This window comes from Diadema antillarum, unplaced genomic scaffold (assembly GCF_040938485.1).
Source record: "Diadema antillarum isolate AM-2024a unplaced genomic scaffold, OU_Dant_1.0 seq00000740_RagTag, whole genome shotgun sequence".
NCBI classification, from domain to species: Eukaryota; Metazoa; Echinodermata; class Echinoidea; order Diadematoida; family Diadematidae; genus Diadema; species Diadema antillarum.
Genome location: NW_027271638.1, coordinates 2,014,684 through 2,132,843, shown reverse-complemented (window position 1 = coordinate 2,132,843; position 118,160 = coordinate 2,014,684). Strand labels below are relative to the sequence as shown.

Genomic DNA, 118,160 nt, shown 5'->3' with positions numbered 1-118,160 from the left:
AGTACATTGTGAAGTCACAATGTAATATTAATGTTGTCGTTATGAACTTCTTGATTGCGCCCTCTGTAGAGCTACATTGGTATAGTTTTGTGTTCCTAGATTCTTCTTTATCTCCGACCCGTTTATGTCGCTGTACTTTTACACTAAACCAGGTCTTGTCGTCTTGTTGTACTTGATATTTTGGAAAAAAAAAAGGATTTGCAATTCCAATTTGAAAATCAATCCCAAACAAAACTCGAACAGTCACAACTTTTGCAAGTCTGCCTACACAATGTCAAACAAATTGTAGCAGCAAAGAGTCGGAATAAATGTACCAAGATCCATTTAGGCACGACAAAGTATTACTTGAACTGCCCTCCTTGAGGAATCCATTGCAATATTCAAATAGAATAATGAACCAAGAAAATTGGCCATAATAGATATCATAATCTTGCCGTCCCTTTAATTTTCGACAATTTCCTAATTACAAAATGGTCCGTTCTGCACAATTAAGCCCTTTACCGATTCTTCGCTTATAGTTTTCTATTCCCTGCATAATACACTCAGCAAAAAAAAGAAAGTAAACACTTTTTCAAGTTTATATTACTCATAGAATTTTGGTGAAATGTTAACGTATTATATACCATATGAAAGGTAATTTAATTGGCTATCAACTTAATAAGTCAATAAAAAGGGAAACTTTACACATGGGTGAACACCTTTGTTTTTCTCTTCCAAGGCACAAAAGTGAAAATTGCAAAAATGATCAAGTTGTCATTCATGCGTAAATGCTCTTCCATGTAACAATAAGAACAAAAGACAAATTTGACACAATAATGAACATGGATTCAGTTGCAAAAATATACCTATGATCTTTATGAATTCTTTAAAGCCCAAAAGATCAATAAAGGCTAAAAATAATGGAGGAAAATGAAGAATGTTCTGTCAAATCCAAATTCACATGAAATGAGAGAATAAGCAACATTAACAAAAATGGTAGAATTGTGAATTGAATATTCAAATTAGGAAAATTGTAAATTATATTTGGTTCTTGAATTTGTCTTATGAATTCTTAAATTACGAAATTGAATGAATGAAATAAAGATATTTTGTTCATTTAATCATCTTCGTGCCCTTGCTCCCTATGTCGCTTGAAGTTTTAGTTCAGTAAAAATTCTTATTTTCCGCCCTGAAGTTTCCCACTTTTCTTTTGTTTGAGGTCATAAAGAGATTAAGAGAATATAGACTTATTTTTGCCATTTCTTTGTGTCTCTCATTGTGTTAAACTGGTCTTTTGTTATCATTGTTGTCTTAAAGGGCATTTGCAAATGAAAGACAATATGTCAATTTTTGCAACTTTTACTTTTGTGCTTTGGAGGATAAAAACAAATGTGTTCACTCATGCGTAAAGTTTCCTTTTATATTGACCTACTAGATTGATAGCCAATTAAATTACCTTTAATATGGTATAAAATATATTGATTTTCATGAAAATATTCTATGAAAATTTTGAACTCGAAAAAGTGTTTACTTTCTTTTTTTGCTGAGTGTATATAGGCCTATAACTATTGCAGGGATGTGACTTTTATTTACTCGTCCGTGAATACTTTGAAAATACTGAAAAGTGATTTTTTGTGACAGAGGTCTATTGCGAGGAAAGTCTTTTTTTTTAATAAATGGATTCTCTTCTTGCTACAAATGGCTAACCTAACACCCTTTTTTTCGTTCATTTTTTTTTTTAATCTGTTCTTCACTCCATGCAAGTACCACTTTCCACATTCGATATCTATGTCAAATTTTCACGGTTACAAAAGTAGGAGGGCGCCACCTCTAGCTGCAGGCGCTATCTACACCCATGGACCTCCCTCCCTCACCCCTCCCTCTCCCTCCTCCTTTTTCTCTTTTCAGCCCATTGTAATTTTCCATAATGTCTCCAAAAGTTTCGACACCCAATAACAGCGTACATTAATACATGCACGGAGTTCATTGTCTCAATTTCCGCTTGCCATTTTATATTAATTACGTATCTAAATAAGTGCAGGTACAATAATTCATGTTCAGCTATTGAGTCTGATTTGTTATCGAAACAAGCTGTTAACCCTTTCTGTGCCAACATGATTATATACAGATATATATATACATATATATATATATATATATACATATAATGAAGCTTGATCTGATTACCATGAACAAAAATCACGTATAACAGACTTGACGCCAATATAAACTAAGGCTTTGGCGTCATTCGTCATAAATGACGCCATCGCCGATGAAAATTCATATTGCTTCTCACCGATAGATGGCGTGAAAACTTTTGAAGCTGTGTTTAGATAATCATAACTTGTTTTAAAAATTACTTGTCAATACAAAGGCACGGCATTCCTTCGATGTAATATTATTATAGTGCTCAAGGTTTGTATGGTCTCAACTCATCCAAACTATCCACTCAGTATTGTAGAGTGTATTAAGTCTTATCAGTACTGTATTTGATTTTTTTTTTTTCAAAGGAGAAGAGAGAGAGGGGAAAAGAAGGAAGATGGATGGTATATAGATGATAACGGTAAAGCAGATCAAGAATAACGTACAGTGAAAGAACTTATTGGAAGAACCAAGAGTACAGGAAGGGAAGAGTGGAATAAAGGATATGGGAATGAACACAGGGAAAAGACGGACAGGCAGGTGGATTTTTTTTTTTCACCTGCCCTGACTGTAAGGGCCTGAACATGAACCATAGTCCCGACTCCCAACTATAAATGGCTGATGTGAGGATTCAGCTTGTAACGTTTTGAGAGAGATATAGAAACTACTCTTTGAAATGTTAAAGAGCATACAATAATAAAGGGAACTGAAGTTTTTTTCTTAGATTAAAATCGGTTTTGGAAACTAGAGATCCAAATAAGAGTCGTATGACCTGTCGCATATTGTTATTTTTTTTATCTCGGCCAATTCAAGATCATCAATCGAATGAACTCTGAATTCCTCTAAGAATTACATGTCCTTTCATATTTAATAAGAGATTCCTCACTATCTGGCAAACACACACACACACACACACACACACACAAAGTTGGAAACCTGCAGCCCCATCTAAACCAAGACTGTATATATCACTCCTACTTTACTCCATCAGTTGCCTGTTATTTCCGTCGACGCGGCTGTTTGTGATTTTTGTTCTCAAACATTAAAAAAAAAGAAAATTACAACAGAAGGCCTATACTGATTTAGGTGAGGATTCAGCTTGTAACTTTTTTTTTTTGCAAAATATTTATAAACCACTCTATGAAATGGCAAATGTAAGGGGGAATCAAAAGTTTGTACGATGAAAATCGGTTTTGAAATAACTAAGATATCCCAAAACAAGGTAAAACGAAGGGATCGTCATAAAAGCCGTGGCCTGTCGATTTTATCAGGATTGCTTTTTGGATATCTCAGCCATTTCACGACCAATTTTCATCAAATAAACCTTGAATCCTTCTTGGAATTACATGCTCCTTCATATTTCATAAGAGGTTTCTCATTATCTCACCAAAAATGTTATAAACCTGAAGATCGATAAGTCTCGATCAAAACTATTACGTTCCCTAATTAAACTACAGAATGAAATGCTTGAAACTTATACGAAGATAGGCAAGGTAGACAGAAAAATCCGTCTGTCCGGAGGAAGTGTTTTTTTTTTTATCATGTTGACATTTACTGCACTCCTTCTATTCCGTGAAGCCAGTCTCCGGCGGAGCGAACATAATTTTTTTCCCGACGACAAGATACAGACCGATCTTTCGGTCAAGTCCGTATGATACATGTATCATCATCTTTCTACCGATTATGCAACCATTCATGACATGGGCCCACGTGCTTTTCCAGTGCTGAGCTGAAATGTTCTGTTCGGGATATTCCATTACGAGTTTGGACGTCAATGAAAATTTTTCCACCATGTGGCGGCACACGAAGATTGTCTCTCGATTGCACCAGAACAGTCCTACAAATATATGTAGTTGTAAGATATTGAGAGAAAAAAATCACACTGTATAACCCAAAAGCGCAGAAAAAACAAAGACTGGGCCGCTGGTCATTTTTGATCGAGCCACGCGCGCATCCTATCTGTGGATAGGATACCACCTGTCCACGTATTTGGTGAGAACCGGAGGGGTGTGCACATCCTGTGTAGCTCGCACTGGACACAATTGGATGGACACGGTTGTAAACGGCGGGATCTCCACGAGTAGTTTCTCAATCGGCACGCGCCACTCCACCAAGAATACTAGCGGCTGCTGTTGGCAATTACCACTCGAACTGCAAGATCAGAGTCAAGTTCCTTCTCTACAAATTACCTACAGTGCTTTGTAAACAGGCCGCCAGAAGCTTAAGATAAAGACAAGGGACAAGGTAAGTTCGACAACGCATGCTAAATGAATGATTGAATCGTCGACGTAGCTGAGCTCTGACTGAGGCGCTCCGCTGATACCGTACGGCGTACGGCCAACTGACCTGTGGAAGCCCGAACTCCTGGCGTTCGGTCTGGTACAGTATCGGTAGAGCTGGTCGCTGTTTATAGGTCGTTGGTGGATTGATGCTTACAATATTGTACTACAATGTATTACTTAGTTGGTACACTGTACTAGTCATTGCTAGTGGAAAGCTACTCTCCAGTGACTTGATTCGAGCGAGATGAGGAATATATTTCCCTGGAGGAAAACTGGTTTAGACGGGGACATAACCACCACAAACGTCCGTGGCTGTGATTCACACCCTTTTTCCCCAAGGCCTCGAAGGGCCAAGAACCGTTTTGCCTTCCCTCTTCCCCTGTCTTCAGTTGTTACCCAACCATTCCATAGCCTATGCTATAGGTAAAATTAGATCTTCTAGTTTCAAAACAGAGATCGCAAAATTAGCACCTTAACTTGGTGACTATAACTGCACACAACACACCTCCAGTTTAACCACCTTTTATGGAGCCTTTTGGAGGACATCTACCAATCAAAGAATAAAAAAAAAAAAGAGGCAGCAACCAGTGAAAGGCAGAAGTTGGATAGCGTTGAACAAATGTTAGGGCACTATTGTATGACATCAATCTTTTATGGCAGGATAGATCTCCATAGACCTGCCTGATCCTGAATGGAGGGGAGGGGTGGGGCAGGTACAGGAATATAAGTCATAAACTATGATCAATATCAGGCGTATTGTATCTGCCATACATGTACTACAAGAATACAACAAAACTTTCTTGATAGACCCTGGCTTTAGATGGAGAACAAGCAAATTCAAAAAGGTCGACATGGTGGCAGATCAATTTTGAGCCAATCTTGGAACTGTGATGTTGATAGCTTTAACTCATATGAAAAAAGGGAAGGCTTGTAAAACTGCAACTTGCCCATATTACAAACTGTGACCTAGGTCTTGATGATAGTGACTTGATTGGAGTGAGTGTTCGAATATGTGTGTGAGAATACTGTGAATGAGATGCAGATGGAGGCATTTGCCATTTTTAAGCTTTACGATAGGCCTATATTATGAAGCCTGATCTAATTGAATAACCCAGTTGAATTTACTCTCTTTTTCTTTTTTTTTCATAGAAACTGAGATTATCTGGGTGATTTATTAGTTTGTAGATAATATGCTGTAGGCGTGTAGATTGTTCTTAGATCTTGACAAGTTTCAGCTTCAGGTCACCAGTCATTTTTAAACCAGGGAGGTGTTGGAGGAGAAGTAACAAGAATCTTTCTTTGACTTTGTATACCCACGCTCTGTGCTGCAAGCCTGTGGAAAAATGTTCTGATGTTTTCTTTAATGCTTTCCAAACACAAATTGGAAAGCCAAGGGGGATGATTTATACATGGTCAGTTATGATTTTTAAAAGCTCTTTTTATGCCTCCGCCATGAAGTGGTGCCGGAGGCATTATGTTTTCGTGTTGTTTTTTTTTCAGTTGAAATGATTAATGCAAGCAACAGCTATGTGATGGGTGTATACAAACACCTTTACTAGAAGATGATTATACTGTAAAAGTGGATATTTTCGTGTGACTAATTTTTCGTGCTTGGCCCCGTAAGAAGAGTTTCGCATGTTTTTAATTCCGCGGAATCAAGACATCACGCACAGGAACATATGGCAAGCAAAAATATTCGCGTGCTTTTATTTTCGCGCTAGTTTTTGGTTGCGCGGAATGCGCGAAAATTACAACACCGCGAGAATTTCCACTTTTACAGTAATTGATGGGTGTAAACACCTATACTACTACTAGAAGATGATTATAGTGTGGACTAATTGACTGCATTACAGATATGATTATTCTTATGAGATAACCGTACAAGTCATAGTGACTGGTTGGTAAAAATCCCTGTTGTACTGAGGTAGCCATCATAGGCTCAGAATGTAACAAAACAATTTTACACCACTGATGTTGATGTATCATCTGCTCTCCCAGGTATGGCGAGATTACGCTCCAAAATTGAGAAGACGATCACGCTCATTCTGAGCATCCTCGAGAACGCTTTCAACGCCGGCATCTTCTATGGCTGGCCCTCTCTGGTATTCATCTTAAAGCAGCAGGGCTTCTTCCTGGAGGGATGCAATGAGAATGGTCACCACCCTGACGTGGTCAGCGTCAATGGTTCCTTGACCTCGTATAATTCATCTGCCGTTCCGCAGTACACCGAGCTAGTCACCGTAACGCAATATGCTCCTCAAGACGACGGCAGAGAGGGCGCCGCACCATGTCCGTACCAGGATTCGAGGTTCCAGCTCGTCTTCACTGTTGCCGCCTTCTGCATGCAGGGGTCGGTCTTCCCCAGTGGACTGCTGTTTGACAAACTCGGAACACGATTTGTTAGGATACTTTTCAGGTGAGAAGAATGGATGTAATTTCTTTTCTTCATAGAACCTTTTTACACTTACATGCCCTTACCAAAAGGGTTATTTTTTATGGAAGGAACATGAATAGAATCTTCATTTCACTGTTTTCATTTTAATTAAAGGGAAATTAAAAAGCCTATTTGAGAATTTTGATATTTAAGGTCACACTGAAGTAATTGAATTCCAATTACTGTAAACGCCAATATTTTCGAGCGATTAATTTTTCGCGCTGAGCGGCTCGACAACATATTCGCGGGTTCTTAAATTCGCGCTCCGCAGCGGGTTAATACACAGTCGCTGTTTTCATCCAGCGATGCCAGCGTATGAAAAGCGAGAGCGAGTACAAGCGCTCAACTACGTAGTACACTGTACATGTATTTTACTCGATACATGTACTGTAGTACTAGTACTGTAGTCGCGGGGATGTAGCACACAAATCGGCCGTGGGCTCGGTGCGTGCGGTGCGTGCGATGATACTGCTATATGCGTAAACATGTCTGTACTACGTAGCAGTATCATCGACGAAGCGCACACAATTCAGGCCGTTCAAAATGTGCGTAGAAATTGCGAAGATATATTCGCGCGTTTTTGAATTCGCGCTAGCTGAACGTAGCGCGAAATCCGCGAAAATTAATGTACCGCGAAAATTTCCACGTTTACAGTATCTCTGACATCAAGAGGGAGCAATATTATTAGATCAGCTGGGCCCCGTTTATTAAAAGATAAAATCAATTATAAATTTCCTTACCACACAGGCTGCCGGAGACTTGCCATAGAAATCAACTTTATCATCAATTTTAAATCTTCATAAAACAGGGCTCAGTTCACTAGGTGAGAATGCAGATATTAGGACTCGGTGATATGATTACATTGTCTTACGAACACAAGAAATATAAGTCATGCTTGTAAATAGGGAATTGATTGATTAGATGTGAAATGACGGGCTTTGCTGTAAATCTGTTTTTAATTTTGAGTTATCATACATAAAACTGAATAGCCTCTGAGTTTGAAGGCTTACCTGAATCTGCCGCCTGTAGATGTATTTTGGATCTCTTCTGTCTAAAGATTGGATGTTCGAATTCATCTGTTTTCCCTAGGGTTAATTTTATGATTTATGTTGAATGTACTTAATGGAACTGTACCAAAGACAAACAAACAAACAAACTTGTAGCAATTTAGAGACTTTCGCTAATTCTGCAAGCAAAGTAAACAGTGGTGTACAGGAAAACAGAACAGGGCTCAGTTGAAAGAGAAACTACCGGCAATGAATGATGATGAATATGATGAAAAGAAAATGCACAAACCACAGAAATGTGGTTTCCGTGTCGTGACTGGTTATGTTAGTGGCCGTGTGCATGATTAAGATGGCACATGAGTGTAACCTTATCCCTTCGTATTTTGCTTGAATTGACGCCATGTCAAGGAGTGTTTCAAAGAATCTCCCGAACCGTTCTATCACTCTGCGCTGAACTTGTCACGTACATATTGATCGTTCGCCACAACCGTTTGTGCTGCCCGTAGCCATGAATTAAACCAAGGCTCTCAGATATACTGTACAAGAGATGATTACAGTGCAATGTTTTACATTTTTGTAACGACAGAATGAGAGAGGGTAGAACAGGAAAGAAGATAAGGAAGAGATAACAAATATGAAAAAAAAAATAAATTCATCTTTAATAGGATTATCTGCTGGTATCACAACAAAGCAGGAAATGAGATGGGGGGGCGGCAAAAGAGAGGATAGAGAATGAGAAAGACATCGTGGAAGAGAGAAAGTGGAATATATTAGGTGGAGTAATAAAGAGAATGAATGTTGGGGTGTATAGCAAGGATGGAAACAAGATATCAATGGCAGGAAGTGATGACAGGAAAGAGATTTGGTAAGAGAAAAAAGAAAAGAAAAGGAAAGAGATAACAGAATGGTATAGTCACTATGAAAAAGATTCTGTACAATATTTATCTGCATATTTGCAATGAAGGTGACAAGAAACAGACACACAAGAAGGGGGTACTCTTACCCCAATTTTATGTGATTTCTACTGTGTATATCATGTGCATTATGAAATATGCAAATATGTAAACATAACATTATTGTAGTTAATCAGTAATGGTTGATTTGTGTATCACCCATATTCAACTTGCTTGAAAGTGTCGTGATTGAGCATATCTCTGTCCATTACTTAATATCCCGATGGTGGTATTTTAGGTTGGGCTGTGTGCTACAATGAACTTTCCTTGATAGCGAGTTTCAATATGTGACCTTGCACCTCAAAACGAACATAAAGTCGCACACACTGATTTTGCGTGAGGACTGAAAATAAGTGAAATGGGTCAACCTAGCCGAACTTGACTTTTTCATATTTTCTGGAAAAGCGGGTTTTCTTTTACATTATGCTAAAATTTGGTATCATAAAACGGACAGGAAAGTGTGTTTTTTAGCAGTTTATCTTGAACATTTTTGGTAGAATAGTGTGATTAGGTATGTCTTTACAATCCCTTTTTCATTTCTGAAAAACTTTGTCCACACTCTTCACTTTCAACTGTAATAACTTTTGAACGGATAGTGCTACTGCTTTGAAAGTTGGCATTGATTATGGACAGAATGTGTTAATGAGGCATGCTTAATTTCAATTTAATCTGATAATCCCTTCATTGTTGTTGCTCTGGTGGTTTACTTCGTGTTTTTTGTCCCATTCATCGCACAGCCAGCACGGTTTGGTAAAGATTAAGCGCTTAAATAGATACTGTACTTCAGAGCCTCTTTTCTCAGTTCACACTTTTCCTGAGTTTGTGCTTTCTTTCCAATATTTAGATTGGTTAGGAGAGTCCATTTGATTTGAGTTAAATACATCATTTTTAAGCATAAAGTCTGCTCTTTCAGAATATGGTCTTAACTACAAATCAATGTCTGGCGACTTTTTGTTTGTTTTGAGGTGCAGGGTCACATATAAAGTTTCCTAATTCTCCAACGTAAACTCATTACCCCTTCAGCATCCTCCTTTTGGCTGGCTACCTGTTCCTTGCCTTCAGCACCCCGGCCCGGGCCACTTTCCTCTTCCCAGCGGGCATCTTGATTGGAATAGGAGGGATCTTGATGATGGTCTGCAGCATGCAGGTAAGTCAGTGTCCATATTCTACCTGTCATATCTATGCAGAGCTGCCCATATATTCTCCCTTCATTTGCAGGAGGCCTCTTGAAAAATTCAATCGGCCAATGCACACGGACAAAATTAGTCTGGTGTTGATTGTGATCCAAATGCCAAGATTTTTATTGGGGGGGGGGGGGGGGTTGATGGTGGTTATTCCTAAAAGATTATTGTACATAAATCTGAACATTTTTGCGATGTGAACATTCCACAGATTTCACACATAGAACTAGCGTGGAAATAAAAGTGTGCCAATGTGTAATGCTGACCAGCTACCTTTTACTTAAAGGGGATGGCTAGTAACTGATCAGTGGGAATCAGTGGGAATGCTGGGGGATGATTGTTCCAATCCTTGTGGGATTCATTTAAAAGTACATTCTATATATCTATTGTTGTGTGAAAATTATTTGCTTCAGAATGATCTCATATTCAAGTAATGTACAGTTTAATGTTTCCAGGTTAGCATGCCTGCGATCGTTAACAGGCTGTTAACGATCGCCCCGTCACTGTCCAGGCCCCCCCCCCTCGACGTTTCGCGCTATAATTCTGTAACGCGAGAAGGCCTCGTCACGAGGCTTCCTAACTTTCTTTGTTCAAGTCTCGCGCAACTTTTGAGACCAAATTTGCAATGTTTGCGCATACTTTTTCGAAGCCACACCCATTTTTGTAACGGCATGTCGCCCCAAAACGGGCACAATTTTTTGATTTTGTGTACATTTCCTATGGAAAGCAGTGCTCTGTCATGAAAGTCATAAAAACCTGATTATATTTACAATTAATCACTTTCATTGATTAATTTCATGCTAATTATGGTAGAAAAGGGGTCAGTGACAGTTTCCAATAAAAAACAATTTCAATTCAATTCAATTCAGTTCAGTTTATTTCCACAAATCCGATAAAAGAAGCAATTACATTGTACATGACAGCATACAAAGGACATCATAAAGGCAAAATAAAAAAAAGACATACCAAACATAGGCGTTATATCAAGAGAAGTGGAGGAATCAACATAGGCTTAAACCAGCCTTTCAAGGTCAATCCCCAAGAAATACCAGACAAAACACACATCATAAAAACTGAAACAAAAGACATTACAAAGTACAAAACTGACAAGAGACAAAACAACAAGGCAAGTTAGCATAATATGTTAATCCTTATACATAATAATTTGATTAAAAATCATCCAAAAGCAAAGAAATTATTGACTTAATAAATGTATTTTATATCTTTTCTTAAATAAATTCAAACAATTGATACACTTTAAATCATTTGGCAAGGCATTCCATAAAGAAGGACCAGCATAACATATTGTTCGTCTGGAGTGATTATATCTATAATTTGGGATATACAAATTATAAAATTGCCGAGTATTATATGTATTTCCAACCTGAGTAAAAGTAAAATAATTACCGAGAAATTTGGGAAGATATTATTAGGATAAGAGTACATAAAAATACAAACAGCAAATTTATTAATATCATACACTGTTAATAACCTAAACTTTTTAAAGATGGGCTGTGTATGAGTTAAGGGTTGAGCTTTTGTAATAGTTCTGATTGCACGTTTTTGAAGAACATAAATACGTTTAAGTAGATAATTAGCACAATTTTCCCAAATAATGTTACAATACAAAATATGAGGTAAAATCATAGTATAATACAAATTTAAAAGAACATTTGAAGGTACTATTCCACTTATTCTGTTGATTGCACCAACAGCTCTAGATATCTTACAGCAAACTTCATCTACGTGATTCTTCCAAGTCAAATGATCATCTAGTATTACTCCTAAGAATCTAGCTGAATGTACGATGGGAATAGTAGTGCCTGCAATACATATATTTACATGTTCCGTATCAATTTCTCTATTTTTGGTTCTAAAAATCATACATACAGTCTTATCAACATTCAATTTCAGCTTATTAGCTAAAACCATTAGTTTACTTTATTCAATTCAGTGTTTAATATTGCACATGTGTCCCTGAAATCTTTCCCAGAAATAAATAAATTGCTATCATCAGCATATAAAATGGCTTCTAAAATGTTACTAGCATATTGCAAGTTATTAATGTACAATATAAAAAGCAAAGGGCCTAAAACAGATCCCTGAGGTACACCAACATTGATAGACTGTATAGGAGAGGAATGTCCATTAACACAAACATACTGCATACGATTCTGAAGATAGCTCTTGAACCAGTCTAAGGTTATCCCTCTGATGCCATAGTACTGTAATTTGTCTAAAAGAATGTTGTGACTGATACAATCAAAAGCCTTTGAGAGGTCTAAAAACATACCTATTACATATTCCTTTCTCTCAAATGCATGAGCAACTTTGTCACAAAAGTCAAGTAATGCCATATATGTTGAATACCCTGGTCTGAATCCAAATTGTTTTGCATATAATATATTTTTATAACATAGGTATGACATCAGTCGCTTGTGAACAAGCTTTTCAAATAACTTAGAAAATACAGATAAGATAGAAATAGGCCTATAGTTTGATGGGATAGCAGTGTCACCTCTTTTATAGACAGGAACAACTTTGGCAATCTTTAGCGAACGTGGGAAGACACCTTGTTCGAATGAAAGATTAAAAATACTACACAGGAGTGGCAAGATAATGGATAGATTTCTTTATAACTTCAGAATCAACGTATGGTAGCTACCGATTTGAACTTGTTCAGATAACCACACAGTTGTAAGCATGTGGGGCTGTACAGAGTGCAAGTTCAGAATGTACAGCAATAAACACAGTAACATGGTCAAAGTTTTTCGATCTCCAGGTATTCAACTTACAAAATCAGTCTGTCATGTTCATTCTTGGTAGATGTTCAGGTTATTCCAAAAACCGTCTAAAAGTGAGATTTGAGACCACCGTTCCAGCATGCAGCATTGCAGCGTGCAGAACAACAAAGAAAAAACAAACATTGAAAAACAGAAATACATAAGAAATTCTGAAAACAATAAAATACATAGGAATTGAAATGAGGTTTGGAAGTTTTTGTGATGTACAATTGTTGAATATGCTAAAACAGATTTACAGACCAAAAAGTATACTCTCAATGCTTTTAATTAGGCTAAAATATGATCTTGAGCTTAATTTACATAATTACTGTAAATCGAGGAATTTTCGCGTGCATTGTAATTTCGCGAATTTCGCGAGCGCCAAGATTCGCGAAATTAAAATGCATGCGAAAGTTCTTGTCTACACTATATGCATTGAATGCCAGTGGCAGTTCGCGAAAATTTCATGCCGCAAAAAAGGCCGTCGGCTCCAATTCGCGAAAAATTCATGCAGCGAATATATCATGTTTTACAGTATTTATTAAAATTAGAAATTAATTGTTTCAAAAAATCTTATGATACGATCTTGTAGACTATCAAGACTATGACATGGGTGTCACGATGCCAAATTTTGTAGCGATCGTACCACCGATGGCCGAGATCTGGGGGGGGGGGGGAGGGCGGAATCCGCCCCCCTCCGGTTTTAGCATGGCCAAAAAAGCCCGGCCTGATTAGGGTTAAGGCAACTATGGTCATCTGACTCAATTTTAAATGTCCTCGCTGGTTGTACTGAAAGTTCATGCCAAATGGAGGGTCCATCACTTTGTAATAAATTGCCATTATGGGAAACTCACAATACATAATAATAATGATAAAAAATGAAACTAAAAATCACATCTCTTTAAGTTTGCATAAGAGATATGAATAGTTTGTTTCGTTTGATATTGTTTTTTTTTTGTTCATTGTTCCCTGTTTTTATCATTTTCCATTTTCACTTCTTAGTGCTCTTATAATGATAATAATAATAATGATAATAATAATAATAATGATAATGGTAATAATAATAATAATGATGATGATAATAATAATAATAATAATAATAATAATAATAATAATAATAATAATAAGTCATTGAGAAGAAAAACAAAATTGAGAGAGAAAAAGACATTAGCTGCACATTGTCTGCTGGTTGTATGGATTTGAAACTTTGTACAAATGAGGAATGACATGCTGTAAGCATCTGCGTGCATACCCTGATGTTTTTATGCCTCCGCCACGAAGTGGTGCCGGAGGCATTATTATGACATAATATTGATCGTACCAATAGGCAGCACATTGTGCATCCATGTGCGGATTGTGTGCCAAAGATTTGTCAGTATTTCCACCAGGATGTAGCATTATGATAAACAGGAACTTACCAGTGTTATTGCACCATGAGTTTCAACATGGTACACACTAGTATGGAAAAAGGCACCTTTCTGTCTTTTTTTTCCCCCTCACTATCATTTTGTAGGTGTGTGTGTGGGGGGGGGGGGGGTGGGGGGTGGAGGGGGGGGCAAAGGACTTGCTTGTTTGATACAGCCATTGAATCATGACTACTCGCCAACTTCTCACCACCAGAAGACTACTGGGGGGCATTTCATGAAGCGTTTTGGTCGGATATTTTTCTGACAAACTGTTACAAGCTACTGAAATCCTTGCATCTGATTGGCGGAGAGCAAATTTGTCCGACAACTTTGTCTGACAAAATGCTTCATGAAATGCCCCCCTGGTGTAACAAAAGAGGAATGCAATGTGCATGCATTGAAGGGAATCATCAATTCAAGCATACAAAAAAAGGGAGTGGTCTAATGCATGTCAGATACTGAGTTAATGTGACTGAGGCTTTGCATCTTGCCAGTGTTTATGTAATTTAAAATGATTTGAAGTCATACTTGAGCTTTTCTTACCTTTTAAAACATTAAAAGAGAGAAAAAAAGAGACAAGATTTCATGTTAATGTGGTTGGCTGCAGAGCGAAGTGCCTACCAAGTACGTATAGAGATTTAACAAATCTTACAGTCGTTGGATTCACTTCAAAGGCTGCAGTGGCTTTCAAGATAGGAAAGTTCACCTGTCTGACTGCATGATCGCTCTAATTACCATGATGCCATGCAAGGGACCCCACCCACCACCATCCCTGCCCACTTTGCTAGGCAGTTTCCATTAGTGATATTCCGGTGCCGCTGGACAGCAGGAAGTGAAGCCTATTTCCATGTATACCCTCCCCCCCCCCCCCCCATTCCTTCCTGCTTCATCAATCAGGGTACACTGCAATATAAGCAATCATCTAGTCCATCAACCAATTTGAGATTCATCATCCGATGGTATCTCCTCATCTCTTGCATCTTCGCCAACATCTCTCCACTCATCTCCATCTACCTTACACCCAGCTAGCCTCATTTACAGACCCTCAGCCCCTCTCTCTCTGTAAAGGGCTGCACTGTAGTTTATCAACTTGACTGTAGTTTATCAACTTGAGTGAAGGTTTCAAACAACTGTAAGGGGGTTTTGAACAGAGATAAATGCAAAGCTGTTTTGATTTAAGGGGTTAGGAATGTGTTTCTGAAATGCCAAAAAGAGAGTGATCCAAACGTGTTTAAGCCAGAAACACATTTCTGTAGAGAGTTGATGAACACAAAGTCGTTTTGAAATTATGCGTTCATAGCTCAGACCTGCCTCTGCCAACCACTGCCAACTACACAGATCTCTGCTCCTCGGGTCAAACTGTGCTATGGAGCTGTGCAGTAACAAGGCCTCCCAATCAGATTTAATAAATGCAACATTACGAGAAACGTGATCCAATAAGGCGTTTGCGAGCACGCTTTACATGTATGTATTTTGATCTGCAAAGGTTAATAGCCCTGAAGTTGGTACAAAAGTTTGTTGGTAGTATATATTTCAGATACCTGGTAGCTAAACATGACTGGAACTTTACCCCCTGAGCAATTGATGACTGTGAGCACAGTCCAAAGAATCTAGCATTCCCCTATAATACTCACATCAGAATACAGGACCGGAAATTGTTTATGATACTCGGAGAATGATGTGTTTGTTTAGATCTGATACCTTGTCATAACTGTTTGTTTTTTGCAGTATGATTATTGCACGTCCGGATGTTCATTGTCAATAACTGATGTGGGAATGATTGACAATGATTTGCTTACTTTGTAGATTAAGGACATGCTTCATAAATACCAAGGATGGGCCAAACCTGGTAACAAACTCACATGGTCCACCACCATGCACATTTCAATACATGGCACCAGTTTTGCAGGTGTTGTTTGTTGTTTTATCAGGCCAAATTCAGTGTAGCTTCCTGTCTGACCAGAGCAACCTTTGCATACAAGTTTGACTACGGATGTATGAAAACTCATCTCTTCAAAAGAGAGTGGAAATTGATGATTTGAAAATTTATTACAATAAATTTACATTGCATAATTGTTTTCATAACGTTTCATAACGTTGTTCCTCATACAAAGCATGCCAGTCTTGCCTCACATAGCAACAGGTAATGCCATGCAAACACTAGATTCCATTTTGACTTTCTGAGTAATGTAATGAAATAAACTCACTGGTAATGACTGGTGGGTTATGTACTTTTGTATACCTAGCTTGTTACCTGCTCTAGGGAGGGGAAAAAAAATCCCATGACTTTGATTGCAAAGTAGCGTTAAACTATTTTGTATTAACCTCGTATTGCGTTGTCTCTCTGCACATGGTCTGTCAACATTTGTTTAAATGTGGCTACCGACAAATGATCACTCTTTGTCAAAATATCTGCATTGCCATCGCTTGGTCATGTATCATAACATCTTTACCTTCCTTCGTGATTTACTGTAAAACATGATATATTCGCGGCATGAAATTTTCGCGAATTGGAGCCGACAGCCTTTTCGTGGCACGAAATTTTCGCGAATTGGTACTGGTATTCAATGCATGTAGTGTAGACAAAAGCTTTCGCGAGCATTTTAATTTCGCGAATTTTGGCACTCGTGAAATTCGCGAAATTAAAATGCACGCGAACATTCCTCATTTTACAGTATTACATTTTAAATACCGGTACTAATACTATAAAACATGATATATTCGCGGCATGAATTTTTCGCGAATTGGAGCCGACGGCCTTTTTTGCGGCATGAAATTTTCGCGAACTGCCACTGGCATTCAATGCATATAGTGTAGAAAAGAACTTTCGCTTGCATTTTAATTTCGCGAATCTTGGCGCTCACGAAATTCGCGAAATTAAAATGCACGCGAAAATTCCTCGCTTTACAGTATGTTGTGGATGTGACTTGATTTTGGGATAGATGCCCATACCATATGTGACCCTGCACCTCAAAACAAACAAAAAGTTGCCAGACATGAATTTTTAGTTAAGACCATATTCTGAAAGAGCAGACTCTAAGCTTTAAAATGATGTATAACTCAAATCAAATGGACTCTCCTAACCTATCTAAATATTGGAAAGAAAGCACAAACTCAGGAAAAGTGTGAACTGAGAAAAGAGGCTCTGAAGTACAGTGTCTATTCAAACGCTTAATCTTTGCCAAACCGTGCTGGCTGTGCGATGAATGGGACAAAAACAGGAAGTAAACCACCAGAGTGACAACAATAAAGGGATTATCAGATTAAACTGAAATTAAGCATGCCTCATTAACACATTCTGTCCATAATCAATGCCAACTTTCAAAGCAGTAGCACAATCCTTTCAAAAGTTATCAAAGTTGAAAGTGAAGAGTGTGGACACAGTTTTTCAGAAATGAAAAAGGGATTCTAAAGACACACCTAATCACACTATTCTACCAAAAATGTTCGGGATAAACTGCCAAAAAAAAAACATTTTTTCCTGCCCGTTTTATGATACCAAATTTTAGCTTATTGTAAAAGAAGACCCGCTCTTTCAGAAAATATGAAAACGTCAAGTTGGCTGGGTTGACCCATTTCACTTATTTTCAGTCCTCACGCAAAATCAGTGTGTGCGACTTTATGTTCGTTTTGAGGTGCACGGTCACATATATCACACATTGGTGACTGAAGTTCCAGTTTGAAGATGCAGTGTGCATGAATGGAACAACCAATAATGATATGTTTTGTATAACTGTGTGATAGGAGATCAGCCATGGATTTGGTAGTTTTATCTGTTTGTTTTTGTGTGTGTGTTTGCGTTTTCAGTTCAAGAACAGCTGACGTCGAGTGATACAAGTGAGGGATTTTGTTATGGATTGTAGTGTGATGGTTGTACTGTAATTGACTCAAATCAGGCCATACACCTACGATGTGTAAGATGTGACTCTGATGGGATTTGTGAAGCACCCCTCGGGATTGAAAATTAATCAATACATCCTTCACACTTCAGTCTCCTGAAGTGTCTGTTAGCTCAAGGTACAAATGAGATTTTAGCTATGAATGCGCTTGTCTTACATTAGAAATTAGGCCACCAAATATCCAGTTATAAGATGAATGTCTGATTCTACATATGTTATCTTTTTGGAGAAGCTCAAATCAGCAATTTAGGAGATGATTTGTGAAAATTCTACAACCTGAAAAAACAATTGTATCAATGCACAACAAAGGGCTAAAATGAAAGAGATACTGTAAAATGAGGAATGTTTGTGTGCATTTTAAATTTCGTGAATTTCGCGAGAGCCAAGTTGTGTGAAATTAAAATGCACACTAAAGATCTTGTCTACACTATGTGCATTGAATGTTAGGGCAACTTGCAAAAATTTCATGCTGCAAATAAGGCCGTCGGCTCTCATTCTCGGAAATTTTCATGCCAAGAAGATATTGTGTTTTACAGTATTTTACTCTTCCTAACGAGACACTAACAATGAATAGTAAAAGAAATGATATGTATCACAGCACCAAACCACAGGAATTGGTTAGTGGGACTTGATGAGTTTCAGTGTCCCGTCACTTTAAACATCCAGAGAACTTGTTGAGAATGAACTCAAGCTGGAATGACAAGCTCCTGCAATTGCAATTTGCATCCTACAGTGTGCATATAGCGGCTTACCGTATAGTGGTTCAACATAATCAGATTTGCGTTTGTTTGAGCTGATGTCTTTACACAGGGTCAGGGGAGCTTGTTTAGGAGTGTGATGCAAATATCTCCGTGCCAACAGGAGAGATAAACATCTTGAAGTATTGTCCAGCTCTATCAGTAACCTGCAATAAAGGTCTGTGCTCTACTTATATGCCACTCACATTTGCAATGAATTGGCTACCTTGTGATGTGGAATTACAAACAAGTAGTGTGGGGTGGGATTAGCTGGTTTAAATGATTATGGTGTTTAACAATGAGGAGATACATGAGTTATCACATTACTGTTATCATTTAGTGTGAAGGAACTTGGGAACATTGCCCTTTTGATACAGATTTCAGTGAGCATCCCACATTTATATCCTGGTAGAAATAATTTGTGCCAACCGATGTCCAGTGATAATACTGATGCTGTGATAGAAGTAACTTAAGTGATTTGTAGATCAGAATTTAGCAATATTGCAATTCAGTACTGAAAATAGTCTTGCTGCCAGCACTTCGTTTGAGAATATAGTATACAATTGTTTCTTATTGGTGGAACAAGACATGTAGATTATATCTCCTTGATGTACAAGCAGAATTTAATGAGATTTCATGTGGTACATTATCTTGTTCAGGGTGGTCCAAAACTTGAAAGTTGAGCATGTTGCAAGCTCGGAATCTGAGAATATTGCAGAAATTGTATGTGTGCTGAGCGCACATCACGAGCACATAGTATGCAATATTTCATAGCTTATGCAGAGAAAACGTGTGAAAATTTAAAATTCACTGACATTTTGTTTTTGTGTCTACTTTTGATTGAAACTTTCATTAAACTCAGATGTCTATTTTTCCTCTTCTCCATTTTAAAGTGAACGTGAAATGGTATTGAAGAGCACTTTAAAGACACGATTATCTGAAATGTAAGATATTGATCCCTGACATACAATCACCACGTGGACATAAACTGTGCAATACACTGTAGGTGCCCTCAAAGTGCGAACAAGTATTTTAAACACAGCAGACAGTGACGAAATATGATAGACAGCGGCAAACAATTGCAATAAAGTCAAACTTTGTTCTCTGGGCCTTTACTGTTTGCGCGTCTTATCAAGGCCATTGTTGATGGATGGAGTGTGAAAAGAGAAAATCATGGGAAAAAAAGTGACCTTTGGCTTGTGGAAAACAATGGATGCTTTCTCTTGTGAATACTTATCTCCTCGAAGCACAATTTTGCAGCTAAAGGCGTAGTAATTACCAGTGTACCACTGAATGAGGCTATCAACATTATCTAATTGAGCTTCACTCAAAGAATATTGGTGTAGATTTTAACCCGTTGAGGACAAGTCCCGCGTATACTAGGGCAAGTGTCTATGGGAAATGCATGTTGTAGCAAAATCAGCCAATCCTTAATGGGTTAAAGGGGGATATATCTGCTGCATATCAATGCATGTAGCTCAAAATAACATAACATTACATTGTGTCACAAAATTAGCTTTTTGTAACTTGAAAAAAGCAAAATGATTTGAATGTCTCTACAGCAATTAATCCATGGCCAAGGTATTTATTTATTAGTGATATTTAGTAGGAGAAATGTGTTGGTGTAAAAATAGTGAAATGTGGCCTATTTATGTATTGATTTATCATTCAGTAATACAAACTAAGGGAAGCACTAATGGTAGTTTAAAGGGTGTGTACAGTTCTGGTCGAGGGAAGATTTAGCTTTTAACGTTTTGTGAGATATTCAGAAATCACTCTATGAGATGTCAAAGAGCATGCGGTTCTAAGGGGTATCAAAAGTTTAAATTCGATGAAAATCGGTTTTGAAATGGCTGAGATATCCAAAAACAATAAGAAACAAAGAGATACTAATAAAGTTGGGGCATGTGGCCTTTTATTATTAACACTTTAATGGATATCTCAGGCATTTTAAAACCAATTTTCATTAAATAAATGTTGAATCCTTCTTAAAATTACATGCTCTTTCATATGTCAGAAGAGGCTTTTCATTATCTCACTTAGGAATGTTCAAAACATGAATCCCTACCTCAACCAGTACTGTACAGTCCCTTTAACTCAGGATATAGGCACCATTCGTAGTTTAACTTGGAGCAGCCCCATTTGTGGCTTGTACGCTGTTAATTGCATCTTGGAAGTGGCTTTGTTATGATTTATTGCTGATTTAGTGAATGAAGTAGGATAGGATATACCCTGATTGTTTGTTTTTTTTTCAAACAAATTGTCAATATTCATAAATTAAATGCTTAAAACATATATTGGTGCTTTGTTGACCCATTCCTCCCACAATTCTCTGAGAGCCTTCAATGCCACCAAATTAGATTCTTTTTGCCCATCGACAGAGAATGGACAGATTGGTAATCAGCCTGTAAGAAAGCAGTCGAGCGTTGCATGTACAGTATCCCCTTTCCACTGTCAACTGCATGTTCCATCGAACAATGCAAAATATCGATCGGACATGAGGTATCAATAGAGCACGCGCTGATGGGCTCACAAATTCTTTTGTCATGAACACTTAAAGAACACCTGAATGGGGTCAGCGAAAGTCAAAAATCTAGTGAGCTAAGTCTTGATACTAGTATATCTTCTTACAAGTTTTATAACAAAACAAGCACACTAGCTAGTACGTTGGAAAAAAGTAAATTAGACAAAATTACATGCAGTTTTGATACAGAGAAAGAACAGATATTGATAGAAGATACTGCAATCTTTCAAGCAAAGTCACTTTTCTGGTCTGCATTAACATAAATAAATATGAATTTACTCCATGAATGCAGATACTCCTGTCTACCTTATGGAACATGATACCAGGTTCCTGTATATGAGTTGATGCCACAGGAACCTGGTATAACCTGGTATAACCAGCTTCCAATTAGGAATGTATTAAGGTGGTTTTTAAGTTTTTGTTTTTATGTTCATTTCATCATCTCTTGTTTTTAAACCATGCCTGAAGACTTTGCTGTTTCTACAGTGTATTTCACTCTCAATTCAATTTTACATGGTGGGGTCATGATGGTGGCGGGCCTGCTTACTCAGCCAGCATTAATAGTGTGATTACGAAGTTGAATTGTTTCCTCGAGTGACTGTGTATTCTTCCTGGAAGAAGGTTGAGACCTCACTTCCCAAAAGCGTCCATGCAATTAATAAACCGGTGAAAACCTGCACGACCCAGACAGGAAGGTTTGGCAGCAAAACCAAAGCATCGATTTGTGGTTTTTCTTCAGCGTATTATGCAAGGACCATCCGGGTGTAACACATTTTAAAAGAATAGCCCCTGTACTAAGCGTTGAAAAAAAAAAACTAAAAAATTATCAGTGAATTTCTCAGCAGCATAAAATTGCCTTGGAATGTAATGCATTTTGAAAGAATAGCCACTGTTCAAAGCGTGAAAAAAGAAGCAACTGTGGACGAACTTCTCAGTAGCATAAAATTGTCCTGTGACAACTGTTAAGGCTATAACTCAAGACGCCACTGGATTTTTTTGAAAGGAGAGTTAACAGGGTATTAAAGAGGCTGACCTTATATTAGCATGCTGTCATCGGGAATTTTCAAACATGGTTGTTTTATCTTTATGTACTCCCAGTAGTATGCATTAAGAATACAGAAAGAATTGTTTTTATCAATAGATTTGTTTAGCCCGTTCCTGCCGCAATTCTCCGAGAGCCTCCAGAGCCCCCAAAGGAGATTCTTTTTGCTGGTAGACAGAGAACAGACAGGTTGATAATCCACCTGTGCAGAAGCAGTCAAGCAGTACATGTATCCCCTTACCACGGTCAACTACAGGTGCCATCAAACGATGCAAAATATCAATCACGCACGAGGCATGAATAGAGCGTGTGCTGATGGGCTCACAAACTCTTGTTATACACAAAAGAGGCACCTGGGGTCAGCGAAAGTGAACATGTACTGAGCTCAGCCTTGATGGCTATGTACATCATTATTCGAGTTTTATAGCAAAATGGTAGTGGAAAAAAGGCAAATAATGCTGCGATACACATACTAACATACAGAAAGGAAAGTGACAGTGATAGAAGAAACTCTAATCTTTCTTTAAAAAGACGTTTTTCTGGGCAGCATAGCACAAATAAACATTAATTTAGGCCATGAATGCTGGCACTCTTGTCTTCATTTTGGGAGTTTCCTGCATTTTATCAGTTGACATATATTCAAGGCTAAAGTGACACAGAAATAGGAAATTCACTTGGGCAAGTTTAGTGAAAGCTGAGTTGAATTACATTTTTTATACTCTGATCAGAAATGATTTAGATTTTTTTTTTATTGGAGCAGAGCATTGAACTTTACAAAAACTGCAATGTAATTTTATGTCCCTTTGCAATGACTTCTATAACCATACATAGTGCATACAGTATTTTAGTGCCAAACGTTAATACATTCTTGGAGTACATTCTCAAAGTTGCTGGCTGGGCAATGAATCATATCATGGTATCATCTGTTGTGAGTTCATAAATAATATTCCAATATCCATTGAACTTTACCAAAACTGCAATGTAATTTTATGTCCCTGTGCAATGACTTCTATAACCACACACAGTATGTACAGTATTTCAGTGCCAAACGTTACACTTTTGGAGTACATTGTCAAAGTTGCTGGCTTGGTAATGAATCATACTGTGGTATCATCTGTTGTGAGTTCATAAGTATATTTATATTCCAATATCCCCCACGATGAAAAGGGTAGGTGCAGTTTGGCATCCTGTCAAATTGTGATTCCCTCCCCCCTAAATCATACAGTATTGCCTTTTTCCACATATTTCTGGTTGTTGAACCAGAAGGAACCCAAAAAGCAGGTGTACACAAAATTCAAGTATTATTATGTTACGTGTACATTGTACACCAGATGGTATACATTAGAAATATCATTAAACTTGTCTCACAAAGTATATTTACACTGCATTGATGAATGTTGCCACTGATACTTGACAGGTAATTGGTTTGAAAGGTATTCATGTGTTTGTAATTAATGGAAATTTGTTTTGTCTCTTTTGTCTTATCATAGGTTTCAAATCTCTTCGGACCCAACAAGGCCACCATAATGACCCTCATGAGTGGATGCTTTGATTCGTCAGCTGTGGTCATGCTCATCGTTAAGGTAAACTGAATGTTACGAATCTCTACAGGGGATTTTTTTTAATGTATTTATTTATTTATTTATTTATTTATTCCTTTTTATTTTCACAGGGTAGCCCTTTCAGTTAAAAACTGATTGACAAAGGGACCCTGCATAAAAACAATACAACCTACATACAAACATACATATAAAAGTGCAGTAAAGCCCCCCCCCCTCCCACAAAAAAAAAGAAAAAAAGATGAGAGTGCTGTATGTTGTCTCCGTGGTTTGAAATTGCCAAGTTTTCTTCTGAAAAGGGATTATGCTCAAGTCATGTCTTATTGAGCGTGTTTCTACTGAGAGCACCTCACATCCCTGGCATCGCCACGAATTTTGTCCAACGCAGCACCTCGTATTTTACGACCACTCGAGCTGTTTCTACTGAGCGATAAAATACGAGGTGATGCAAAGGTGACGTGCAAATGCGGCGATTCCGGAAGTCAGGTATTTTTAAGTCACAGATTTGGGTCCCGCGCGCACTGCCTGTTAATACGATCCGAACCCTGCCTGCTTTGCTACAACTGCGTCGGCTATTTTTTGATAAGCCATTTCTCTTCGTCTTTCCATCCAATATACCCCGAACTACTCTAAGTAACATACTGGTATCCTGCCATTGACTGATGAGAAATCTTTGGAGATCGAGGGTCCAGTTGAGATTTTCTCAAGGCTGCGACTTACTAATGTGGTACTCTCGCGATTCGAGACAATATAAAATGAAATAACGCGGTGTAAAATCAAGTAAGTGATGAGGGCTTAGTAATGCAATAAGTTAGGCTGTTAATCACGCGAACAATAGACGATGAATGCCACAATTCACATGTAACGTAACGTATAGGGCCTATAACACATACACAAGCGAGTTGGTACAAACAAAGCATGATGCGAACACGGTCGCTGTGTGTACACACGTATTTTGTACACATGTGTCGAAGGAGTGTGTGCGATGAACCGATTGAAAAGCGCGGGGAGAAATTCTAGACGTCCGATACACCACGAATTTCGGTACCCGGTGTGTTTCTACTGAGAATCGTCCTTCGCGTCACCACGCATCGACCACCTCAATAGATGGACGACGGAGCACCTCGCATCAGCCGGCATCGGCCACTACCCGATCTGTTTCTACTGAGGAAAAATTTGAGGTGTCACCACGGATCGGCCGGTATCGGCCGGCATCGGCCGGTATCACCACACATCGGCTGGCATCACCTCGAATTTTCGTCGCTCAGTAGAAACACACTCAATGTCCCCGCAGAACGAGTTCGAGCAGGGGACTATGAAACGGGCTCCGTACGTGTGTGTGTCTCTGTGTCTGTGTGTCCGTCCGTCCGTCCGTCCCTCCGTCCGTCCGTCCGTCTGTCTGTGTGTGTGTCTTTGTGTGATCAAAATGTTCAATTTGCTACTCCTCTGTCATTTATGAGCCAATTTTGATTCTGTTTGCTGTATATGATAGCACTACATGGGAGCTTTGAAACTTCTTCACAGAATTTCAGTTGTGACCTTTGACCTTGACCTTTGACCTATATTGTACATTTTGCTACAAAATACTACTCCTTCGCCATTTCTAACCAGATTTTGATTCCGTTTGCTTTATGTGATGGCACTAGGTGAGGGCTTCAAAACTTCTACACAGAATTTTGACCTTTGACTTCTTTGACCTTTGACCTTGATTTTTGACCTATATTGTATATTTTGCTACAAAATGCTACTCCTTTGCCATTTTTAACCCGATTTCGATTGTTTGCTTTATGTGATGGCACTAGGTGAGGGCTTCAAAACTTCTTCACAGAATTTTGACCTTTGACTTCTTTGAACTTTGACCTTGATTTTTTACCTATATTGTCCATTTTGCTACAAAATGCTACTCCTTCGCCATTTCTAACCCGATTTCGATTCCGTTTGCTTTATGTGATGGCACTAGGTCAGGGCTTCAAAGCTTCTACACAGAATTTTGACCTTTGACTTCTTTGACCTTTGACCTGAATTTTTGACCTATATCGTACATTTTGCTACAAAATGCTACTTACTTTGGGGACATATATTACGCACAACGTAATTTCTACTTTTCCTTGTTTTCCTTCACTGTGATTTTCGGTTTGCTTCAACTACTTGAAAGATTGTGTTACAAATCCCAATTGAGAAATATTACACCTGCAAAATATATTATGTTCATATCATGCCAAAAGGTAACAAACAAGAGTTGCAATAGATTTTTTAAAAAAAGATGTCAGATACAATTTAATTTCATAATGCTTAAAGTTTGTCAAGTACTAGTTTCAGCCAGCAGGGTTCAGGATGAACAAAAACAATGTTTTGTCAGTGAAATGATGAAAGAAAAAGCAGTCTATAACAACTCTTGACACTTAAGTCTACAATGACAGTGTCATGTGAAATAGACAACATTCTGCATTAGGTGTCAGGTTCATTTTTTCCCCTTTATTTTATGTTGGTTTTTTTTTTTTTGAGAGTGCATAAACATACCTGGTCCATAACATGCTTAAAGGGACTGTACAGTACTGTTTGAGATGAGGATTCAGGTTTATAACATTTTTGTGTGTGTGAGATAATGAGAAACCTCTTATGAAATATGAAAGAATATGTACGTGTAATTTCAAGGAGGATTCAGCTTGTAATGTTTTGCGAGATATTTAAAAACTACTCTATGAAAATGTTAAAGAGCATATAATTCTAAGGGGAATCAAAAGTTTATTTGATGAAAATTGGCCTTGAAATGGCTGAGATATCCAAAAAAAAAAGCGATCCTAATAAGATTGACAGACCATGACTTTGATTAGGATCTCTTTGTTTTTCCTTATTTTTAGATATCTCAGTCATTTCAAAACTGATTTTCATCAAATAAACTTTTGATTCCCCTTAGAATTGTATGCTCTTTAACATTTTCATAGAGTAGTTTTTAAATATCTTGCAAAACATTACAAGCTGAATCCTCACCTCAACCAGTACTGTACAGCCCCTTTAATACTTTGTGTGTCCCACTTTGTTGAACCATGCTTTATTGCTTTAAGGAGACTAAATGCAGATCAAGTGCAAACTTCCTCACCATGCTCAAGTTGAATGTACTTTTTCATTTCAATGCCCTTCATTGTATGTTTGTGTGTATATTTTGTTTGTTTTGTGTGTTTTTTCATACTTTTTTGACCTTGCACCTACAATGAACTGAATATATCAGTGAAATTGTAATTTCCTCGGTTTAAATTTGGCAGGTACACTATGGACAGAAACCACAAAAAGCAGTTAGAGACATTGTGTGTCTGAACAGGCCTACGGAACAGATTCACAAATTCTGTTGTATTCAATGCAGGTCCACAGAGTAACATCAGCACTAAAGATTTATGTCAGCCATATGGCATTAAAAATGTATAGGAGGTTTCTTGAGATTTGTGTGTTTGTGTGTGTTTTGGAGAGGGGGGGGGGGGGCTTGTTGATGGGATCATAATTCAAGGAACATTTTTATTAGTTTTGCAAAGATTGGATGGAGGGTGTCCCATATTGATAAACTGACTGGCTTTAGGTTCCTGCTATAAAGGCCATTTTCACGTGGAAATTTGTGAACATTTGGATTGATTGTGTTTGTCTTGCAGCAGTAACTTGAAGTCATGTGCTTCAGAGATTTTAGGCTCTGATAGGAGAGGGCAAAGAATGGAAACGTCATTGTTCAAGCTTCCTTCCTCAATTCTTTTTGAAACTTAAAGGGGTGATATTTGTTTTGGTTAAGATGGGAATTCAGGTTTCAACTTCTTGTGAAGTATTTATGAACCATTATTGTGAAATATTAGAAAGCATACAATTCTAAGAGGAGTTCTCTTGATGAAAATTGGTCTTGAAATGGCTGAGGTATCCAAAAACAAAGCAAAACAAAGTGGTCCTATAAATAAAAGGTGGGTCCAATCTTTTATTAGGACCTCATTGTTCGTGGGTTTCTCAGCCATTTCAAAATCAATTTTCATCAAATAAACTTTTAATTCCGCTTGAATTGTATGCTCTTTAATATTTGATATAAATGGTTGCTAACTATCTAATGAAAAGTTAAAACCTAAATCCCTATCTCAACCAAAACTGTACCATCCCTTTAAAGCTTTCAATAGGGAAAAATGACAACATCCAAGATTACAAAAGATACCCAAAACAATAACGGCTTCCTGTTTACCTGATAAGCAAGGAGTCCAGAGTTTGCTATGACATTCAACATGATTTGTGTGCTCTTAAAGGTTATGATGGAGCATTAATGTGTGTGTGTTTGTGTTCATTGTGAGTTAACGAGCTTAAGTGTGAAGGAGCTATAAAGTGCTACTGTACTATCAGCAGGCATTCTATATAAAGCACCCACAGTCAATATTTACAGTGTATGCCAATCTTTCTTGGTTTTGAACTGTAACGTTATGTGGGAAGTGATATTTGCTTTGCATTTTGTGTAGGAAGATTCTTGAAAACAAAACCAAACCAAAACAGCAATAACAAAACCTAACCTCCAAAACTTTTTGTTGACATTTTCTCTGCATGTCATAATGTAGGCCTCCACAAAAAGTGGAAAAATGTTTGTTTTTTTTTTGGTTGTCTTTTTTATTAATCTATTTGTGTACCAACATTAAAATAGACATCTGAATAATATTCAGACTTTAACATTTGAACAACTATAAATTGGTTATACTGGGTACAGAATTTCAGAATTTATAGCGTATTATGATGAGGAATAAAAATGTTTTCAAAATTTATAACAAATCACAATGAACAAGGATGATGACATGGCAGCTTCACCTTAAGAGTGCATTAGTGGAGGCTCAAGGAAGCAGATATAAAAAGAAAAAAAAAACATGTATAAATTCTACAGAGGTGAACTTGTTTTAAAGCAACCAGTATTGTAATGGAACTACATTGCTACATTTCTGAAATATGTTAGCCTCCTATGTCATCATCCTTGTTCAGGGTAATTTGTTTTGGGTTTTTCAGAGTATTGGTTTCTCTGTTAAGGACCGCAGTAAATTCCACGAATCTATACATGGGGCTGTTGATTTGTGTACCGCATGATGTAAAATTATGAATATCGTCTGGACTTTCCCTTTAACATATCAATCTATTTATTCATTTATGTTTTCATTTGTTCATTATTCATTATTATCTGCTTATCTCTCTGTCAATCTATTTATTCATGAGGGTATGATAGAGGGAATGGTAGAGGGAATGAGAGACAATGGTACTAGGAAATTAGATAGGGTAATGGTTAAGAAAATGGGTAGAGGGAGTTTAAAATGGAATGGCAGATGGAATATGTTAGAGGGAATATGTTAGATGGAATATGTTAGAGGGAATATGATGAGGGAATAGGATGTAGAATGATGGAGGGAATGGTAGAGGGAAGGATAGAGTGAATGAATGGTAAAGACAATGGCAGCGGGAATAGTAGATTGGAATGGTTAAGATAATGGGTAAAGGGAATTGTAGAGGGAATGACAGGTGAAATGGTAGATTGAATAGCAGGGGAAATGGCAAAGGCAATCTTATAGAGGGAATGTGGTAGATAGTATATATAGAGGGAATGGTAGAGCAGATGGTAGATTAGAAGGCAGTGGAACAGGGAAAGATACCTGTAAGGAGGAATGAAATGGGAGATGGGAGATGTAATGGTAAAGGGAAAAGTGGAGGGAATTGTAAAGACAATGGTAGAAGGAATGATAGAAAAGAATGGAATAGGGAAAGGTAAGGGAATGATTGAGGAAGTGAGAGATACAATGATAAATGGAAAGATAGAGGGAATTGTAAAGATAATGGTAGAGGGAATGGTAGAGGGAATGGTTAGGGGTATAGTATAGGACTGGGCGATGCAGATGTATAATAGAAGAGGGAATGATATTAAAGGGAATGGTGGAGGGAATAATATAGGATATGGGAGATAGAATGATAGAGGGAACGATAGGAAATGGGAGATAGAGTGGAAGAGGGAATGATATTAAAGGCCGTGTCACACCTTTCCGGGCAAGCCTTGCGTGCGACTTATGAAGAACAATTTTTACTACCCGGAGGTCCCCGACATGAGCCGCACATGACAGTGCCTAGCACGTATCTCACCCGTAGTCACCCGGAGGTGTGCACGCAAATCTTTTTACCCGCAACCATGTTTAGGCCCTGTCAGACCTTTCCGGGCAAGCTATGCAGGCTTGTTGCGTGTAGGGATTTTCCAGCATACCGAAAATTTCTGAGGGCGAACAAGGATTTGGGCAAGTCAGTGCATGTGTCTTACTTGCTGGACGCGTTCTACTTAAATTCTACTTGCGGGTATACTGTGTGACCTTCGTACCAGTCGCGTGGGGGCTGACAACTCAGTGAAGGAATTCCTTTGAAGGAATGGCTGAAGTCCCATGGAATGTCATTATCTTGGCTGCATACGGGACTACGAAGTACCTGCGTGGGAGTTCAATTCAACAATTCAATTCAACTTTATTTTCACCTCCATCAAAATGAACAAAGAAATTATGCACATTGCATATGCACGGGATATTTGTGATACAGAACAACATTTGAAAAGGTACATTAAAAAATTATGAAAATGAGAAGTAGATGCGATTACATCTTTGTGAAATACATAAAGCGTATAATACAAGTCAACTAAGGATGAGGATGGAAGTGGAGGGTCCCACTAAGAAGCAAAGCTTGTACGATATGGGACCCTCAGAAAATACACAAAACATCAATAAACGACAATAAACGAACCGATGTCAAGTGACATCAAGATGATTGGGAAGAGAAAAAGAGAGAAAAAAAGAGTTGCCTGCGAAGTGCTGCCGCTAAGGGCCTCCTACTGGCATTCTGCATGGACCTCTCCGGGCATCCCCGCGACTCACCCGGAAAAAGTTTTGGTCATGCTCAAAACTTGGCTGCGGTTAAATCGGACTTGTGTGAGCACCTCCGGGCAATTTCAGGCGAGATACGCGCTAGGTACTGTCAGGTGCGGACCAACTGCGGAGAGCTCCAGGTAGCAAATTTGTTTCCCCGCAAGTCAAGCCGCAAAACTTCCCCAGATACGGTATGACAAGGCCTTGAGCATGCTCAAAACTTATTCCGAGTGAATCGTTGGGGTTGGCTCGCAGAGGTACACGCAGAACACCAGTAGGAGACCCTTACCGGCAGGCAACTCCAACGCAGGTACTTCTCAGTACCCATAAGCCGCTCGTAACAGAAAACAGATCAGTTTCAAAGCTCTCCCGCAAGTCACACGGAATGCATGCAAGTAGAAGCTAAGTAGCACATGTCTAGTAGGTAAGAAACAAGTGCGAAAATTTCAAACATTCTTGTTCGCCCGCGGAAAATCTTCTACGTGCTGGAAACTACCTCCTTGCCACAAGCCCGCGTAGCTTGCCCGGAAAGGTGTGACACGGCCTTTAAGGGAATGATTTAGGATATGGGAGATAGAAGAGTAAGTAGAGGGAATGATATTAGAGGGAATGGTAGAGAGAATGATAGGAAATGTGAGATAGAATGGTAGAGGGAATGATAAAGGGAATGGTGGCAAGAATGGTAGAGACAATGGTAGAAGGAATAGTACTTATAAGGAAACTGTCTCCCAAATCAACAGATGTTATTATTGTTGTGAGTACAGGGAGTTTTATTTTGTTGTTGCTGTTGTGTAGCTTCATATTTCTGACTTCATGGGACCACCCAAAAATTGAATTTTCCCCAAGGGTGCCAGAGACAGCCGCGTTTCCCATGCTATTTTGATCGTAGGTGCCACTTGGCAGACAAATCAGAGTGGCAATGTCTCCCGTCTGCTCCACCTGTCTTTAAAATGGAAGATGGTGGCCTTTAAAAGTCTGCCTTTTCACAGGAATCCGTTCATGGTAGTGCCCTTTAATCTATTGCAGACGAAAGGCACACCATACTGAACCTGGCATCGCATTGTTTCTGTAGTGGTATATCAATATCTTTCTTGGCATAGAGTCAACGCATGTACCCATTGTTTCGTTCAAAGGGAATCATCAAGCTCATCATGCCGATTTCTAAATATCTGAGTACAGCATTTATTTGCTTTTCCTGCACTAATATTTACTCATTTTAAACATACTTGGAACAAACAAAGGAAAAAGAAAAAGCAAAGTAGAGTTGGTTATCATTCCTTTTTGTACTGCAGTTGCTGTGGTCAACTTTTATGGCTGATATAAAAGAATCAAAGCACTATATTGTTACAATCAGATTCACAGGTTTTTTGATACAGACTAACTTGAATGAAGTAAGCAGCAGGTTAGGTATGAGGATATTCAGGCTGTCAGATGAGCATCCACACCCCCAGAACCCCTCCTCCCCCCCCCCCCCCCCCCCCCTCCTAACTGATTGTCTTATTTTCCCCATCTTCGTCTTCTCGGATGCACAGTTGAGCTACGAGGCCGGTCTTCCGATGTCCACCGCCTTCTTTGTGATGGCCGGGGGAACGCTCTTCTTCAACATCAACACGTTCATCCTGCTCTCCAAGCGTGTCCCCTGGCCCCTCCCACCAGGCTATACCCAGGTGCAGTGCTGTGGAGGGCAGCAGAAAGAAAAGGTTGGTATACGCCCAGTTTGATTCTATATCTACAATATATGAGAAGCCGATATCCCTCTTTGTTTTGAAGTCTAATTTATTTTGTTTGAACTGCTATAATCTTGTCTTTTAGTTATTCTTGTTTCAAGAATTCCAGGATTTTCTTCTTTTTCACTTTGTGCATTATATTCCCCTTGCCCTTGTGTAACCCTAGATCTACCTCATACTTTTCTTTTCTTTCTTTCTTGTTTTAATTCTCCTCCTTCATTCGCTTTCTCATTTTGTTCTTGTTATCACTCCTGTTCCAGCTGTAGGGTCTTGCTTTTCCATTCTTTTCTTTCTTGTCATCTACCACCTTGTTGATCTTAAGGATTTTTCATCCCACCTCAAGACTCTGACATCTCATGAAATATCTTGACAAAGTATCAATGCAGCCAGAGTGAACTTTTATGCAATGTTAAAGGTACAGTTTACCATTAGGAGCAGTGATTTTATAAATGTTTGAGTTATCACATTTGATGCACATGTGCAGGTCAGTTGTATCACAAAACATCCTACCATATAAAACTTTTGCGATAAACCCTAAAATACAAGGAGATATCTGTATTTTTCTCACTAAGCCATAACTGTAGACGGTTTAGTTTCGAAAAACTTTTATTATAACTATTGTTCACATTTTGTATATTTAACAGTACTTAGCATTGATTATCCTGATTAAATTTTTTTTGTTGGTTGTTTCTATCCCTAAACCCATATTTATACCCCCGCCAAACGAAGTTTGAAGGGGGTATATAGGAATCAGCGGACGGTCGGGCGGTCGGTCCGTTGCAAATCTTGCGTCGCGAACTACTTCCTCAGTTTTCAACCGATTCCCATAAAACTTGGCACAGATGTGTGCCTTGGGTTGTAGATGTGCAAGACGTATTTTTTGACAGTACCCAAAAGTACGTTGCCATGGTAACGGCATATTATGGGCAAAAATGGGTACAAATCTTGCGTCGCGAACTCCTCCCACAGTTTTTGATCAATTTTTATGAAATTAGGTACAGATGTTCATCTGAATATGTTAATGTGCAAGACACATATTTCCGCAGTGGCAAAAAGTGCGTTGCCATGGTAATGGCATGTTATTGGTAAAATATAGGGCAAAATGCTTCATGGCAAAACTGCTTCATCAGTGTTCTTCCAATTCTCATGGAATTCATATTGAATGTTTGTCTTAGGATATAGGTCAGCATGACACATTTCTTGACAGTGACAAAAAGTATGTTGCCATGGTAACAGCTCACATATTATGAGCCAAAATGATGGAAAATTTTGTGTTGCAAACTACTTCCTCAGTTTTTGCCCAATTTCCATGAAACTTGGTACAGATGTGTGCCTTTGGTTGTAGATGTGCAAGACGCATTTTTCGACAGTACCCGAAAGTATGTTGCCTTGGTAACGGCATATTAATGGCAGAAGATCAAGGAAAGATCTTGCGGATTTAACTACTTCCTCAGTTTTTTGACCAAAGCTTATGAAATGTTGTTTTGACCAAAGCTTATGAAATGTTGTTTGGTGGGGGTATAACCATTACAGCGACATTTCTAGTTTAAAACTATTTTTAATGTAAGCATTAAAGCTGTTTTTTTATTCATCTGCAAATGGTTACCCTGTAACTGTTGTCATTTCAACACCATTTTCCCCCTACTTGATGTTTCTGCTCTGTCCACAAAGGATGAAGTTGCAAACCAGGAGGAGCTGGACATGAAGCTCGCCCACAGCGGCGAGAACGGGACACTGGCTGAGAACGGGATGATGGCGGAGAACGGGACGATGGCGGGGAACGGGACGCTGGCGGAGAACGGGACCCTGGAGAAGAACGGGACCCTGGCCGGGAACGGAACACTGGCAGAGAACGGGACACTAGCAGAGAAGGAGCACCTGAACGGAGGGGGCGCCCATCGCAAAGGGTCCCAGAGGAAGTCCTCTGAGGCACAACCAAATGGCGGTGAGTCCCATGGGGGAGTTGTTGGTGGGCCTTCTGTTGATATTTATTCCAATGTCACTGTGGACAACTGCAGAGACACCTGTCAACTTGACAAGTTTATGGTCTTGGTCACGCTCAAAATAGAAATACCACTCATAGTATCAACTTGGTCATCACCTTGTCCGTAGTGGTCACCTATTTACAAAAGCCACCTGTATTTGTTTTTTCCCTCGAGTGGCTGTGATACTCAGGGCCACTCTATGGTGTTACCCTTTTTTGCCCAGCATTCACTACACCCTAAACCGCTATTGTACAGAACTCAGCTTCATCCATTCTGATATAGTTACCATTTTGAGTTTGCATTTTTTCCTGATTGTTCTTTGTTTTGTCTGTCAGTGATATAATGTGAAAAGTTATGAAAAGTTATGAACATATTATTCTATAAATTTTCATGATAGTTCCAGTGTGATATAAAAAGGGCCAAATGATCAAGTGTTGTGGTGATCTACATCCAGGATTTTTGTTTTTGTTTTGTTTTCGTACATGCTAATCGTTCTGTGGCAGTAGTGACCCTTTTATGGCCTTGGACAAGGATTGCCCTCTTCGAGTGCTTCTAATTCATTGGTTTTGGCCTTATTTGGTGTCCTGACATTCACAAGACCCGGATGAATCAGTCTAGGAAAGGAAGGTTTTAAACTGCTTTTAGTTTGTAAAAAATTTCCGAAAAGGAATACGTGTTGAGGCTAATTGTCATTGCTTATGGCTAATAACACCCCAGAAATGCATTCATAAGTAGGAGTCTAGGGATCTTGGACACAACGGTGTAATCAGCACTGCATGACTTTGCATGTTGATCATACCTGGTATGATTTATTACACACACAGGGGAAGGAAATGAATAAAAGGAAACACCTTGCGTTTGTATAAAATGTGTCACATAACCAACCTAAATCATCGGTTGTCCTTGATGCAGCACAAACAAGACAATGAATTATAGTAACTGTGGGGAAAGTTTAGTCAGTGAATAATGTGTTGAGGATAGAAACAATCTTGTTGAGAAGTTTTTGTTTGTTGTACATCCAAAATGAGTTTGCATTTAACTGATAGATGTCTTGAAAGCATCTTAAAACAAAAAATGACAAAGAATCAAGGGGAAATAACCCAAAAAGTGGTGCACTTTTAATGCTGTGAGTAGTTTATGCAAAAATGCTCTCCAGATGAACAACTGTTGAAGGCTGCAAGTCAGCATTTTCATTATGAACAGCATTTGAACCAAAGTGGAAACAATGAGAAGCTCTGTTGAAAGTGAAATGTCCTTTTACTTCCTGTAGAAATCACAAGGTGCTCATATTGATTTTGGAAATGAAAAAAAAAAAAAATTGGCAAGGAATCAAGAGCATTTTAAAGGAATGTCTTTGCAGCACAGAGGCAGATGTATCGAGTATGGTCCTCTAGATTCCAAAATTGTTATAAATCACAAAACTGGAATAGGAACTTACATCATGCGACGTTTCGCCATATAACAATCAGCTTCTTCTGGTGTCCTTCCAGTTGAAGAATGATCCTTATATGTGTTAAGTCGGTAAAGTTCCCGTTCCAGTTTTGTGATTTATAACAATTTTGGAGTGACACTTCGACTGGATGAATGATAATCTACATCAGTTTGTCCTCTAGGATAGAGTATTCGAAAGAGAATGTAAAACTTGTGCCACATCTTTGAGGCTGATTTCCATGGTTACGAGAACAAAACTGTGCCATGATAGGACTTACATAGGCTGAGGAGGAGGCCGTGGTTTATCATTTACGTAAGTAGAGACGCATCACTCTAGCTTTTATTACAGGGTCTTGTAGAAATGTCTACGGAATTGCATCCAGCCTCTTAGGGTGTGATTGATTAATGTAGGCAGGCAAAGGTTGCAGGAGAACAATGCCTAGAGGGTTGTTTTGAAGTTTGAGTCGCCAGGTCAGACAGAGAGGAAAATGTGAAATCTTGTATTTCATGTTCATGTTTCATAAGTAGAACAAAGCACACAGAGGAATTCCAGTGAGCAGATGCTTGTCGAAAGCCTGTTTGAGGGTTAAAGGTCAATTGCAAGTGTGTGTGTGGGGGGGGGGGGGGAAGGATGATAGCTATGGGGTAATTAAGGATCCTTAGTTTGGGGATTTTTGGGGTCAGATCAAAGGGTAGGGAACCAGTTTTGTTTGGGATTTGATGGGAGGATAATCAGAGAGTGGGATAGAGGATTGGGGGGGGGGGCAGGTTTGTGGAATGATGTTCTAAGGCTTAGTGCCACTACTTGAAGTCTTGTTTGTGTCAAACTAAGTTGATTCTTTCTTTCACGCTCTCCCTCTCTCATTCTTTCTCCCTTTCTCTCATTCCACCCAACCCATCCTCTCCTCCATCTCTCCCTCACTCTCCTCCCTCCGCTCCCTCTCCTCCTCCCGGCTCCTGCCCTTCTCTCCCATCCCTCTCTTCTTTGTCTCTCTCATTCTCATTTGCTTCTCCCTGTATCTCTTTACCCTCTCCCTCTCTGTCACTCTCCGTCCATCTCACCCTCCCCTCCCCTCCCCCTTCATCCCTCCCTCTCTCTGACACTCAACTCCATCCCCCACCCATCCTCTCCCTTCCCTCTTTCCCATCTGTCTCTTCTTTGCTTCTCTCTCCTCTCTTGCCCCTATCTGTATCTCTTTCCCTTCCCTCTCTCTTCATCCAATCTCTCTCCCTTTCCCCCTCCCTGCTTTCACTATACCCTCTTCCCCTGCTCACCCATCCCCTCCCATTTATCTCTTTCTAACTCCACTCCCCTTCCCTCAATCTCGTCATCTCCCTTCCCTCTCTCCCATCCCTCTCTTCTGTGTCTCCTTCTTGTTCTCTTTTGCTTCTCTCTATATCTCTCTTCCTTCTCCTCCTATCTCTCTGCCCTTCCACCTCTCCTTTACTCCACTGCCTCCTACTCACTTATCCCCTCCCCTTCATCTCTCCCCCTCTCTTTTAATACTCCACTCCCTCCCCCTCGATCCCATCCTCTCCCTCCCCTCTCCTATCCCTCTCTCCTATGTCTCCCTTCTTGTTCTCTCTTGCTTCTCTTTGTATAATTCTCCCTGCTCTCTGTCCTCCCCCTTTACCTCTTCCCCTTCTCCTTCTCTCTCTTTCACTCCACTCCCCCCCCACCCATCCCCTCCCCTTCTTCTTTCCCTCCCTTTTTTTCTCACTCCACTCCCTCCTCCTCCTGTCCACTATCATCTCTCCCTCTCATCCCACTCTTCTGTGCCTCCTTTCTCTCTTGATTCTCCTAATCTCTCTACCCCTCCCTTCTCTCTCCTACTCCTCCCCCCACTTCAATGTCTCTATACAGTGGACTCCAGTTATTACAAAGTCCTCTATACTGCCAGTTTTCTTTCGTTGTATTTCGTCATAATCAAACAAATGAACAATAAAAAAAAGAACAGATAATGTTATGGTCTGAATTTTACTTCACTGTAACCAGAATTTCATTATAACCGTGTTTGTTATAACGGAAGTGCATTCTAATACCCCTACACATCGTATATGTTTCTCCAAGTAGGGATGAAGAGGAGAAAGTCCCGGGTGATCCAGGCCGAGGCTGAGGCCTTCAAGAAGCAGGACTTTCCCACCATCCGCTCCTGTCTCTGCTCCCTCATGTTCTGGCTCCTCGTGGCGTGGATCTCCATCCTCCAGCTGCGCCTCATCTTCATGATCGGCACCCTCAACCCCTGGCTCAACCAACTCAGCAACAACGACAAGGACGTAGGTGAGTGGAGGAGGAGATGGAGGAGGAGGAGGAGGCTCTTGCACTTGTACCTACGCAGAATTGTATGCACAGGACTATGCCTAGAACAACACCATTTATATTTAGTTCCTAGAAATTGCAGCATTTTATTTGCAATAATGACGATGGAAATTTGAGATACTATTCACAAAGAGTGCTGTAATACTTCCAAGCAGACACGTGGGTGCTGTGGTGCAACTGAAGCTACATATTACCAGTGAAAGCTGTGGCATTAACAATAGTTGGTCATAAGTATACTTTTCTTCTTCTTCGTCTTCTTCTTCTTCTGGTTAAGTCTGCTTCCTTTTAAAGGATGTATGTAATCATGTATGGTTTCCTTTTAGACTGTAATGAATCAGTCAAGACTTCACTTTGCAATCACCTTGGGATTGTACATTTTGTCTGTGCGTAACCATTTAGCAGTTGTGTGGTTGTGATTGTGTTTATATCATACTCTCTGGAGACTACTCTGATTTAATGCTGATGTGAATTTATAACAGCAAGAAGGATCTTAGTACATATGTACTAGGCCATATGGATATTTCCTATTGCCAATTACAAGTGTGTGAAGCCACAAGGTAGATGATTTGGTCTTATTAACGTAGGGTGTCCGTAATGTATATGTGAAATCTTGTATGGCGTAGGCCTACAGATATTTGCATAGCACATATTGATATTTCTTATCACCTTTATGAAGGAATGAGGTAGTTCATATTTTCCTACTCTAGAGCATCCTTTAAAAATACATGAAATCTTGTATGATGCATGGATATTGGCACAGTCTTTGTGGCCATCTATGACAAATGATCCACCATTGAAATGCAAGTGATATTATGTCCTGATATCAAGAAGTACGTAAGAATTGCTCAAAGTGAGTAAAGTGCTGAAACATTCTGAAAGTTCTTCATAAACTTTGAGTATAGCCATGCTCCGGTGCATGCTTGTTGTTGTTTTTTTCCCCAATGATCGAGAAGAAAAAAATAGAGGACATAAAAAATGATGCATCACACAATGGAACAGAGGTCAAAGGAATGTCAGTGAATTGGGCGAGAGCCAAGGAAGGAGGATTCTTCCTCATGTGAGGCCGACCCTGGTATCATGATTTAAAAACATCAATCACGCGCACCAGACAGGCCAAGGGAAGATGAGCAGACAATGCATGCATGGCCTCAGAGTCACATTTTCACTCCCATGTTTTACAATATAGGTTCCTATATAGCACTCTTACAGCGAGCAAACATGTATCAAAGTACATCACAGAAATATGATATCAAGCATATGTTTTGTCTGCACTACCATTATCTGTAACAGGTATAGTTTACTAATAAAAGAGAAGTGACTGGCAGAAATCGGATCATATCCCTTCCAAACAAGGTTTAACCCGTTGAGGACGGACTGATTTTGCTGCAACACACATTTCCCATAGACACCTGCCCGAGTATACTTGGGACTCATCCTTAACGGGTTAATGATGTTACTTTGCTCTCGAGGTAGAAGTGGACAAAGTCTGTTGCATAACCCTTGTGGAGTGAACTGCATCCTCACATTTCAAGTCATGTGAATTCCTCGTGCTCTTACTTTGATTTGTATAATTGTTGTTTGTTTGTTTTGTTTGTTTTGTTTGTTTCTGCCCTTCATTTTACCAAGTACTGCCAAAGAAACCACATTTAAAAAAAAAGATTGTGAATCAAATAATACAGGAGCTTTTAAGCATTTACAATGTACGATTGAACTTGTGGCACATTTGATTCTCTTAGGAGAGACCATACGATTCTTTCAGTCTCGTGACAATACGTATTCATAGGCCATGTGATTAGGATTTTGGGAAGGTGGTCCCGAGAGGTTTTAATGTGTACATACAAAATATGATGATGATAATAATAATTGACAGTGCTTATATAGTGCATAAAACATGGTGATATGTCCTTATGCTCTCAAAAAATGGAAAGAATATACAAAAACATACAATTCCAATTACAGTGATGGTACTGAATATGTCTGTTGTTGTTGCCCACTGAGCTGTGGCCAGGCATCCACTTATTTTGTATTTTAAAAAAAACATCAAAGATTTCAAGTAATTTTTGCCTAGTCCCATGCTTGTCATTCTGTGTGAGTAATATTCACTGGAGTCCTCGACTTGTTATCCCCCACCTTCCATCCGGCAGTGAGTCACTACACCAACATCTTCTCCATCATCCAATTCTGTGGCTTCGTCGTAGCTCCGTTGGGAGGACTCCTCCTGGATCGCAACAAGATGACCCGGGGATGGTGTGTAAAGAAAAATGGTGAGTGATTTCTTACATTTTGGGGGTTCCTTCTTTCCTTACCATTCCAACGTTGTCTGTTTTGTCAGTCTGTTTGTCAGTCGGGACTTATGCAACAATCTTAGGAGTATCTGTAATGAGTGTTCAGTGGAATAGTTCATTAAGTCAACTTCAGTCTGGAAACAAAGACTAGCAATGGCATTGAGATGACCTTGAATGCACACAACAAGTAATGATGAGCTACACTTTGTAGTATATGTGTGTATATAAAATTTGTGTATACATCATGTGCTGCACATTAATGTTACACCTTCATTGTCTTGGACACATACAAGGACACACAAAGAGGCCAGATGAAGATGATGGCTGTTGTATCTTCACACCTAAGTTAGTTTGTGGAAGAAAACTTCATCAGTTTCTTGCATTTTTAATGCCTTTGAGTTGAAGAACCTGTGAAGGAGGCAAAGAGTTTTCACTGTAAGTGTAGTTGTGGTCGATCGCAAGAATTCCAAGCAGACAAATGTTTTTACGGGAATGTCGCAATGAATAGCTCCTGCCAAGGCTTCTGCTTCTGAAGGTTAAGAGAATGATTAGTTACACACAAGTGTATGTTTGAGTACTGGCTAATCAAAGGAATATCACATTGCATCAGTATTGCACACAGTGAGAAAGTTATAGGCATAAGTCTACACGTACCAGTATCTCAGTATCTGTAAAGAAAGCAGTGTTGAAGCATTATAGTGTTTCAGTTACGTGTTAATGTTTTGCAGTTGTTGTGTTTGCTTTTGAAATTCCAGTTTTCACGGAATGTAACACCGAACGAGTACCAAGGTAACAGAGTGTACGAGGAGTACAACAGAAAGAGTGACAGAATAGAAGGAATTACATACATGCATTGTTACCAGATGGAACGAAGGATAGGGAAAGAAACAGAGAGAGAGAGAGAGAGAGGAAGGTGTTTCTGATTGCGATCCCTAATAAAGTACATTGCGACATTCCCGTAAAAACATTTGTCTGCTTGGAATTCTTGCGATCGACCACAACTACACTTACAGTATCCATTGGAAGATCATTTAACTGGTACAAAGCTAAAGTATAACTGGGCTTTACAGCATGGTATCCCGACAAATTCCTGTCCGAATTTGATCGAAAGTGACACAAGGCTGAAGTATGTAGGCTTTCTTTTGTTTTGTTTTGTTTTTTTTTTGCTGTTACTCTCCATGAATAAGATTGTATTCTTGATCACTATTATTATGTACACAAGGTTAAGGAGGAGGAAGTAGCATGGGATTTGAACCCACGTCACCTACTGTAATACCGGGTGGTGGCATTGCCACTGAGCTGAAGCCAGTTCATGACAGTGATGCAATGATATTTGATCAAATACCCAATACCTCACCAAAGGCTCTCTCTTTGTTAAATTCTGACCTATAGACCAATCAGTACTGTTCTAACTTCCATTCACAAAGAGTTTAGATTATCAAGCAAATATTATCAAGCAAAGTAAAAATGAAGTGAAAACATAGTTCTCGTATACCTGCAGAACTGTCCATTTTTCATCTAAAATGTACACATATGCAAAAGAAATGTGCGAAATAATGCTGTAATATCACAATTTCAGTTGGGTTACCAGAAAAAAAAAATGTGATAATTAGCCAAAAAAGGTTTGCCGGAAGTATGATAGTCTAAGAACAAAGCTCATTGTAGTTGCTACATAATGTTTTATAATAGATTATCGATAATAACACATCATCCTGGTGAATTGCATCAGCCAGGTAAGTTTCTTTGTAGGCCCTGTATATGTATTGCAAGCCCTTTATATGTATTGCAAGCAAATTCCAAATGATGGAAGATGAATCTTGAACCCGTCTGAGAACTATGTTTTGGTTTTAAAACTACAAATATTACCTCACTCAATCCATGTTTATCAATGTTATGCCCTTTTTACGCTAAAGTCGACAAGCGCAGTCCGTACGCCGACCTGCAGGACGCCATCATGCCGCTGTCCCTGACTACGATCCTCTTCACCGTCTTCTCCGTCTGCATCGTTATCCCGAAGCTGGAGCTTCAGTACCTGACCTTTCTGATTCAGGTGGTCATCCGGTCATTTCTCTACGGCCTCTCGGTGGCAGTCATCCCCATCATGTAAGTTGCGGCAACGTGGTGTGGTGTGGTGTCTCAGTGGATGACCATAGAGCAGCGTATTGTTGTCCCTGGGGTGACTAGACCTCGTATCTCAATTGGCATACATATTCAAAAACCTCCTAACTCAATTTTGATAATCAAAATTACTGATATGAGTTTTAACCATTGCTATTATTGATGTAATCCAAAATAATGTTTCAGCATTATTTGATGTGAACCTTGATGTTATTTTGCAAAAAAAATGTTGCAGAAATGAAAAAGGTCTTTAGCTCTTCTGAAATTAAAGATTTTGAGATTTGTTGTCTTGTCTACTCAAGTCTACTGTGCCTTTTTAATGTACAGTTGAACCTCTCTTATCCGGCCTCCCTTTATCCGGATCTCTCTATTATACGGACGCAATCTCGCCGTGATTTTTTTTTTTTTTTTAAATAATTACTGGAGGAAAGGGGAATTCCCAACTCCTTGAGAACTCCTACACAAACACACATGAATTACATATTACGTCCAACATGATTAACATACATTACATCAAATTTCCTTCCAAATTGCATACCTTCAGACATTTTAACATCCCCAAACATCCCCAAATCATCGCAAGAACATGGACAGATTATGAGCTCGAGTCCTCTCATATCGCATTGCCACATATAGGTCCATACACAGCCGTCGATATGACTAGATAGACATGCATTGTTTCGAGTCATTGGCTGAGCAGCGAATGATATTGAACACTCAAAAATTGTTCACACACAGTACACACACAAAGAGAGAGAGAGGGAGAGAGAGTGTGGGGAAGAGAGCAACCCAATCGAAATGCGCTGTCACTTTTTACCTTGGGCGCGGTAGGGTATTTGGTAATGTAGCTGTCTGTTACTGAGTGTAACAATGAAAAGATTGCAGTATACACATTACTACATGTGGTACTACAATGGGCTACATCAGTACATGTGTATGTATATGTACATGTATAAAGCATTGAGTCTCCCGTATCCGGCCAAATCCCTTATCCGGATGAGCCCCGGTCCCGACTTGTCCGGATACGAGAGGTTCAACTGTAAAAGATTCACACATCTGTTCCCCCCCCCCCCCCCCCCCCCATAAAAGAAAGAAAATCTTGCCTCTCCAGAAGACGATTTTTCCATTTCCTTTCACATGACACAAACATTTTGAAAAAAACAAAACAAAAGCAAAACAGGCTTCTCTCTTTCTACTCTCCCTTTGTCACATGACACGGTTTAATTTTTCCTAACACTCCGCGGAGATGTGCATGCAGTGAGTTCTATGATAAAACTGGTTTACCTTATTTCAAACTTCTTGCAGACCTTAAATGCAGAAAGTTGCTCCTGACAACATGGCAACAATTAATGCCCGCAAACTTGGATACCCAAGTATTGAAGTATGATAGGAGCCGACTGATAGATTAGCTCATCACTATTAAAGACCTCAGGTAAATGACCATGAAGATGAAGGCAGTGGTAATCCATCCATCGTGATAAGTAGGCTTGAAGTGATTTCGGTCATGTACATATGTAAAAGTCCTTTTTCAAATCTTCCCGTGCCCTGACAGGTTTCCCCAGGAGTTCTTTGGCACCCTGTTTGGGGTCATGGGGTCGTTTGCCGGCATCTTTGGCCTCCTCCAGTACCCCATCTTCAGCATTCTGCAGAATGTGCTGCACGGCGATCCATTCATTGTGAGTATCGGTGGCCCACAGACCACCTGTTCCTGATGTTATAAACAGGGCTGAATAAACAGAACACATATTAACAATTTTTATATCTTACCTTGCGTAAAACATCTGTTTTTCAACATGACTCTCGTGTTGGAACAAAAAAGAAAAACAAGAACATACTTTTATCTCCCCCTCCCCCATAAAGAATGTTATGACTTGTGTAGGTTAATGTCTCATGTCACAATTGACCCTGTGATAATTCTTCTATCTTTTTATGAGAAAGAGAAGAATAATCTACTGTATACATTGAATATTTCGCGAGGTTGTTATTTTCTTGACTTTCGCAAGTCAAGTGCTATTCGTGGAATTAAAGACACGCGAAAATATTGACTCTGATCGCGATGTGGATGTGACATATGCATTTTATCATTTCTCTGTTCAGTACAGGACTCCACGATCGCGAATTTAACCACTCGCAAAATCATCGGGAATTCTCGATTTGTGAAAATTTAGACTCGCAAAATATATGACATATATATATGCAGTAATTTGTTCACTTTGGCAATTCCTCTGAACACCCCCTCCCCCCTTCCCACACATTTTTTTGTACTTCCTACTAAATAGGCAAAACATTATGACAGTGATGATGCAGACCTTTGCCAAGATAAATGCTATTTCTGTGTCTGAGCCTATCTTTCATGTAACTAAAAGGAAATAATTTTTAAAAAAGGGAAAAACCTTGTCACCAGAGATTGTTTTGGTACTGCATAACTGATCATTAGACCTTGTATTAAAATATACAGGGCCAACATGTTATTTTTCTCTGAGATCGGAATCAGTTGATGGCCACATGTAATGAGGCAAAATCATAATTGCAGCTGGAACGACTGCCAAAGTTGGCTTGATTTTTTTTTTGTTACACCAATATACTGTTGGTGATATGGCATTGCATATGTGCAATGTAGAGCCTAAACTCTCATTTGTTGACCCTAAAAGGGATGGTATGATTTTGGTTGAGATTGGGGATTCAAGTTTTAACTTTTTGTGAGATAATTAGAAACAACTCCTATGAAATATTAGAGGGCATACAATATTCTAAGAGGAATCAAAAGTTTGCTTGATGAAAATTGGTTTGGAAATTGCTGAGATATCCTAAAATAAAGCAAAAAAGTGGTCCTAATAAAAGGAGGGGTCCCACATTTGTTAGGACCTCCTAGAGTTTGTTGAATGTTGTATATGCTGGCCACCTCGTATCATGTCATCATTATCTTTTTTTTCCAAAAAATCTTCCTTTCCTTCGTCCAGCTCAACATTTGCTTCATTGTATTCAACTTGCTGACGCTGAGTCTTCCCATCTACATCTTCATCTTTGCGAGGCGCAAGGAGCGCAACCTAAAGGAGGTGAGGGAGGAGGGCCCACATGTCGAGGCCAGCTTCGTCGCAATGAGCATGAAGACGTAGGAGGTCAAGAGGTTGAGTCCCTCAGGCCTAGACCAGAGGAAGGAACCTCGTTGATCACAGATGGCATTAACAACTTTAAAATTACAACGAAGAAGCAAAATCCATGTTTGAGGAACATCTGTCGCAGCGGTTTGGAGTTTCATTGGACCTTGGTGACAGCAACTTGTCAAAAAAAAAGTGTCAGCTTGCTTCCGTGTGCGATGTGGTCTTTCTCAGAACTGTGCAGATGGATAAGATGCGGGGAGTGTACAGGAAAATATGTGCAGCCTTTTTGTTAGCGAGCGCAAGACATCTTTCTTTTGAATGGTAAAAAGTTTGGACTAGTATACCTCGCAGATGTTGATGGCATTGTTCGTAATTTCATGTGGAATTACCAACAGCTTAGTGATATTTTAAACGCGGAAACCTTGCAAATGCCCCTTTCATACCTGCCAACTTTTCAAATTTTGGAGGAAAATTTCTATTTTTTCAGGAATGATATAGCCATGTCGATCGGTGTGTTCCTATGCATATCACCATCTGTTAATAGCGAAGCGTGGGAAATAGATGACAAGTCCTATTTCCACAAAGTTACACTTCCATTTGTTCCTATTTATGGGGCTGCAGAGTAGGCAGGTACGCCCTTTCGATAATGACCGACTTTCTTGGAGCCATATCCATCCAGATATGCTGTATTTGAAAGTTGGCTAAGAAAAATCTTTAGAAAAAACAGAAACAGTATATTTTGCTGTACATGTATTTGTGCACCTGGGTTGGAGATAAAATGCCGGGAAAGCAAGTATGAATATATAACAATGAAAATTGTCATGATGAAGTTTGATTACTTCCTTGACAATTCTCTCTCTTTCTCGTATTTCTCATTTGTTTTACTGCTTTCACTTTGCTAGCACTTTTGCTGGCAAGTCACTTACTAATGGACAGTTTGATTGGAGACAAGATTGTCCATCTTGATGACCGTCCAGTTGATGGCTGCCCGCTTGACCAGTGACATTTTGCCTGGCAGGTGGACTGTACATCTATTGACAAAATCTTTGTGTGTTGTCTTTTTTGAGAGATAGATTCTCTCCTCTTTAAAAGTGAGCCCAAGTGATGGTTTTAAAAGACTTGTCTTTTGAAGTTGTATTCATTCATGTTTATACGATAACCCTAGAATAGAAAGGTGTAGCGTTTAGGAGGATTTTATGTACTAACATAATGTCATGTGGAATGATTCATTGTATAAAGGGTGAATCAATTATTCTGTTTAATCAGATTTTGTGTAGGGGGGAAACTTTATGTAATTGTTAGGAGAAACAATATTTTTAGACAGAGACGATATTTTCATATCTCAAGCTTACTGTGATAATCTTTGTTCCTGTATCACTTCCATTCATATTTCATTTTGATAGTATCTGCTCTAGAGAAAAACCTTGCATTGGATTTGTATGTGACTGTATGCAGGTTATCATTCAGAAGAGACAGTTTTCATCTGTTTAATATGAAAGATTTTGAGCAGGTGAAGTGTTTTGGACAAACTTCTGTTCATCTGAGGTGACATGATGCTAAAAAAAACAACTTCCCTTCAAGAAATGTAACCACTGGAAGACGATTGAGAAATTTGGGGAAGTTTTTTTAGTGTTTAACTTCTTGTACTCGAGTCATCCAGTAAATTTTTTCTTGTGTGTGTTCTTTTAATCTCACCATATGTCAATACTCTGTTAGTGAGAGTACAAATTCATGCCAACAAAACACAGTAAGCAAGACAGTTGATGGCATCATAGAGCACAAAATGTGCAGAAATGTCCACAACACAAAATATTCCATCCTTACAATAATTGGCTTGTTACAGTTTGCATGAACAACACAAGCAGGGCACACTAGTGTGTGCATTTCTGCTGTGGCTGACCTTTGCCCTAAGAAAACATAGCATCCTTGGTATTTGAATTTCTTCAGACATCAGTACAGAGACCTAAAATCTCACCCTCTCAGGATATTCTCCTCAAAAGTACCATTACCGTCTTACATGGTGTCGTAAGTGGTAATTTGACAAGAGTCAAATGCATCAGTACTTATTTGGGTCATGAACTGTCAAACTATGGCCCGCTGGGGCCTCTGTGAGGACTTTGTAGTGTGACAGCAACTGCTTGCTGTTAGGCTTTTGTGACGGGGGATGTTGCGTTCTCTACTGTAGATCACTTGCACTCAAGATATTTTCTGGCTGTCCTTGTAAATGGAGCTGAAAAAAAGACCACAGCTAACATCATTTGTCACACGATTCCACATGTTTGTAACTGTGCATATGATCACCCCAACTGTGTTGCGTTCAACACGTGCAGTTATATAGATATTCTCTAGCTGTCCATGTTAAATTGGGCTGAATACAAGACTATTGCTAACATCAATTGTCTCACAGTACATGTTATGTAATAACTTTGTATATGACTTTCCTATCTGTGTTGTGTTAAACACTTGTAGTGAAGATATTCCTGGCTATCCATGGTGAATCGGGCTGAAAACAAAACTATTGCCAACATCAATTATCTCATAAGTTCCACATGTTTGTAACTATCCATGTGTCGGTCAACACTTACAGTGAAGATATTCCCCGGCTGTCCGTGGTGAATGGGGCTGAAAACAAGACTATCGCCAACATCAATTCTCTCGCAGTTCTGCAGTTCCACATGGCATATGCCATACTTTTTATATGACCTCCTTATCCATAGAAAAAAACAAACAAACAAAAGGTTCTGTTTCTTAAGTTGTTATGTCGTAGTGACTGGTCACATATTTTGTAGAATTCTTTTTAGCGGTGTACAGTGTGCATGATCTTTGTGAATCAGCAATTGTGTTAGTTCAAAAACACTTCTGTACTGTCTGTAACCTGTTTAGGATGGACTGATTTTGCTACAACATGCATTTTCCATAGACACTCTCCCAAGTATACTCGGGACTAGTCTTCAACGGGTTAATGCTTGCCCTTACATTAGTGGTAAGCAAGGTAAAATCGTGGTATTTCATTGGTTACTATTTCTCTCTTCATACACAAGTCTTACAAGGTATGGTGGTGAGAGGCTCTTTTCCCATGCTGACTAACCATATTCATCATTACCCTTTCCCCATGTGCTACAAGTCTTGCAATAGGATTGGTTAGAATGTAGTAACAAGACACTTGATGAAATTTAGAGTTTATTTGTCCAAGAGATACTTGTAGTTACAATCGAGATATAAAGTACTTTTGGCATTTGATAGTACTCTTTAGGCAGATGCAATCAGAACGGACTGCCGAATTCTAAGTGAGCTCGAGGAATGCTCTTGGCGTAGGAGCGTACATGTATAATTACTGTTAAACGAGGAATGTTCGCGTGCATTTTAATTTCGCGAATTTCGTGAGCGGCAAGATTTGCGAAATTTAAATGGACGCGAAAGTTCGTGTCAACACCATGTGCATTGAATGACAGTGGCAGTTCGCGAAAATTTCATGCCGCAAAAGAGACCGTCAGCTCCAATTCGCGAAAAATTCATGCCGCGAATATATCATGTTTTAAAGTATGCTGTATGGATTGTGCAGCTGCAAATATTTCTACTTTGCACTTGGCCCATCGAAATGCAATGATGAGACAAAAGATTAATATTTTGGTGATTTGAATGTAAATTCCATCTTCTTCTGTAATAATGCCTCAGAAGAAAGTTACATCCAGGGGGGCATTTCATGAAGCGTTTTGGTCGGATATTTTTCTGACAAACTGGTACAAGCTACTAAAATATTTGCCTCTGATTGGCTGAGAGCAAATTTGTCCGACAACTTTGTCGGACAAAATGCTTCATTGAATGCCCCCCAGATCATTTCTTGATTGATAATTTGTCCCATCATCTGTTTTAGTATTGATTATGAATTGTTTACCATTCTCACTTTGTGAATTCTTACAAGTGAGAGAGAGAAAAAAAAATGGAAGATGCATTTAAGAGATTAAGATGGAAACATTTTTTGACAATCTCTTGTCACTTTCTAAGGGCTTCCGACATATTTTCAAACCAGGGTTGGTATTCACAATGTAAGATAGAAAAAAAAAAAGTTGTTGGAGTTGTTGGAAACAACTCAAAACATACTTGAGTTACTCTGTTTTTTATGCGATATTTAGCTTCACCATATTACCATATTTGGAAGTTTTTAACTTTCTTATTTAAAGTATAGTTATGTGTATCCCTCTAAGCTATTCTGTAATATAAGATTATCAGTCAAAGAGGAATTATTCCCAGCCTGAGATATTGTTGAATTTTATTATTTTTGTCTTTGATATATAGCTATGATGCTTCATATCATAATTGTAGACAAGGTATAGCATAGTTATACAGTATATATGTAAACATGTCTGCTCATTTTGCACATTGTACTTGTATCATTTTGAAGTTCTTTCTCCTGTTTGTTTGTTTGTTGTTTTTTCATGGCACTAATCAAATTTATTGCTGCGAGCATGCTTTCTGAGATGTGTAGGAACTCATACAGGATCACGCTAGACCAGTTAGAGTACCTGATATTGAATCACAAAATGCTGCCTTAAATAGGCTGTGGCTGTGTGTTTGGACACGGTCTGCATTTAATACCCAAGTGGGCCCAGAGATTGCCTGTATATTCCCTTTGATGCTATGTTGGTAATGCAGTGTGAAACCTCACATTCCTAATTGATTCATCAGTTTACTAGCATACAAATTTATTACTTAGTGCAGCAACATATTATTCACAAGACTGACTTGCTTTCTTTTCTTTCTTTCTTTTTCATGAGGTGTAAATGTTGATTCTCATGTCAATATTTCTGTTCATTTATTTTTATGTACAAAGTGGTTCTGAAGTAATGGTTCACCCAGCTTTCTCAATGGTAGCCTCCAGCATTCCACGATGGCACAGCGATTTGATGCAGTCCACCCTCTATGCGTCATGTATCTCTATGGTTGGACATTCCATGCTGAACATTCCATGCTGAAGCAAGGATCTTGCATATGAATAGTGTTCTTATTCGAAGGTACAGAACTGTACATGCCTATATGTGTGCATCAGATCAGATAACATCATTAGCTTGGACAGTTGGTTCTTGTCACTCATATTAAGGTTAGAGTTCGGTATGTTTTGAGGTGTCAAACGATCATCAGCTCATGAGGAGATCATCGTCAACGACAACAAAGAAGAGGGAAAGAAACCCAGAAAAATTGTTTTTGCTCATACTATGGTCTTAATCCTTTCCTTCCAGTCTTCCCATATCATTACAGTGCAGAGATGATGATCTACTATGATCAGCAGGGATTATGATATATTTGCTGAAAATTTATCCAACTGCCATACATGTATCTCCTTTTGAGGAGTATCACTCAAATGCTCAGATAGAAGCTGATACCAGTGACCTGAGACGTACATCATTTCTTTCCCTCTCTTGCCCATTGCAGAAAATTTTTGCATTACAGACATAAACAAGGTTTATAACTCATACATGTATAAGTGCGATGCAATTGTAAGAGGTCTAACAAAGAGAATAAATCATTATAAATTTGCGGTATTATGACCCTTTCTGGCTGATAGTACTTTACTGCCCATGAAGGAGACAGTAAGTGTTCAGAGGATCAGACTTTGGTGCAAAAGTCACTGCAACCATCATTACTTTCTTGTTTTTCAGATTCCTTCTTGTTTGATAATGATCTCCATCATTTTTTTTTCCTGTTAGTTCAAAAAGATTTCTCTTGGTAGCGTAGTTAATATGTGGTTTCAGCCCTGCTATGTACAAACAATGAATAAATCAAAATTATATAATGTAGGAATTGTTTTTGCGGGGAGAGTGCGCATTAATAAATTGGTTTGTGCTTTTCTTGGTGTCGTATTGTTTGGTTGTAGCTCTCCACAATGAAGATGGCATTAATCAGTTTGTATTGTATCTTATGGTATTATGTGCCCTCTTATGTGTGTAGAACTCCATTGTAAAGGCTCTGTATTACAAAAAAAAAAAAGATACTCAGAGCAAAGCAATGACAGATCTGGTGTTAAAGTTCAACAGATATGCACATGTGTATCTGCATATTGAAAGTGTACGAAAGTCTTCAGGCAATTATTACAATCTGTGTGCATTAATAATCAGGGCCCTGTTTTATGAAGAGTTAAAATTGATTAGAAAGTGGATTTCTATCATAAATCTATGGCAGCCTGTGTGTTAAGGAAATTTAAAATCGATTATATCTTTTGATAAAACAGGGCCCAGGCCTGAGTTTGAATTCTACCATCATTGGATGATCTTTTATGAAGTGATAGCATTGTGGCTGTTATGAGGCAGTATTTACCGTTAGATGAAAATATCATAGGTCTTGCTGCGAATTCTTCCAATTTTTTCCCCAGTACGAATTCCACTTTCTTACAGATCATGTAAACCTGTGTAATTGACACTGGTATATCACAGTTGCTCTATATTTGTTTGCTCTTGGCATCATTCGTACACAATGTGATGGCTTGGATTTATTCTTTTGTTCATTTTGAAATGAATGTCATTGTATGGTGGTTGAATTTGTGGCATATTTTTTCTTTAAAAAAAAAAAAAAAAAAATCAAAATTTGAGGTGTCATCATATTTTTCCTGTAAATGTTTAAGTGGCACACAGGGTTAACTCACAGTTGCCAAAAGTGATAAAACTTAAGTATGCAGGTCTTATGCTCCATGCATAAAGCAAAGTTGTGATCCAATATCTTCCTTTATATGTATGTGACAGTTATTCTATTCTGTAGAAGCAGCGTGTAGTGTGGAATAACAAGTGTCTATGCATGAGTTGGAGGGTATATGCTTTAAGCTCCATTTGTTTTTGTGTTGTTTTTTCCTTTGGTTTATTAATGCTTGTGTAGATGGCACATTTTTGTTGTTGTAGAGCAAAGACATTGGCTAAGGTGTGGCCTGTAGCTTTTGTATTCTTTTCTTGTGTATAATTTCATTTGCATTATTAAGTAGATTTTGTTATACATCAGTCTTGGATTATCACTCTACCTATCTATCAGTTTATTCATCTATCTGTCTGTAAATCTCCATGTATCAGCTACTTTAACGAATGGCGATCAGCGCAATCACCGTGTGATGTTATGTGTCTATTCTGATGAGTCAGATACGTGCAATTCATGTATTAAAGGATAATTTAGCCCAAAGAAATGGTTGTTCAAGTGACTCCAAGTCTAACTTTGATATCAACCAGACATCTGTAAAAAATAAGTAAAGGTAATCATACACTGAACATATGCAAAAACAAAACCAAAAAAGAAAAATCAGGAAAAAATATTAAGGAGGATTACAATTAGTGTATGTTAGTCTGTCATTTACCTCACTGTCTTGGGAATATATAATATGGTAGCCATCTTTGATCAATGTTACGAAGTTGGTTTAGGCAATTTAATGCTCATTTTTCTACTCAAAATGACCCATGTGTGAAATTGCATTATTTGCTATGAGGTAATGACTTTACCTCTCCATCAGTATGTGTGATAATGCAAGGTTCAGGATGTGATTCGAGCAGAACCAAAGTAAACAGTGTTTTCTTTGGAGAAAAAGCTGTACAAGTGACAGTTCGTGTACTGAAAACCAATGAGGAGTACTACAGGAGAGACCTTGTACAATTTGTAGGCTCTGTCTAAAATGTGTGGGGATTTCACGATCTTATTGTAAGATAGAGGTTAAGTATATGACTATTTGCACAGACCCATAGACATGGTGTCAGCTGAAACATGAATATTCATTTAGATGAAGTATGAATATTCATGAGGGCGATGCAGGTCGTCTAGAATCACATTAATATCTGTTGCTCAAATTTGATATCTCACACCAAATATGGGCGACTGCTATTATAACAAAATCCTCAGGACCAGCAGTTGTTTTTTGTTACATTGAAATGTTGTAATAAAGTACATAAAGTTATATACATGTAGGTAATAATTTTGAGACCTCAAATTTTACTTCGTCCAGACAAAATTTTGTTATGACTGTGTTGGTTATAACAGGAGCGCACTGTAACTCAAATTATGGGAATGAATTTTTCTGTAATCAAGTGAGTTTTGTTTAACTGAAGTCTTTGCATTCCACACATGTGCATTTATATTCATTTTGATTCAAATGTACTTTTTTAGAGATTTTGCTGTGTACAGTAACCCTGTCAGTCTATTTGATTCAGTGTGTAGAGAGGAACTAGTACATGTCTTTGCTCTGAGGCATGTGCTGTACCAACTGACATAGACATGATTTAGTCTGTTTTTTCCCTCACTTGTTTGCAATGAAATGGGAAAAAAAGGGTTGCATAGGCAGTACCCATTTGAAAGGTGGAGGATGGGACAGTGGCAGTCTTTGAAGTAAGCCCTATACAATTGGACATTTTTTTTAATTCTAATTTTTTTTTTTTGCAAGTGGTAAACCCACTCTTGTGTTACTTTCTGGAATATTTTGAAATTACACAAACAGAGTAAAGTAAAAATTTCATGGAACACCTGACAAAAAAAGAATGAATAAAATAAAAGCGACTCTTAAATTTTGCATAAGTTTCACATATTTTACCTGAACGCAGATACTGGTCCCAGTGGTATTCGGACATGAAGTGATGATTTTAATTCCTCACTAGTTTCTGGGGTATGAGCTTGCCAAGCCTTCACTAAATTTCATCTTCATTTCTGACATGAATCAAAGATGAAAAAAACATATGTATCATCCTTATCAAATTGTTCTAGAATACTGTAAAAGTGGATATTTTTGCGCGAATAATTTTTCGCGCTTGGCCGGGTAAGAAGAGTTTCGCGTGTTTTTAAATCCGCGGAATCAAGACGTCACGCACAGGACTGTATGGCAAGCAAAAATATTAGCGTGCTTTTTTTTTCGCGCTAGTTTCTGGTTGCGCGAAATGCGCGAAAATTTCAACACCGCAAAAATTTCCACTTTTACAGTAGCAGTTGCTTATGTGTGATTTCATCCTCCTTTCTGTTTATGTCAGATTTTAATGAAACTATCACTTTACTGTTTCATTTTACTCTTCTTGAACACAGAGTAGAATTTCCCTGTTACTGTTTACACTTTAGCATTAGTTCTCTGATGTACATTGATAGTTTTATGATTATGAAGGAGTACATTAGTATAAAAGTCATTATTTTGACTCCTGTGAATTGTGATTTTCCAGCTATTGAGCGATATCCATTGAGGTGCTCTTCAGTTGCAGCTGATGTGAAGTACTTCTATGAAATGTAATTGGTGCTTGCTACAATCTGCAAAGTTTGTGAATAATCCTTTCGTTATGTGAACGAATGACAGTACGTTGTAACTTTCTGTCGGCCGCAGCCTAAAATGTTGGCGTGATGCCGTGTATATTTAACAGTGCATGCTTATCCCTTGGAAGAGGTAATTTCAGTTTAGCAAACTTGCGGTAAGAAAGTTGACTCACTGGTGACCGATAACCAAGGAAAAAGGTGAAAAACAAGCAAAAAAAAAACCCCAGAAATTAATGAAATGTGCATTCTGGGCACTTGATACTAGAACAGACTAGACCTTGGTAAACCAAGTTTCCAGTTGCAGAAAGTACTTGAATATGCTACCACTTTTTGAGCAATTGTTTTGGTAAATCTATAAGAAAGACTGCCTCATTCTATTGTGTCGTGTAAAATTGAAAATGATGAAACAAATGTACATTTTATCTATTGGCTGCCATATCATGACTGATGAAGTGACATAAGAAACAGAAACAAAGGCAAAGATGAATTGAGTATGCCAATTATATTTTGCTTTTCATATTTTGCTTTTCATATTTTGCTTTTCATATTTTGCTTTTCATATTTTGCTTTTCATGAGGTTTCTTTTTTCCCCTTCCTTGTGGATTGTACATTCTCTATATCAATTAGAATTAGAATGAAAGTTATGAACTGACTTTGTAAATTTACCAAATTGTCTATTTTTATGTCAACTTTAAAAGCAGCTGCAAGTACAGTGTACATGTGGAGATGATCATAGCTGATCATGCAGCTACTTGCTTAATTTGTTAATATTTTTTTTTCCATGTGTTGGAAAATTAAAAGCCATGCCTTGTAGAATATCAAACATGTGTGTGCATGCGTCCTATAGTTAGTTTGTTTGCTTTTGTCTTTATATCATATCATATCATATCATATCATATCATATCATATATATATATATATATATATATATATATATATATATATATATATATATATATATATATATATATATAGATATAGATATAGATATATGATATATATAACACACTCTGTATATTAGATATATATAACACACTCTGTATATTAATTCTATGTGCTTGCTGGAAATCACACCAATCTTCTCTTCTGAGGGACATAAATGACTTGGTGAAATTTTGCCTTTTTGGTTTCCAAATTGGCATGTTTTGCACACTTTAACAGCCCTTTCAATCTCCATGCCACTCAACACCATCATATATACACAAGAAGAGTAAATCAGACAATATCAGAGTTGGAAGTTCAAGTTATACCCTTGCCAATATAGACTTATATCTTCTTTTTTCATTTATTTATACTCATAATACACTGTAGCAAAAAATGGAGACATGGTCTTGAAAAGGTTAAAGCTTCATATCAACACTGAAATATTTCTGCCCATGGCAGAAATACACATATACTTCCAATAATGTACTCTTAAGCTTTGCATGTTTGGGTGCTACTCATAAATAGATGTGGTACATAGGTTAAAATATGTGTGTCTTGTAGTTATTTCAGATGCCACTATAGCTGTCCTTCTATAAATAATGACTATTTAATTCGGAGGGTAGCATTTTTGAGCAATGTTAAAATTTTCCTTACAGTTCATGTACCGAACTGAATCCTATTTTGCATTATTGGTACCACTGCGTCTCTCTCACAAAGAGTATTGACAAAGGAAAGTGGCAATAACTGCACTTGCAGCATCAACAACTCACAACACTTGCAACTTATTGATAGCTTACTGAGTGCTACCACACTGAACCGGCACTCGTTGCAGGTTGACGAGAGTCACACACTTTACTTCATGAAACGAGCCCCCGAATTTTCCCCCTCCGTATACAGGGATGATTTTGTAGAAACTGCCACCATGCATTGGGTAATAAATCAAAATGCCTGCATTAATCTATTACCTTAACGACATCAGACAGGGTCTACAAAGGGCATATTATTGTCACACCTTTTTCACAACACACATGAGAAGAGTCAATGTCACAATACATTACAAGGCAAATATGCAGTAAGTTTCAGGATTTTATACCATTTCATACAAAAATAGCCAGAAAAGATATCTTTTTTTTTGGGAGGGGGGGGGGGGGGGGAGCAAAAACAACTAGATGAATTTGCACACATTCACACATTTCCTGGGTTGTGCATGCTTTTCATTCATGGAGCTACAAAACACTAGCTCTGCACACTCTGATGAAGATTTGCTTCCCTAAGACAATATCTATGAGAGGCATCGCCCTCCTGTCAGACGCGAGTCAAAGAACAAACAGCTCAGCACACAATTAGGATAAGCACTGAACAGATATATATATGCCCAGTACTACGTTACAAACACAGTACATTTCCTAGGCCTACAATTGCACATATTGCTCCAAACTCCTACAGCGACGTAATGTAATGACAGATGCAAACCAGCAGAAGCCCCAAAAAGGAAACATTTGTGGCGTCCAAGCCCAAAATGTTGTGCAGTCGAATACATCAAAAGTGGTCGTCAAAGCTTCACAACACGTGAAACTTGTCATTGGGGGAAAATCACACTTTGGACCTTCCTGAATTCTATGAGATTTTACCAACAGTGTGCAATACCCCACCACAATTTTATTTCTTCCTTTCTGGAGCAGTGAGAGAGTATAGAATGAGAGAAAAAATACCAATATCCCTTATCAGAGGTAAAAGTATTTAAAAGGAAGAGAAGCAGATGAAGAAAGAGGAAAGACAGAGAGAAGAAGAGCACAAGAATGAAATGATTTGGTATTCCTTGTTTTATCAGAAGCACACACCCTCACCATCAGCCTCTGAAGACAATGAATAACGAAATCGGTCGCGACATTTAGTGAGGAGAATGAGAATCACGAAAAGATTTAGAAAGAAAGATTGAAGAGACCTAGACCGTAAAACCTGGCTAGCTCTCCAAACTTAAAGCCACACCATAGTCGGCAAAATGATGAAGATAAACAGAAAACATAAAGATAATGACTTTGCACATTTTTTTTTTGTTTTTTGTTCTGCTTCCTCATGTAAGTGAAGTATCCTTGCCGTACTCTCCCCACTTCTCTCTTCCCATACCCCCCTCCCCTTTCCACCCATTTTAGCTCTGCTGGAATGCAATAGAAGAATCTCACACATTCATAAGAAAGACTTTAAGAATACTTTCAACGCTGTCTTTAAATCTTACAAGACCAGCATAACTATTCACTCATACACACTTGAACTTACAAATATAAAGCAATCTTTCTTAATATACACTTAGTGAACTATCATACCATCGCACTCCCTCTGTGACTGCTATTAACACAGCCACAATAATGTTACAAAAATGAAGAAAATTCTTATTCACATGAAGACTGGCATAAACAAAGCGATACATAGATATTATGTATGTTGAATAAATTAAGAACAGCTTTGCAAATATGAATCATACAAAACTGTTGGCATAAGTGGCTGTATACCTACATGAACAGTGCATAAACAATATTGGGAGTACTTCACAATGCTTTCCTATGCTACATAACCAAAAAAAACCCTAAAAACATTATGAAATAGGCTTTACTTCAATATCCAAATCATATGCTCTCTACAGGGGAGTCACAGACTTAGTCATACTATCCAAAATGAAGGTGCTAAGAAGTGTTCATGTGTTGAGCAACAATGCAGCATTTACACTGATACAAACTTTTGAAGAAAGGGTGCAAGTATGTCAATGAATGACACATAGCCACTAAAACATTTGTAAATACCAGGTTACTGTCATGATTCTCCTATAAATACAGTAAAACTAAAATGACCCAAGGAATAAAATGCTTTGTGTGTCACCCACAGTTAATCATTTGCCCATTGTTCGTATCTCTTCTTGCTTGTTTTTCACTTTTCACACTAGAGGACGTTCAGTACTTTCACAATAAGGCCACATACAAATACATCTCAAGCAATGTTTGAGCATTTATCCACTCTCTCGTTTTTCATATCATAATTTTACAATATCACTGTAACTTTCCCTGCTCTTTTAACAACAAAAAGCATCAAGACAAATAAATCTAATATGTACATACCACATTGAACAACAGCACATGATCAGAGAGCTAGGATCTAGAATTGTGTATACCTGAGCAAGTTTGTATTACTCTACATCACACGAGGAAATACATCGTCAACTTTTGTATGGCTTTCTGTTGCAATGAGAGACACGTTCCGAAGACTCGTATGACATAAAAATAACAGAACATGATGCAGCTAAAATATGTCTCATTTGAAGCATCTGTACTTATCACACACATTTGTTTGTCAAGAGCTGTAACTTCGAACGTGTTCACTTGGGACGTGAGCAGTTGATGCGAAAAATGAATGACTTCTCTCAGCAACAACTTGGGGACTGTACGCAAAATAGACCGTCCTTATTATGTTTTTCAACTTTTGATTTTAGCATGCAGTTTCTTTCCAATGCATTGACATGGGCTCGTTTCACTGGCTGGTTTTAATACAACACTGCTTAAGTCTGAACCACCACTTGTTTTTATTGAGCTGAGCTCACATAGCAAGAAATAACAGCAAATGAAGCTTGTGAATGAACAGCAAAAGTGAAAATGGGTTCATCGATCATGACAGACATATTGGCAACAGCAAAAAGACTTAAATATGACCCTTGATATTTAAAACTGACAACAAAATGGTGGAAACAAATAGGCCTAATGCCCCTGACACTCTTTGTGGTGGAGGCATAGGCAAAAACTTTGTGAGGCATGAGATCTATGCTAGACACTGAATGAATAAGTCAATGCACAAACCAACAATGTGCTTGGCAAGTTTTTTTTTTTTGTTCTTTTCTCTACGCTTGTGATGGAGACGCTGCAAGTAAATTTATACTCCACACACACACAATGAGATACTCCCCTGTGTGTTTTTCTTGCACAGCTGTTTCCACTGAATGGAGTACACTTGCTTCAGATCATGAGAAATGATGAAGAAGTCCAGAGAAGCAATATCTTTGTTCTACGTGGTAGTCTGATGTGCTATATCCAGTCACCGGAAGCAAGGCTCTATCCATCGACAAGTTCGATGTGAGGAAAAAAATATCGAGTCAAGAAGGAGAGGCTATTATGGCTCAGATGGAAATAGAGGAGAAGACTTTGCTTTTTCCAGACACCATGAGTATAACTTAGATGTTATAGTGCTTCCTCGTTCTTTTCCTTTTAAAACACTCTCACCCCCAAGAGTGGAAACCACAAGCTGTTACAGCTTCTATTTTTTTCTTTGTGTGTTTCACACGCAGACCACAAGTCCACAGCTCAAAATGACGCGTCGGTGAGGTCAAAAGAATGTGAGGTCAGAATCTCGGTTCCCGGCTTTCTTCGCTTCGCTTCACACGTGCTCGGGGACTGTTTCGAGGGCGCTCTTGTTCGTCGGCGACCTTATAAGCTTCTGCTCGTCGGGGACCTGCTCCGCCATCTGTTTCCTTCTGAGCTTCTTGGCGAGGTAGAACATGTAGATTGGAAGACCGAAGTTTAGCACCGAAATGGCCAGCAAGGTGACATTGACCTATTAAAAAGCAGAAAAATTTAAGAAGAAAGAAAGAAAGAAAAACAAACGTGAGTCAGAGAAACCATTTGCATGAAGAGAATGTGAGACATCAAACCCCAAGGCATCTTATGAGCTGAGAGAAAGGCACAAGAAATTGAGTGGGTCATGCGAGAAACATCTCGACAAAGATCCCAGGGACCCACTTCCCAGGTTCCATAAATAGAAGCATGAGCCCGGAGACGGCAGTACACTCGGATCTACCACTTTCCTGTTTACATCTGTAAGGGCAGAAAGGAGTACGGAAAGAACTCTCGTCATGCTCCAATTTATGTTACCATATATAGTTTTTTTTTGGTTTTTTTTGCAAACAGCTAGTTTCTCTACAATTCACTTCCTTCCAACTATGATCCCATCATTCTTCTAATCCAGGGGGGTTGTCATGGCAACATGGAGCAGAGCAAACTCAGGGCTCACTTAATCTTGATTCCAGTGTGTCTTTGCAATCAGAAATGCTCATATCCAGTTGGTACCATATGAAACAATGATTTTTGTGGAGTGCCATAGCTTTTAGTTGTGTTCCATTACTTTATCTTTCCGGTACCACATTTTTTTTTAAAGAAAGTCTAGAAGTCAATCTACCCTGAAATAACACATTTCCTCTCTTCTGCGATAAAGGGGGGGGGGGGGGGGGGGGGGCTTATCAAGTGTAGGAAAGGGACTGAAATTTTATCAAACAACAACACACCACAGATGTTTAACCCTAAAAAGACTGGGGGGGGGGCCTAAAAGGCCCCCCCCTCGACATTTCGCGCGATTACTCAGCAACACGCAATGCTCTCGCCGCGATGCTCTATGACTTTTTTCTTTCAAGTTTCCCGCACATTTTGACACCAAATTTGTGATGCCCGGGGGTACGGTTCTGAAGTTACATAACTTTTTGTACATGCACGTGAGACCGAAAATGGCTCAAAAATGTGATTTTGTGTACAAAGTCAATACAAATTGAGTTTTATCACATGGTTCATATAAATATGCTTATTTTTACTCTCAATGGCTAAAATCAATTTGTTTTAGTAGTATTATGCTTCAAAAAGGGTCTGCCACAAATTTTGCTGAAAAAAACAACAAAAACAAAAGGTCGAAAAAACAAAGAAATACATAAGAAATTCATAAAACAATAAAATAAATAAGAAATTAATTTTGATACCGATTTTTTTTTCAAGTACATTTGCTAAGAATGCTACAAAGAATATCTAGACCCAAAATGAGCACTTTTGGAGCTTTATTTACTGATTTAGATAAAAAAGTCTGATTTCTCGCATAAATTAGCATAATTAATCAAAATAAAATAAAAGAAGACTATTTTGGAAAATTTAAATATACGATCTTGTAGATTACATCGCACACTACCATTGTGCAAATTTCCGCGGCGATCGCACGATCGACGGCCGAGATCTTAAGGGGGGGCCCTTTAGGCCCCCCCCCAGTCTTTCGAGCTACCAAAATAGCCCAGTCTTTTTAGGGTTAAGCTTCCATGCCATTATTGTTGGGTGAGGTTTAACATTACCCTAAGGACAAAATGTTAGCTAGACCCACTGTTCCAACATATCATTTCATCATATTGTTTTAGCATATTGTTTCAAATGAGAGTCAGGCATTTATTCATAGTCTTTGTTAATAACATTTCTTCATGTTTTGCGCAATATTGAGAAAACAATTCATACATCAGGACTTGAAGAGCGCCAACAGTTTGAAAATCTTTACAAACACTCCCCTCTTATATAAATGACACCCCACAACCAGTCTGCTTGGTATGCAATCTATCTGACAGCTGATTTCAAACATCTGGTTTTCTACGGGCATCATACTGCTGCACAGCAAACACATCTGCAGCAAAAGACCATGTAAACTTCAGTCAGACAGGAAACTGTGCACTTTTTGTGCCTTTGTCTATCGGGCTGTTAGTGAAATGACCCGCCACCGAGAAGTCAAGGGTATTTCTTTTGTCGGACAGGAACCGGCAGGTGGCGGTCGAACACACAAATTCTCACACTTAACACACACACACACACACACCCTCAAACACAAACACAATGACACATATTGTTCAATTCAAATGCTGGTTAAGTGTAGGTAAGGCATAAGCGGAAAGACAGCCCATCATGGAAACAACTATATCCCACGTCATTTCCTTGGTCTGCACATCATTTGCATCGAAGCCACCATTTGGTGGAAAAATGGACAGCAGAGTCCACACCAATAAATGAACTCACCACAAAACAATGGCAGAGTGCACTTTATCACCCTATGGTTCATAAACACTACCAGATCTACTCTGGCATACTGTATGGAAGCAATCTATTAGATGCTTAAAATTGCTTCAAAACATTATCTTTCCTTTATCTTACTTTTTTTTTTGGGGGGGGGGGAAGGGGTGGGTGGGCAGAGGAGGGAGTGGAAAATACGTCAGATCCATATCAAAGGGCATAATGTACCACCAGTCACATTCACAATTGTAGGGTCGCCATCCTAATCATCTCAGAATGATGGCATTTTCAATACAAACACACTATTTTAGGCTGTTTTGCTTTTGTTTGGCTTTGGCATGTTATTCACTTTTGACTGGACATTCTGATGTAGGCCTAGGTGAGATAGCTTTCAAAGGATGTAATGGTGCTTGTATTGGTTGTAAGTGGCTTAGATGTGGTTTGCATGCTCTGTGTCAGTGTGTGTACATGGGGGGGGGGGGATAACTCTGCTGGTGGTCTCTATCTAAAAGTATGATTTACTTACATAGAATGGATCCCTGTTGAGCGGACCCTCGATGGCGACAAAGATGGGGTACTGGAGGAGCGTGGCACACGCCGAGATGAGTGACTGCAGCCCGATGAGACTGCCCACCTGCGATGCAGGGTACGTGATGGCGTAGAGGCCGCAGACTGATGAATGGATGAAGCCTCGAATGATGGTGTGAAGGATGAAGCTAATGATCTGTGGAGGAGGAGGAGGAGGAGGAGAAAGAGGTAGAGGTGGTAAGACTTTACCTTCTTTGCATTTTCATTTCTTTTTCATGCTTTGTGCACACTACACTCCTGGATTGATGACAGAAATTTGCTCAAAACATCAACCACCAATAATTTTGCATCCTCAATTGAGTGGAAGACTCAGTTGGCTTGATTACATGAATTTTACATTGTCTTTTCCTAGTACTGTCTGCTTACATTAATAAAAGTGATCTGTTTCAGGTAAATGCTTTTGCACACTGAGGTAAGATCATATGATATATTAAGAGATAGACAGGATGTCACATATCAGATTAAAGACTTACTTGTACTTGGAGATTTGGTATTAAGACTGTGACCCCGAAGAACATGATGAGAATGCCCGTGATGAAAAAGGCATAGCTTGAATTGTACAGCTTGCGAATCTTCAGGCTCATCGGTGGTTTGGGGTTTTGGCTGTCGTTGCTCGATGTGCTTGACGTGCTCGGGTGCCTCACTTTGGTCGGGACACCGCCTGCCTGGCCGTTCATGCCCATGAGGCCGAGTTCGACGTCGCTACCCGTGCTGTTGATGCGGGAGGCGTGGCCATTGGCTACCGAACCATTGCTGGGCCGTCGGGCGTCGCCGTTAGCGAAGTTCATCAGACCATTGAGGCTGATGATGCTGGGTCTCTTGCTGTCACCGTTGCTGAAACTCGGCTTCTTGGTCAGGCTCTCGCGGCGCGTGGACGTGCTCTCCCGTCGGCTGCTACGACGCTCCTTGTTTTTGGCAGCCTGCAACACCTCTTTGATGCGGAAATCCATGACAAGGCCGATGAGGGGGCTGGTTACCAGACACATAATCTGCATCAGACCAAAGAAGTAGATGTACTGGTCCACTGTGAAGAAACAAGAGAAGACAACAGAAAGTTAGAAATAAATATGTTTATAAGCAGCTACCACAAATCATTTCCTACATTCTAACAGCCAAGATTTTGACACATTTTTCTGATTCCATTTGCATTACCTGCATCAAGAAATTATATATATGAAGGATATCACAAATGGGATGGCATATTCTATACATTCTACAAGTAAAGGTTTCACTATCTTGAACGCAGAGTCTTTACATAAAAGTTGATGATAATGCCGAGGTGGCAATTCTATCTTCATGAAAACATCAATACAGACTTGGGTGGTCGATTACCAACCTGTAGCCACATCGTTTCCAGAGACGATCTGCAGCATCTGGGTGAGTGAGCCGATGAAGAGGAGAAGGCGGAGCTGGGTGATGCACATGACGATGAGCGAGAGAAGGTAGATGGGACTGCAGATGGAGTGGAGGAGGGTCTTTTCCTTCCTCTTCTTCTTGCGCTCCTTCAGTTCAATTGCTAGATTCAGCCTGGTAAGGGAATTAAACAAGACATGACGTGAGGTTTGACATCAAAATGTGGAAACTCTCATCATCATCATCATAAAATGCATGTACATTGATTCTATCTAATGGAAGCCTTTTTTAAAATCATTAATTGCACATCCATTTTTAAGATGAAAGAGAAAATACTTTGAAGATTTAAATATGCCTTTGTGGTCAGATTGTAGAAAGAAATATATGATTACTCTCAGAAATTTGCACATGACTGCATGTTTATTTTTATTTAAAGGACCATTCTAAGACACCTCGAATCAAGCATAATTGGGGGGATCAGGCTTTTTCATATATGGGCCCGAAACTTTGGAATGACCTACCAAAATCTCTTAGAGAAGCATCTTCCATTGATGTTTTCAAAAAGAATCTCAAGACCTACCTTTCAATTTAAATTGAAAATTGTATACCTGTATGTATATGTGTACGTATATATTGTTTGTTTGTTTATTGTTCTTATTATTTTCTGTGATACTGTTGTAACGTGACACAATATGTACTCTGTCCTATAGCGCCTCGAGTATCTCTTTTAGGTAGAAATGAGCGCTTTATAAGAGTCTCACTATTATCATTATTATTATTATATGTGTGTTGTGTTAGTATGTATGTGTCCGTTTTTCACTCTAAAACTCACTGGGATGAGTAGATCTTGCTCCCCTTGCGGATCATCGTCTGCTTTGCCTCTTCCGCCGCCTCGTCAGTGATGCTGAGCTTGCGTCCGACGTTGGTCACCATGGAGTAGAACTGCTTGCCTGTCACCTTGTGGTTGATCTTCAGAATCTGCCAGTGCATGCTGTGACCGTCAAGAGAGGGCAGCATACATGTAATGAGAGTCAACTTTGACCTGTGGTCGACTTCCTGCCTACAGCTCAGACAATAGAACCGACCTCTGCTTTACATCCACATGATATCAAGAACCACATATCCATATCTCTGACCCACTTCATGTCCGACCTTTGGGAACAGATATCTCATTTGACAGATAATCACTACAGAAATAACATAGCAAACTTTTTTTGTTCATGCACACTACAAACATTCTCTGAAGGGAACAAAAATCTTCTCATTGTTCTCTTATTCATATATCTATCTTTTGCCTTATAACATTGCCCCTTACATACGCTGAAACTCTTTATCAAACATTCAATGCATGAGCAATCATGGTGTATCCTTGCCAAACAATAATGAAATTCTGGGATTTTGTTAAAGCAATAAGATAAGGGGCTGGGAATATGATAATGACCGGGTGGGGGCAGCTGGGTATGGAAGAGAGAAAGACGAGAGACTGTAGCTTACCCAAAGGCGGATCCTTCAGGGTCGGGGATTGGCTCCTTGGGGATGTTGAAGAAACAGTTGATGACCACAAAGAGAGTGGCACAGGCCAACCCCGTGAACATCTGAGACCGGCTGACACCGGCATCGTAAAGCCCCTGGGATAAATAGAAAAGCAAAGGAGCTGTGTTAACAATCTTGGAATTCTTCTGAAAATAAGTTGCAAGTGTATTTCAACATCACTTGTATGACAGAGAAGAGAAGACATGAATCATAATCACCTACATGTCTTCCCTTTACAGTCTGATATCTCAAAAATCACCACTATTGAAAGGAATGATATAGTATCTCAACTGAAGAAGGAATAGATTATTTCCAACAGGACCGAATACCAAAAAATTATTTCTTTGCTAAGATATTAGTTATCATCTCACAAACCTCTACATCAATGTGAAATTCTGATTTGTCTGCTTAGAGAATAAAGAGCACAAATTCAAACTTGGAATTGTTGCATCTGGAACACTGTGGAAACTACTCATCATGGCAACCATTTGTGACAGCTGATTTTGACTGTAATCTATCAAGCGTTATGGTGACCTTATTTCATAAAGGTGATCTACAGGTTATAATCCACTGCAGGAAACTTTCATGGTCTCTGTTTTTTTTTTTTTTTTTTTTCACAAAACAGCTGACCACAAGAGCATGGAGGTGTCATTACACCAACTGCTACAAGCACATTTCCTCGCCATCCGTCCTTAGCACAGAAACGAAAGCGTCAAAGCCTGAATTTGATCTTTTCCAGCACACTAAAGTGCACCGATTCCCTCACACCCAGCTGATTTGTCAAAGTCACAAGAAAGTTGCCAATTTGGCAGCACGCTCCACCAGGGCTTATCTTCTGAATGGGGCCAAAGCTAACAGTTTTCTTCCCTTCTGCTCTACCAGCTGTTGCCACCATTTCGCTGTCTTTTCTCTCTCTCTCTCTCTCTCCCTTGCTCTCTCACGCATCGGAGGAAGTTGTTCCAGCTGATATCGGGCGAGTTCTATCGGATTCTCTCTTTGTCTTCCAATCGTGGGTCGGCCGAGTCCTTAAATTTCCTCTCACTCCAGAAGACACGCTTCCTCCTTCTCGCAAAACACACACACACACACCTATGCACAATGCTCTCCTGGTGCTGACTGCCAGATTTATCTCAAAGTCACCGTCAGGTAAGAAAAGGGTACAGTCAACTCTTGGCTTCTTCAACCCCAAAAGGCAGACGATCCTCAAGGCATTGTTTGTTTTGGTTAGTTGCTTTTTGTTTTTTCTATTTGTGAAAAGATTGAGCGATATGATTCTTCATGCCACTGCAGGGAGCCTTGATAAAAATTTATAAAAGTGCAGTGCTTTCATCCTTATGCAGGTAATGTACTGTATATGCCATTTTATATATTCTATGAGGATTTTTATTTTTCACAAATTTCCTGATGAGTAGGGTGCCAATACGTGAATTCAAAAACATGCGCAAATATTAACTTTGATTCCAACATTCATGTGATATGTATGCATATTTTTTCTCTGTTCCATACTATACTTTACAATCGTGACTTTAACCACTTGTGAATTTGAGAAGTCCAAATTCGTGAAAAATTAGACTTGTAAAATATGTGGCTTATCAGTGTCATTCATATCCATCCAATTAGGTGTGAAAACAATTATCTCCCATGCAGGCAGGCCATCCCTACGGCTCTAAATCGAGTCTGGTATGTCCTAAGACTAACAAGGGTGCAGAAACCTAAATGACAACCGAGAAGACAAACGAGTTCCCTCCGCGGCTCACAAAATGAATTGTTCCTGCATCGCTTCCTGCTGGGCAAATCTGAGTTGAGTAACAATTTAGCAGGCGCAAATAGTATCAGATTAGCGCATATCCCCGCCTGACCTCCCATTAGTGCAGTCACCGACGAATTCCTCTGCCTAACCCATGGGCCCGCGATCTCCTTCTCTTGCACTTTTATTCTGCACTAATCATTTGTCGCAGACCGAATACAGATCTCATGAAGCCTGACAACATACATCTCTTCTCTGAGTATGCTGTAACCAGACAGCATTCCTGTTTTGCACACACACACACACACATTTGTTTTTCACCAAAATGAGACAATCTCCGCACTTGGTAGTACATTGACACGCTTTCCAACATTCGACAAACGGTCCACTGCATGCCATTTCCTTCACGGTACCAAACAGAGGACACCGCTAATATATTCCCTATTATTCCTTCTGTCGTTATCTTTCCAAATATCCTGGCATGGCTGATAAGCAATGGCTATTGTGTAATAAACAAAAACTTGTCTCTCCCCCACTCCCTTATCCCCTCCAACAACACAGAAACTTCCATAAATGCTCTGTCGGTATGGGAACCAATCTTCTCCCATAATGTTTCTTGTATGACACAGTCTTTTTCCTACTTAGAAAGAGAGGAAGAAGAGGATGCGGGAAATGATAAGGGGTCACTCATGGTCAAACGTCCATTGGTCACTCACCTTCAGGATGAGAAACAGGATGGCCGCCGATGCGTAGGAGCCAATGTTGAGACTGATGACCGTCGAGCGCTTGGTCCCAAATAAGTTGGCAATCTGGGGAATTTGAATAGAATGTTGGGTTAGATGGATGGATATTGCATAATGTCAACAAACATCAAGTGGGGTGATTTTCACATTACAATCCTTCCACTCTAAAGCAGATCATACGTGTCATGACATTGCACGTGAAAAGGAATGGTCAAAGTAAAGATTGTTTGGGCAATCACAAACTAGCTCAGTTTCCAGGTTCAACAAATCCACAAATACTTGAAATATTGTTACATAAACTGTGACAAAGTATACATAAAAAACGATAGGACTTGGAATTGACAATACACATAATATCTACATGTATGTGTGCCAACTTTCTTCATTCCATTTCAATTCAGATCTATTTGTTTGTTTACAATATATTGATTTTTCTCAATCAGTTATAGGCAAAGAATTACAAACATTGAAGCAATAAAAGACATGAATAAAAAGTCAGATATCTTTTTGTTCACTTTTCATAATATGTTTCCATATTCTATATTCTATAACTTCTCTCTATATATACTGTACTGTACTTCTATATACTTCAATTCTATGTACTTCCTTGTAGAGAAAAATATATATATGTATCAATAATCAATCAAATATCAATATATGTCTTCTTTTCTTTACCTGGAAAGACGTAAAGGTGATCATGATTCCACCGACGCCGTTGAGAGACACGGCCGGGATAATCATGTACGACATATCGATGGGTGTCCATCCGAAGATGAGACAGGAGGCGATGAACATAAACCTGGAAGTGATGGACAACAGGATGGACATATTCAGTAAGTGGTGTGACCATACCAGTCCACACATAGAACATTTAGTATGCCAAAGGGATTATGTATACACAAATGTATATATTCCAAATCGAAAACATATCGTTTATGTATATATACAGTGCCGTCGATTGTGTATCCATACATATTATCTTGTGGTATATATCACAAACTGGATGTGTGTGTGCTCAAGTGGTAACATAACACATGTATTGCATTAAAAGATTTGACATTCACAAAAATCTTATTCTATCTACCTGTGTATATATTCTTTGCAGACATATGAGGATAGGTATACAGGCACACATGCTTAAAAATGTTCAAACCATCCATACATTGTATCTGCTAACAAATATACATGTCTTTTGTGTAACCACTTGCATGGGTCATGTATGCATCAACAGTGACCATTTATCTTCAAGAGTTACTTTTGGGAGTGTTTTGTCTGAGATGACAACTTACGCTCCGATCATCCGAAGCAGCCTGGACCCAAACTTGTCCATGGCCATACCGATGGGGAACGTAAGGCCACTGAGCAGGAACGACCCGATGGTGAAGGCCAGATTCAGAGCCTCATCCTGTCCCGAGCAGCGCGGATAGGTCGGCCTCCCATACGGGTTCTCCTCTGGAAGGGTCGTCGCACCTAACGATGAGTCCTCGTACACCATGGTTGTCCCGTCCTCATCGTAGAATTGCACATCTGTGGTGTTTGCCGCTCCATGCCCTGTTGAGTTACCATCCAATTGGTCTCCTGTGGAAAAGAAAATGGAGAAGAAGTGAAAAGGTAATCCTGACTCCAACAGCCACTGACCTGGTATACATGGGTAAACTTGGCTTTGATAACTGTTGTAGGGGATATTACCAATGTAGGTGCAGAATGGCATTCCTTTACATGGCTTCCTTTGTTCTGCAATAACACCCTTCTTTCTCCCACCAATGGTTTGAGAAGATGTTACTTCATCTATGCCTTTACTAGCAAAACATCACTATTGAAGAGGTTTAAACCTTGATCCAGTTTCTCTTTGTTGCCTTTTACCCATTGGCATTAATCACATGACCAGTGACATTTACCAACATTTTCTCATACTCACTCTCTCTCTCTCTCAATCAAGAAATAAAATCTCCAGGGCCGCTGCTGTAACAATTTTTCCAGATTCTCCCTGCTCTGTGCAACCCCTGGAGCTATATTTACATCATGGTTGCTGAAAAATGTCATCTGTAAAAATTTCAGTGCACTGTAAACAGAGAATCAAAAAAAAAAGTGAGCTGCTTGGTAACAGCTTTCTCATTTTGGTTCATTTTTGACATTGCCTGGGTATCATACAATTCTCTCAACTCCCAGCCAGCTAGCTAGCTGAGAGTCCCCCTGTCAACAGCTGGCTTTTGAGGGCGGGGTCAAAAGGACGGTCCAGTCCAGAAGCAGGACAATGGTGGAGTCCATCCAGCCAGCATTGAAATCATGCCCTTGACGACAAGATCAGAAGTATGTCCAGGGTTGCTTGCTCACTCTAGCTCTCTCCTCCTCTATCTCTACCTGTCACACTTCAATGCACCACGTACAAAACAAAGCCCCATCCCCATTTTTTCCCCTACTGAGCAACATAAACTCTTGCAAGAGGACACACAGCTGTAACTCTGACATCACATCAACAAAGACACACACACACACACACACAAGGACACACAGCACACGCTTGAAAGGCACACTTCAAAGTCATCAACATAAAATATCTGCGAGGCAGTCCCTGAGCACTTGCTTAGCCAGTGAGGCGAGAAAGTGATTGGTTGAAAGCAACGGTGACCGCTCCTCTGAGGTCACAGGTTTCCTATTGGTGCACTGGACTGAGCACGGGACAAGCACACTGCCTTCAAGACATGGATATTCATGAGGAGGGCGGAGAGTGGCTTCCTAATGTATGCAAATGAAGGGTTTGCTTTTCTCCCTGCTCCTACCTCCGCAGCCCCCTATTTCCAAGACTTTCCCACTTGTATGTTAATGAGCAGAAATAGGGCAAACAAATCTCCCTAGAGCTCTAGGGATGTTTTGCAAATGCAAGGGACTTCGCAGAGGAGGTTATTTATGTCATAATGCCCATGTTTTGCTCGTGATCAGAGCAGGGTGAAGTCCTGGTGACCTCCTTGTCAGGAGTTTTCTATTTTCGAGCTCGCAGATGAAAGAAACCCTAATTCCACTATACCCCCAAGATCGAGGGTATGGTAATACTGTAACTGTATGATTCACAACTTCATAGGAAGAGGAGGTTGCTAGAGAAACAGTTAACCTTGGTCATGTGGGTTATGCAGGTCATCTAATGTTACAGTCAATGACTCTCCCCATCTCATTCTCCCACTCAGGCATAAAATAATAATAAGCAAGCAAACAAACCACACTCTTATTGCTATGCGATGTACTTGATACAGTGGTGGCTCATATGGACATGTTTTTCTCTCTATAAAACAGTGACTCACAGCTACAAGTACAACACACACAGTAATATGCTGGACACTGAAACTGCTTTCTTATCTTTCTTTTCTAAATGCAACACATTTTAGCAAATAACCAGCTAAAGAGTGATACATGATTTCACTGACCTAGTCTGACATGGAACAAAAGATTTTGTAAGGATCGATGCTGCAATTACGTTCACAAGCAGTGATATTATTGACCTGGGCAATAATAAATTATGGAATATCAAATCAAGCAAGCAAATGCTTCAGATTTGGGAATGCAATCTGTCATACGGTTTTCAAGCTACTTATCCTAGCAAATATTTTGCAGCCAAAATGAGCAGAAGTCCCTATGTCCTCACAAAACCTAGCACTGTTATATGCCCACACCTTGCTCATTTAGAAGTCCAGTCTCCACGTAGAGAATATATCCTGGCGCACCTGCCACTCGTGTTATGATTTAGATTATTGACACAGTATATAGAACAAAAATACTGTATTGGACAAGTACCCAAGTGGACACATGCACACAAACACACACACACACACACACACACACACACACACACACACACATGGCAGTGCATGTGGATGTGCATGGTTGTAGCTATGGCCAATCTGGTATGGCTCCCCTCTCTGAGAGCAAGCCAGCCAGATTTATGGTGGTGGTGGCCAGTCCGAGCTGGGTCAAGGGTCAATAGCTAGAGATCCCTGGATGTAATATGGGAATGTGTAATCTGTAAGCTCTCTCACTACCATCTGCCAGCTGTTTACCTACGAAGATCACAGGATTTTGCTGGTAGTGGTTGGAAAAGGATTAAACAGGGGATGGTGAGATGTTAACCCATTCCATGCTGAATTCTGAAATGCCCATAGACTTAAAACGCAGGCCACCAGGGTCTTGTACGAAACGGGTTAATCAGAAGAAGGGAAAAGGTTGAAGGACAGAAAGAAATGATAACAGCAGAGTGGATGAATAAGTGTGATCATCTTCACAAGAGCTGGAGGTATGGTTATGCCACCCTTTCCATCTAGGAATGAACTATCCAAAAATTAGAGAGAGATAGACAGGTATGTGGATGAATAGAAGGTTTGACCAGGGAGGTGGGAAGAGACCTCTTCCCACCTCCCTGGTTTGACAGATACATTACTAAGTATTTTCAGCAGGATTGACACAGCATCTCCCCCAAATCTCACAACATATGATAATATCATAATAGGCATCACTGATTATCTTTAACTGCATATCTAAGCATGTTATATGATGCCATATCTCAATGATATAACCATTGCTCAATCCTTTTCCAATATATCTCTGATCCCCCCCCCCCACACTCACACAAACACACACACACACATTCTCTCCATAATGCTGTCCATCCTCCCCATCCACCTCACACCTCTTCCCTAATCTATGAATTCAGAGGGGGCTAAACACGAGAGCTCTGCATTTATACGTTCCGGGGGAGCAGCTGAGACTATACTGCCCTGGATCGCGGTGTTGTTATTCCGAGGGATTCTCCTCCTCACGTTTAAAAAATGCCCGTTCACGAGGGGGCCCATGCTCTCCGCTCTCACTGCGGCTGATAGAAGTAGGAACATTGGGTTCATTATGCAGGGGAGAAGGTATATGCTTGCTGACAGATCTTCCGTGCGGAGGAGGAAAAAAAAAAGAAGGAGCTATAAATAAAGATGATGATGATGACCCAGAATGAATGATGCATCCATATGATTCCAAAAAGAAGTCTTTCTTTACATATTTCATATTAATGATTATGACTGTTATAACATGCTTTAGTTTTTGTAACACAGACATAGGAAACCCTACATGCCTTGAATTATCGAAGTAAGATATTTTGGAATACTTTTTGAGGCATTAAGTATCTGTAGGGAGATGAAGTTAACCTTCACAAATACCATGGAACTGGCTCCATGCAAATACCTTTTCACAGCACATCCTAACATGTAAGGGGCATTATGGAGAAATGAAGACACCATTGACCTAACTGTGTCACACCCACAACCTTCCTACATCTTCCTGCACACTGAATTTTACTTCTAATGATGCAATCTGCATGGCATGCATGTGTATTGATAAATGCATCTCATATTTTGAGCTGGATGGGATGAGTGACCTTGCACTCAATGACCCATTGCATAATGAGAAAGGATGCTGTGGAGAAGGGCCACTGGTCTGTCATCACCAGTGATCAACTAATCATGTGCAATTTTAATGCAGGGCTGCACACTAAATCCTTTTTTCTACTGGTCCGCCTGTCTGTTTGACCAGTACCCAGTTTTTCATCTTTTATTGGTTCATTCCTGAAAAAGTTACTGGTCCGACAATGATTTTTTGCTGGTCCGTCGGACCAGTGCCAGTGTGCAGCATTTACATCTTGAAATCATGGTCGTGAGAGCTTAACATTAAAAAAAAAAAAAAAGATGGCGCCTCTTGACCTTGTACTTGTAGCGCCATCTAGGGTAGACTCATAGACAAAGAGCAATGATCTTTCCAACTCTGTGCATCTATACTCACTCAACATGACTCCAAGGGCTGAATAAAATGCGAAAAGAATGCACTAAAAACTAATTAAATGCATAGTGTGACAGGTTGTGATATCCTGGGCAACTAGTATCACACTGATATCCACCACATCTTATCTTGTGGTTGACCATCGACTTTGAGGGTGCAGGATACCTAATCAGGGTGGGTCACATTATTATGGACATGAAAATTGAAAGGGTGACTATTAATGAGAAACAAAGAGTTCACTGGCCTTAGATGTATAAAAAAGGCTGTTTTTATCTTTCAGCCTTGTCATTACACTGGTTTCAGTATCCTTACCATGTTATCTGCAGTATCATAAGTCACACAGCAATGGCAAAAAATATAAATATAACCTATGCCACATGTTTGTCCTCTATCTTGTGGTAGTTTTTTGTGTTAAATTCATTGTAATTCCTTTGATTACCACAGGAGGGATACCATTGTAAAGATGTAAACTAGGCATGGAACCATTTAATATTTGCTGACAAGACATCTCCTAAGCTTTCTACAGCCTCCTCCCCCCCCCCCCCATCATTCTCTTCAATGAAATGATCCTTTCATTTGACAAGAACTTTATAAAGTCTGTGACGCAGAAGGATGTGTTTACTACCTCTCCAAGTTCTATGCGTGTTTGTATCAGCTGATTAGGTTCCAGAACTCTGAGCTGCCAGGGGCCAAGGGAGGTTTAACCCTTGAATGGGCACTGGATAAACACCAGCCCTCTCGAAGCTTCAACAATGGCATATGGGTAAGGACATGAAAATCACACACCGAAAAATAGATGCATTTTCTCTCTAATAAATGATAATTATCTCTCATGAGAAAATGGAGTGATATTTCATTTCTTCCGATTCAAATGACCTCCATTTAAAGAATTTCTTAAAAGCACCCTGGTGCAATTAAGCTTCAACGTAGGGACCCCTGCCGAGAAGAAACCCCCTACCTTCACTAAGTGGACTATTCCATAGGGAGGGTAGATTGTATGCTAATTAAGTTTTTAAAGGCACAAATTTTATCAGGCACACATGCACTCACATGTAGTTGCAACCAGCACACACAAACACACACACACACACACACACACACACACACACCACACAATGTAAAGACATGCTCAGTACACACACACACTTCAAGGCAGTGCAGTTGGACAATAACAAGCAAATGCACAAAGAAAACAGCTGGGTCTGAAAAGACATTCTGAGTGGAGTTCTGACATTGCATTGTTGAAACTGTTTATGCAAAATGTTGGTCAGGAAAAGGGAAAATAAAGCAAGATAAGCTATCCATCATGATTAACTTGAGGGAATGGACTGATAAACCAGTTTACCTGACATCTCGAAAATAAGTGACTTTCGAATACAAAGGGTTGTTTACAATCTTTCCAGAGATCTGTCTTATAGAAAAGAAAGTCTGTGAATACGGGATTGAAATATGGTGCAGGGAACACGACTGTTCTACATCAACAATAGTTCCTTCCCTATTTGGACGCCACAATAACAACTGTCAAAATGAAATGACTTCTATGCAGATATAGGTCTACATGTTCAAAACTTGGAATGTGGCGACATTTTCAAAATAAACCAGGCACAACGAGATTGGGCACAACAGCAGCTAGAATACATTCTTATTTTTCCTAGAGTCGGTGAATATAATTCATTATCAAGTATACTACTCCACATATGACAGAGAGTTTGATGTCTGTGACAGCCCATCATGTCAAGGGAGGGGGGGGGGGGGGGGGGGAGAGGGGTAGACTGATGTGATCATGTGGTACCAAGTATACCAGTTTGCACTGACACAAACACCTTATCTCCCACTCATCCTGCAACCCCCCCCCCCCCCCCCCCTCCCCATCTAAAGGGCTTTTTACACTTGTGTTTCTTAACCCCGGACTTTCTCTGACCCAGGACTATCGTTAGTCCCGTACCAATTTTTTCAGCTTTTTACACTCGCCAATTAGTCCCGTACTATCTCTTGTCCGGGGCTAAGGAGAAAACTGACCTTTTTACACTCGTATTTCTTAGCCCCGGACTATCCAAACCACATGAATATTCATAATTACGCTGTGTACTATACACGTACACGCACGCACCGGCAGCACTTGATAACCTCGTTTCTGATTGGTCAGTGAGGGTCGGACTTCGTCTCCGCCGCTTAGCCCAGGATTATTTTTTCGTTCTGTTTACACTCACTTGCTTGGCACCGCAATTGCGGTGCTAGTACCGCAATTGCGGTGCTAATCCCTGCTATTTTGCAGGGCCAGATAGTACCGTACTATCGGTGGGGCTAGCCCACTTTGGCAAAAACGAGTGTAAACAGAAAGTGGGCTAAGGATAGTCCCGTACCAACGGTGGGGCTAAGGCCCCCCCTTAGCCCCACCGATAGTCCGGGGCTAAGCAAAAATTTACAAGTGTAAAAAGCCCTTATGCTGGACTTTGCAACCTGAGAGTGATAACAACCTTGAAAACAAGATTAGAGTTTAGACATTCATCCCTACAAAGCTGTCATATCACAGAGTGAGGCATTTAAAGGAGATAAGCAAAAATTTGGCAGGACACCAGAAGTTTGACAGGTTGCAAAGTTTAGAACACCACACAGCAGGAGGAGGGAGAGGGGACAAGAATGAAACAGATATTAAATGCATAAGTTGTGCTACTTGTAATGAAGAACATCAAACCAATACAATTCCATAGCTACCCATATGCATTACACACAATAGCTCTCCCTTCGACTCTTCCATAAATTGGAAATGTTTGCTCGAAATTAAAAGGATGTTGTGTTGTAGAACTATATCTATATTCCAACACTCAAGGCACATGCATCTCCCCATGCAGGGAGCAAAAACAAATTCTGCACTCATTTCCCCCCTGGGAACCCTGGAACACATAATGGTACTACCGCATCCATAAATCATTGAAGCAGAAATAAAGGAGGCAAGGATGAAAGAAATTATAGAGGGAGAGAGTGCTGCTAAATGCAATGATGACCTCAAGTGCCATGGAAACTACCTACCAGGGAGGAGAAAAAAAAAATTATGCTGGGGTCCCTGACCCTGTGAGGTAAAGACCTACTTGTGTTTCTACCCCCCCCCCCCCATAACCATGTTTGTTGTGGGTGGGGATAGCATGGAAGCTAGCCAGCTAGCCAGCTACAAAAATTGGGAGGGGGTGGGGTGGGGGAATCTAAGAATGACCCTGCTCATAAACTGGGCGAAAATGTCAACATTTTTGAAAGGGATGGGGGGAGGGAGGGGTTTCCTAGGATGCCAATAGCTTTACCCCCATGTTTTAGAAGGAGTGCTCCATGCTGTTCTTTTTTTTTCCCAGGGATTGCCTGGTGTAATCTTTCAAGTCCCTGAGGTGGTGTTGTGTTTACATCACACCGATACAAATCTCTTGGGTTTGAAAGAGAAGAGGGAGAGGGGGAAAAAAACACCAACAAAGATATGAATTTTTGGCCATGCCTTCTACACGTGATGCGGTGTGTACAAAACAAGCTATCCAGTGTCAAGTTTATGTCTGAGGGAAAGATGCCTGCCATTGCACTCAGGGGCAAAGGAAAAACCTCCTCAGGTGTAAATGGCAGATGTACAATACTTTGATTCATACTTAAATTTAGGGACCATCTGCTTAGTTTTTGCCACAGGTTGCATCTGAAGCATCTTTACCCATCACAACACTACATCATGATGACATTTAGATGTTCTTTATTTGGTTCAACTTGTGCTCTTTATGAGCGACTCCACAATTTCCACAACACATGACACTGTTACACCTTATTGTACATTCATATCGAGTCCAGACGTCTTCACTGTTATATCCAGTTTGTGCATACAGAATGAATGAAACATACCGCTCCCTACGCGTGTGCCTCAAATGTAGTGACCACAGAAAATGCAATTCACACCACAAATCTTCATGTGCACGATCAATACACACACACACACACACACACACACACACACACACACCCACACACACACACACTATGGAAAGCACATCAGCACAGTGTGGCCATGTGCCACGCGCCGAGCACATGTGACGCCAATTATAAATTCGCTCACCCTCTTTGCACTTGGTGCTGTAGAAACCCTCGGACAGCAGAACAGGGAGCAGCGAACTCCATCCCAGCAGGACGGCGGAGAAGAAGAGGTTCTCGACGATCATCGTCCCCACCAGCCAGTACCGGCGCTTGTTGGCCGTCTCCAACGTTGGAAGCTTCATCGTGATTGGTAATGCTGCCTTCTGCTCTTCAAAAATGATAGAATCTCCTCGGACTGAGAGAGGCAGTCGTTAGCTGACTACACCCGAAACGTCAGCTCTGTGATGAGAAAAAAAGAAGCAGAATTAACAATAAATATATCTCAGCACTAGTAAATCAGTATGTACTCATCTCAGCACACAGCTACATCAATATGTACTTCACACTTGCAATGGACAGTCATCATTGATTTTGGTCAAAATGAAGAGGTTACAAGGAGGTAACACATTGTCTTGTATGCCAAGTTGCTTTCCATAAAACCTGGCACATTTTTTCTACCCTTATCAATCCCCAAATAAGTACTATGTTCCCTTTTTTTTTTCACTAGCACATGCACCTCATTGAAATTGATTCAAGTCAACCCAAGAAGCATGCAATTTTTGGAAAATGCTGCATTCCTTATAGGAAGACAAAACCAGTGTCCCTCCCAAAAGAACAAAGGCGTGGGTGCTATTGTTCCCCCTTTGCAGCGTGTCCTGGCCTGTTCCCCACTCTGGTGTGTTACCGAACGGTTTGTTCTTGCTTGTTCACTGCAAATAATACACTGACTTGACAGAGATGCACAAACAAACAACTTCTTGCTTATTACACAGGCTTGAGCAATAATACTTTCGGTTCACTCACACACTAAGCAATAGAGAGAGAACATATATAACTTTATATATTCATATATGATTCAGAGTAGTAAATACATAAATATATTTATGATTCAGAGGAGTAAAGTACAAATGTGGACTTGAAAAGAGATGGTATTGATGTCAGGCTTGCCTTTGCACAATCATATACACCTAGATCTCTTTATCTTTGTCACGGAAATAGTTGCAATGGCACGCTGATATTTGTCAACATTTGGAAAATACCAGATCAGGTGTTAGAGTGAGTTATATAGGCTTACAATACAAAGGGATTTCCCACCATAACTGCTGTTTAATGCATCTACAAGTTAGAAAGACATGGTGTAAATATGTCTTTCATAAGTGTTACATGAAAAAAAAGTGATTAAGACTTGAAATTTTAATCAGTGGCAGAGATGCATTTACATTTTTTTCAGTGATACAGGTGTACCACTTATTTCAGTCTTATATATTACTGTCATGGAAATCACTTGTGTCCTTTTTTGGTGCTTTGCAGTGATCTTCAGACAGCAGCAGCGAACTTCCATAAATTTGAGAAAATTTATGCTTAGATACAGATTAAAAAAGAAAGAACTCTAAATTCTCTGTAAAATTACACTTTATACACTCATTTTCTTTAATGCTCAGATTGTAGAGGATTTTTTTTACATGATGTATGCACACAAAGTACTCAAGAAATGAATATTTTGCATTCTCATACTTTTTCTTTTTTTATCTCCTTGAAAATGTTATACTACTTAACAAAATATCTACCACACCGTTTTCCTAAGCATGTATCCTAAGCATGTATTCCTAAGCAAACCTTCCCACAGAAGCAGCATGACACTGAAAAGATACAAGTCTAAAGAACCTCTCACACTAACCCCTTGCCTGATGACTGCTATGTGAATATATTCCCTTGTGAAAGAAAGATACTAAAAGTATATTGCTATTTCTTCTGTGCATGTTGAAACAAGTCAGTCGCCCCTCTCTGTAATGTTCTCAAAATGCGAGAGCCAGGGAACGTTATTCCAAGTCATTATCATTCTCCTTGGCCGTATTCCAGATATTCACACCTCATCAATGGGGCCCTGCTGACCACGAACTGTGGAACATTCATGAATGTGACTGCACCCACTTCTATTCCCAAAGAATTGATTCTTGAATTAGAAGCGCAACACTAAATCAAATGTCAGATACAATGCTGTAAACTGTTTGCTACATGAATGTGAGGGGATTTAAGTTTTGTTTATTCTAATTGCTTTAATTACTAGAGTTTATTTATTTCCAGTATTTTTCCAGCAGTATAGGGTGGATAGCCCTTTCAGCACAGCTGATTTTCAAAGGGGTCCACTTGACATACATATTGTGTACCCATGCTTTCATATAAATTTTATACAAATGTGTGTGGGGGGGGGGGAATAAGAAAATACACTTTCATTAATATGAATAAATGGAAACTGCTATATAATCTAACACTATTTGCCAGTTAGAGGCACACATCTCAGGACTAGTATAAAATTCATATATTCATGTTTATTTGCTATTACCAATTGAGGATACAAATTGTGACATAATTTTTTCACATTTGACATCCATGGGCAAATTTGAACATTGGGAGCAAAGATATTTCAAAAAAGCTTTCAAGCTCCTCTGCTATGGGTAAAAATACCCACCATGTATGAGAATTGGATGAAGCTGTAATATATAATGAAGTATTACTTTACTGCTAATTTTTACTAGCTAGCAGTCTACTATTTAATGCACCATACACTTGAAATCCTCAGTGCATTATTCTAATCCATATACCTATTAGGCCAAGTAAAAAAAGAAAGTAGTTTCTCGTCCGGGTTTTTTGAGCAAGGCGATGAGGGAGGTCCTTACTATTTGATATCTTACTATTTTTTCAAGGATCGTCAAAATGAAAGTAATATGTGTTTCTCGTCCGGTAATTCTGAGAAAGGTAACGAGAGGGGGCTTTACAATTTTCTATATTCAATTTATGAAATGAAATATCACTCTGGTAGCTGTGTTATGAGACCAGGTCCCAAGTGTACGTCTTGCCTGCACTCTGTGCATTTTCAAACAAATAGATATATGTGCCATACTTGAAATGAAACTTCATGCATGCAAAAATACATTTGCTTTTTCTTTCCACTACAGATGTCAAGGGAAAATGACAATCTTAATACTGGTATTTAGTGTTGTAATGGCTTTTCTGATACCAGTGTACTTGCAATTCTGATGTATTGTGCTATTAATTGAAACAGGTATAAAACATGTCTTTCAACAAATGTACGACTGAAATAAATTCCATGATATTCAAAACACTGCTTTATTTATTGGCGTTTGTGACTTTTTGTGTCCACACAGCTGGTATAGTGGTATGTATATTTGCAGTTCTTCACAGTACAATTGTAGCACATTCAACTGGAAACTGGCTTGTACAATTGCAGATGGATGTCAAAATGATACTGATATGGCATTCTAGCATTAAACGTTTAAAGATGTTTCTTCATGTTCTAAAAAGACATTTGATAATCACTCATTATTTGGATGATGAATGATTGTATAACAGTACACACTACAGATGATACCACTCACGGCTGTGTCCGTGAATTTACATCGTGAAGAAAAGTATCCCGCTGAAATACGAGACAAACCAGAATCCGTGGAAAAGTTATTTATTTTGTAGATACACCCATTTAATAATTCTACATTTGCTGGAAAAGCTCTTTCATTTTCTCTTCAAAATAGAATGTATCGCCGTGACAGACCAGGGGATGGGGACCCTGGACAGCTACAAAACACGCACACTTTGCCGATATACGGTGCGGCACGGCCACTGCACTGGCACCAGGGAGGTGTGGACCTCCCTGCTGGCACCAGGGAGGTGTGGACCTCCCTGCTGGCACCGTACCTTCCGACACTGCACACACATGCACATAGTCACAATGACATGAAAATGTATACAAACTCGATACCGTACAATCCTCACAAGCATTTGTACAGTACAATTCATCCGCTTAAATTATCAGAAACGGGGAAAAATACGAACAACGCGCGAAATATGCGTGGAATATCAGCGATTGTTCGCAAAAATGTTGCCGCTATCGCGTTCACGACGTACCGAGTGCGCTGTACATCACAGCCCAGTAGGCCGGCCCGCCGCGCCGCCCATCCAACTACAGTGTAGTTCGACTGCTTTGTGGGTCATTCCTTCTTGCCGATCGGCCGAGCTCGCAGTGTGAAATGCATGCGTTATTACATACGCACTACACACAGAAGCTACAGCTGTACTACAGTCTACAGCTAAGTAGAGGACGCAAGGCGTAAAAATTAGAAATGAGACGTCACGATTGGTAGGTGAATTGTCGATCTGTTTTTTTTTTTTTCGGCGGCCGAAAAAATAGTAAATATCAAAAAAGTCGATGCGGCAACTGAAAATCGATGCGGGCGGGGAGCGGGCTGGGACGAGAATTATAAATTTCTTGGTATTTTCAGCGCCATTTTGAAAATAGTAAATAGTAAAAAAATCGATGCGGCGGCCAAAATCGATGCGCGCGAGGACGAGAAACTGGTTTCTTTTTTTACTTGGCCTTACCTCCAACAAGAAGTGTCTACAAAAATATGTCACAAATTATGGCCCAACAGCTTGGGAAACATGCAATTTATTAAATGTTTTAACTTGGCTACCATGGTCAAGTTCCTCAGAAGAAGATGTATCTGCTTCATACATGTAGGCCTACTGAGCCAAACCATGTGCCCTATAAAATCAATTTCCTAATCAGAAACCAACAATTAAGAAATGGGAACAGAACCATTACTACATGATAATGCATCATGGAAGAGGCCTTGAATGCAATGCGGTCTAAAAGAATGCACTACACATTGCTTCTCATTCAAAACTGTACCCGTAGTTGTTCTATCATGAAGAGCAAACATGATTGTGATCATTTGCAACATACAACCTATACATGATCCATCCCATCGCACCAGTACAAAAAAAAAAAATGATTGTCTTTTATTTAATACAGTTAAGTTAGCACTCAACACCTCCATATTTTTTAGCTGATGGTCATTTAATCAAATACTAGTAACTGCTCATGCAGTTGCAACAGATGTAAAATTAAGGCAAGCACATATCTGATGCGCATGCTATGAAATAATTGAGCACATGTACTTCAATATCTTCAACTGGAAAGATTTCTTCTCTTCCAAATATCCACTGTATGTCCAATGCTCACAAACAGAATTACACTTTTTGACGTTATCACAGCGATGTCTGCATCATTTCTCGACGCTTTGATCGAGTCGGTGGTTGAATGGCAATCATCATAAAAGAGACCGGGATCTATTCCACGTGGGTCCCATGCGGACTCCATCCCGCCGTGTCTCCCAGCCAGCGCCCAGAATTGCGACATGAAAACCACAGACGTCGTATGCCCGACCACCACCAATCGTCTGCTACGGCAAGGCCGCGCTAGGCGAGGCGGAGAGAGTGCATAACCGCAGCTAGCTGCTCACACTGAAGACAAAAAGATCCACCATCACGCTTTGCTTTCTTCTTGTCATCAAGCGATACAGCTGATTCTGTCTATTTCACATACTGGCATTCAATAAAGATGACAGTTCAATCTTATCTTGAACGATCCGATGCGAAATACTTATTTTCTTTTTTTCTTTTTTTTTTGCAGTGAAATACTGTCTGCCTTGAGATATCATCACGCCATTTTGTCTTCTGCCCAATCCGTTCTTTTAATCATGAACAGCCATCTTTCTCGATCCATCCTCTTGAAAACCGCCTTCTCAGACCTCTCATCTCAGTGAGTGAATCCTACCGATCCTACAACAAATTTCACAAGCAAATCACACCATAGACTTACCTTCTCGTCCACGAAAAACAAGCTAAGTAGCCACTAGAGAGAAGCCACAGAATTAATTTCTCGAACAGTCGCTCTGATCGCTCAAAGTCGAAATGCTTCCTTTCCTGCTGAAGCCAAGCAAGGTAGAAAGAATTCGTTGTTTCGCAATACCCGGCTCTATTCAGCGCGCAGCAGCCACTCTGACATAGCGGAGTCAGCTGATCGTCTAACAGCTGATCGAAGAGCGAGTAGTAAAATGGGACATCCTCGCATGGCTATGGCCATGCATGGTAGGTAGATCCACTTTTGCCTCAGAAAGACCGACTAAAAACGAGATTTTAACAGTGAAATGAAAGGAAACTGGCATAGCTGGAATGCAACTTACCTGTTAAAAGTCACCTCCTGGGCTATGTACCACGGGACAGAGAATATTAATTCCTATCAACCATGGGGGAAGCGGCAACATCACACAATATGGCTCGAGAAGTGAGGCAGCAAATATATCGCCTACATTTATAAGTCGGACTTCTATGCGGGAGACAGTGGGAGCATACTCATATAAAGACTGAATATTCATCTATATAAGCCCCACCCACTAGTTTCACGAGCGCGAGCAGCGATTCGCTCTATCCTGCGAACCAATGCATGGAACCGGACCGTTCCATTTGAGTCATGGTGTTGCTAGGGGCTTCACCCTGTCCGTTTCTTTTGTACGGCGATCATGATTTTTGCACCTAGATGGTAAATCACCTTTAAAATGACGTGTCGATTAAGCAGTCAGAATGTGTTGTCCAATGTACTACCAAAATTCCGTCTCACATATCTACTTTGTTCAGGATCGGGGGAAGATAAACGGACGTTTACAGCGAGGCTAACCCATGGTTTAATGCAAACCCCATTGTATTCGAATTTCCATAATGCCACTGGTCTATTGATCATAATGCAGTGAGCTGTACAGCGGTGCTCTTATAATTTCTTATGTCCGTTTTGACTCCGTTAGCAACACATTGCAATATGAAGTGGACACATTCGTTTGTCAATACGAGTTTATTTTACATTGTTACATAATGCAATTCTGAAGTGGCCAGCAAAGTTGTTAATTTGCTATCACACAATTTGAATATCATTTGCCACAAGCTCGTTGAGCTGTATAGGTCATCACTATTGTTGAGTTTGATCGTAACGCAAGTGATACGAAATTGCTCTCATCTGTTTTCTACAAGAGCTTAAAATATTTCTCTCATTCTGTTTCTAATAACACAGAAGAGAGTAATTATGGATCATTTATTATATTATTATTGTTTAGATGAACACTTCATGTCCTTTAATATGCCAACAATGTAGGCCTATCTACATGTACTACTAAAATGTGTCCAGAAAGACCAATTTTTTGCACCACATTTTTGAAATGCGAGCCAGGTATTTCGCTTCTTCAATTTCCAATGTTGCAACCCTGGAAAGATCGTGCGATGGACGCAAGAGAAAGAAACCCCGTGACTCATTCGAAGGGATCGTGAGATGGGCGTGCGTTCATAATCACGACAGAAACAGCTGTACAGTGTACAATAGTTATTCCCTTTGTTCATTACTGCGCGCAATCCTCCGTACAGCATTTATTGCATCATATCCAAATGTCGCCCGATCGACAAACAAGTTAACGGTGCCCGCACACAAACAACCAGAGCGATGCGAGGGATGAATGAATGAATGGGGAAGAAACGAAAGGAATAAAGAGAACAGCTGTTTCGATGTGTAATGACGTCGTGAAGCAACGGCAGTGCCGCGCGAAGTAGGAACTGCCCCAAACCAGTTGAGGATACCAGCCAGCATCCACGTGGGTGCAAGGCTATTGCGAAATACCGTCTTAAAGAGAAAGTTGTTAGATGCCGAGGCGTTCGTGATAACGGTAGTACCGTTGAATATTATTTAGACATGGAGGGACTGGAATCGCTGATGACGACATCAGCAATACAATTATTTGTACAGAGGAGGGGTATTAAAGATGGTCACATAGTTTTGACAAAATTTCACTCTGATGGGTGTTAGTTTTGTTTCTATAGCATGAATTTAAATCTTAGATTGCTGTAGATGTGTCGAATAGTAAGATTGTTACTCTCGCTGGGACACCGATAGCTTGACGATAATAAGAAACCCAGGCATTAGTGAATCATGTTCACGTGGCATGTTTTTAACATTCAACCTCATGGAATGCAGACGACTCAAATATGCTAATGGCGGGAAAACATGAGAAGAAGTGCATGACTCATTTTGGAGGGGCACTGACATGGGAGACTCAATAAGCACCATTCACATCACTGAGATTGTCTCTTACCCAAGGAACTCCCCATCCCCTCCCCTCTCCTCCCCCTTACCTTCCTCTCCATCTCCCGCAGCCATCTCTTTATACTGCAATCCTGGCAAGTATATTTCTCCATCTATCTATCTATCTCTTAATTTCTCTTTATCCCTACTTCAACCATCTCCCTCTCATGATATTACATATCTACTCCCTTCCTTGATCTCTCTTTCTCTCTTCCTCCATCTGCGTCTCTTACTTTCTTCCTCTATTAATATTTTCTACCTCACTCGATCCCTCTTTCTCCTTATTCACCTCTCTTCTCTCCCTCCCTCCCTTCATCTAACCACACACTCTCTACTCTGTTGCATCTTCCCGTTGAGACATGTAGATCGGCGTTAGAACATATTGATGGGCAGTCATGACTGAGAGATGTATAAATAATTCATCGATTGATAATGTAACGTCAGCACACTGAGTCAAGCAAGTGAGTCAAAGATTTTATTTTCATCACATATACACGGATGCACATCATCTGTTTAGATGAAGAAAAAAATAGCTCTTATACCAGACAACCTGTCTCACATCGATAGAATTTGAATGGACATGTAGATAGGGCTTATACATCCTCAGCCTCAATTATGACAATGCGTATCTCATATGCGATGCTCATATTGATACGAAGAATACAATCAGACTTCCATAATTATTGTGAAATAGCATGTAAATCATGGCGATTGACTGTAGTTACACATTCTTATACATTTGGCCGGTGTATTCGATGTTGTGTCATTTATGAATTCATAATCATGCGTTTATCTGTTGGGATTAATATTCTCATCGTTTAGATGCAAAGGCATTTAGTAGCTATCGTACTGCATGGTGGTAAACAACCAGAGTTCTATATGACCACATTTAATACGTACAGATTGATTAGCTGGAAATTGTATGACCCACCCGAATGAATTCCTGTGAAAAAGCGGTAGTGCAACTTTAATGAAAACCGTCTCGGCTTCGCTCTCGCTCGTCGCCAGGGTGTGGATGCATCACGTGGACTCCGCCATGGACAGCTCGGAGTGCTCGTACGTCGCCCGCCTGGCTAGAAATTCCAGCGAACCATCCATTGAATCAGAGAAAAAAAAAAATGTTATCGCCACACCGCGCCGCCGGGCTACACAGCCTAGCAACCATGTAACCTTGGCAATTTCGCGCACAAAGTGATCGTATCCTTGGTAATACCATGGAGCTACGTTAGTAGCTCCATGGTAATACAGTGTATCCATGTAGCTCCATGGTGACATATTGAATGTTAAAAAGCTTGGGCTGCTATATGCCTCCCCGTTTCTGCAGAAGCCCCCTGAAGTATTATCTCTTTATGTCTTGACAATTCATTAGTATAACAAAATCTGATAAAAGGTGATTTGGAAATCACTTATACACGCAATTAAGTACCTGCCAGCTACCTATTTTGATGTGCAAAATTAGGTTGACCCGTATCGGCCTACCTCGTAACGAAGACGCTATCATAGTTATAATTTTCATCCTATCTGTGAATTTGTACGCATCTTGCGTAACTCATCATATCGGGTGTTCAGACACCACGAAATTGATCGATGATGCTCTGTGGGGGAAAAATAATCTGCGACCAATATTGCTGAGAGGTAGGTCCTACACAGCAAAAGAATGAAATTCATTATGCCAATGCGTGTATTCCTAGTAAGTGTGTATGTTCAGTAGTGCTGCAAAGGAAGAGAAAGTACTGTACACTGCAATGATGACGTGATTCTTGACATCCTGCTTGTAACATTATCACTTGCCGGACACGACTTCTCTGATGAAGAATTATCACACCGGTGTGGGCGCAGATCAAATCCTGGCTTTGACCGTGGAACTACAACACAAGATGTAGCTCCATGCTTTGACTTAGGCCATTGTGCATAGCAAGGACTGAGTATAGTATACAGAATGTATTATGATGGAGGAGATGGGGGTGATAGATGGGTGAAGAAATGGGGGAGAAAGGGGGGGGGGGAGAAAAAAAGGAGAGCGAGGGGAGGGAGAGAGAGAGAGAGGGAAGGGGAAAGGGGGGAGATTGCACCTGTGTGTGCGCCTGTCTGTGTGCGTTTGTGTGTAACAAACAGATAAAGGTGTAGGGATGCGCTGTGTGTATGTGTGTGTGTGTGTGTATGTGTGTCGTCTTCGGGGAAGGGGTTGGCACGCGTGAGCTCTGCATGATTCCCTGGAGTCCACTCAATGGGGTCAATTTGGGTCATGGTCAGTCTGACCTCCACTAGGGTTGGGTTCAGACTTGTCTGTCGGGCCAAGGAGGTACTAGACAAGCTTGCCTAGTACCTCCTTGGTCGGGCTGTCTGCGCTTTGCAGCTGGTTACTAGTACCATGGAGGTAGCTTTCTACCTCCATGCTAGTACCCTCCGTTAACACCATTTCATTTAAATTGCATTATAAAAACTACCTGCAAAGGACATTTCGCCGGGCTGACGCAACTGTTATGGCTTTACACGATGTAGTCTCATGCACATTATGACAAATATTTGGGTCTTGGCAACATTATTTCGTCATTGTTTATTTTGCGTCTGTCTGCTATATTTCAATTAAATTCTGCTTTTCACTACTCTCTAAAAAAAAATCGAGTGAAAATATTCACTCTTGAAGGAGTGAATACAAAAAAGAGTGAATTTAGAGTGAAATTGGAGTGAATTTCGAGTGAAAATGTTCATTTTCACTCATTTTAGAGTGACCTCAGGGATCACTCGAAGATTTTGGAGTGATCCCTGACGTCACTCTAAAACGAGTGAAAATTAATATTTTCACTCGATTTTTTCTAGAGAGTAATTTGCACATTCACGATTCATTCCCGATGAGGTCCATCGTCCACCCCCGAGGCGATAAGGAGATCTCACTAACTAGCTCAACTCGCTACTATAGTGCTACAGGTGATTTCTACTCAGTTATTTCACATGGGGCAACCAAACGCAAAATGATAACGTGGAATACGCAGAAACGCGGAAGTGTCGAAGAGATATCCTTCACTCAAATGACTATCCAACCCTATTCAACGGTTGGTCATATAGGCCTACTGGCCATTTGATGAATTATAAGTGACCTATAGGCCTAAACTTGTCGTAAGTGCATCTATCCATACCCGGTCTCGCGGAAGTGATTCACAGATATGTAAAACTCTCGTCTCACGGCGACGAATTTACTACACTATTACACTAATCAAGATAGTTAAGATTTTAATCATTAGCATACATCATATCATCGTGAATCATATCTCTCAAGGAGGAGGATGGTGATGTAATATGGTCCCAGATCACTGCTTGCCTCAATGCGAAAAGTATAATCCACATAAGAACAAGTCTTGCTTTCAAGTAGATTTTATTTCCAACATGTTTTTTCTTCTGATTATTGCGCAAGCATAGTTTGCATTTCTGGTGTAATTTATTACTATCAGTGTTGAAGCTTACTGTGAATGCCATTTACTTCAGGATGTTGCTCATTCACCAATTATGCAAGCATGATTTCGTAATTATTTTGGTGATTGGGGATAATGTTTCTTGAAATAAGTTGACTGATTTATTCTGATAGAACATTTGCATTAAAACCTTGTTTCAAATTGCCGTACTAGAAGAAAGGCGACGTAACATGATGGTGAAACTGCAAACTCAACACTAAATCAATACAATGAAATCATACCGCCTCCCGCCTACGTCTTGAACCGTGGTCCACGCTTGCGCGCTCGACCGGCGTGTCAATAATATTGTCGACAAAATAATAACGGTCACCTATAATGAAAGTGGTACAGAACCAGTTCTGGACGGACTCGGTCGCTCCGTCTGACCGGACCGGATGACAGCATTTCTTTACCGTCACTTCACAGTCAGACATGCCCCATTGTGTAGGCGGTGAACAAAGAAGTTACCAATCTAATCTATTCAATAATGTGTGTAACCTTTCTCAGCGGGGTATCACCAAGTAATCCCTCACCAGTATCAAAGCCACATTTTGACATGTGATTCTCAAGACTCTAGCCAGTGATTTCAAGATTTCCATTAAAGGTACTGTACAGTTCTGGTTGAGGTGAGGATTAAGCTTTTAACGTTTTGTGAGATATTCAGAAACCACTCTATGAGATGTCAAAGAGCATGCAATTCTCAGGGGTATCAAAAGTTATTTGATGAAAATCGGTTTTGAAATGGCTGAGATACCCAAAAACAAGGTGAAACAAAGAGATCCTAATAAAGGCGTGGCCTGTCGCCTTTTATTGTTATCATTTTTTGGATATCTCAGCCATTTGAAAACCAATTTGCATCAAACAAACGTTGAATCCTTCTTAGAATTAGCATGCTCTTTCATATTTCATAAGACTAAAAAGAGGTATCTCATTATCTCACTTAGGAATGTTATAAGCCTGAATCCCCACCTCAACCAGTACTGTACAGTCCCTTTAATAACTTCGTGTGGGGAACATTTCAGGCAGAAGAATGGAGGCAGAATGATTAGTTTTGGAGTCCTCAGTCATAACGTTTATAGTGTCCAACATAGGCCTAATTGATGTTTGTGTTCTACACAGGGAAACCATAAAACGCGTGATGATGAATAGAACAGCGTGAGCATTAATTGATTTTCAAGTGCAATGCCATCAAAAATGTAAATGATTTACAAGTTTACTTGAATGAAAAGATTATAATTTATTATTTCTATGAAATTTGGGTCAAACCACAAGTAATTATGTAGGAATATGAGGTGATGAAGTCGACCCATTGTACTAAGAACGGTATAAAAATCGAGTCTTTGGCCGATAAAAAGTAACAATTTACCCTCTTCCCCACTCAAAGTCATTGTTTGCAGCAATATAGGTCTAATTATGCTCATACCAACCTTTTTTTTTCTTAAATTTCATTGAAATGAAAGAGATCTGATGAGGATTTGTGTTGGCCAATAGGATCTATATCACATGATGTTCATCTTAAAAGTCCTGTTTACCATTTGATCTAAAAGTTTTAGAGTTATCACTTTTATTTACATTAATTACATGCATTAGTTATACTGATTTTCTTTTTTCTTTACACTGGTTGTTTCTATCCCTAGCTCACAGTGTTATCTAGAGCTATTTTGAAGCACTGAAGCTGGGTTTTTGTTTCATCTGCAAATGGTATATAATGCCTTTCACATAAAGATATAAAATCTGCACGTGTGGTTAATTGTGACTATTATTCAATGCTCCGTGAAATCATGAGATCTTTATATAATCCCATCGCATGACTTCATTTTTTTTTCACCTTACAGGTAGACCGTTGCTAAAACGTCTGCCATATTGTGTGCTTGATTTTACTCTGAATTTGAATATACCCGATTGATCTTATGTGATTTTTCTTTGACTTTGATTACTATTATATAGTCAACTGGAATTTGGAGTGGAAAGTGCACGTAAGTCTTACGTTGCACACCGTGTTGATTATGATGATTATAGTCTATCATGATTCTCTATACACGACGTGACATGGCCGCTGTACAGCAAAATAAAATTAATGTGGGGATGACTCAGATGCTGCCATGACGTGTTTGAATGTGAAGCCTCTACGGAATTCACCGAAGTCATATACTGCTTCTTATAAGAAGCCACAATTTACCGCACTTTTTTTAAATGTAATTGTATAAAAGGGACGTGCATTTGTCTTCTGCGTGAATGGATCTGTGGGTGTTTTACTGGGGGAGGGGTTGTACCATGGGTAAAGACTGTAATGAAATAAGGAGAAGGCATTGCCAAGTCGTAAAGAGAAAATGACTGCAATGTCGAATTCGTGGAAGATGTCCCGGAGAATCTGAACGGAATCGAACTTTGACCGGGGTGCTACACGTTCGTCACCACTTCCCCGCCATGTATTATAAATAACATGACACGTATACACACGCACTCAGCATAACTAAAGAGGGGACTTCCCATTTATCATACCTTCAGCTAATTAGATCGGGAATTTCCTGGAGCGTATAATAGATGGGACCATATTTGATATCAAGTTCGCTGCAGGATATATCGGCATTTAATATATAACATACAAGAATATTAAACAGCAGTATAGCTTCTTGCTCTCTTTCCGTCACAGTATATACCTGTAATGGCGCCACTTTGGTACCTGACTGTCTCTTATTTTCCACGTGAATTTGTCCTTTTTTGAGAGAGAGAGAGAGAGAGAGAGAGAGAGAGAGACAGGCAGACAGACAGAAGTATTTTTCCGAGATCTCGACTCAAGGAATACAATGACATTTTGCTTTTCAAGATGGAGAAAATAAATTTCATGCACGGTCAATACAAGTAATAATGTGTGTGTGGGAGTGTGTGTGGGAATGTGTGTGCCCGTCTCTCTGTGCGTGGTCTGTGTAAGCATATCTATGTGTGTGTGTGTTCAATGTAAGACACATGATCAGGAATACCACGCAACGCAAGTGACAAAAACGAGCAAGACGGCGTCTAAATTGGATGACTATAGGCCTACATGTATTATATGAGTTTCAGAAAAGCTTAGAAATAGAATTTTTTTTTAAGGTGCACGTATGATTTTGTGCAACAGTATTTTGGTTTTCAAATTAAGGAGAGTGGAAAAAAAGAAGAAAAAAAAAAGAAACAACAAAATAAACAAAAAAGTCATAAAAAATAGTGTTATTGGAGAACCCGGGCATCGATCCCGGTACCTCTCGCATGCTAAGCGAGCGCTCTACCATTTGAGCTAGCTCCCCAGTCAACGAGTGTTATGAGATCAGTTGAGCCATTATTTGTATTATGACGTGCTTTGCTGTAAGAAACGGTGTCAAGTGCACCGCTGCTACTGCACAAGGCGGGCTGGGCTGGGCTGGTAGCGGCAGGATACTGGTAGTACAACGCATCACCTTCCGAGTAGTGGTACAATGTACACGATTAGCACTCGGGAAGACGTAGAAGTATGAGATCACACAGACTGAGGGGTAGATTACAAGGAGGCGGAGGAGGAGGAAAATGAAAGCTGATGATTTTCTTGATTGCGAACTCAAGGTAAAAAAAGAGAAAGAGGAAAAAAGACAGTTATGATGAGGAAAAAAACTGAAGAAGATTAAAAGATTGGACAAGAAGGAACAAGAAGAAAGAAAATAAAGATAAGAAGTATAGGGGAATATATTAAAATCACTCTTGTCGATTACAATGTTGTGGGAATTGTTTCTTTGAACTTCTCGGCGATTTCGCGCGTGTGTGTGCATTTGTAAATCCTTTAATGGACTGAAAAGAAAGAAAAATGAAATAATTGCTCACGAAAATGTTCTAACAGATTGTGACTGTTTAATTCCAATTTGACTCTAACCCAGTCTATTATTTGAGCTTTCATAATGTCTCTTAGCTTTATTTCTGTATTTCTTTTGTTTTTAAGTACAGTGATAAGTTGATAAAAAGTATAAAGCAAAAGAATAAAGGATATACATCATCAAAACGAATGATAAATCTCGAACAAAAGCTGCCCCTGATACCATTATATATAATATATATTAAGGAAATAACGACATTGCATGGCATATTTACTATTATCATACGTAAACATGGCATAAAACAATACAGGAGACTGTAATTACTATGCACAACTTTACTAGGATGAGGCCCTGTGATATACATTTACGTTACTAAGTACCATTACTATAATACCATTAGATGTATTTACAATATATACATTCATCCACACTACTTGCATGCATCTTCTTTTATTGCATTAACGTATTGTATCATCGGTTGCCAAAGGGTCAAGCTTATAGCTTATTATTGGAGACCGTTCGTATGGTAATTCATAACACATGTATATATTGTAATTTTGTCTTAAATGTATTTGTAATCAAAATTGTTGAAATTGTTGAAACTAGCTATAATGAGTTTCATATTTGTATATCATTATGTTTATGTTGAAAAAATTGTAAATGATGCCATACGGAGAATGAATAAATCAAATCAAATCAAATCAAATCAAATCGAGTAGCCATAAAAGATGGCATCATGTCTGTAAAGTTTTCCTTATCAGCAAAAATGTAGTTTAAACTTTCCAACTACAGAATATTTTTAATATTCATAATTCCATGACATCTACTCCTGTGACAATATTGCTCCCATAAACTAATTATCTGCACGTTAGGCAAGACATACAAATAATTACTTATACTATACTGCGGTTACGTATAGCTCTAAGTATTAGGCCTACACGCATCTTTCTTGAGTTTGCATTGTCAGAAATGTGTGGTTGAGCGCCATGTCAAATAACTGTAACTTATCAAATGTATCTGAAGGAAATTGTGACAAGATGTCGTTATTATTTTTTTTTTCAATCATTATCTAATTTCATTCCTAGGTTGTATACTATGATCACTTGATGTGCATAATGATGGTAGCAGAAGTTATGGGTCCCAACCAGTTAAGTTTATTCAGCTGACCAGTTATTACCATGGAGCTACCTGTCCTCTCTCTCTCTCTCTCTCTCTCTCTCCCTCTCTCTCTCTTACCTTGCCACGTTCAGATCGAATGCGATGACCAAAAAACAAAAACAAAAACAAAAAAACAAAAACCCAGAAAAGACTGCACTTTTCTGCCAAAAAGAAGTAACTTTCTGCTCGGGGTTACAGCACTAAACAATCGCTCCACATCACCCCAAGTGACCTACCGAGGAAAAGTGTAACACACACAAGCACTAATAATACACATGCGCGCACACACGCACCAAATAATAGTGGGTCGCCGTCCTTGTCGAACGAAGTGTAACGGTTGGCCTTGATTTCGCCGGTCAATTTGACATCATAACATGACACTTGAACGTGACTCTTGGTCAGTATTTTTGTTCTTTCTTTTTTACGCTCATATTGCGATGTCGGCAAGTAGCATCTGTTATTAACATCTGTAGCAGACGCACAAACCGACTGGCGTTACAATTTATAAAAGCTGGACAGTGCAAGAACTATCCCGCCTTTCCTTTCCTTGTTCTTTTACTTTTTGCCCATATTATTTCCTTTTTTTCGTGTTTTTGTGAATACATCCGGTTGATAGAATGTGGTCAGTTGATTGTACAGCCCATTGAAAGTTTAGAAAAAAAGAATAGATTTCCGAATTTGCAGACCGGAGCAATCAGAATTCCTGCGGTCAGGCATGGTTAAAATACCGTCTGATAGGTTCCACATTTAGTTCTCTTTTTCATTAGCCGTCACGTTTGATCTTGACATATTCTTCATGCTTTGCAAAGTGCAGCTGACGACCAAGACAACATTTGGGTGACTTTTGCCTCGCGACAGAATACTTTCCTGACGTTGCAACGAAAGGTGCTGAGTTAAAAGACAATCTCTTATGCCATTTATTATTTTAGAATTAGTTTTTCAAAGTAGTTCGGTTCAAGTCATTAGAAATTCGTTTATGAATCGTAGCAGCTTTGCTTATTTCCTCAAGAAAACTGAAGCGAATGACTGTGGATTGACGATAAACTACGAAGCGCCTTCGACAAGTGTGTTATATATTCCTAACTAGCTGGCTAGAGATTGGCGATAGATTTAAAAAAAAAACGTCATGGCGTCGCTTTATGCCTATATGTACGCTGAAAACTTTGACGCCAACTTTGACCAGTTGCCCGTCATATCATGACAAACCCAATCACCAATACTTCTTTCCCCGATGAAGAGAGGTTGAAAACAAATGCTTTCCACTTCTTCCGCGACTGATTTAAAAGGTCGATTTTTAAAAAGGTCGACTTTGCTTTGTTTTGTTTTGTTGTTGCTGTTTTTTTTTAATACTATATAGGTCTATATAGTCTAGACGCCGGGCCAAGAATATGGGTGGGGATTCGACAATCCGCGGCCTTTCGGATCGGAAACTTCGCCCGTCTGTAGTACGATTGTTGCTGCCAATTGACAAGGATTGGTAAAGAAGTGATCAGAACCATGTGGTGCAAAGGAAGAAAGAACAAGACAAAAAACGAAACAAAGCAAAACAAAGTAGATCACACATGGAAGAGGGCAAATCTCAATACCCATGGTCATCTTCCTATCAATGCCTTCATTAGAATAGATCCATCAACAATCTGTATTAGGCCTATGCCTGCATGCTGACTAAATCAGTCTGAGGTGTTCATTAACTTCTTATGTCCTCCAATAGGCCAGCATGATTATTGGAACGCACAGGTTGGAAGGAAAACTTAGAGAAGATAATGAAAAGATAAACATAATGTTTTGTTCCCATTACATATTCATGTTTGTTGTCGTGGTGGTACTGGCAGTTTGAGTGAAAGAATAAAATAATATATGAGATATTGTTATGCAAAACGTTTTATATTTGATCGTATAATACAAACTGATATCAAAGGCAGCAATTTGTACTATCTCTGTGCATGGGAAGAAAGATCGGCATACAACAATGCGCCAAACAATAGCAGCAACTAAGGACCTTATATATTATATGTATGGTAATAAGAAGTATATAATCATCAATGGTACACCATGGTAGATCACGAGAATGTGAAGATCCAGAAGACAGCAGAATGGATTTACGTAAGCTCGAAAACGCATCGGGATATGTGCAAGGAATTGGTATCATATACCGCTCGATTATCAACCTTGGCCCTTCAAATCGCCCTCTTTTGCTTGAAATGACGAATAATAACAATGCCATTTTATTCAAAAGGGTGGTATGGGGATCACTTCCTTTCTATATACAACCATAACTCTCTCTGACCCTCCTTCCTTCAGTCTGTCTCTGTATATCTCTGTCTGTCTGTCCGTCTGTCTGCCTGTCTGTCTCTGTTTATCTCTGTTTATGTCTTGACTGTCGCTCAGTTTCGTTCTTGTACTTCAGGGTAAACACACACACACACACACACACACACACACACACACACACACACACACACACACACACACACACACACACACACACACACTGTGAGCATTATTCTTCACAAGATAAGGCAACACCTGTGAGCAAGCAACTAGTGTGTTTGTTTATTTAGATATTGAACGGAATTGCACTGTATACTACCCGACAATGTCATGGTCAATACCTTGTAATGCTTTAGAATATTTTTTTTTCTCTTGTTTAGATGTAAATCTATTCTCAGTTAGAATACGAACCCGAGAGATTTCTGAAGATTATCGAAAAATCGAAAAATCGTCTTCTGCTAAATCTCTTTTCATTTTGTAATCTGTTAATGCCATAATACTCTTGATATCTTAGACTAACCTGACAGCCGTACACCCTCCATGCTTAAAATGACTGCCGTGATTATAAAGTGCATCTCGAATCCGTTGATTATCTTTGCCTAGGTGATAGTCACACATCTATAAATGCTCTACTGCTGCTAGTCACTTTGTAATCATCAAGCGGTTAAGGGACACAAATGTATATTTTGTGTTTTGTTTTGATTGCTGGTCCGAGTTGATGTTGTTTGGTTCCTGGTCGGTCATCGCCCTCTAGGAGACATCGAGAGTTCATACAAGTTTACATGAAATTCTATCACAACATTCGCACCTGTTTTTCTGTAGGTCATTTTCACACAAACACATATCCACATACACACACACACACACACACACACACACACACACACACACACACATGCACCACACACACACACACACACACACACACACATGCACCACACACACACACACACACACACATACACATCACAACTTACACCCACTCACCATCGAAGGACAATTGATATTCACACGCCAGTCTTGCAGTCAGGATGTTGTGGCAAGAATGCAGACTCGATGTGAGGACACCACAAGGAAATCGATATAGACACACCTGTTAATACTGACAGTCACCTTCTGCGGAACGCCACTTCGTGACATTGGTGGAAACGCCATGAAGGCGCGATATACCAAAGAGTTTCAAGAGGTGACGTTCCAACTGGTTGTAATCATTCAAACACCTGTCAGTTTTCTAGGGATGCACAAAAGAATGCCACAGGTGCATTTGTGCCTTTGATGATCGGGGTTTGATGCCGCCATGCCCCTTTCTAAGCAATCTGAAGATTCATTTTGAACTCTAACACTAACATAACGTTAGTAAATCATAATTATGGACGAAGTGAAATGAAATGTCAACGAAAGATAATTACATTAACGAGATATATATATAAAGTATTGGTGGAAATAAGGATTGGGCTTTTAACTTTTTGCGAGATATATAGAAACCACTTAAGAAATAATACAGAGCATACCATGTCTAGAGGAATTCAAAGTTTATATGATGAAAATCGGTTTTGGAAGTAAAGCAATCATAATAAAAGGTGGGTCCCATCTTTTACTAGGATTACTCTGTTTTGGATATCTCAGCCATTTCAAAACCAATTTTCATCGAATGTTGAATCCCTCTTGGAACTACATGCTTTTTCATATTTTTTTCGTTATCTCACCAAAAATGATATAAACCTGAAGGTAGCTCTTAACCAAAACTATACTATCCCTTCAAACATTCTTTTTTGGAACAAAAGTCAAGTCAACCCCGTCCAGAAATAATAAGTGCGAAAAAGTAAATCAGAGCTGTTTGTCGTGAAAGTGTTTGAAACTGTACCCTTTTAACACTTTTCCGATTATTTCCGACAAAGAAAACTTATAATTATGATACAGTTTTCAAGAATAATTCTATATAAGTTAATGTGTCAGATAACTGTCCATGCATACCCCATTGATGTATTTTTTTGTGTGATTTTATCAATCTTTTCGGAATTGTTATTCTCGCACCCCTGTGTCTCTACCATTGTGTATCCATCGCTCATCTTTTACTAGTATTATAAGGATGGGGAAGTACAGTCGTAAAGACATATTATTATCTCCAGAGTGGCTGGTCATTATGAAATGAGACATTAATCAAACTTCTTCCTAGATCCAGTTTGGTAACACTTTACATGATCCCATGGAACTTTGTTTGTTTGTTTGCTTCTTCTTCTTGTTGTTGTTGTTGTTGTTGTTGTTGTTGTTTGTGTGTGTGTGGGGGGGGGGGGGGGGGGGGCGTGAACCAGTGATCCTTGGAGATTCATACAACCTATATCAGCCCACACCCAAAAACAATAATATTATACGATCTTATCCACCATGCAGCTCCTACCATCCAGGAGGTACCTTGACTTAAAACAAAATTGAATTTTTCTTCTCATTCCCCCTAAATCAATCGGAAAACTGTTGCTGTGTGAGTGTGTTTGAGTGTTTGTGTGTCTAAACGAACGCTCTGCTTTTTTTTTCCTTCTTTTACTTTCCTCGGTCTATATCTACAACTGACATTCAATGTGATATGCTTATAAACTGTTTGGTACAATTTTCTCCATTTCCTTTTCTTATTCTTTTATCGTTCAAAATTTGTCATTATTATCATGCCTACTATAATCGTATATATTATCATTATAATATTTATTTATTTTCATTTTATCATCATAATTATATAAATATATCATTGTTGTGCTTCATGTTTACTTTATATTACTACTATTATCATCATCACATTTACTTATGGAATTTGTATTACCAACCGCAGATATGATTATGACAGAGTGCGAGCTTGTATGCGAGACGTATCAGACATTGATGCCTATAAATTGTCGAACGGCGATTTCTTGTTGCATCCCGTACTGATAACCGTCAAGAAGTATCATACAACTGAAACTTTAAGAAAAAAAGGGGGGAAACAAACCTTCAAGAAAATCACGTGTCCAGTAACCCATGTGCAAAGTTTCGATGCAACAATCTTACTTTTCATTCCACTCTTCTCCATGTTTCTGATTCACCCGTAACAATGTCGTGCGAAAACTTCGGCGAAACGACTCAATTTTGAAGAGTTCATCCCAATGTTTTGACGGCAAAATATTGATACGCCCTCAATAGGAAAAAGTTCTGAGAGATAAAGGCAGTGACAAAGTATTGTCCTTTTGTTGGAACGACACTCCCTTTCTTTGCTCTTTTACCTCTTTCACCTTAAGTTTTAGGGACTGTCTTTGCTCTTCCGTATTTCTTTAAGAGCATCAGGGAGAGGGCCATTGTTTCCAAGCAAGTATCCTTCCGCTTTTCCTCCCTTTTTGGTGAGATTTGGAGGCTATAGGTGATCTTCAAACTTTTCACGCTTGTAAACATTTCACTTTCAGAAACTTTTGCTAGCATAGTCCACATGTCACGGTGAGTTTGTTGTTGTCACGTGCAAAAGGTTAACAATGTATCGTAATTTCACGCTTCATGACTGTGTTAACATAGAGAGGAGCCAACGAAAATATATTCTCAAACCTCATAAACTACTCATGCTTCTTCTTCTTTGAAAGAAATGTTGACCAATAAAATCAATTTCAAAACATCACTGTGAAAAAGCAATAATTATGTGCAATAATAGTGTGTTCTCGTTTCCCCTGTTTCGTAGTTACTAAGTGGGCCTATAGATTGTACTTGCTTTCTTGTATTTATACAAACTTTGAATTTTCACGGTGGTAGGCCTATTTATTGGGGAATCTTGGTTATAGACTGGTCCTCTACCATGCAGTGTAACTTAGATATCTTCATAGTGGTTCGGTGTAGTAATGTCAGAGGTAAAAATTTCAGAAGTAAAAATACTATTTTACCCCATTTTTACTTCTGACATTTTTACCTCTGACATTTTTACCTCTGACACTTTTACTTCTGACATTTTTACCTCCGACATTTGTACCTCTGACATTTTTTACTTCTGACATTTTTACCTCTGACATTTTTACCTCTGACATTTGTACCTCTGACATCTTTACCTGGCACCTTCATGGTTAGATGGTAGTAAGGGAAGTTTGAAATGAGGAGGGGGGGGGGGTTACGATGGTGGCTTTCTGATATTTCTCCTCCATTATGATTTTCAGACTTTAACATTTGAACAACTATAAATTAGTTATACTGAGTACAGAGTTTCAGAATTCATAGTGATTGGGATGAGGAATAAGAATGTTTTCAAAATTTGTAACAAATTGCAATGAATAAGGATGATGACATGGCAGCCTCACCATAAGAATGCATGAGTTGAAGCACAAGGAAGCTGAACAAAAGAAGAAGGCATGCATAGATTCTACACAGGTGATTGTTCAGTGTAAGTTGTTCAAGATTTTTCAAAGAAATGGTTTCTCTGCCCAAGGACCACAATAAATTCCACAAATCTGTACATGGAGCTGTCGATTTATGTACAACAATTTTTGAAAATCGTCTGGAATGCTCCTTTAAGGGAAGTATAGGATCAGTATATCATATCGGACAAAGCTAAATTCGAACATCAACGTGGCGTCTCCTGATGAAGTTCAGTGGTCATTCACCTCTGGCAATCGATTTTGCTTCGCGCGCTTTGCCTTCTTCAGTGTGCAGCCATCTTTGTGATTGACCATGTAACCGTGACGCCAGGGGGCAATACGTAGTATTAGGTGTCTATGCTCAGACGGATTGGCAGTGACTGGGGAGCTAGCTCAAATGGTAGAGCGCTCGCTTAGCATGCGAGAGGTACCGGGATCGATGCCCGGGTTCTCCAAATGCTCATCTTTTTATCCTTGGAGTTTCTGTTTTATGAATCTATGACGATCGCTGTCGTTATACTCTGTTTAGAACACCATTAGTTTTTAGCCCAAACTCTTGTCACCTAGGAATCTTGTTTATGATTATAATTTTATAGTGCAGACATTTTTTTTTAAATCTACGCTAGAGTTTTTACTCACTAGAACCACTCGTAGGTAGACTAATTACTGGACATCTTCAAATAGGTGCTTTTTGATATAATGGAGACATATATCATATAGTATTTCCAAAATCTATACGTTCGACCTTTTGTCAACATTTATTCTTATGATTTTTTTTATCGTTCTCTTCACGTGGAAAGCTGATTATCGATAGCACTTTAATCTGCACAACAGGATTCTAAACTGCTGCCGCTCTTGACGTCTTGGCAAAAAAGAAACGAATTAAAAACGAAACCATATGACCATATCCTTTATAGTTAACCTGCAACATAATGTAGACCTGAACTAATATGGCATGATTAAGAAGTAGAAAAGGTAATGAAAGTAGGAAAAAACATGCTAGAGTTTTTACATTTTCAAAAGATGAAACCAAACAGAGATGTTTGGGTTTTTTTTTTAAATACGCAACCAAATACTATCAGCAGTCGTATGCCAAATACGCACGCCAGTAGGCCTACATTCTTTCTGGCATGAGGAAAAACAACCGTAACAACAAACAAAACAAAACAAGATAGTCTATACTTGTGGTAAATTCATTGAAGAAGGAATTCCAAGCTTGCTAGTTGAATTGTGAAAAGGGTCAAAATAGTCAGCATGGGATGGCTATATCATAGGAATGATAATGATTACTAGTATTTTAGTCATTTATAATCATTATCATTATTATAAATATTATCATCATTGTCATTATGTATTATAATTATCACTATCCATCATCATCATCATCAGGGTGCTGTCACGTATATGTAATGTCATCTTTTGTTACTTCAATTTAATTCCAAAAAGGGGGAAATATCATTGTTGTATAAGAAGGTGTATGTGTATACTTGAAAATCTCTAGAGGTTACCTGCCTAACAACAATACCTGTGTTGAATGCATTTATATGCATGCTTTCTTCTTTTGTTCTGCTCCCTTGAACGCCCAATCATGCATTCTTGTGTGAACCATGCTATGTCATCATCCTTGTCCATTGTGATTTGTTGTGGATTTTGAAAACATTCATATTCCTCATCCCAATCACTATAAATTCTAAAACTTTGTACCCAGTATAACCAATTTATAGATGTTCAAATGTAAGAGTCTATAACATAACCCGGGGAACTCCTCATCGTCAGTGAAAGAGCATGTTAATTCGTTCTTTCGATCCCACGTAGGCTGTTATGTGAGAAAAGGTTTCTTTCGTTTGATTCATTCCCCTATCTTTGTGCTCATAGAGAAATTACTGTCACAGTGCAATGATTTATACCTCTGTTGATTATGGGAAAACAATCGCATTCGCAAAAGGGTTGATCTATAAATCAATATTGAGATAACACTCACACTGAAACAAACAACAACAACAAATAAACAAACTTTAAGTCAGCATCTTCTTTCTAAATCCCTTTTTAGTTTGGTTTGTTTGGCAAAATTGGCACTCTGGGTTTTCAACGGGTTACATTTTAATGGCGGCTGACGGCTTTCTATGTTACATTTACTATGATGCTTTCCTCGATGCTATCTGGTTGAAAACATGCAGTGCAGACCTATTATGTCATGCAGGACAGGATAAAGTCGAGTTAATTTTATTTTCTTTTTTTTCCAGACATTCCCGTCATTGCATGATGTTGATGCTTCGATGTTTTTTTTTTCCTCTGTCACAGTGGTCAGGTATGTGGTCATCATCAAATACATCACTTCGCAGTGGCCTTTGTTTGAACTCTTTTGTTTTGTTTGGGGATCTAATTTTAGGTTCATCCTTGTTTCTCGCGCACTATATCGATTTGTGTTGATTGTCTCATGAAATTAAAGCTGAAAGTGTTCTTGTCCAAGTCATGACACCGTAGATCATCGTAGGTACATACGGAGAAGAGTATATTGAACCCTGTGCCTATTAACGGGGTATATCATCAGTTCCTCACAGAGCCTCTGCATAGCACAACTGCGCATCAGCTATTAAATTTCTATTAAAAAGAGCAGAAGCAAATAAACAGCACATAAAACGTATTATTCAATTTAGGGAAAAAACGTAATTGAGATGAAAAGTTTCATGGACTTTCTATAAAAAAGTCATCAAAATGATAGATGGTGTGAGGATATCATGTACACCTGTACCAACCAAACTTAGCTTTTGTTCTCTTGATATATTTTAGAGGCCAACAACTTAGTAAGTGGTATTTTCCCCTTTAGATAATCAATCCAAAACTACACAACTCCAAATGATGTGACCAATTATTTGTCAGCATACAATAGTAAGCTTAGTTGATTTATGTACAATTGATTGTGACCGCTACCACGGCTTCTCGCAAACACTTTAAACATCAGGAAACACATAACTCTCTCATTTGGACCATATTAGGCTAATTATTTCCTGTCCCATTATGGTCCAATTTCTGCTTTCTTTCTTTTTTTACATCAACTTTCCCTTTCACTTTGATACTCGATTTTATCATTGTGCTGATTCGACTGCACAGGCAGCTCCGTATGGTATCTACCTTCCAAATGAAAAAAAAAATAATGACAATAACATATAAATTATGTAATGATATGTAAATTCAGCTGTAGAAAAATAAAATGTCAGAATAGACTATGGCTTCCGTAACACGTCCAATACAGTTGTACAGTGTCTTGAGTCATGATAAAGCTGTTTAGATTGTCGAATCATGAGACTTGCTATTTTGTTGTGAAGAGAAAATTCCCCTTTGCCAATATCTGCGGTTATTAAGCGGAAAAGGTCCAACTTCTGTTAAAATGTTAGGTATGGTATGTGAGGACAAACAAGACAATCCGTTACATATACATGTATATAAGTTTTCTGAATAATTGTTTACATAAAAAGAGCACAAGATAGTAAGATTGATATCAGGGTAGCTTGGTATTTATTTGTTTATTCATTTATTTTTTATTTATTTTTTTTTATTATTTATTTATTTATTTACTTATTTTATTTATTTATTTTTTTTTATTTTTTTTATTTTATTTTATTTATTTTTTTTTTTTTGGGGGGGGGGGGGGGGTATCATGGGTATGGTCCTATATAATTGCACTTTCGTAAAGTGACATCAGCTCAGTTGGTGTGACCACTTGTTTATCCTTCTTGTGAAAATGAGCCGGGCAGATTTCCCATCATTAATGGCTCGTGTATTACACGGTCATGGACAATCCTTTTAAACTCGAAGTATAGAGCTTGGTACATGATAATAATGACAGTTCCATATGTTAGAACTCCCATACAGACACATTGCATACTTGTGACGTTTTTCGGGGATCCGTCAAAGAGTTGGAAACGTAACATCCGCTCCTTCCTGTTGGAATCGCTTTCTTCTTCCACTACTTATAGTGGACGGTGGTGTGAGTGTTACAGGGTCCGTTGGGGGTAACGACAACACAGTACAGTTGTAGTTTTTCTAGGAACTCTCATAATACTGACGTTACGAGTTGCGCCAAAATCTGGGTCAGCTGGTTTGCGCTCTTCACGGAAAGACGATAATTGTTATGAGAGCTCTTAATCCTTTCGTGATCAGCAGAATATACAGGTGCAATTATATGCGTCGTCATCGGATTGGCATGTCAAGTTGGGCGGGAGGGGGGGGGGGGTATTGGGCGGCGTCATTGAACGTTAATGGAGTATGGAGTATAGGTCGCACTCTATTACTTGATTATTATTATCATTGTTTTAATCAGAGCAACATCAAGTTCACTTTGGTAAGCAGGGCCTAATTGATTTTGAAATTGCACTTAATTGGGTTTGTTCACTTGGCAATGGCTATTGTCAAGTTTTTGTAAAAGACAAAGAAAGCAGCAAAAATGAACCAACAAACGATAAATGAAGAAAAGAATAGAAATCATCAGGAAGAGTCAAACAGTATCTTTCAAAAGCCATGTTCATATTATGATCGCCACATTATTGATACTAATATGCCAGTAACAAGTCGATTTGATTATATATGGCCTATTCAGTTTAATTTGTTGCAGCAAACTTGAACAGGGACTGGAATTGAACTTTTTTTCTCTCTCACACATTCTCCGTCGGCAACTAAGAAAATAAAAGTATCTATTGACCCATAAAATGTCAGCAATACTTGATTATATTAATGTAAAAAAATCACCGTTTTGTGAAAATCTATGTAATATGCAAAATTTTAAAATCCCACAACTCTTTTTAATGTATTTCCAGTCGATCTCCACAAAACATTTACTTACTTTTACCTTACCTTTACCTTACCTTTACCTTACCTTCACTCTCTTTGTTTGATCCTATTCCACTCAGTTATAACGATGAACCTTTTTTCCTTCTTTTTCTAACCGTTGCTTTTGGCATTGCACTTTTACCTCTCAGCTACTGTGGATCCGCTTTTTAGTAATGGGCTTGACAGTTAGGTCCGGGATACTGCACTGACAGTTGGACCCGTGACGTATATGCCGAGGTTAATACACTTCTTCTTCCATAATGCTGGGGAGACAGCACAAAAACTTTCCGCTGTGTAGTTACGTTTCTATAGCGATATCTATGTGTCTATGTATGGGTCTTGTTGTGGGTCTATACATATACATACATTCATATATACATTACATACAAACCTACTTACATACCTACATATAATACACCCATACATATACACATACATCGTGTTTATACATAGGCCTGCACATCCGTGGAAAACAAAAAGGAAATAAAAAAAAAAACTTTGCTGAGATTCCCCCACCCATTATAAATTTCAGTACCCCCCCCCCCCCCCCAGTTTTCCCAGAGTGGTGAAATATGAAGGGAATGAAATCATACCATTCTCCATTTACGCCTTCGAATAGAAATGTGGCCATCAACAAATACATAATACAGACGTCACGGCTGACAAAATCAACTGCTCATAATTACATTTCCAAAACTCGTCCATGACCGTGTTAGAGTTCACTGTACTTATCACCTTCATTCTTTTTTCCTGAAAGGACAAATTTTACATTCACCTAAGGGTCATTACACACCTGCTCACTTCGTGGATTTCAAGGAGAGGGGACACACACACATAATCACAACTACACACACACACAGACAAACACACACAGAGAGACACACACACTCTCTCACACACACACACAGTTCTGTGCGCTCATAGTCACAAGAAAAGAAAAAGAGAACAGTAACACTTTAGCAGTTTTTTAGTGTGCGTATGTGTTTGCCTTTTCGACAAAAAGCAATATCTTAGTCATCTTTTGATGTTCTATGAGTACACCCTTTATTTCAACCAACCGTGCGTCATACCTGATCGCATGTATATGTATCTGCCAAGGCATAATCTACCATTTGCAGGCGAAACAAAACCCAGCTTTAGTTCTTCAAAATAATTCTAAAATGTGAGTTATGGATAGAAACAACCAATGTAAAAATGCTAATCAGTATAATCAAAGTTAAGTATTGTTGATTATACAAAATGTGAACAATGGTTATAACATAATTGTTTCTGGATTAAACCGTCTACAGTTATGGTTTATTGAGAAAAATAATGATATCTCTATATTTTAGACTTTTTTCGAATTTTTTACAAGGTAGGATGTCTTGTGATACAACTGACCTACACATATGCATCAATTGTAATAACTCGAACATTTGTGAATAAATCAAATCAAATCAAATCAAAATCAAATCATTTTTTTTTTAAATCACTGCTCCCAATGGTGCGCAATTCCGCCTCGCAGAACCATGATTGAGCGTCACAAAGTAAACGGTCACGAAACGCTATTGCGCATGGTACAACACGTGCGTGGCGTCTCAACACCTTATCGATCCTTTTGTTTTTTTCAAACAGCTGAGGTATTGCCACAAGCTGGGCAATTACGCCTCACTGTTTCACATTCTATTGTATCCTCATCCCCAACTCTATCTTTACCAAAGTTTAAATGTAAGACGTTTTATCTTTCATGTAGAATAGTGAATACGTTGGCCCGACACGGGGGGGGGGGGGGGGGGGGGGGTGAGGGGGAGGGAAGGAGGTGCAAACATAGGGTTGCGTAACGCGAACTTAACTGTTAACCGTTATTTGCAAATGAGATAGGTCTATAAGATTTGCCCGTCTCGTGTGGTACATTGGCTCTTGTTAGAGAAAGAGAGAATTATGCAAATGCCACGTGTGGGGCTCCTGTATTAAATTTTGGGGCAATTTGACGCGTAACACATAGAGAGGCAGTTTTTAGACGAAACTCATTAGTATATCATAAATTGTGATGTTCAGTGTATGCAGGTATTATACTAAGGGATAAAACTTGTTTTTTTTTTTGGGGGGGGGGGGTGTAGGGGAAAACCATTATAACAGGATGAAATAAATCATTATGTCAGAGTATACACGTTGATGGATAATAACTGCTAGGTACCTATCTGTTCCTTAGAGAACAGATGACAATAACGCATGTTCAAATATTGCACTTGATCGAAGAGTCAAGCAAGGAGTATTAAATAAAAGTGTCATTAAAACCGGACATAAAATGTAAATGATTTTAGAAATGGAAATCTGAATATAATTTCGCTATCCTAAATTGAACATCGGTTGCAATAACAACACATGTATATATAAGTATATAATATACAAGTTTCCCACTGTTTAACACTTTAATGAAGGTAGTAACGTTATGGAAAAAAAATTATAGCTTTTTTAATCAAAAATTTAACAACTGCGACCACGTCCCCTTTAAGGTCACTGTTACGGAGTCATACAACTGTACAATTGCTACATTTTTAGTCTCATAAAAATTGTAATGACTTCTGTATGGAGATTTATGTGGAAGGTCGATGAAAGACAAGAATACTTTCGTACACTTACAGAAAATTATTACCTCTGTGATATTTGATTATCATTACTGGAAGCAGAAGACATAAGCAATCACGTATTTGAAACTTTGAGCCATGCTTGTGGTAAAAAAAAACACAATTGAAGCAAACAAAAGACTGTTTAGCTTTTCCAAGGCAATTCTGCACCGTATTTCGCATGGCGGTTCGAATATGTTTCGCAGCATTTTAGTCCTTGATGGTGTGGGTTGAACAAGCTGTCCAGAACGGTGACAAACATTGACTGAATAAACAAATATTGTTGCCAAATCAAGCACGATATACGCCAAAGATATGGATGACAGGAGTGGTCATAAACATGTCAATTATGAAATAAGCTGAGCTCTTTACTTCAGATGATTTGGTTTTTAGTATATTTAACCATTGTTGACAGGAAGATTGCAACCATCCTGGCATTTTGTTTGCAACGAAATTCATTTTTGATGTGAGAGGATGGACTTTGAAACTGGCATTTGGGTTATCTCTTATGCTAACAAATCATACTCGACGAAAGACCCCTTTGTGTTACGTGTTTTTATGAGATACTCAACAAGCACAGTATACACCGATAACATTGTCGGAATAATGACATACATGTATGTTAGCATACGTCAAGAACGAATCAATAACTGTGGAATTTAAGCTGTGAGTACCATACCATATTTGGTGAACGCTTGTTTATGGCAGGGATTGATCATTTCAGATCAAAAATGCAATCATGGAAAGGAGAAGAAGAAAACAAAAAGGACACATCTTGAGGAGACTGCAAAAAAAGATAGGTTGACTTTAAATTGGCCAGCTCGAAAATGAGTATCATTTGATATGAAGATATTTTGATGACTATCGAACATTCCGTAGGGTTTATAATGTTTATTTTGTTTGAATACATTGTCCAAAGAATCTCGGAGAGTCCCCTGTTATACAAAGTGTGTGTGGATTTTGAAATCTCGCTAAGAGAACTGGTTACGTTTGACTTCATCGCCAGGTGACACCCGAGTATCCCCCAAAAGTCATTCACAGGTCACGGCCAGTTGTGGTGACCGGATAGAAAACAACGGTTTGAATCCAGCATAGAACAACGGAAAACCAGCCAACCCCGTGCATGTCAGTCCCAACGCAAGGCATTCTGTAAATCAATGGAGTTTCAGTCACAATATCTGACTCTCACTGGCGACCAAAATGAATGCGCCACAAAGAGCCGAATGAAACGCGACCAAGCTTTGGACCAATCAGCGCGCTCCTCATTATTCACGGGGTTTGCCCACTGAATGACGCCACAAGGTGCATGTCCTCTATGGAGTTAGGCTGGAGACTCGAAGCCGTTCCTTTCATCTACTCTTTCATGCATGCATGCATGCACTGACAGGCAGTCTGATGTAAATCTATTTGGTTCTCCCTTGCAATATTATGATATCAGACATAGTCATACTGTTATGTCTACATTCATTATGATCAATGATTAAAAGTTCGTTATTGCAATATTACAGGAGATTTGTCTAGATGCATATTTTTTTTTAAGAGATGAGTTGGTCGATTTCAAGGAGAAACCCACTTGCTGGTTTTTATCTGACTATCAAAATGACTTTTCGCTTGGTCTGTGTGTCTGTCTGTCTCTCATTCTTTGGTAAATTTTGCCTTTATAAGATATCAATAATAGCGGTAATAATCGTTTACATAATCAGTATGTTTTGTATAGGCCTACATTAAGATGTCTTATTTCTGTTTGTTGCTTTTTATCATTATCTTTGATTGATATATTTATTGCTCTCAGAGCCACGTACTTGAACTCGGATTGATTTGCATTCGAAGAACTTGTTAATTAGAATATTTTGCCTTCCTCTCGTTGACTCTTGGGCTTCTTCTGTCTGCTAAGATCTATTGTAGACTTCTTGCCCTTCACCATGTCATCAGCATGGGGTGCGTTTCCAAAAGAACTAAAGACGACTATCCGTAGTTGTTGACGTGCTACACTTGCCACGGATGATCTGGTTGGGTTGAAGCAGGGAGGTGGCCCTAGTTGAAGGTTGCTCAAATACGATCGATACACTTTCCCATTAATACAAAGCACTTACTTCTTGATAAACGCTTGGAGTCGAAAAGTTATTGCATGGTTAGATGCATTAATTGAAAAGTGGGAAGGCGGTCTTGTTCAGCTAGTGAGATGGAACTCCTCGTTCCACTCCTGGTTTTTCCCTTTTACAAGGCCTTGATAAAAGTCAAGTGCCATTATTATTGCCCGCGAATTGTATGCAAATTCGGATTTTTTAACCTCATTACAAGTAGAATACCCTTGCCACTGCAGCGCAGGTAAAAGTACGTGTGTACAGGATGTAAGTTGTGTAAGAGACAAGTGTTATGGTCGGATACCTACCAGTATACATAATACCCATCGTCACCAGTCACAGCAGGGCCTATACATTTGCACACAAAGACACAGATGCGTACAATACGTACTGTATATATCCTATGTATCGATAGAAGATATCTGTGGATTTGATCTAAACTTTTCGACGATATCATAAATATCAAGATCATCTTACTATTAAGAGCTTTATATGGTGAGTCAAAAACTTGAAAAAAAAAGAATATTCATGGCAGCAGAACACTGTCCTAAGAGTTGCTTACACTACATTATGAATAAAAATGTTACGAAGTGTCACATATTCACAAACAACAAATAAGCAGTCACATCATCTTTACGTTCGAGGTGTCCTTTAAAATTTGTGAATAGAGGAAAAAAAAAACAACAACAACAACAACAACAACAACAACGACAACGACAACGACAACGACAAGCTGAACAGATAATTGTGTTATTTGTTATTTGTTCTCAGGTTAAGGTAAGGAAACCCCACTAGCGTTCACTTTGTAGTTGTTGAACTCAAAGTTGTTCTGTTACTAACTTCTTATGATTTTTTTCCTCTGTGTACTTTACAATTTCACATTTGTTTCAGTCAAATTGTTTGCTTGTTTGTTTGTTATTGTTTGTTTGTTTGAAAAATATATCTATCTTGTGTTCTAGTTGTAATTATATTGTGTTAATTTTATTAATTTTTTTTTGCAAATCCTCTTGATTGTTTATTTTATGTATTTTCTTGCCTTTAATGAATTTTACCAACCATTTGTATTACCATGCCGACCTTATATTGTTTATACTTTTTTATATACTATGTAACTAAATTTTGTCTTAAAAACCGTACCCGTTCATTTATGACTTATGTTTTTTACTTGAATACTCATCAAATTAAGAACTTATTTTTATCATTCCTAACAACGAAGTTGGTTTTAACCTGAAAGTATGATTTAATTTAATTGCATGATTTGATATTGATCCATATAGTTCTTTTAATTTATCATTGTTTTATACTGTTTAAATCATTTCTTTTTATTTTACAGACATATTTGACCTTTAATTTGTAAAGCATTTTATCTTTAATTTCATATGTCTTGAATATTATTTATATTTCACATTGTTTATTTAATTTGTTAATTATATATTTTAAATTGATTTTTAACTGATTTTACCTTTAATAAATATGATTTAATTCAATAAGATGATTCAGTACATGTATAGATTTTAAAATTTCTTTTCAGTTATTGTTTTATTTATCGTTTTTGTATTTCTTAAATCTGTTAGATTGTTATAACCATATTTGATTAACAATTGGTAAACTATTGTATGATTCATTTCTTTATTTAATGTTTCAGACTTTATTTTTACATTTATTTTGTCTAATCTATTTGTTAATTTCTTTGTTTTCATTTGACCACTGTACAAAATCTTATACATCTTGTTTTTTCCCAGTTTGCTGTTATGTATAGAGTTATCATACATTTGTATTTGTTCATTGTTTTGTATACGTTGTATTTTTACATGTATGTGGACCCCTTTGGAAATCAGTCTTGAGCTGAAAGGGCTATCCACCCTATGAATGGAAATGAATAAATAAATTAAAAAAAATAAACAACGACAACAACAACGACAACAACCCACGGCTATTACTATTTTGGCAATGCCGGTTTTTCACTCCCTGTCAAAAACTACATACCAGGGAAATTCACCTCCCTGACTATACTTAATACGGTCTGTTTACGTGCCGTTTAAACTCAGTCAGGGTCTAAATTGTGTATGTTATATGCATCATCATCATCAAGAAAACTATATGAGATTTCCAGCAACGCTGTCAACAGTTTGTACAAAGAGTGCAGTATAATGTTTGGCGGGTCTTACGCCAATGACAATAGCCTGTATAGGAAATTTAACAGAGGGAGCGAGTAACCTTTGCTTTCTGAGCCATATCACTGGCGAAACATAATCAGGAAAAAGGGGCGTTGTCAACATATGTGACCCTGCACCTCAAAACAAACAAAAAGTCGCCAGACATGAATTTTTAGTGAAGACCATATTCTGAAAGAGCAGACTTTAAGCTTTAAAATGATGTATAACTCAAAACAAATGGACTCTCCTAACCTATCTAAATATTGGAAAGAAAGCACAAACTCAGGAAAAGTGTGAACTGAGAAAAGAGGCTCTGAAGTACAGTGTCTATTCAAGCGCTTGATCTTTACCAAACCGTGCTGGCTGTGTGATGAAGGGGACAAAAAACAGGAAGTACACCACCAGAGTAACAACAATGAAGGGATTATCAGATTAAATTTAAATTAAGCATGCCTCATTAACACATTCTGTCCATAATCAATGTCAACTTTCAAAGCAGTAGCACTATCCTTTCAAAAGTCATTAGAGTTGAAAGTGAAGAGTGTGGACAAGGTTTTTCAGAAATGAAAAAAGGGATTCTAAAGACACACCTAATTACACTATTCTACCAAAAATGTTCGCGATAAACTGCTAAAAAAAACACACTTTCCTGCCCGTTTTATGATACCAAATTTTAGCATAATGTAAAAGAAGACCTGCTCTTTCAGAAAATATGAAAAAGTCAAGTTCGACTAGGTTGACCCATTTCACTTATCTTCAGTCCTCACGCAAAATCAGTGTGTGCGACTTTATGTTCGTTTTGAGGTGCACGGTCACATATTATGTTTTCTGCAGTTAAACAGCCAGAAAACAATGACGTGTTATTACGATGGATTTACTCCCTTCGCAACTTCATACCTGTTAAGCAAGTTTGCCCGGCAGGAGGGAATCGATTTGATATCTTCAAACTTCTCGAAGGCAGAGATAAGGCTTCCTTTCCTAAAAGAATGATTGATTTCCTCGTTTTCAAACGCTATTTTTTTTTTTATTCAGTATTGAGTACAATTAGTTAGTGGCCTTTTGACTGTGAAGAAGTGTGTGAGCCAAAGTATAACCAGTTGGATCATTTTATTTGTTTACTTCTCAAGGTGAAAACTCGACATGAAGGAGTACAGGCAAAGAGATATAGGAAAGTGTGTGGAATTAGAAAGATTTTCGATTCATTACGTCTAATCAATTTTTGCAATCAACAAACCGCGAGTGTGTTATTGTGTTGAATTTCCCTCTATTCTGCAAGTAGGCCTAGTTGGAAAAAAATTAATACAACTACAGTCACTTTACCTGTTGAAACTACATGGCAAACGGATACAGAAGGGAAGGAATATGTTCATCAAGGTTTGAAATAGAAATGCAGATCTAAAGAAGTCTTGTTTCATGTCCGACACTTAACAGGAAAGCATTTTCATTTCATCGGTATATTCTGAAAATATACAAATATTCTCCTGATCCGAGTTGTCACATACATGGTTATAAGATTGTGAACCCATCCGTTTGCCGCGTCGTACTAGGAGAAAATCGATTTCAAAGCCGTGGGTTTTTTTTTTTCTGTATAGGACCTACCTAGAAATTTATACTTGGGCTTTTAACGTACAATGAAAAACGTTGCAAAAAGACCCGTTATACTCATTTCAGGGAAAGATTAACATCAGTTGGTTGTGGTAAAATTCAGCAAGTGTTTTCTATCATGCCGTATCTTCTTTCACTTTCAGCTATATATTTATCTATTTATGTTTGTTTTTCTGTTTTTACGAAACAAAACTTTTCTTCTTCTTATGATACGAGACAATTTACCAAAATCGAAGTAACAAGTGTTCGTAGTTTGTTTGGGTTAGGGACGAATGTTGTGGGGCGGGTCGAGCTGATTTCTATATGTACGCCATTGCACAGTGATGTTCATTATTTCATCGTAATGACCTGGATTAATGAATGAAGAACCCAAATGCTGGTGCATAAGAAAAAAAAAGTGAAAGTAAAGTTATCTAAATCCCATGTTCTTATTTTCAATCTCCCATGTTCTTATTTTCAATCTTGACTATTGAAAATCTCAGGTGAAGGTTTCTTTCTCAAAGCAATGTCCAAATCTAATCTACAAGACGAATCTTTTAGGATCGAAGGGCATTTTAGTTGGTAAGATTAATCGGACACTAAGGTTTCCTTTCGGTATATGTGTGCAATCAAAAGTAATTATATTGTATGTATTGAAAGATGAGATGTCTATTTCCAACATTCTTTGTTGTATTGCTTGGAGTATGATAGCTATAAATAACATACTTCTGTCATATAATCAACACCCATTTGTACATAACGTCAGTTGCATTTTTAGAAGGTATAGATAAGCTTGACAGGCTATAACTTAAGCAAAACTCGTTAGTCGATCCGTTCTAAGACTTTGACAAATGCTTTTTGTTTGTAATACAATACACCATCTTTCAGACGAGCTGTTTGCGATTGATGGGACTGTTTTCGAATGAGGTTCGGAGCTGATGGTCCTCGTGACCGTTATTCAGTTGTCATCCCTCCATTCAACCATTCAACAAAATAGTGACACACCGATCAGTCTCACATCTTGTTTGCCAATACATTATGTATCTGCCGGGGGTAATACCCGTTGTCATCACACTTATACTTTGGCAGACAAATGTCAAAATGGCATGGAGGTGAGAAATAAATATTTGCACATTGTGCCTTTTGCTTTCTGCATGAGGAATTGTCATAGGTTTTGGACAAAAGAATGCTGATTTTTGTCCTCTCCCTTTTTCTTCATTTTGTTTACCTCGCATTGTTGCATTGTTGTTTCACAACGGCGCACAAACACACTGTCTGCGTCATGGAGATAAATAATCTCCAGTTTCATTTCATTTTGTATGGGGATTTTGTGTGTGTGGTATGAGTGAACGAGTGTGTATGGGGGATATTTTCCTGCAACTTTTTGTTTGTTATAAAACGGAGTCATATGACTTTTTAAAGAGGCTCTCGTTTTTATACTACCACCCCAATCATACACACACACACACACACACACACACACACACACACACACACATATATATATATATATATATATATATATACATGTATATATCTAATATATATATATATATATAATTTATATATATATATATTACTGGGATCTGAAGTAGAAAACGGATCATTTGGTAAGCGCATCGTATAGACTTGAAAATTAAAAGATAAAAGGGTTGCCATATAGATGGCTTTTTTTTTTTGGTTGTATAGACGGGCATTAGATGACCTTGTTATTGCTCATCGCGTATTTAAGAATTATTATAGCAAATCATTATATCTAACCTCATCGCTACATTATAAGAACGTATTAGGTACATGTCTTCTTTCATCCAGTCCTCCTCATTCTGTCTTGAAGTAACTGCCATCCACGAATGATTTTTTGTAATAATTATAGAAATAAACAAATTTCTATTTAGTTTCTTTCCTTCCCTCATTACTTTCGTCATGTCTGTCCTTTTCTCCTTTCGGGCAAATGTAAACCAAAAAATTATAATGTTCACAAGATGAAAAAAATGTATAAAGCACGATCTAGCAAATATTTTCAGCGCTGGGAACACATTTTCTTGAAACTCATGATGGCTTGTGGCAAAATGCCTCTTAAATCAAGAGAGGGAAAGCAATGCAGACGGAATAAAGACATACACCTGTAATTTCTTTTCCTAAACCAGGTGGGGAACAAGAAGAGAGACAATAGTTTATGGGTTACGGACACAGATTTTAACAGAATCACAGCAACAGATAATACATGAGGATAATGTGTTTCCTCTTACGCTGTTATGAAAATAAGTTCATTATAAACACAAGCACACACAGACATCATTGGACATGCAAAAACAAAAAAAGTATACGAAATGCCAGGGACTATGTTGGCGACGACATGAGGATGTACAATATAGTCATTTTTTTTTTTGCCTGTCGTGCCCTGTCAACAATTTCATTCATTTTTTTTTCCATTTTATTCATTTCATTTCCAACAAAAATGCAATTGCAAATGGACATTTTGAACACACATAATCACACAAAACCGATGAAATGAAAATTAAAAGCAGTGGATGGAAATGGAATATATCCACGGGGTGTCATGTCCTTTTCAGCTTATGAAGGTCTACCCCCACGTGCGAAGAGACACAATATACCTGTTCACCTTCGGACTCATATGAATCATGACTCATATAAGTGTGCATGTGGGATACACGTTCACGCCCTAGCACACGCCACTTTTTATCGAAAATGACGTGTATATAGCAAAACGAAACACATGCGACTGCATGCTATTGTACACCTGGCGCTGATATTCCATCGATATCAATTATATTGTTTACACGTAATGGGTATTGCTTTTGGGATTGGAATTTTAAGCTTGACTCATCAACTCTATATGAATCATAATATGTAGATTCCTCTCTATACTATGAACGGCTCTCATTTTGGTTATTGCATTTTTTAGGATTCAGCAGTATAAAGTTATTTTAAATCAAGAAATATTTTCTTTTTGTTAATGACTGTTATCAGAGACGTTGACGTAAAAAGCCGAGATACATTATCAAGCATACGGTAAATGTTGCTATTATGGAATATATTATTGTGTTGTGTTTATTTATTTCTTTTTTTTTAGTGCTATATCAAATCATCAGACACAAACAAACTTTCGTCACTTTTACATTTACATAAAGTGTAAACATTTGAATAAAATGTATCTATTTGCTTGTTTACCTATTT

At 38.9% G+C, this 118,160-nt stretch overlaps 2 protein-coding genes across 2 annotated transcripts; one reads left to right on the top strand and one right to left on the bottom strand.

The window, feature by feature from the left end:
* Nucleotides 1-4,083: 4,083 nt before the first annotated feature.
* Nucleotides 4,084-48,295, top strand: LOC139738386 (equilibrative nucleobase transporter 1-like). Its single transcript, XM_071649021.1, has 12 exons — nt 4,084-4,365; nt 6,402-6,819; nt 9,821-9,944; nt 23,860-23,952; nt 32,348-32,515; nt 34,214-34,259; nt 34,392-34,484; nt 38,033-38,239; nt 40,423-40,542; nt 42,477-42,666; nt 44,234-44,357; nt 45,642-48,295. Exons 2-12 carry the CDS (start codon nt 6,404-6,406, stop codon nt 45,795-45,797), a joined length of 1,737 nt encoding a protein of 578 aa, XP_071505122.1. The 5' UTR covers nt 4,084-4,365; nt 6,402-6,403; the 3' UTR covers nt 45,798-48,295.
* Nucleotides 48,296-59,065: 10,770 nt separating this feature from the next.
* Nucleotides 59,066-84,843, bottom strand: LOC139738385 (large neutral amino acids transporter small subunit 4-like). The gene is made up of 11 exons (XM_071649020.1): nt 84,715-84,843; nt 78,654-78,910; nt 70,054-70,342; nt 69,440-69,563; nt 68,738-68,830; nt 66,236-66,369; nt 65,574-65,732; nt 64,725-64,915; nt 63,862-64,412; nt 63,327-63,524; nt 59,066-60,551 (listed from the first exon to the last, which is right to left on the bottom strand). The coding sequence occupies exons 2-11, from the start codon at nt 78,811-78,813 to the stop codon at nt 60,375-60,377; spliced, it is 2,076 nt and encodes a 691-aa protein (XP_071505121.1). The 5' UTR covers nt 78,814-78,910; nt 84,715-84,843; the 3' UTR covers nt 59,066-60,374.
* Between the last annotated feature and the right edge of the window lie 33,317 nt (nt 84,844-118,160).

Coding starts and splice junctions, on each gene's coding strand:
- LOC139738385 (XM_071649020.1), bottom strand. CDS start 78,813: ATGAAGCTTCCAACGTTGGAGACGGCCAACAAGCGCCGGTACTGGCTG. Junction 64,413..64,724: donor TGGAAACGATGTGGCTACAG/GTTGGTAATCGA, acceptor GTTTCTTCACAG/TGGACCAGTACATCTACTTC. Junction 63,525..63,861: donor TACCAAATCTCCAAGTACAA/GTAAGTCTTTAA, acceptor CCTCCTCCACAG/ATCATTAGCTTCATCCTTCA.
- LOC139738386 (XM_071649021.1), top strand. CDS start 6,404: ATGGCGAGATTACGCTCCAAAATTGAGAAGACGATCACGCTCATTCTG. Junction 9,945..23,859: donor TGATGGTCTGCAGCATGCAG/GTAAGTCAGTGT, acceptor GTCTTATCATAG/GTTTCAAATCTCTTCGGACC. Junction 23,953..32,347: donor TGGTCATGCTCATCGTTAAG/GTAAACTGAATG, acceptor TCGGATGCACAG/TTGAGCTACGAGGCCGGTCT.